Here is a 130,377-nt window from a genome sequence, read left to right on the forward strand (position 1 = left end):
TACCAAACAACACCTTTAACAAAACCTCTATCATCACACTTTTACCTGCTACTTTAACACTGAGCAACAACACTGACTGCAGAGTTTACCTATCTCAGCCACTATTATGGGGACAGGAAGGTAAAGCCAAGAACACCTCTTTGTGTTGCTGACAGTGTGGTTTTGTTTGGCTTCTCACATTACGAATGGCGCAATTCCTAACAATATCAGTGTAAAGGAGATAAAAAGTGCCACATTCTCAGTAGCACAACATCTTGGGCAATCAAGTTCAAAAACTGTGCTGACAGCAAGCATAATTTACATGTGCCAGATGGGGTCTGGACATAATGCCTTTATCATGTCTCTGGAGGAAACCCTCTAGTTTATGCCACATGGTCATTGCTTCATACATTTTAAACTGTGTTTCCAAGAAAAATATGCTGAGGAAGTTTGTGTCACAGGTTGAGGTTTGGTTGTCTGTAGCTGATCCATGGGATCATTCCCCCTCCCTTCACAGTTTTGGAAAAGTCAATCAATTCCAGTTGCCCTTGACAAAGAGGTAAATCCCTTATTGAGCCAGGGTATCTCAATAGAGGAGTGTTGGTTTTCCATTGGGACCCTCCATGGGAAGGTCTTCCATGTGACATCAGTCCTTACTAGATGGAAGGAAATCTGCACGAGAACCTATCACAGAGAAACAGATCTAGAAAAACACAGCCTCCAGAGAGGCAGCTGATCACACAAATCCTTGTTTCCAGCTCCATCAGCCACCCATCCCCTATAGGGGGTGACTAAATGTTAAATTTTCTTCTTCTACTATTTCAGGTGCCATAGTGCACAATCAACTTCATATGATTTTTATGCATATAAAAAAAAAAGGAAAAAAAGGGAATCAGTGGAGTTTTTTTCCTTGATAAGCTGAACAATAAAAAACCTGTGCTATGTGCATTTGCTTTTCCAAAGTGATCTTTGCTCTTAAGGAAGGTGTAGGTTTCTCTAGCCTGAAGGACAAACAGGAAAAATTATGGTTAATATGAATGATCCATTTCAGCTGCAATGGTGGTGATACCAAGAACTTACAGAGAATTTCATTGCTTCAGCTGAGGATTTCTGTGCCAGAGCAAGATGCATTCATTTTCAGAGTTCCTAGGAAGGGTGGTCTGTGGCCTGATGATCCATGCCATTACATCTCCATCCCAATGGGAGCCTCCAAGGTGCAGCACACACAGCCAGCAGTTTCCAGAGCAGGAGAGCACACAACCCATCCTCTCCCCTGCCCTTCTTCAGCAGAGGCTGGCTGGTTTGGATTCCCTAGTTGTCCTCCCCAAGCCTGGCCTGACAAGAGTTTTCAGATGCATTCAAATGACAGCTCTCAAGACTCCTGGTTCTTGTTGTGAGATGAAGAAAGTGGTGCTGCACTCCACTACTGCTGGTTAAGTGAGTGCTTGGTTCTGGATCAGCTGCAATGCTTTCCTAGAAATGGCCATGAGGATTGACAATTGCAGCCTTCTGCAAAATGGCTCTGCCTTCAAACTACTGTGTTTTTCTCCAACACTGTTGCAGGCATCTTTTCACTAAAAATACTTTCTTAGGATTTTTTCCCTTCTGAGGAGCTGAGGCCTCAGAAACAAAATGTAAACAATGGTTATCTGCTGCTGTGGAATGGATCAGGTGGATTTTTGATGGGCCCATCTTGGATGTTTATAATTAATGGCCAATCAAGGCCGAGTTATCTCGGACAGTCTGAGAGAGCTGCCTTTTGTTATCATTCTTTTCTATTTTTAGCTAGCCTTCTGAGGAAACCTTTCCTTCTATTTCTTTTTAGTATAGTTATAATGTAATATATATATATATCATAAAATAATAAATCAAGCCTTCTGAACATGGAGTCAACATTCTCGTCTCTTGCCTCATCCAAGAACCCCTGTGAACACAGTCACACAACACTATTTCTTTTTGAGGTCTAGTATCTTCTGAGATCCAGTCTCTGGGCTGAGCTTCCTGTGACTAAGAACCCATCTTCCTCCTACACCCTTTTTCCACTACCTGAATCCAAGATCACTTTGTTCTTATACTAGATCCCATCCTCCAGGTTTATAGAGCCCTCAATCAAGAACTGCCTGGAGACTTGAGATTAGCCTCTAGCAACTTTTGGTCAGCAAAACCTTCTTGCCAAACCTGAGTTTGGGCCTTCAGCTGCTCTGTGAGGAGCACCGAGTGTGGTGACCACTGTACATGTAAGAGGAGACTCTCACCATGTGGCCTCACACGAGCGGCCATCATTGTGCAGCCCAGAGCAGACAGGAAACGTGATGTGCTGCACTTCAGAGAATTCTATTTCTGTATGGAAAAGAGAAAGGGGTGTGAGGACATGTTTTCAGGTCCGGGTCTATCTATGAACCGTGCAACCTTCAGGCTGTGGATTTGCATTTGTACATCTGCCTTGGCTTGGGATGTGAAGGCAAAGAAAGGGGCTATCTGTCTGCAAAGGTGAGGGCATAGGAAGCTTTGGAAGAAGGTGAAAATATTTTTTGTGTCTTTTTCTGGCCTGTTGAATGCATAAGCCATGCCAAACAGGCACTGCAGCTACTGCAGGGTGGTATTGCCTGGCTGGACTAGCTGCAAGGCTCAGGTCAGAGAAGGGTGGTTCTTCCTTCTGTGGAGTGAATGGGGTATTTGGCTGGGTAGGAAGGCAGTGGCATGGGTGTTCTTGTGGTGTCACACCATCTGCAAGTGTGAGGGTGTGCCTCAAACTTGTTCACACTCAGCATTGACCTGGTTCTACTCCCACTGTGACCTAGCATGGATTCTCTAAAACTGGGGCAACCATGTCTAGTTTCATTCAGGTGTTCCTCAGGTCAGCAACTCCAGCTATTTTTCACAAAGTAGTCCATGGTATTTCTACTGTAGACAGACTCCTGCCCCCACTTTCAAAGTGATCTGTAAGCTTGTGCAGACCCTGAGAGCAATATGAGTGATCCATTTGGGTGCCTAAAAGAGGAAGATATGGGTCTTGCCAGTATCCCAAGAGGTTCTTTTTGCTCTCTTTTGCCTCTCAGCAATGGTTTGAAACTGGTCCCAGAATGTCTGAGCACTGCTAAGACCTGACCCCTCTAAACCTGTTTCTGCACTTAACTGCTTTATCAGCAGGAAGTAAAATGTGGTTTTGTTTTGGTTTTTTTTATTCTTGGCCTTACTAGCCTTTTCGATACTCTGGGGTCTTGTCTCAGTCTGACAAGGCAGGCAAGCAGCAGCTTCCTGTGCACAGGTGAGAGGGAGAAGGCAGACACCATGCGCATATGAGAGAAACAGCTTTGGAGCAGAACTGCCAGGCTGTAGGCACCTCTTCTCCCGTGGACATGCACTGAGCCAGGATATCTGCCTTCATCATTCTGCCTTCTTCCCTTCACCCTTCCTCTCACTGTTTGACATTCAGCACCTGCTGCCGTCCAGCCTCACGACCCCAGGGACTCCCTTCGTCTGGACTGCTCAGTGCCTGGAGCTGGAAGGTAAAGAGGGTAATGCCAGCTCTCTCCCACATGGGGGTGGCTGATCTGAAAGCATCTTAGAAGGAGTTTCAATCTGACAAACTGCACCCTGCCGTTGGGAAGGGCTGAGAACATATTTATCTCTCTGTCTCTCCACAATCCTCTCAAATCATACCCCACATCTCACAACCATGCTGCTTTCTCTCTTTTTCTCTCCTGTCTTCTAATGTGTTGTCATCATGTTTTTCTTCCTCTGAACCTAATCTTTTATCACAACGGGAATTGATATTAAACTCATGCTGGCCCTTTATGAACCCTCTCTTCACACCCCTCTGGCAGTCCCAGCAAGGTCCGGTGGGACTTCCACCTTGTTTTCCTCAGCTCTGCCTGAGCTCCAGGGTTGGTGAGAAGTGAGGGCAGCTCCTTCTCCTCTCCTGTGGGCAAAGGCTGATCTCAAGGTCCAGGTGTCCGGGTGGACGGGGAGAGACAGAGGTTAGCATGAGAAGACTGTAAGGCCAGTCTGTCTAATATGGAACACAACTGTACAGGCATTGTAAGACAAGGAGGGTCCCTGGGTGCCTGGTCCTGGGTGCCAGGATGAGGGCTGCTGCTGAGTTTCCTAATTACAAAGCCCAAATTTTCTGATTCATCTGAAATCATTCACTTCCAAGGCAGAGCAAGGGTCTACTTGGAGGGGATGATGCATAGTTTGTACACTATTATAAAATATTTTTTTATATGGTAAAGCCTTGACTTTCTAAAACGTGGTAAACACTTTCTTCTCCCTGATTCCCCCACCTGTCCCAAACATGCTATTCAAAATGTGCCTCCTAAGCCATGAGCTCTGCACTAACTTCTGTCAGTTGCATCCAGGGACCCTCTTACTCAGCAAGCACCTAGTTATTTCAGCCCTAGGGTTTACCAAAAAAAGAAGCTCTTCAAAGCGCCGGCTGTGCACAGCCGAGGCAGCACTCTCTACCTGAGTCAGCAGGCAGCCTGAGACAGCGCGCACGGACTGCTGCGCGCTCACTCTCGCGTTTGCAGAAGACAAGATTTCTGCAAACAGCCTCTGTGCTGCCCTGTGAACAGCCTCACTGCTGAGCAGAGCACCCAAGGCAGGAGAACAGCGAGGTGCTGAGGGAAAGGTGCAGACTCCAGAGTGGAAGCGATATGAGTTTCTGAACCTAGAAGACTGGCACTGCATCCTAGGACAGTGGAGGCCTCCTGTGAGATGACATCTCGACATCCTCCTAAGTTCCATTGCTGAGCTGTGTTGTGGGGGTGTCTTCTCTCCTTCAGTGTGTCACCAGTACTGATGAAGCCCTCATTGCTGCTTCTGTCTCACCTCTGCCTGTTCAGCCTCATGCCTCCCTCATGGGCATCAGACTCAGCACAAGGTAAGAAGTGATTCCTTTCACCTGTGCCAGCTGGGTGAACAGGGAGGGCAGTCAGCCAGGGCAGTGGGTGCACCATGTATGCTGCTGTGCAATATTTGTGTTGCAACGTGCAGCCAGAGAGGGTTGCAATATTACAGGTCTCTGATATTATTACATCAGCCTACAAAGATATAGAAATGAGTGGCACTGCCTTTCTTACTTGGACGTGTCCAGCAGAGGGTTCATTCAGTAGTTTGGGATGGGGCAGCATTGTCCAGGATGATGATCAATGCCAAGCATCGTTGCTAATTGAGCCACATTGCTGTCTGTCTCTTCTCTGCTGGCAGGTGCCTCCAGCCTCACTTGCTGGTATGACTCACGGGCAGCTCTCTTCTGTGACTGGGACCCGGGCAGGGACCTGGCTGAAGCACCATGCCAGCTGGAGATTTTATCAGAGAAAGGCTTTTGTGACAGGTGGGTGACTGGAGAGACTGAGGGAAAGCAAGGCCACTTTACAAAAATGTAGGCTTCCCCTTCCCAGGCCAGGTGTAGTGGAGTCACTGAGCTGAGGTGTTTTGTCTTGAACTCTGTCTCTGTCTCTCCATGTGGGCTGAGATGCTGGCAGCCACTGCTCAGTGTTTGCCATCTGACAGTCCCAAACTGTCTAGCACAACCCATCTTCCAGTTCCATGGCTCTATCTGAACTTCACTTTTCAAAAAATCCCTTTTCCTTGGCAGACATCCTGGGGACTGAAAGGCATTTTCAATGGAAAATGAGGATGTATAGAGATGGGGCTGGAGAAGGGTGGAATTGAAATTATACAGAGGCCATTTGGCAATTGCCAGGATGAACTGAGATTCAGTTGCACTTTGAGTAAAAATGAATGAAGAAAAATATTGTCCTTCTTTCTCTCCCCTGGCTCTTTCATCTCTTCCAGTTCATGCTGTTTTCCTCTCCCACATGCCTCCCAGCAGAGGGGAGGTGTTTGGCCAGTACTGCAATGGGTGCTGGCTGAGTCTCTGTCATCTCCAGACAGGACATCTGCAGCCAAGAGGCTTACCAGCCAAGCCTAGGACTGCCCTGGGTGCCTGCCTCAAGGACAGGCTCAGTGTGATTCTGTCACTGGGTGGGTTACTTGTCACTGACAAGTGAGACACCTCCAGTTTGGTTAGATTGACAAATATATCTTGGGGCTGGTGCATGGCCCTAGAAAGCTAAAACACTGATGTTGCTCCATGGGTGTGAATCAGAGATTGTGGCTGGAATTGGGGCTGGATGTGGAACCATCCCCACTGCCAGTGAATCCCAGGCCTGATTGACCTCAGAGCTGGAAGAGGCACCTCAGTCAGACACTGCCCCAGCTGCAGCCCCAGAGATGTTCTCCACCCTGCCACACCCCATGCCAGAGCTCAGCTGGGGCTCTCTTGTCAGGGTAGAAGAGAGGTTTCGGTGTAGTGCTGCCACTTGAGATGTACTGTTCTGGCTGACTGAGATGTGACCGGGCTCAGAAGGTGCATGTCACTCAGTATCTGAGATCCTACAGGACTGTCAGTGTCTGGAAGGAGACCTGTAAATCCTAGAGGGACTGAAACAGGCATCTGTCTTTCAGGGCCAGGTTGCTGTAGGTGAGTTTGGGCTCTGTATGCCCTCTGATATCAACAGGAAGCAGAGACGATAGGAAGAGGATTTTGTGAAATCTTTGAAACTGGAAATCTGCTGTTATCTTTGCCTTGAAATAACTGGGATGCATTGACTTCCATGTGCCAGCACATAAAATTTGTCTGAGTGCTACAATGGGGAGAGAAAGTAGGATTAAATCTTTCCTGTAACCTGTTCAGCAAATACAGTAGAAGGTAAATTCTTTGAAAGCCCTTTAGTATTACATTGTATTTGACTAACTACAAAGCTATAACTTTCCAGCTCATTGGAGTTCTATCCCTCACCTGAAAAACCTAAGAAGCACTGCAAATTACCCAAGGCAGAGCATATGACAGGACTGAGGAGATGCATCAAAACCTTCAACCAAAACGTTAATGTGAGTAATTCATCTGGGATGTCCTGGCTAATGACAAAGGGGAAAGGATTTACATATGTATTTTGGGTGTATAAACAGTGCAACATCCAGGGGTAGTATAAAAAGGCCAAATCTAATCCCTGAGTCCACATCTGGGATGGGGCTTGGTGTGTGTTGTGCCTCTCGTGGGTTCCCCTGGAGGAGGGATTGGCTTCATTGTGAGCTGTGCTGACACAAGTAGAAGAGCTGCAGAACAGACAGATCATCAGCAGTGTCCTATGTCTCAGTCACCTGTGTTTGGCCCTAATCCCTTCCTCTGAGGAGGGACGGGCATCACCACCAGCTCTGAGGTCACCTCTTGAACTCTTTTTCCTAGCAATTATCAATACCACTTTCCAGATCATTAGCTACTGTGAAGTGTGGTTAGATGTGTTATGCAAGATGCAACAGCAACACATCACTGGAGCTAATGGTGATGCAAATCTTCCAACTATTATTCTTTATTTAAATCAGTCTTATTTTGGATCCATTATGTACTTCCTTCAGCCACATCCAGTGTCACTGCAGTTCCCATGTTTTCAGAAAACACCCACCCAAATTTGAGCTAATATTTTTATTGGTAAAGTCACAGCCAGTTCTAATGACAGACAAGCTTTCATACATTTGCATATTATGTGCAAAGACAAATTGCAGGGTTGGGATATAGCTCCAAAATCTTTTCTTTGTAATCAAGCTAATTTCTCTGTTGCTTATTCAGTACTGTATGATGTATGTGGCCCTTCAGTATCACTGCATTTCAAGTGTCAAGTTTAATATTAATGTGGTTTCAGTTTTACCAAGGAACATAAAATGTTTTGGTAAAAATAAAATTTCTCAATAAATATCATCCATAGAGAGTAACTTTTTCTCCTGCTTAGTCAGCACACACAGGAATCCCAAGAAACTAGCGTATCACAATATACTGTGCCCTTCTTGCCAATAAACAAAAACAAATCCAACCACATGAAATGTAAATTTTTGGTTCCTCACTCACCACTGAGATTTATGCCTTTCTGCCACATGTAGCTTCCATATTTATTGTCAAGTACGCCTAATAATTTTATGCCTGGGCAATGCTTAGAAATTTGAATGCTTATTCACAAAGTTTCACTGTCACTAATGGTTAATTTTCCCTGCAGAATCAGTGCTTCACCATTTCAGACCGTCTTAACTTGTCTGTCCATTGCCACACTGGAGAGAATAAAACCAAAATACCTGAGCAAATAAAAAACTTCAATCCATTTGCAAATAGTGAGTACTCATCTGCCTTCTGGTCTCTGAAGCTTCCCCATGAGAGGATAGCTAATTTTCCTTCCTCATCCACTCCTATGCAACACCCACAGCTGATTTTAGGCCTTTGTCTATTGTTTATCCCCTGCTACAATGAGCACAATGTTGATTCCTGCCACCGACTCCTCTGTCACACAGTGCCATGCCAGCCACATCCTGTCCTGTCCCATATCTGGCTTCAAACACGTAATGATAGTTCAGCTGCCCTCATGAAAAATGTGTGCTGCAGGAAGGATGGAAAGTCTTGCTGCTCTTCCTCTGCCCCCTCTAGCTATGTGCTCCCACCCTTCTTTAAGACAGCTTTGGCATGTTTCAGTCTTTGCTAAAACAATTCAAGTCACTAATCCAGAAGAAAAACATCTGCTAGGGACATTGTTTTGCTGGCTGTGTGATTTTACCCATCTCAAGGAGATGTCCTGCTGCTGAGGGGCTTGGTGTGCAGTCCTGTTATGGACAGAGTATGGGGATGTCAGCCCTGCTTCTTCTCTCTTTCCAGTAAAGCTGAGGCCTCCAGGAGACCTTCAGCTGGTTAACATAACTGAAAACACCTCCAACCTAACATGGAGCCTGAATATTTCCTCTCACTATTTGGATGGGAAGCGGGAGTACCAAGTGCGGTTCCGACACGTGAGTCAGTCCTGGGAGGTGAGTACAGAGGGGGAAGCTGGGATGTGTTACCATGTGAGTCCTGGAGAATCCTGGTCTTGTTTACGTATCCCAAGACCTGCTCCTGGGCCTTCTCTCAGGATGTAAGCAGTTTTGGTGAAGCTGGAGGGAGGATGGCAGCCCCTGCCCTTTTATCTGTGTCACCTGCTGCCAATGTCTGGTGATAACAAAGAGGCAGATGGGGATCCTATTTTACTTAGTGTTGTCACAAAAAAATTCAGACAGTTCCAGGACAGACCTGAAAGGTATGGGAAAAGCAAAGCAAAGAAGAATTTTCCTTCAGGGTGAACAAGGCGTGCATGAGGTGTAAGGACTTGAGACAAGTCTCCTCTGAGGGTTTTGGAGAAGATGGGTACGTGAGTTGTAAACCAGGGCGTTGACGATGTTCTAAATTTGCCCTACTCCCAGGAGGCTGCAAACTTGCCCATTGAACAGGACCAGATGTGGGCAAATTTTGAGAGACTCTCACCCAACTCTAAGTATGAAGCATCTGTTCGTGCAAGGCCAAGTGCCAGGAGCACCTACAAAGGCATGTGGAGTGACTGGAGCAAGCCGGTCCTGTGGAGGACACATGCTGACCATAAGGGTAAGTCAGGTAGTCTGACCTCAAGGGGAAAATGGGAACTCAGGGCAAACAAGGTAGAATGACCAAAACAGGGTGAGAAGCTGAAGGAAGATGTGTAGGGAGAGCTATGTTGACCAAAGAGTAATAGAAAGGTTGAAAACTGTTCCTCCTGATCAGTTAGGTGAGATCATCTCAGCATCACAGCTTAAGGGCAAAGACCTCCTGACCCCACCTGGCAAAGCCCCTCTGACTTCCAGAACCTAGGCAAAATGCACAAGGTATAAATCAGGGACTGCTTCCCCAGAGCAGTAAGGCCAGATGTCTAACCAGCAGAAGCAGTGGCCACGATTGGCATTTTCCCAGATGCTAATGTTACCTGGGAACATTCTCCCAGCTTCCTAAAATGGCCCAGGTCAGTGGAGGTATTGATCAGTGAAATGCAGTGAAACAGCTCTCAGCTCCTGAGCTGAGGAACACCTGAGCTTGGGAAGCAAAGTCTCATGGAAACTGGGAGAGACTTACTGACTTACAAGCATGATAAGACCCTTTCAAAAAAGGGTCTGAGGTCTGCTGAGGTCTGCATCGGTCACTGTGTGAACTTCCAGCCTTGGAAGATAGAGCCCTTCAGTGAGTCGGTGGCTGTAGCCTCTGTCATTCTTTTTTCCAAAAAATAAGCAGGTAGAGGTTATTCCTTCTCACGTTGCCCCCATCCTGCCTCTGCTCAACCCCTCCCTGTTGTTCCTGATCTTGGTATAAACAGAGGAGCTATGTTTAGAAAGGGCACTGTGTTGCTGTGGCGATCAAATTTTGACAGTGTGTGATGTCAGTGAATAGGATACAGCCGCAACCAGTTGTCATAGCAACCAAGACCCAAAGATAACCAGGGTACCAGAGGCAGAGGAGACAAAGTGATCTGAGTAGCATCTCAAGGACAGGGAAAGAAAGAATGTGCTAAAAATGTTCCCTCCGTCTTTTATTTTTCTCTGTTCTCTCCCAACTGCTCCAGAGATTCTCTGCATGACCAGGCCAAGGGACTTGAGGGGTGGCAGGAGATGAGGGGCAGGCAGAGGAAACAGGCACAGAATAGCAAGACCAAGCAAAGGTGCACTGGGGAGATATGTGTGAAAGAGACAGATTAAGGAATGTTTGAGACAATGCCAAACAAGCCTGAGGAGTGCTGGCAGCCCTGGCAATGTGGGAGCCCAGTCTCTTTGTTCTAACCCTACAATCCAAGTACTAAAATATGGTGTAAAGTTGTAACCTTCCTAGCATCCTAACGCTTCCCTACACCTCTCCAAAGAAAGAAGCCAGTCCCTTGATCCCTAACCTTCTCTATCCTTATCCTCTTGCCCTCTCAGAGACCTGTGAACCCCATGACTCCCTCTCCCCCACTGACCAGTAATGCTGTTTCAAGCCTCCAACCCCACTTTCGCTGATTTTAGGAGTCCCTGCTTTCCTTGGCAATGAAACAGGTTGGTGGACACCTCAACTAGCAGACTGTGCAACCTCATCTGTGGCCACTCCTACCTGTGGTGCTGTTATGACCAGGGAGTTCAAGCTTTGTTTGTTCAGCAGAAATTATCTGTTAAGCAATGCTTAGACTCTGAAACCCATATCAGCTCAAAGGCATCCTACACAACACATCAGAACTCACATTTATGGACCTATATATTAAAATTCTAGATATTATAATATTATATAAATTATAACAAAGGCCCACTTTGATCATCTTGAACAGCCATGAAAGGGCTGCAGCTTCTACCTACAGAATCCTGGTTAGATTTTAACAGCCGTTTCCTCATTCTTTCTCATCTTGCAGGAACATCCCAGCCAGTCCTGCCAGTTCTGATAGTGAGCACTTTCATCTTTGTGATCATTGGGACCGCCTTCCTCATTAACTTACGGACCCTGAAATGGTAATTGAGAATTAAGTTTATGTCTCTGTTCCTCTCCTGTATCTTGTGGGTATTCTCAAAACTCAGATTATTTTTCACCTGGTGTTGCTCAGGATAGAGATGGCTTTAAGGCAACTAATTTATGGTATATAGCCCAACCTCCTGAGACTGATATTTGCCTGTGGAAAAACAACACCACCCAAGATGATGTGGTTTCACCAGCACTGTTGTATTGTGCCATTCTCCTGTGACCTGGTACCATGCCCTGGCTAAATTTAAAACAGCTGCCTCAGCACATCTGTTGCCCAGGGGTTAGAGTGGTGTTTCCTGGCACGGATGCATCAAAATTGCCTCTTCAAAAGCAGGTCACCGGGTTGGGAACTCTCCCTGTAGTGAGGACCAAGCAAGCCTGGTTACCACTTCCTTCTCATTTAAACATTCCAGCAAGAGCTCGGGGCAGGATGAGATGACATTGGGCCTGCAGGCAAAACTCCTGAGTGAGGAGCACAATTCTTGTTCTACCTGGTCTGTGCAGTCCTCACACACTGATAAAACCTATATGATGCTTCAAGACCTCTTTGCCGCTGTTTCTACCCAGACACTGCTTTTATTAAGGACTGAAAGTGTCTCACAAGGTTACTCAACTCAATAATAGGAACAGTGACCTCTCAGCTTGGCACAAGATTAGAAACAGTCACAGGTTTTCTCATCTCAGGTCAGGGGTAAAGAAGCTGATATTCATGCTGATATTCATGGCAGGGAGCAGGGACAAACATTCTCAGGGATGAGGTTGCAGAGGCTGGATGGTTTCTCTGTAAGGAAAGACAGAGAACCATGCTGAAGGACTATTGATACTGAGAAAGTCACTGGTCACTATTTTACCCTGAGTCACTACACAAAGTTGAGGAAGTGCTAGATGTACAGCACAGAGGGAGTTAAAGAGGCCTCCTTTCTCCACAAAGTATAATCAACCCAGGGGAATTGAGTGCAGAATAATGCTGAGGTAAGATGCAAGGAAGAATTAGACATGCATGAATAAAAATAGCATCTGCAGTGATGTAAGGTAGTTTATATGCAAGAGCTAGCAAGCTCTGATACTTCAGAGAGTACACTGATTGCCTCCAGAGGTCAGGAGGGTTTTTCCTTACAACATCCTACAGCAAAGCTTCAGCAAAGGGATGACAAGATGATCCAACCACTCTGAGAAGCTGAGGAGCAGCTTAGATCACTCCAGGCTGCCTCAGGATGACAACACACTGGTTCCAAGGAAGGAGAGGCCTCTGGACAATGCAAGGCATACTCACTCAGATGGCTTGCACAGCCAGTGTGCCCCAGCTATGCCATGCAGCATGCTGCTAGGAGGAAAGAGAGCTGTGGCAGAGCTTTCCCAGTGATGGCCCTGCTCAGGCCACATGATCCTGAGCCATTATGGTGATAGAAAACAGAGAACAAACAGCACACAGCAGCGGGAACTTGGAAACAACGGAGGCCTGCTCAGCTTGTCATCAGGACAGGGGCTGAAGGGGGCAGGTAGAGAGGCTAAGGTGACCAGGCAAGGCAGGGAAGAAAGCAGAAAAACCAGGGGTTGTCTTTCCCCAGGGAAAAGGCTGGGGGAAATGTATTTTCCAGTGCCAGGTTTATCTGTCTCACCTCTATACATCTCGTGGCTCAGTAGTGCCTCTCAGACCATTCAAGAGGAAGGACAGACCCCAGGCTCGACTTTACCTCTTCCCCCATGCCAGGGCAGTACCTGTGAATTGCAGGGCACTCTTTCACCCCCACCACAGTGACAGTGATTGGGATCAGGCCCTGCTTCATTTGTCCTTCTCATTGTCTCTCCTCAAGGTTTAAGAAAATCCTGAAGATTCACATCCCAGACCCTGAGAAGTTTTTTCCCCCCCTTGTTTCGGTTCACGGAGGTGACATTCAGGTATGGGCTGGGGATGGAACCAGAGTGGGGAGAAATGCGGGAAAGGAGCACCCAGCTGCACATGCCCAGGACAGATAGACTACCCATGCACACACGATATATGCACCAGTAGCACCAGCTGCTGGGTTCTCTGCTCAAGTTCTATTTTCTGACCTTCTAAAACCTGACATGCAGCCAAGACATCTCTAATTACAAGAACAAAGAAATGGCAAACCACACAAAGCACAGCATCCTGCTCCCATAATCAGCAGCCTGAGAGACAGCAAGGGACCTGCAGGAGGGGGCTTGGCCTCTCAAGATCCCCCTCCCTCCAGTTCAGCGCCTCCCTACTTGCCCTAGGCTGCCCAGCTCTTCCCCAGATTTCCTGCTGTAAGCTTCTCCTCTGCTCCTGTTGTGAATTGCCATCACACTGGATAGCACTTAGCTATTCCTTGCATTCTTGTCAGCTTCCCTTCTTTTCCCACTCCACTATTCCCTCCCCTAGGCTCTCTGTGAGTATGGGCAGCTGCAAGGAGACAATTACCACTCTGTGCAGCATTAAAGGGAGCGTCAGATGCAAGAAGTGGGAGGTGATCCCAAGGGGCATCTTGCTTTAAGAAGGATGGAAACAAACTGCAGAGGGTTCAGAAAGAGCAAAGCTTTGGAAAAGCCAAGGTATAAAAATACTTAGAAAGCTTAAACTACAGAGAATGAGTACAGAGTAGGGGGATGGGGTTGTGCACTCAAGACACTTTATCAGCGCAGAAAGAACTTGAAAAATTTGCTTTACAAGCCATAAAGGCAATGGATTTGGATGTTATTGAAACCAGTTTATTTTTAAGGATAATGATGCACTGGAAGATGCTGCTCATGATGACTATGAAAATTAGGCAGAAGGGGTCTGGAAGAGCACTTTAGACAAGAAATCTGCATACGGCCATGTGGATATGTCAGAAGCTGTTCAGCACCTAGGAATAGATTACATGAGATACACCTCAATATTGTTTTTCATGTTTCACTTCATCTTATGGTCTTGTTAGGGTTTTTCCTACCTTTTTTATTCCCTTTGTTTCATTTTAATTCTCCATCTTAAATTCGCTGCTTCAGAAATCTCAAAACATAGGCTGACAAGATCCACTCTTAATTTTAATGTGACAGAATGACATACTCTGAAAATCCTGCAGATGAGACATCATGAATGGGAATTTCCCTCCCCATCGTCTCTGGTAACCCTTGCTTGGACACAAAAGAGGTCACTTGATTGCTGTGGCCAGTCAGTAGATGAAACCTTTGGTTCCTCTCTGAGTGCTATACTTTGATAGTCACTGTCTCTCTCTCTCTTGTGTTTCTTCCCCACCAGAAATGGCTCTCCTCCCCATTCTCCACATCTTCCTACTGCGTGAACAGCACAATCCAGAGATCTCCATGCTCGAGGTGATGCAGAAGAATGACCAGGAATCCCGGTTTCTACTTTCCAAGGGAGCCCTGACTCTTGATCCTCCCATAGAAACCAGTGTGCACTCTGGATCCAGCTGCTTCACCAACCAAGGCTACTTCTTCTTCCACGTTTCCAACTCCTTTGAGATCGAGCCCTGTCAGGTCTACTTCACCTATGAGCCTTTCAGCCAGGAGGGCAGTAGCAGCAAGGATGGTGACTGTTACCAGGCTCTCCCCTCTCCAGACCTCTGCACACTGGCAGAGGACATGAATGTGCTGCCCAACAACTTCTTTCACTGTATTGAGGCAAGCCAGGGCTCCCAAAAGAGCAACTTCATGGAAGAGACAGCAGGTGAAGCCCAGCAGGCCATGGCTGTTCCTGGGGCTCTCCAGTCGAGGGAAGGCACTTCACCAACACCGCTTCTGGAGCAGGATGAGAAGGTGATGGACAAAGCAGCTTCACAGCCGGCTGGGGCCGTGTGCCAGCTGGACACTGACATTCTTGACCCACTGGACCTGCAGGACAGCGACACTGTCAGTATAACCGAAGGCAGCGGGAAGGGGGGCCCTCCAGCTGACCCCTGCCCACCAGCAGCAAATGCTGCCTCTTCCTCCTCCCAGCCTCCACAGCCTCCACCTCTAATGCAAAGACAGGATGAGGAGCCATGCAAAACAGCCTTCTCCAGCCAGATCCCAAACACCGGTGCCTACCTTTCTCTGAGGGACCTCCAAAGCCAGTACAGCCATTGCTCTGTCTAGGATCTGCCTGGAGGAGACCCACAGGTGGAAAAGGCCACCTAAGCAGGGAAGACTAGATGGACAGTTTCTCTCCTCAGGACATGAATGTAACTTCAGCATCAATCCCATTGGGACTGCTCGCTAACGAGGCTGGAGAAACCCAGCCAACAAGGACTTACCTTCACAAGCAAATCTGTTCTGTTACTACTGGCTCCGATGGCATAGAAACTCCTCACATTTCTCAAGTGACATTCCAAACCTCACTAATTCATTTTTCCCTTCCCAGCTCCTGGTAGGAGACTGTGCCAGCACTTCCATGCTCTGCATTTTGGTGTAAAATAGCACTCAGCTTTGAGGCTGAGCTGGCATATCATCAGTTTGCCTCATAGTGGCCTAAAAACCTCTAATGGGACAGAGAAATGCCTGAAGATGTTGATGTTAGATTTTAGACAAGGGCCAATAGCACTGCCCAACAGTGCTGGAGTTGATGATGAAATGGATGAAGACATCTCCTACTGACTGACCAAGGGTGTGATTTTTTTTTCAATGATGTTCTCACTTAAAGTTTTAATCAGAGATTACATTCTAAGCTACTTGGTCCAGCTTTACACTTTAGAGTCCAGACCCTGGAGTCTCTAAGACCGGCTCAGAGCCACAACAGCATCAGCTGTCTAAGCAGTGCAGTGTAAAAAAGAAATCCCCATTATTGAGTTAAAAACACTGGGGAAATCCCCTCCCTCTCTTTCTTTCCTCCACCTCTGATGGTGGCAGTAAAAAGAACTCACACAGTTTCCCATCCTTGCTACAATATTTTTCATGAAATCGAAAGCCTTTCTGCCCTGCTGGCAAACTACAGTTATTTGACTATGATAAGCTGATTGCAGAATAGTTCATCCCACATCCTGTATAAGTGGAAAACATCACAGCAGTGCTGCCCATTCCTTCCACTGCTGAAGGGAAACCATTGCCTAATTAGCAGCAAAGATGTGGTGAATGAGCCCAGAAAACTAACCCACAAATCAGCACCTTTACTGAAAAGAAAACCTCAATCCATTTGCAAAGAATGGGGATAGCACAGACTTCATTTTTCTTCTTCCTCTACATGCCCTGATCTGGCTTAGAAAAAGCCACAGAAGAAAAGTGGTAAGGCAAAGGAAGATCCCTGCATTCATCATTTGTACCATCTGTGCATTTTCTTGCCATATTTTTGGACTTTTCAGCAGTGGGAAAATACCAGCCATGTGCTAAGAGTTCTTATCTCTTCAAAACTCTTCTAAGAGAATTTATACCAAAAAGTTCAAGGATATTGAACTTGTTAATGCTTCTGTCACAGCTGTGAGTGTCAGCTAGAGCTAATTCTTTCCTATCTCTCTCTGGCCAAGCATTGAGATTCCTGCTCCTACACTGTTACCTGGCACTGAAGTATGCATCCTGAATGTCATTATGAGTCCCAAGTGCAGGGTCACCCACTGGCTTGGATTTCAGCTGAAAAGGGCTGTTCAGAGGAGTTGAGCCTACTTGCTATTGGGAGGTCTTTGGGAACTATTCCTCTCCTCTCATCAGTTCCTTCACCATCTGCCTCAAGACACAGACTGCTCCATTGTGTCCAGGAGAAAACAGGAGACACATTTCCCAGATAGGGAAGTACAAGGCTTTCTCAGCTGTTTCCTGTACCTTGAGAATCTTCCCAGATGGACTTTGAAAATCCTCCCAGAGACACTGACTCCCTTGCCTCTGATGGGCACTTTGCTATCTTACATGGGCCAAGGATCCAAGCTGCACTGTCCCCATGTAGACTTTCTTAAGCTTTTCTATTTTCCTCCTATTTTCCTGAAGATTGGAAAAAAACCTTCAAGATTATCTAGTCCAAATTTTGACTGAATACTACCATGCCCACTAAACTGTCTTGCAAAGGGCCACATCTACTTGTTTTCCAAACACTTTCCTGGAGAGCCTATTCCAATGTTTAACCACTCTTTCAGTGAAGAAATTTTTCCTGATATCCAACTTGAACTTCCCTGGTGCAATTTGAAGTATTTTCCTCTTGATCTATCACTTGTTATCTGGAAGAAGAGACTGACCTCTACCTTGCCACAACTTCCTCTCAGAGAGTTGTAGAGAGCAATAAGGTTACCCTTGAGCCTTCTTTTCTCCAGGCTAAACAACCCCAGCAATCCCTCAGCTTGTGCTCCAGACCCTTCACCATCTCTATTGCCCTTCTCTGGACATGCTCCAGCACCTCAATGTCCTTCCTGTATTGAGCATCCCAAAACTGAATACAGGATTTGAGGTGTGGCCTCTGTACAGGGGGATGATCCCTTTCCTGGCCCTGCTGGCCACACTATTCCTGGTACAAGCCAGGATGTCATCAGCCTTCTTGGTCCCCTGGGCACACCTGGCTCATGTTCAACCAGCACCCCCAGGTCCTTTCCCACTGGGCAGATTTTCAGCCACTCTTCCCCCAGTCTGCAGCAGTGCATGGTGCTGTTGTGACGCTGTTGCTAACAGGACCTGGCACCTTGTTGAACCTCATACCATTGGCTTTGGCTCATCACTCCAGCCCATCCAGACCCCTCTGCACAGCCTTCCTACCCTGCAGCAGACCAACACTTCTGCCCAGCTTGGTGTCATCTGCAAACTGACTAAAGGGGAGCCCTTGATCATCTAGATTTTCAACAGATATTAAACACATCTGGCCCCTATACTAAGCCTTGTGGAACACCACTGGTGACTGGCTGCCAATTGGATTTAACTCCAATCACCACAACTCTTTGGGTTGGGCCATCCAGCCAGTGTTTTACCTAGCAAAGAGTACACACATCATGCCATGGGCTGCCAGTTTCTCCAGGACAATGCTGTGGTAAGATAGTGTAAAAGGTTTTACTAAAGATTAGGTAGAGACCATCCACAGCCTTTCCTTCTTCCACTGAGTGAAGTTCACCCTGTCATAGAAGAAAAGGCTGGTCAAGCTGAACAAGCCTTTCCCAAACCCATGCTGGCTGGGCTTGATCCTTTTGTTGTTCTGCACCTGCCATGTGATGGCACTCAAGGTGACCTGTGCCATGATCTTCTGTGGCACTGAGGTCAGGTTGATGGGCCTGTAGTTCTCAGATCCTCCTTCCAGCCCTTTTTGTAGATGGGTGTCACACTGGCTAACCTCTAGTCACCTGGAACCTCTCTGGCCAGCCAGGACTGCTGATAAATGATGGAAAGTGGCTTAGTGAGCCCTTCTGCCAGTTTTCTCAGTGCCCTTGGGTGGACGCCATCCAGCCCAAAAAATTTGGGGGTGTCTAAGTGGCACAGCTTGCCACTAACTACTTCCTCCTGGATTATAGGGGGTTTATTCTGCTCCCTGTCTTTGTCTTCTAGCTCAGGGGGGTGGGTACCCTGGGGACATCTGGTCTTTCTGTTAGAGACTGAGGTAAAGAAGGCATTAAGTAGCTCAACCTCTTCCTTAATGACAATATTCCCCTGCCAAGTCAAATAAAGATGGAGCTTCTCCTTGACCCTCTTTTTGTTATTAATGTATTTGTTATTTTTGATAACAGTAGCTAGATCGAGTTCTAGCTGGACTTTCTCCTTTCTAATTTTCTCTCTGCAGGACCAAACTGTATATCTGTACTCTTACTGAGTACATCTTGCTGCTAAGATGAGTACAAAAAACCAGATTAGCTTCTTTGTAAATAAAATATTAAGTAATCTACAGTGTTTTTCTGTCCTTTGAGTGAGGGGAAATGATTAACAACTTTTCTAAACAGGGAACTAGGTAAAGTTTTGCTTGGACTAATATACCTTTAGCTCTCCTTCCTACTCCCTGCCCCAAGGGACTCAGACACCTAAAAAAGAGAGCAGAGTTAGAGGTGATCCTGTGGCAAGCTCCTGAGGACTGTCCTGCTGGCTCAGTATTTTCACACACACACACACACACACACACACACACACCCACACCCACCCCTCGCTTTTTGTGAAAATGTTGACAGCTTTGGAGCTGGCAAGCTGTTAGCGCAGCTTTCACAACCATGCTGGGTGTGATGTGTGACACACCGCGGCAGGAAGTGCTCAGCGTCAGATCTGGCGATAACCGGACCTTTCTTCCAGGAAGACGAGATCATGTGGTTCTGTGTGTGAGTAACGCGGGCTGTGAGTGCCAGAGTCATTACACCCTCAGTGATTTGGGGACCTTTTGGGTTCCCAAGAGCCCTTTGGAAATGTCACACGGGGAGCAGTCACACGCTGTGTTCTCCTCTCCGAGCCCATGAGAGCGTGGCGTGTGGTTCGCAAAGCCACAGAAACACACCACAGCCGTGTTTGCCAGTACCAGAGGCAAACCAAAGATGAACAACAGCACTGGGTGGAAAATATTGGTGTGGAAAATATCAAGCTAACAGCCACAGGCACGAGTCCTCTCTTTATCTTAAGCCCAGAGACAGCAAAGATAGCTGTCACATCCCTCATCTCCTTTCCAAGATACCTTGTTCATAAATAGATACCACTCTCAGCCTCCTCCCACATCTCTTTTTTTTTTTTTTCTGTGAAGAAACAGAAAGCAAGGGGTACTTGCAGTAAAAAAATTCCTCTGAAGTCAGATCTGATCAAGGGTTTGGGTCCTTGGTTGATTCAAAAGCCTGTGGTGATAGATGTGGTATGCTTGCTTAGATAGATCAGATTGAGATTCTACATTTTTTGTTCTGCTGAAAACACCAGAAAATTTAGATTCTTCTTTCCAGGAAAATTTAATTCAAAAAAGTAAGGTTTTTGGCATTGAGAAATATCCTCAGATGGGTTCTGACCCACTGCGGCAAGCCCCTCATAGTGTAAACTCAGAAAAGCTATATATGTATACATTTGTGCCTAAAGATGCTGCTTGTCCTTCATTATCTGTGGAAATTCTGGTTCAAAGTAACTTTTAAAAGTGAAACAACGTCTCAAATCTCTTGATTCTGAAAGCATTCCCAGTCAAACACTACAGCTTTCTACCTACATTGAGTGTTTATCTACTAGAATCCACCATGAGGCAACTACAGCAATGGCCTTTGGTCTTCATGCAGTCCCAGACTAAACCTGGTCCAGTGACAGAGCTGAAAAATATCTATCCCTGCACAGCTGCCAAAACGAGCCCAAGCAAGCCCTGGCCCAAATAAGCTCAACCCCAGGTCGATGTCACTGGCTAGAGCTCAGCCCTGGGTCAGGAGCCACCCATTTATTGATAGAGTAACTCTGCTTGCTCTGCTCTAGCTGCAGTGTCTCTGCTTTCTGTGACAAACAAAGGGCACATACAGACCTGCAGGACTGTAAGCAGAAGGTCATGTGGGAAAAGTAGCTGAGGAGGACCTGGGGCTGGAAGAAAAGCAGATGCTGCAGGGAGGTATGAGTGGCTGTGCAGCTGAGTGTAGGGAGCCCAGTGTCAGCGAGAAGTGCAAGAGACAAGAGGGAGTCTCCGAGGCCGGCATTAAGAGGCACTGTGCTTTGCTTTCATCTGATGAACACTGTGGTAACCAGACCTGGTCTCTGCTGCTGTCTTCCCTCCTTCCAGCCATCTACCCCTGCCAGCCAGCATCTGCTCCATCCCTGTGCTGGGAGCGCACACCAATGGGACCAGAGAGGGTGGCTAAGAAATGCAGCAGTTGCACAGCAACTCCCTGTCCCCTGAGGAGGACAACGTAAGCTATCTGCACCAATCTCCTGGGCTGCTCTTCTCTGCACATCTAGAGGTGCTCCTACCTTTACTTTTTCTGATTTCCCCTGCTCAGCCTGCAGATCTTCTCCCACTTTAAGCCTCCAAACCCTCCATTTCAGAAAAGAAAAAAGCAACTGTGCAGGGTGCACTGACCCACTGCAGCAGCATGATGCAGGACAAAGGCCGAGCTGAAGGGACATGCCACCAGGTTACAGGTCACTGAGGAGACCTTGAGCTGGGGTAAATAGTAATGTCCTGCTTTTGTCCCCACTGCCTGCAGGTGTGAGTTGGGGTGTGGGCCAGGTCTCACGGGCAGCAGCAGGCTTTAGAGTAGGTCTGCAGCTCTGGGGGGAACCTCGGTGCCTGCCATCAAATCTACTACAACAAAGAGGCTCTTCTGCTGCTTCCTGCCCTCCCTCCCTGCCCCTCCATCTGCGTCGTGTGCTTATGCCTGCTGTTTCTGAAGGGATGCTGTAGTAGTGGAGAGGTGCCCTTGCTCTCCTGGACTACTACTCCCCAGTTTGGCTCTCTGGGGAGTAGAGCCTTCCCAGGGGTTGCACAGAAAGGTGCCCCACAAGAAGCAAGAGGGCAGCGTGCTGTGGGCCTCTTTTACCACCTGCTCTCTCTGGAAGGGTGTGTTAGAGCAGTGGATGTGTGTTGTCGGGCTGTTGATGTCTGGGACTCATCTCTCTTCTGGTTTGTTACCTCATGTAGATTCTTCAACTATATCCTTATCATGTTGCAAGGCAATTTATATACATGGGAAGGAGGCTGAGCCACTTCCTGAGCAGGGCTGCTGCAGACTGGCTGCATGACACTGGGCAACGACATGAGGTAATGCTCAGCTGCTCAGATGCAATGCTCCACACGTCTCTGCAGCATGCACACATCCCATCTCTCCACCCAGCTAGCAAGCATCACAGCACACATCCCATCACGACATCGACCACAACGTCACAGACATCTACCAACACTACACCAAGCATCCGACAATCTCTCCATCAGAAAGCACCAACCTTTCTGCTCTCTCAATAACGCAGTAAATTTTATGTGTGGTGGCATAAACCAATATTAATGGGCTCTTGGCAATGGGCTCTCACACTAGACAGGTGCAGCACAGAAGCAGGAAGAAGCAAAAGAAGCAATTTGAGATGGGGCAATGAGGGCAAAGGAAGACAGAAGGCGTCCCCTAGCACAAACAGGTGGTGGTGAAGGGCTGAACATTATTCAGGTGCTCTCTTCTCATTAACTCAGCAATTGCGCCAGTGCCAGCATTGGCTTTGCCTGGGAACGCACGGCCTGGTGGGAATGGCAACGTTTGCTTACTTGTAGGGATCAAGATAAAAATGGAACAGCAGGCAAAGTGTAACTTCAGGTTCCCAGGCAGTGGCTGCTTTGTGCAGCTTTTGCTCACATTTCAGGTCACCAATTTTCTTCCACATTGATTTCTAGATCAAAAAATACCAGTTTTAAAACAACTCCCAGCTGGGAGGACACTTTTGTATTCAGAGAAACTCATTGTTGTACTAATTTGCACTTTTGACAGAAGAAAAACCCAGGGAATGCCTTTGAATACCAATGGATTACCAGGAGATGTAGACAAGACGGTGTCCTGGGAGCCTGTCTCCCACTGATTTAGCAGTTTTACTCACATTTACTCTGAGCAAAGTCTTTGATATTTGCACAGTGATCTCTTGGGGCCGTACATCTTGGGAGAGGAGGACAGATTTGGCATAACACCTTCAGAGAGGGTGTAAGGGGAAACAGAAAAAACAGCCTGACCCTGGCATGCTGTGTCACCAGACTCTCCTGATGGAGGCCGAGGAACAGGAGGAAGACTCTAGCTCCCTCTCAAATGACAAATCAGAAACTAACTCACGTCGTTGCCTCCGCTATGTGCCCCTTGGGATAGCCTTTCTTGTGCTGGCTGGAGCTGCTGCAGCAACCTGGTATTTCCTAGGTAAAAATTCACGTTTTTTATCCCCAGCAGGAGGCGGAGGGGGGGTAGTCAAAGCAATGCCCAGCCCAGAGCACATTAGTGCCTCTGGGTGGCCTTTAGACCGTCACACACTGGGGTAACCCCCTCTTTCCTATGTATCACTAAGGTGACCCAGAAGTGTCTTCTCTTGGCAGACTACAGACCATGGCATCTGGAGCCATCCATCCTGCAGTTCTACTGCGGCAGCCTCCAGGTCCTCAACCACCGCTACTCCCCGGAGCTGGGGCAGGTGGAGTCCAGAGCCTTCTGGGTGGAGTCAGCTAAGCTCCAGAACATGGTGAGGGCACTTTCATCAACAGAGCCAGCCCTGAGGCTGCTCACTGAGTAGGATGAGGAAGGGCTCAGGCACCCCCACCCAAGGGCAGGCTTGGGCAGGCTGTACAGCAAGAGGGATGAAAGGTGGGATCAGGCACTGTAACATTGCCCTGTAGTTACGGGACAACGTTCTTGTTGCAGCTGAAGGAACTGATTCTTGCGACAGAGATGGGTCAGTACTACAACTCCAGCACGGTGTATGCCTTTGGGTGAGTAGCACCTGCAACATATCTGCTTGTTCCTGTGTAAACCTTCCAGTAAATTGTACTCTGGTTTCACTGAAATCTGCCCATGACAAACTTCTGCAGACCCTGCCATGACCTCTAAGCTAAGCTGGACAGTCCAGGTTCAGAATTGCTCCAGCATAATAGAGCTGGGGATATTTTGATGCTCCTCTTCGTCCCAGGTCATGATGAAAAGCCAAAACTGAGAAATTTTTCAGAGAGGCAAAAGTTCAAGAGAGTAAAAAAATATAATTGGGAAGAGATCTAAAAAAATTGTCTTGGCATTGTCAATAGAAACCAAGCAGCTGGAAATTAATTTTTCTAATTCAAGAAAGCTATTTTATGGCCTGACTCTAGGCACCAGAAGGGAGAGGCCAGATTGCAGCATGGAAAAGTTATTCCCACCAAGAAGCCTGGACCACCTGGGAACAGGATAACAGTGGAATGGGACAGATGTGGGACTACAGCTTTGCGGCTCATAACAGTAGAACAGGATAGCAGAAAAGAATTCCAGACTGATGGTCATTTGCTTCTGATTTTTTTCTATGGAAAACTAGACCCCTAAAATTGTCCTTTACCTAAGGAGTATTCCAACTTTGACATAATTCCATTTTCAGTTGGGAAAGAAAAGTTTCACTTGCACATCTTCCTCTGGCCTTTTACTGAACAAAGATGTGTTGCAACATCTCCTTGCCCTCCCCCAGCCAATTTTCTCTGCCAGCTGGTTGAACAGAACTTTCCCAGGCACAGTCTCCTGCAGCATTAATGGGTTGAGGTAAGGTATCTGGTCATAAATCATCCACTTGTCACCACTGGGAGATGAGACAGTGAAGTCTTGAGCTTCTCTTTTCAACCCCCTAGTCAGTAGTACCCAAAGGTCATTTCTACCTGAAATGAGATTACTCATTAGACAAGTCTTGATTAATTATCATAATAATTTGAGCTCATATGGTCATGAGTAAAGCCAGATGGCATGGAACGGCTTCTTCCCACAAAGCACTGACTCACACCATGGATATTGCAGCTCTCCTGCCCCACTCAGAGAGGTTCCTCTGGGTCACAACAGCGGAGTTGGAAAATCTACACAGATATGTCTGATTTATGGAGAAATAGTGCGGAGGGTAATTCTCCAGGGTTTGTCTCTCCAGTAATTCTGGAGATGATGAGCAAGAATATTTTACATGCTATTTCTCTATTAGGGAGGGAGCTCTGACCTTCTTCTTCTGGTTCACCCTCCAAATCCCTGAGAGTCAGCAGAAGGAGGCGACTGCTGAGAGGGTAAACACTGTGCTCCACCAAGAGCTCTCCACCAGCTTCAACAGCTCAGGCAGCCTGTCCTACCAGACAGAGTACAGGGTCAACCCAGACTCTCTGGTTCTCCTGGGTAAGTACCAGCTGCTCAGCTGTGGCCTGAGCAGTCAGAAATGCTCCACGATGCAGAAGGTTAGGAGAAAAGGCCAGGAGTCTATTGAAGGAGACAGAGGAAACCTGAAGAGGATGAGGGAAATAATAAGGATCAGGAGATACAATGTTATGCATTTTTTTCCTGATAGAGAAGAACTGAAGTCTGATTAAAAAAAAAAAATCCTTCCTTTGAAGGATTGAAATTATTGGAGATACACCTGACCATGATCAGATAGGTGATTCCTTTTTCACCCATCAGCTTTGGCTTCTGTAGAGCAAGGTCTTAGACAGGTCATGACTTTGATCAGCTCAGCTTGAAAATACCAAGCACTTAGGTTTGCTACTTTCCTTTGGGAGATTATTCCAGACTGCTTGATAGAGAGAACAAAAGTAACATATCTGAGTCACCACTAAGTCTTCCTCTGAGACAAAGCATCATTGTCATTTCAGTTCCTGACATATGATTTTAAGGATTATTTATTGTTGTTCACAGTGAAGGTCACAGCCTGTTTAAAAAGCTACCCATGCAAAACTGCTTCAGAGCAGCTGTTAGGTAAGGGACCAAGGATATATATGTAATCAATGCATACAAGTCCAATGGAATTTATATTTGATTGATGTAATGAGGCTTAACTTGTCAGCCTTGTCTGATCCCTCTTACAGAGTACCAAATCTCACAGGTTTTAAAATACACTGTATTTCTTCTCCTCCTCTTGGGACTCCTATTTCCAAGTTTCTTCTTCCCATGAGATGTTCAATCTCCAAGTTGCTTGTTTTGATTTTTTTTCCCCCAGGCATGCCATCTTGGATTATTCTAAGATGAAGTTTCTTTTATTATATCCTACCCATACTTTCTTTAACTTTTACCCCCACATCCCAATTGTTTTGTGAGTCGTTTTTTGGTGCCTGTAAAGAAAATTTGATTTCCTCTAAATGATTTTCACTCCCTCATCCAGTCCATCATTTTAAGGTCTTAGTCAGAAGATGCATTAGCATCTCATCAAGACATCTCCTCCCACAGTTACCATTAGCTCCTTACTTATGATTTGTTTCCAGCATACCAAATCCTATGCTCAGCCAATTTAAATGAACTTTCTTTACAAAGATATCACAAGGAAATACGCTAAATCCTTCCAAGTCAGCCCATCTAGCATTTTCCTTTTATTTGTTCACTTCATAATGCAACCCATAAACAAATAAAAATGATGGTGCCATAATTTTAGCTGTTCCCAGTTCCCTCTTATTTGCTTTGCATCTGTTTCACTGTTTTATTCATTTCAGCAAACCACACTTCTTTCTATTTTGGACTTAACACACCAGTTGTAGTTTATCCAGCTCCTTCTGCTTTCCCTAGTCCTTTCTCCCTCCAGTCAGAAGCACAGTCTGATAACTGAGACAAAAGCCAAAAATTTCTTATGCTGTTGAGCCAGGGTGACCTCCAGCCAGTGACTTCACCTCTGGTGTCATTTGCCCTGTACAGTCAGAGTGGAGAAACAGCCAGCTAAGAGCAGTCATTAGCACTTCATTGCTTTCTGGCAGACTCTTGCCGGCCTGCTCAGCTCTAAGCTCTGCCTTGAGACGCAGAGCTGCAAACCATTGACTACTGCAGGAACCTCTCCACCATCTCCAGTGCTTTATTTTTACTAACAGCCACTCAGCCGCTACTTTCCAGTACACTACCTTTCCCCCTTCCCCAAAAATCGTTCAGGACTTGCTGTTCTCTACAGGAACTCGATTTTATTAGCTTCAGATATAGGAGTACTTACTACCAGCTCTGCACAGACTATTCCCTACAGCACATGAGCTTGCCTAGGAGCCTGCCTTATGCCTGCAGGATCCTATTTTCCACAACAACTGTTTTTGCTATGACAAAACCACTCATCTCTCCCCACTGATTTGTTTGGAAGCTACGAATAACCAAAGCCCTGACCTAGGCAAACCCCCAACAACAATCCTCACACCCAGCTGACCTCACAGTGCCTTTTATTTTGGCAATTATTCCCAGTAGCACCTGATCTCTGACTGATTCCAGTTCAGCTGGGAGGCTGGAGAAAAGCCTATCTCTCTTAAAGAGTTATCCACTCTGTGGCCGATTTGCAGAGATTTGTAGCTCCTGATGGTCACTTTCTCTGCAACTCCTTTCTCCAAAGGTGGACTCTGCAAGGATGTTGAGTAGCTCATTGCACAGTGGTCATCAAAAGAGAACTCCTCTCCACCCTCAGTGACTCCCGTGTTTTTGATTGGGCATTCTTTCAAGTGGGACAGCAGATGGTGAAGGCTCTGGGAAGTGGGGCTGTGCCCTGTGATGTGGCTGGCAGAGGAGGGGAATGACTGCCTGAAGCAGTGCCCATCCCTCCTGGGAAGGGGAAGAGGTCCTGGAACAGCTCACCAAAATGGGCAAGGAAAAAGACAGAGAAGTCCCTGGTGGGCTGGAAAGCAAGAATTAGGGCTGATGGATTTGGGTCGGGGCAGAAAAACTTCTCAGAGAGATGGCCTGGGGAAGGCATGACTGAAACAAGACCCTGAAAACAGACACAGAGGTACCTGGAGGATGCCCCATGCTGAAGCTGTAGTGAGCTAGTTGCAGAAGGAAGGAAGGGAGTCCTCACCTACCATACTAGGTGATCAGATTATCTTTTTTTTATCCAGTTTATATTTTTGTTTATCTTCCTTTATATATTTTCTTTCTAACAGAATCCAGTGTGAAAGACATAGTAGTTCTGCAATCCACTCTGGGTAGGCTACCTTCTCCTTTCCTTTTGAGTTCATGACTTTATGGGAGGGATTTTCACTGGGGACAGAAAGCTCCTTGGCCTTCTGGAGTTGTAAATCCTGGGAAGGGGAGAGTAGCAGCAAGGGAGCAGCAGTGCTGCTGCTTGGCCAGATCCAAACTACATGACTGCTATGTACTGGATGGCTCTGGGCAGAGATGCCAGCTGCCAGGGGCAATGCAGCCCCTCAGACTTGTCCTGGCCCTAATGAGAACTGTGAAATAGCTGGGTATACTGGCACCACAGTGCTGATTCCAGGCCCCATGCCATGCTGCTGTTGGGGTGGGGTTTTCCTGCGTGGCTCTACATTGGATGTGCCTCATTTGGGAGTCTGTTGTCTTGGCAATGTTTGAAGATGCTTTTAGTAATTTCAGGCAGTGTTGTAAGTTCTCTGTCTGGCAGCTTGCATTAGATATGCTATTAGAAGTTCACCTTTAAGCTGATATTTACTCAAAAATCCTGGTGTGAAAGTCTTCTGAAACCTGGAATTCAGATGAGGGAGATCTAAAGTCAGGAAGAATATGGGGCTGAGAGGAGAAAGAGGTGAAAAAGTAAATAAAGCCAGTGGAAGATAACTGTGCTGTGCTGATATTTAAAGCCTGAGATAGTGTTAGGTTAACCAAGGAAGGGGGGACAGTTCTTAGAGAAACTGGGGCAATGGTACAAAAGGATCAGTGCCACCACAACATACGTAAAAGTAAACCAAGATCACTGGGATGAGTCAGCCTTACCCTAAAAAAGGGCTTACACTGATATACCAAGAGACAATCCCATATCTTAATTTCTCTTACAACCACATCTATTTCAGGTTGCTACAGGTACAGCTATGTCCAGGAGGATGATGTCCTAAGGCTGGAGGGCCCTGACTACCTGGCCTCCAGTTGTCTTTGGCACCTCCATGGCCTCAAGGGCTACATGATCAAGCTACGGCTGGAGTGGACCCTGCCTGAGTGCAGGGACCGCCTGGCGATGTACGACGCAGCCGGGCCCCTGGAGAAACACCTCATCACCTCGTAGGTGGCTCCTGAGCAGGGAGAACAGCTGGGGGAGACAGGCAGGATGGCACGACACACCACAGCAGGGGATGGTGTCAGACAACATCAAAGGAGGTTCTCCTTGATGTACAACCTGTCTGTTGTTGCTCAGCTGAAGTCACTGATGTGGGATATGTCTTAAAACCATGCTGCAGAAGCTGCTGCTGTTGGCACTTTGTTTGGTTCAGATAGCACCTTACAACTGCTGTGTGTAGATCACACAGATACCCATTGCCTCTCTTTCTCATTCTTCTCTTTCATTTGTTTACTGCTTGCTTCACTCCCATCCTTTGATCTCTTTCCTCTGAGGATCTATGGCTGCAGCCGGCAGGAGCCCATAGTTGAAGTCCTTTCGTCTGGCCCTGTCATGTCTGTTGTGTGGAAGAAAGCCATGTACAGCTACTATGACCCCTTCATCCTCTCAGCACAGGCGGTGCCCCTCGAAGGTGAGGAAGGCTGGAGGAGAGTGGCTATGGTTACAGGGAGAAGATTGGTTTTCTCCTACAGTATCACAGCTCCTAGAGGTCCTACATCCCTGTTAGGGGCAGAATTCATTCTGGATTGCAGGGGTAGTCAGTAAAAGGCAGGTTACATGGCCTCCCCGGGCTGAGGCTGAGCTGACAGAGAGCAGGGCTTTGAATGTTTGCATTTACAGCTTGTGAAGTGAACATAACTCTGCGGGAGAGCCTGGAGCTGCAGGGGAAGATCGGCACCCCACACTACCCCAGTTACTACTCGCCCAACACGCAGTGCACCTGGCACATGACGGTAAGAGCCAGCTCCCACAAGAGCATCCACCCTGTCCCCAAAACCAGGGCAGCACTCTGCACATTGTGGGGGTACAGCCAGGGCTCTCAGTCAGGTCATCAAGAGAAGCAAGAAGAGGGTGAGTGACAGCCTTCCCAGCCTCCACATAAGGTGTGTTTCTGAAGGGGAAGAAGTCTAATATTGCATGCCAGCACAGAGATGCTGTAGCTGAGGAGGAATCTGAAATCTGATCTCCAGAGGGGTTCTTCAAAACAGAACTAGATTGATAGGAATTGATAAGAATTGCCAGGCTTTGATACCAGCAGCAGAGCCACCCTGGGCTGTGGCATGGCTCCAGTTTAGAGGGTGCTTCTTTCTGACTGCAGTGTGGTCAGAGACATCTGGCCTTCACATTTGCTCTGCTCATGCCTGACTTACAAAGCGTGCTGTAACACTCCCAGGAGCCATCTGCCCTCTGCCCCCCACCCTGCACCCCCTTGTCTGCAGGTCCCATCCCTCGACTATGGGGTCACCCTCTGGTTCGACGCCTATGCGCTCAGCAGACAGAAGCACGACCTGCCCTGTACCCAAGGCCAGTGGATCATTCAGAACAGAAGGTGTGTGGTGGGGTCCTGGTTTCTGTCGCTCACTTCCCACCTGGGATAAAACAGGGATTAAACCTCTGCAGGTTCCCTGCTCACTTCAGCCACCATATGTGAGGAAGAAGGGCCATACACTGAGCTGCACTCAGTGACCACTCTTTGTGCTGGTGCCTCCTGCTTTTCTGCTAATCTTGTTCACTCTCTCCCCAGTGAACACATTTCTCACAGATTTGCTTCAAGCTACCAACCTGCTTTCTCTGTCTTGCTGTTCGCATCAGGCTTCTTAGTTTTCTCCTGTGTGTGTAACCTTGGTGTCCTCCCACGTCTCCTGTGTTTGCAAATCTGCCTGTCACCACCTCTGCAATATTATCTGTGTGTGCCATTGCCTTGCAGCCACCTCCGTACAGATCTTCCCCTTAGCTCCATATCCTCCTGCTTTGACTGCAGCCATTTCCCCTGCAGGACTTCCCACAAATAGCATCCATATGTAGCTGGGGCTACTGCTCACCACTGCCCAGGTGAAAAGGATGGAGACCTGTTGTGCTCCCATCTCCTCAAAGCTGGCTCTGAGACAGATGGATCTATAGCTTTTGGTTTTCTCCCACTTATTGCAAAATTGCCTGTTTCCCTCCTAAACCTCCCCCAATCCACCTCATTAGTGCCTTCTCCATGGTTCCTGTAGGGGTAACTTCTCTTCCTAGGAAGGATCTGATCTAGAAGTTATGTTACCCTGGCTTGGGATTTCCACTTTTTCTCTCCCTGCCTCCCTCTCTTAAACTGTCAGTGCCACAGTTTCTACAACACGGCTTCTTCAGGAAGATTATGAAGGAGAATCTCCTTACGCTATAAGAACTGAACTGCTTTGCATGGCCTGATCTCAGTGCTTTCCAGAAAGCAGGAAATGTCCAAAGACAGGAGGGTCCCTCTGGACTCTGTATCTCATGCATACTGAAAGCATTTTGTATTCCTGGTTTGCCCACAGTACCCAATCTGTGTGACCCATTCCTACCCCAGCCCCACCCAGCCCCCTTGCCCTGCTTTGTCCCTGCCTCCCTGTCCAACCCACCTTGCCTGTGTTTGCCCCTCAGGTTGTGTGGCCTGCGGACCCTGCAAGCCTACGCTGAGCGGATCCCAGTCACATCTTCTGCTGACATCGCCATCACCTTCACCTCGCAGATCTCCTTAACCGGCCCTGGTGTACAGGCAGCTTACAGTCTGTACAAGCAATCTGACCGTAAGCTTAGCTTCTTCCCTGCTCCTTTGTGGGGATCCAGCAGCCCCTCTGCACTTGGCTTGTGCTGGGAGAAACACAAGGCACAGCCCAGGAGCCCTAGGTGCCATCCACCCTTCAGGAAGATCCTCACAAATAAGTGATGCACCAGTGATCCCCCCAAAAGAAGAGGCAGTTATGTGCAAAGCTGTTTCTGCACATGTGGCCCTGCCTCTTGTGGCCAGAGCATCCATGCAACAAAACCAAAGGTCACAAAATTGCCTAAAATCTTACCCTCGAGTTAACATCACAGACTGGCCTTGAGAACTCAATGAGAAAGCACCTCTGCTTGAAGCAACATTTGTTTTGATTACAAGATCTCTTAGAGAGACCTGTTTCCTGCTCACCTTGGAATCTGTGCAAACAAGAGACGAATAAAACCGCACACAAATACACACATATGCAAATGCCACCCACAGTCTGTCTTTCCAAGGTTTCACCATCTCCCTCCTAAAGGGTGCCAGTAATGCACACCAGTCCCTGAATATGTGCACCTGTCAACGTGTCTAACAACAACCCCTTCAAGGTCCCACGTAAGTTTTGATAGTAACTCCAAAGAGCCTGTTTCAGCTTTCCCGTGGCCTTCAGGAGACTTGAAACAGCCGCGATCCTGACGTATGGTGTGCCAGACAGATGGCTGTCCTGGATATTGCCCATTGGTACCATGCAAAACAGTGAAAGCCCTTTTCCCCTGGTGTATATCCTGGCTCCATATGTCCCTGTTAAGAGCAGATGACATGGCAGATTTTGGGGAGTACAGTACACTGCAGCAGCACTCTTGTGGTCAGGAGGGTGTGCAGTTCCACCGTTTCAAGCCATGGTGCTCTGCTGCCAGGAGGTTTCCAGTCATTGGGGACTAATTACTCTCTTTTGGTTTCACAGCCTGTCCTGGGGAGTTTCTGTGTTTGGTGAACGGTTTGTGTGTCCCAGCCTGTGACGGGATCAAAGATTGCCCCAATGGGCTGGATGAGAGAAACTGTGGTGAGTGATTTCTTCTCCCTGCTAGTCCCTGGTCTCAGCAAGACACAGTCCCTTGCTCCTCCAAAGGCAGGGAGACATGGAGAGATTTGGGTGGCCAAGGCACAGCCTTGTACCTCAACTTTAGGAACTTAAACCTCTGTGCCCTTAGAAGTCTCATCCCACTGCTATATGGCTTTAGCCTGCTCTGGAAAGAGCAGTAATGCTTCTGGCTCCTGTCACAGTACAGCCTTCCTGAGAGAGTCCCCTGGGAGCAAGAGCACCAAGAGTTCCAGGCAGCCTTAAAGAAGCCCCCTACCCCCTGTCCCCCACCTTGTCCTGCTTTCCTCCCTCCCAGGGTCTACAACCAACCTCAGCCCTGGCCTACAGCCTCCTCTGCTGTCACACCCCTCAGCATCCCCCTCCCTGCTCTCACCTCCCCTAGCCCACCTGCTGCCCTTCTTTCTCCACTTTCCCCCCCAGCCATTTGTGACACTTCATCTGTACAGATCCTCACTCATATTTTGCCCCAGTTTGGGAGCATCAAAGTCCTTGATCAGCCTCAATCAGTTCTTCATGCCAAAAGCAGTTAGTGCTGATTCAGGCTCCACTCTTAGCATCTCAGAACTCCTGCAAGGCCCCATTCTCATAGGAACAGCAATTCAGGCTTAGACATGGCACCTAATTAATCTATTCTCTCACCTCTGGTGTGATGGGGGGCTCATCTTATTGCTGCCACCACTAACTTTTCATTAGTTGTTTCCTATAGATGTTTCTTTCACAGATAAAGAGCCCTGTACCACTGGAGAGAGTGGCCAGAGGAAGCTGCAGGAAAAGTCTAAAGTCAAAGGAAGGAAAAATCTTTCTAAAGAAGCTTTAATTCAGTGCTAGAAATGTGAGAGCTCACATAAGATTGCCAAAGTTGGGTTTTGTATTGTCTGCAGTGTTGCTGACAATGTGCTCTGTCCCATCATCCAGCTGTCTGATATCAGGGTTTGCATGCTTCCCTCCTGTAGACATGGATACATTTCCATCCTTAAGAAAATCTAATCTTTTCTTGAATCCCAGTATCTCCTTGGCCCCAGGGATATCATGTCGTTCAGTTCCACAGGTTGACACAGACCAAGACTGACAGAAACCCCACACTGTGTTTTCCAATATTATTTCTATTTGAAAAAGAAAATAGAAACATTATTATTTCCTTCCATTCTTATTCTCTTGCCACTAGTGCCTCTCTGATTATTCACTCTATGTTGGTATGGAACAATCCCTCTCTTTAAAATCAAAGTTCGAGTTGCCTCAGACCTTTTTGTACCTTTAGTCATCTAGAAGCTTCACGCTATTGATGAAAAAATTATAGTCATTGCAGTAAGAAAATGGTACACACAAACAGAACAAGATCCTGCTATGGAAATCTGTGGACAGAAGTCAAACTCTGTGGTGGGCAGGCAGCTTAGACCCATCTCCATCCTCCAGTGTCCACCAGGGCTCACGGACATTCTGGAATCCTGTGTTGTTCAGGACTCAGCTGCAAGGGGAAGTGCTGGTTTGTGTGGAACAGTGACCCATGAGCTGGGGTTGACAGCAAGGCAGGAGGAACAGTGACCTCACCAGACAGGATGCCGTCCTACAAAACCCTAACAAGGCAAGCAGACCAGGACTGGTGGTGGTAACTGAGGAGTCCATGGACCTCAAGACAAATACATAGTGCTGAGGTGGGTCTGAGGCGAAGACAAGAAAAGTTAAGTCAGCAACAGTGCAGTGTAAGACAGGGTGCAGGCATAACTAGAATGCAGATCAGGCAAAAGCTACACAGCTGCACTGAACCAGAGCTGGTCTCAAGCACAGCCTATGAGGTGGGGGTAGAGGCTGCAGAGACTCCAGGACTTATGACCCTGACCTCACACCTTGTCTGCCTGATTCCCACATGCTTCCCTCCTGTGCAGTGTGCCCTGCAAAGTTCCAGTGCCATGAGGACAGCACTTGCATCGAGTTCAGCAGGGTCTGCAACCAGCAGCTGGACTGTGTCAACGGGAGTGATGAGGAGCACTGCAGTGGAGGTAGGGAGGGGACAGTGCTGGGATGACAAATGCCCACCCCTGTGTTCAAACCAAGGCTGTCTGTAGAGTACTTCCCACATGACATAAGGGCACCATCGGGGAGTTAGCTCGCCCAGCCTCCTCACAACGTTTGTGAGCTGTTTGTCTGTTCAGGAAATTCCCTGTCATCATTTATGGAGTTCCCCCAAGCTCTTCTGCTGCCCTTTCTCCTCATTTAAAGGACTTCAGGCTGTATCTACAACCAGCTGCCCTCTCTCAGTCTTGGCTTCCCTTCCTTTTTGCAGGGGTCCCCTGTGGTCCTTTCACCTACCGCTGTGAAGATGGGACCTGTGTGAAGAAACCCAACCCGCTGTGTGACACCACTGCAGACTGCAAGGACCTGTCTGATGAGAATCACTGTGGTGAGGAAATGATCAGCCACACGTCAGCCAGGCAGGTTCAGGATGACACGTAGCTGCAAGTTGCCCCATTTTCTCCCACCACCCAGAAGAAGCAGCCACCCTCCCTTGTTCCACCACCTCAGTCCCACAGTACCAGTGTGCCTGCTCCACCCTGCAGTGGCAGGGACAGCAGCAACAAGCCAGCTCTGCGCTGAGTGTGAGCGAGCTCTTGCTCTTTGGACAGCTGCTCCCTGCCTCCTTCAGGCAGAGGCATCAGGCCAGACAGACATGCCTGACAGGCCAGATTCAACCTACAGGCTGCCTGTTTGACCACTCTGTCAGCTAATATGTCATTGTTCAAGGCTCCAGCCAGGAAAATCACCCACATCTGCATGGCCACTGGCAGGGAGAGAGTTAATATTTTGATTTCCCTACTTGTTTTTTTTTCTGGAGCCTCAGGAGGCAGTGAAGGAGAATGACAGGGAGGGTTTCCTGACAGCACAGCAGTTAGCACAGTCAGCATGCTACCCCAAAGGCATCCCCAGGCTGCAGCTGGAGGTGGGGAATGCTGGGAGGGAGTGCTCACTAGACCTGTCCTGGGCAGTACATAAAGCATGTGCTGGCTGGGTAAAACAAGCAGTAAGAGGTCAAACTCTTCAGTTAACTAAGTAGGAATGGAAGGGCAGGCATAGTGTTTCATGTTCCCTTCCTTCCCTGAAGTACCTGCTGTGTCTCCTCCTCAGACTGTGGGATGCAAGCCCCTCTCAGCAGGATTGTGGGTGGTATGAATTCTGTGGAAGGGGAATGGCCGTGGCAGGCCAGCCTGCAAGTTCGGGGCCGGCACATTTGTGGGGGAACACTCATTGCTGACCGCTGGGTGGTCTCAGCCGCGCACTGCTTCCAGGATGAGAGGTAAACAGAGAGGGGAGGTGCTGGTAGAAAGATTTGCATTGCTTTCCACGTCATGCATGATGGGAGACTATTCTGACTGATGAAAATATCATGGGGCAGCTGCACTCCTCCTCTGGCACCTCAGCCATGCTTCTCCATGCCATTCCAAAATATGCAGTATTATCTAGTGGTGTGTGCAGAGGAAAGGGGGCAATGCTGAGATTCACAGAGCAGCTTCCAGGGTGCAGTGATAGCGGAAGATGCTGCACAGCTCCACCTTTGTTTTGGCTCTGTGTTGTCCCCACACTGTCACAATGATGGGGATGTCAGCATGTGCTAGGATGGGGATAGCATTACCTGCAAAGTGTGCCCTTTGGGTCCCATGCTCCTCTGCTGCATCCTACAGGCTGGCCTCCCCCTCCATCTGGACCGTTTACTTGGGTAAATACTTGCAAAATGCCACCGGCCACACAGAGGTGTCCTTCAAGGTTATCCATCTCTTTCTTCACCCTTATTATGAGGAGGACAGCCATGATTATGATGTGGCCCTGCTCCAGCTGGATCATCCTGTGATCATCTCACCCTTAATCCAGCCCATCTGCTTGCCTGCTCCATCTCACATCTTTGAGCCTGGCCTTCTTTGCTGGATCACTGGCTGGGGAGCCCTCAAGGAAGGAGGTAGGTTCAAGGTCTCTTGGTGGCCTACTGCAGCAGTGCTGAGGCAGAAACATAGGTTCAGATGGGTCATAGGCACAACAGGCTTCTGTTCATCCCAAAACATTGTGCCTCCTTCACTCCTTCTGATTTTGGGTAATAGGTTGACCAAAGTTACCTGTTGAGTGCCCTGAAACCTCATGTGGTGAGGCAGGCATGGCAGTCTGGTAATCTGTATGGGAACAGTGTGTGTTTCCTCATTCAAAGACTAGAATAGCCCTTCTGGTCAGTTTAGTGCCTTCACCCACTTACAGACTTATTCCAGCTGCTTCCCAACTGGAAACACTCAGGAGACTATATAGAACTGGACACTCCTGGTTTGTACTCTTAGACAGAAGAGCTTAACATCCCTTTCAGTGAGAAACAAACCCAAGACTCTGACAACCCAGAGGTTTCCCCAAAGCAGAATACTCCTTGTCCCAAAAGCTGAAGTACCCACAACATATGCCTGTAGGGAAAGGAATGAAGGGGAATTTTATGCCTTCCACCCAGAAAAAGTGCTCTGCTCAAAGTCAGAGACTGTGATGCCAGTGGAGAGCAGAACAGAAATTCCAATGGCAGGTTTCAGCATGCAGTGAGGTAGCCATGGTCTAGGGGAAGTTCCACCATAGCTCACCTGTGCTAATTTTGGTGCTCTACTTTTCAGGGCATATCAGCAATGTTCTGCAGAAGGTGGATGTGCAGCTCATCCAGCAGAACATCTGCAGTGAGGCTTATCACTACATGATTACTCCCAGGATGCTGTGTGCTGGGTACTACCAGGGCAAGAAGGATGCTTGCCAGGTGACACAGGAGTTGTGGGATCAGGGTTGACTACCAAAGGTGGGATGTGTCCCAAGTCTCACAAATGCAATGCACAGCCTGAAATGAGGGGGAAAAGACCATATAAGGTCACTCTCCCAACACTTCCTCTGATCTAAGCAGCCAACAACAGGTCTCATGACCACTTCTTCCCAGCATCCTTCCCTTAGGATCCAAATACAGTTAAATTACCCTTTTCTCATTTCAGCCCATTCTCCACTCTACCTCCCACTTCCAAGTCAGGTGACTACATCAGTCTCTTACACCCTCAGCCTCTTTAGCACCTGTCATACACAATAACCTGTGTGCTCTTTCATTACTATTAATCTCAAGGAATTCCTCTCTGCCACCCTTCATGGAATCCAGTTAAATTCCAACAATCATCCTTGCCTGCCACATCCTTGGAAATGCCATGAGGGCCAGGAGGCATCAGTAGAGCAATCAGCTTTTTGGGCTGAGGGGGAGGAATTTGCATGATGAAGGAATAACTGCATCAGATGTTTGCACTGGAGACTGTTTTTGACATCTTTTTAAAGTACAAGGAATGTTACAGATGTCCCAGGCATGAGTTGAGGGGATACAGGGATCTGTATACAGAGGGGCTCAAAGACAACCTAATCAGGCAGCAGCAGAAGCTGGTGGATCACCACCACTTGATTTTACTTTTCTTTTTTCTAGGGTGATTCTGGAGGTCCACTGGCCTGCAAAGAACCCAGTGGCAGATGGTTTCTGGCTGGTTTGGTCAGCTGGGGAATGGGATGTGCACGTGCAAATCACTATGGAGTATACACCAGGATCACTCAAGTGCTGGGCTGGATGAACCAAACCATGAGCTGACAAAAGTGCATCTCTGTCTTCTCCCCATCACACCTACACTCACATGGCACTCATTCCTGATCTTGCTCACTTGCCTCCCAAAGAAAGAGAATGTGGGATGCTGTCAGACCCAGGATGCTCTTCTGAACTAGGTAAAAAAAGGCTGCTGCAGAGATTGTGGAGAAAAGCAGGCAGACCCCTGCTTTTTTTTTTTTTTTTTTTTCTCCCTTAGTGCTTCCCAGGGAGCATCCCAAGGGGTTTTTAGGCCATCCATCCAAAAACAGGGAGAAGGGAGGTAGGTGGGGGAGTTTGGGGCAATGACACACAGCAATAGGCCCAAGCTGATGGTTTCTGAGAAGAGGAATAAGGGGATTTGAACTTTCCATGAACCATGTGATTCAGCCACAGTCTTATGCTGGAACATTTGCTGAAAGAAAATGTGACTGATGTAGTTAGAGATTCCAGTAACTGTGAAATCAATCTGCCTCCCTCTTCCTTCCTGCTGCTTATCCTTCATCTCCCTTCCCCTCCCATCACTCCTCCTCTTCCATCTCCCTAATTGCTTCTTTTCTTAGCTGGCGTGTGCTGCTCAGCGTGCTGTTCAGCTCAGTCAGCCAACTCTTCACGTCTCACTGACTCCCAGGCACGAGCCCAGCATCGCACCCCCGAGCACGTGTCCTGCCTCCCTGCTGGAGCAGCACCCAGCCTCCACTGCTGCACTTCCCCCAGTAAAAATGCTGGAGCAGACTCCCATCCCCTTCCTTCAGCCCTTCTAAATACCTTTAACATCAGGGCATCTCAACCTCTCCCATCTCCTATCTCAGATAATGCAGGAGATGAAGGAGAAGGCTTCAGGGCACAGGGCTTAAACTGCAACTGCTGCAGGTTTGGTTTTCAAACTAAAGATACACGTGTGTGTATGTGTCTGTGTGTGTACATAATTGGCCACTCTCTGGAATTATAAATAAAATTAATTTGAGGATTTTTTTGGCTCTAGTTTTCCTCACTCTGCTAAAAAATTTTCTTGAGGTTTGTATATTTTTGACCAAACTCCAGTCCTGGCACTGGCAACTGGCAAAAGGTTCCACACCCCTGCCCACCCCCCGCCATCAGATGTCCCTGGGATCAATAAGTTCACTAGCCAGGTGGTCCTCACTTACTGTTATGATTTAGGGCTGCAGATAAGCAAACCTGCTCTGTAGCCCAGCTGCCTGCACTGGGGATGCAGCAGCACAGACACAGTGGGAAGCACCTCCAGCCCCCAGAAGACAGGCACAGTACAAGCAGCTTCTGGTGGCTCCAGGTGATGAATCCAAACTCCTTTTCTCCAACTCCCACCCCCTTACAGCAGCAATGAATTCTTGCCACTTAAAATGAGAGGCGGCAAGGAGAACAGACTGTGAATTTTATTCAGGAGTCTTCAGACACAGCAGTGAAGCAAACACCCTGCTCCCCAAAACTGGGATCTGCTTGGTGCTGGCTGACACAACATGAGGTACCAGCATGTTCATGGTACCCAGGCAGCACCATTCTCCTTCTCACACTGCTGGCACAGAGCTGCTTTGGGGGGACAGGGGGGGAGGCACCAAGGAATGTGATACCCAGCACAGGGACACCTCCGAGCCATACAGGTGGCCCAGAAAAGGACGGTGGCTCTGCATTTGTCCCCAGGCCACAAGCCCACACCAGTTGCCTGCAACAGTGAAAGGGCAAGGGCTGGTCCTTCCACAGCTGCCACCACCTCGGTCCGCATTTGCATCCAGGGTGCTCAGGAAGGGACCGCAGAGCTGCAGTGGCTGATCGCTGATGTCCCCACCAGGGGCCACTGTGACATTAAGGAAAGCCAGACTGCCAGGCATAGGAGGGGGCTGTGGGCTCCCGCTCCTACAGCAGCTCAGGGGCTCCATGCAGCATCTGCCCTCCTCCAGGGCTGGAAGCTCAGGCCTCCGAGGTGAGTTTGTAAAAAAAAATGGCTGTATGTGAAGAGTGAAGGGGGCTGGGGGCGTCACTGTGGGAGAAAGGGCTGCCATACACTGCAGTACAAAAATAAAGATATAAACAAGAAATGAAAAGGCTGGAGTGGAGTGTTCAGATCACATCCTCAGATCTCTGGCTTGTAACAGCTAGAGAAGGAGAGAGAAAGAGAAACACAATCAATGGTAGGGAAAAAAAGCAACTGAGCATGGAGGGGAGAGTGAGAAACAGAAAAGGGGAAATGACAGAGGAAACACAAACAGAAGAAAAAGAAAATAAATGAGGGTGGGAAAATAGAACAGAAGGAAGAAAAAGTCCATGTGATTAACATACACTGAGTCTTAAGATAATAACACTCAGGTCCCACAGCCACAGAGGGAGAGAGAAATGTCAGCCAGCTAACAAGTGTCCTCCATCAGGACTGGTGGAGATTGACACTGAGCATCTCCAGTTTAACAGGAGCCTCACAGTTCTGCAGTATGGAGAGGAATCCTCTTTCTAACACTCTCCCTACCCAGCCCCACACTTGTCGGCCAGCCAGCCTTCCTAAGCAGGAGGCAGAGCAGAGAAGCTCATTTTCCACACAGCTGTGAGAGCATCTGCAGTGGGGACCAGCTGCTTCTGCTCTGCCTTTGCCACCTTTCCCACTGCATTCTCACCCTGGCAGAGCCTGTGGAGGAAAAGCTCAGGGAAGGAAAAATAACAGGCTGCCTTCTGCAAACTGCCCGGGCTGGCAGGCAAAGGAGCTGCGGACGCAGTCTGGAGGAGCGATCTGGCATGCATGTCACGCAGACACGTGGCAAAATTCCACCCCTTCCCCAAACCACCCCAGCCTGCTTTGCATTCATTTCCACCCCTCTCCCAGCTGCACTCTCCTTTCTGCTGCCAGAGCCTCTGGTCCACAGCCATAGGATCTGCTTGGCAGGTAAAGGCACGCATAGGATCAGAATATGTAAAGCCACCTTAGGGATGAGTCAACCTCACACCTCCCTCCTTCCCCTCCCCAAGCTCTACAAACCAGGGCCATACCCACAAGAGGGAAGTGAGTCACTCATGCAGAGCTCAGGCTGGCAGGAGCTGGGAGTGCAGACAGGTAACATACCTGCAGAGGAGGAAAAGTGAGGAGCAGAGAGAGACAAGGCCCTGGGCAGAGACCACTCTGAGCCCTGAGGGACAAGGAGAGCAGAGGGAAGGATGCTGGAGGCTGGCGAGTGGGGCAATGTGGGAGGTAGATGGCAGTGCTGGGATGGACACGGAAGGGAGCAGGAGGGAGGGTCCGCAGGAAGAGAGTTTAGCACAATCCCGAATAGATGGACGGTCTGCAAATAAAAATAAAACCGTAGATAAACCAAACAGTTTAAAGTACAAAGCAGCAGCCATGGTAACAGCTCTCCCCTGACAGCTTTATCTCCAGAGAGACTCCAACTCCTGGAGAGGACAGCCCCCACACCCCACACCTGTTCTAATCCTTCCCTGCTGCTAGCTGTGAGCTCTCACCAGAAAGGTGGACGAGTCTATGCCTGGGGGGTTATTTTTATCATTTTCCTCAGGGATTTGCTGCACCTTTCTCCTCTGCTTCTGCTTCTGCCTCTGCCTCCTCCTCCACCTCCTGCTCTTCCTCCTCCAGGTCCTCCTCTGTGTTCTGTGGCCCAGCATGTGGGACAAAAGGAAGAAAGAGTGGAAATGCTTGCAAGATGAGCCATGGCAGTTCTTTCTGACACACAACGGAACAAAGCAATTGTCATAACACTGGAATAAAAAGGGACTTTTCACCATGGCCAAGACAATTCTAGGTCAGGGAACAGAGAGGGTTGTTTTCCTCTGGAGTATCACATCAGGGTATCTAACCCACTTACAAGTGCTGTGACCCCACCGTCCAACAACTGCCATCAGTTGCTAGTGTTCCTTCCTGCATCCTGGGTGCCTACAGAATGTCATGCACTGCACATGTTTCTGTCCTTCCCTCAAATGGGGAGCAGGAGATATCTGCCCTTCAGGCTGAGACTCAAAAAGGACAGAGAATGCTGCAAAACCTTCAGAGAAATAATGCCCTATAGGCAGTGATACACACAGAATGGGCATGAGGAGGCATGAGGGGGATGTTAGAGTAGCATGAGAGGCGCCAGGATGACTTGCTAAAGCCACACAACCACACACCATCCCTCCAACACACATACTCCTCTATTGGGCAACGGGTGTAATGCCACAGTGCTGAACACCAGGGCAGGCCCCTGTATTTCACCACTGAGGTGCCCCACTGTTGCAAGGGAGAGAGAAAAGAGAGAAGGAGCAAAGAGCAAAGGATCTCATAGGCAATGGGAGCAGGGCCATAACAAAGTTAATCTCACCTTGGCTTTGTGGCTGGGCTCAGAGCTCAGGCCATTGGGGGAGTTGTACAACTCCTTGGAGACCACGCACAGGAATTCTGTCTGATCCTCATTCCCATAATTATAGGATGAGCCAATGTTCACAAGCTAGAAAAGATGAGAGCAAGAATCACAAGCACATATTCCTGGAAACACCCACTCCACCTGGGGAGCAAGGCAGAAAGCCCATCATGCAGCACTGAGTCCAATGCATAATCCTGTTGGAAAGGCCTCATAACTAAGCCAAGGAGACAACACAGAGAAGCAGGAGAGAAGTCAGCCAGGATGCAAAACAGGCTGGCCTCACACAGTATCCTCTAAACCTCTAGAAAGGGGCAAGAAAGAGTCATTGATTGAGCATGATGAGTCAATCAATGACTTACCCAGTATTCTCAGAGAGGGAAGGAGCCTTGCCCGGCAACTGTATGGTATCCATGATCTTTTCCCCAGAAGACAACTCCTTCTCCCCCTGCTCTGCCTTACCCATACCTGCTCAAAGCGCCATCCATCTGACATAGTGGAAACCATCTGAGTGAGCTCCTCTTCCTGGCACTGCAGCACACGGTAGACATGCTTAGGAGGCACCTGAGAGCAAAATTGCAGAGCACACTGACAACTGTCACATGCTAAAAGCTGTTCCCCTCCTGCAGAATGAAGTGGTAATACCCCTCCTTGACAGACCTGTCCTCTTCCCCATGTCCCAGGTGAAAGGGGAGTGGGAACCACAATCCAGCTTTCTCCTGTGCTGTCACCGGAGGCAAGAACAGTATCTCTTCTGAAGAGTAGGGACTGAGCTGAGTGCTCCCTGCATTGTCCCCAGAAGATACTGCCCTCTTTTGATGGGGAGCATGCACTTGTAAGTACAAAATAATTTTTGCAAATGCAACAAATGCTGAGGGAGCTTTGCAGCACAAAGTGGCTGTGCTGCTGGAGGCTTACAATCTGAGGAAGACAAGATGAAAAGTGAGATAGCAGACAATCCTCCCTCTAAGAAAGATTTTCAAAGATTGCTGGCCAAGACAGGGTGTGATTGTGCCACAGGATTGATTATTTGTCCGCATTTAACTCTTTCACAGCTATCTCTTCACCTGTTTCCTCCAGGTTTCTCTACAGGTATTTCCATGCTCTTCATTGTGATTACACTCCCAGGACTCCCCACACCAGTCCTCCTCCCCATGACACCTTTGCTCTCCTCACAAACATTCCTCTATATCACACAGTAACCAGCTGCCTTCTTCCAAAAGCTAGAGGAGCTCACTTAGTTTCAGGGGCTACACCCAGCATTACTTCTGGGATGAAAAGCAAGACTGCAACTTGTTTATTGTAACTAAATTGGTGGTAGCTTGTCCCCTGCAAGATTTTGCTGCATTGGGATTAGCACATAATCTCTAATTAGTTGTTTCCTTCCGTTCCTTGCTGCTTCTCTCAAGTCTTCTCTCACTCTGGACTCACCTCTCTCCTTTTTTACACCCCCTGCTTTCCCCACCCCACTCCATCTTGCCATACCTGTGTTACTGTGTAGTCCTTCTCCTCCATTCGATCCTTGATTATTCGGATCAAAGGACCAATGTTATAGAACTCAGCTTCTTCAAGGATCCCTGAGAAAGACAGACAGAAGGACCACAAAGACAGAAAGTTAGCAGCCCGTCTTTATTTTTTGACTTGCAAAAGATCAATTCTAAGCCTCACAAGGTCCATAGGGAGAAATTATATTACTGCTTTTCTTTTTAACAGGCTTGAAACCCTTACTGCAGAGAATTGAAACTTGGCTCTCTGCATCTTGTTTCTAATGCCCACCCCAACTTCCTTATGCTGCCTGCTACTACAGAAACAGGCACTGCCAGTGAAGGCTTGTGCTGAGGACTGCCAATACCTTTCCCAGATACCTGACCAAGGAGAACAACTGTAGGCTTCAGTCTCTCTCAATGACCATTTGTCTGACCTTGCTCAGACTTTCTTAATAAGGCAGAAAACAAAAACTTGCAGTTCTGACAAGTCACCAAAAGACCCTAGAAAAGCCTAGCTTACCTCCTAGGCCACTTGGAGTTGCAGCCCCATATGACTTTATATGATCTTTGGCTCTATTCCCTGTGCTTCAACTTAAAAGAGGTAAATGGAAATGTTTTTGTTTTTTCCTCTATGGTGTTTACATCCATCACCTCTCCTGAGACTCACCTGTTCGCTAACAGGCCTTCAGGAAAAGGGAGGTGGTTCCCAGAGAGTCAGTGAGGGAAAGTTGGCTGGAAGCCAACACTCACATGTTCCCAGGGCAGTACAAAGAAAATATAGATGGGGAGGTCCCTCACTACCTGACACACTCAGACCTCTTCTGTGTCTCTCATTCAGCAGTGAATTGTCTACTAGGTTAGTCTTATGCCAGCCTAAATGTTTGCAGCAGGATAAAAAAAGGCAATGCAAATGAACTGGGCTCCTGTTTATGTTTCAGATTTGATATTAAAACCTGCAGATGAACTCTCTCTGATCCGAGGCTTACAAGAAATGTAAAGTAGGAAACACCTCAAAATTGTGCTTATTACAATCCTGTACCATTAGTTGGGTATATTTTTGGAATTATAACTGGTAAGACTATTCAGAAGAAAAGCTTCCTTGCTTTAGGTAAAAATGTCTAAGAAAGGCAAGAAGACAAATGACCATGCAGAAACCATGCTTGGCAAGGGCTGGACAGCACAACCTGTATTTGGAATTGGCTCCTTATTACACCCTAGCATGCAAAAAATAACAAGGCACTGTGGACTGCTGACTGGTAACACTGTGATGTCACTAAGTCATTCTATTAGACCCACTGTCAACCTCAGATGAAGGATTAGTTTGTCTGACTTGTTCCACTGGAATTTCTGCAGTCCACAACCATGAGAGCACAAGCAGCATAACAGTGCATATCACTGATTAATGATGGTCTTTATTGCAGTCAGTAGAAGAGATGAACTTGGTTTTGTTTGGTCTATTGGGCTTTCATTCCTAATTAGAAACAGACATTAATAGAAAACTCAGTCATAGAGCCTGGTTAAAAGTAGATCAGGAACCAGTAAAAAATGGCTTATTGAGGCTCTAAGATCCTGCCTACTTCTGTCTTGGTGACATCTCTGCTGGGCAGTTGTGATGCCACAACACCTGCAAGGATGCCTTCCTCACCCACTGCAAACCCCTTTAGTAAAGGAGATATTGTCATACTTCGCAGGGATAGCTCTCTGAAATCCCCCCACATCAACATCCAAAACAAGAACAAGAGACAACAAGATTGACCACAAGTCCTATTTTTCCTAAATATGGGAAGTGGGATTTTTCTGAGCTCCACAACTCACCCTCTTCAGCCATATCTTTATCCAGGACCAGTTTCCCATGACGGAGGAAATTCAGAATGGGTCCAAAGTAAGTGGGGTCCCGATCTATTAGGTATGCACCAGTTTCGTCCTAGCAACAGATATAGATCACAAGGAGAAAAAACCCAAGGAAAACTGTAACCAACTGTAAAATACCCTAGAATACAAGAAAATACAAACCTAAGCAAAAATGTCCACTATTTCTAAGATTCTTTGGAAACCATCAGTCCCTGAGAGTCCCTAGCCAAGTCAGTCCAGCTTGGATTTTAACTCCTGTATTGATCTGCTCAGCATGCCCACCTCAGCATGAATCAATCCAGATGAAAAAGTCAAAAAAATAGGCCTCAGCCTCTTTGTGTAACTGTGAATCCCGGCCTGGTGCAAGAGAGCAGAGACCGCCTTACAGGAACAAGGCTGAGTCAGGCAGACACAGCTGGGAAGTAAACCCAGGATGTGGGGTGACAAAGAGGAAGGAGAGCAGGAGCAGAGGGGAGATGGCCTCTCTTTTCCCCAGCTCAGGAAGGCAGGTGCCAGGCTACAACAAGGTGGAATCTGGCATGGGGAAATCCTTCCCGGGAGAGTGGGGGCAAAGAGCAGGCATTTCTCACTCAGTTGCTCCTGCAGCTGCCGGGGTCTGGCGCCATCCCTGCATCCCTCCAGCCCTCCCCATGCTCGGTGGGGCACGGTGCGGGAGGCAACCCAGCTGCCTTACCCGGTCCGACTGCAGCTCCTCGCCCTGGCACAAGCGACACAGGAAAGATTTCTGCTCCCGACACAGGGTCTGCCTGGTGGTGAGGAACACGGTGCCCCCCACATTGAGCCTCACCCACTTGGCCTGGGTGCCAGCGGGTGGCGGAATGTCCCAGGTGCAGCGTAGCCCCACGGCGCCCTGCATCTCCTCCCTGCCCTCCATCCTCATCCTCACCCCCACCTCCCCCACGGCGTGCAGGGACTGCCGCAGGTGCTGCCTGTCGGAGAATGCCGGGATCTGTAGTTTATCTGCCTCTCCCTCCGCAGCAGCCGTGTTTCCCGGGGACCAGGATCTTCCCTGTGACTACCAAGGGAGTCCTGAGAGGAGGAAGGTAGCTCGACGCTGGAGGATATCACTGTAGCTGTTGGGGTGGGCAAAGCCACAGCTCCACAGTGCTGACAGTCCCTTGGCTTTTCCCCTGTTCCCGTTTTCACAGACCATGGGCCGGTCAGCACTCCGGAGGTGCAGGGTGTTATGCAAAAATCGTCGGCATTTATTTCCACAGACATCCTCTCTTTAAAAGGTTCTGGGAACTGTAGTTTCGCCGGGACATGCACAAAAGGGTGATGGGAACTGTAGTTTTCCCAGCTCGCAGTTCCTGCAATGAGGATGCTGTAACGAAGGGCACTGCACACATGACGCCAGCCCTGCGGCCGGTACTCTGCCTGCTTCCAGTCCTGGGTCTTGTCTGCAAGCTTCCTCGGAGACAGGAAGCACAAGCTGCTTCCTGGCAGTCGGCAGACTAAGCCCCTCAGGGCTGTACTTCACAGCATTCCCTTCAGGACATCCATTACCCCAGGCTCAGTGCTCAGTGCCACATCAGTTGCCATACTTTCTTGCAGCAAAATATGCAGACAGTTGCCTTCTTGCTAACATACGTAGGGACAGTTCTGGGAACTGTATTTTGGATCTGTATGAAGTGCTGGCAGGGGGCAGGAATCATTTTTCTTCCAGGTCAGAGGAGTTGCTGACTCAGCAAACTCCCCCCCCTGTGCTGCTCTACCAGCGCAAACCACCCACGTCCTTCCCCTGGGCTCCTGCCATCCCTGTTTGTGTCTAGGCAAGAGAGCTCAGACTGTAACTCAGCTCTCTGTGGAGTTTTACCTCTGCCCCAGGCATGTATCACCTGCCGAGGCTAATGTGCCAATCCCGTGTTATGGAATCTAGCCCTGCCTCTGCCACTCGCTCCTGCCAGGCCAAGCCTGGTGCTCAGCAGTTCATGCCCCAGGGGACTCTGTTCAAACACACTCCTTGGCACAGAAACAATCTGAACAAGCTCTCTCCAACAGCTCTGCCTTACCCACTCCCACCTAAGCATTGCTGTGCTTGCTAGCAGCTCGAGCACATTAAGAATGGAAAGGAAAGGCTGGTGTTTCACCCCATTGTGGCTCAAAACCTTCCTCCACCTAAGCAACTTCCTGGCTCTTCCTTTACAGGGCAATGCAGCACTGCAGAGACACACAACACTTTCTTTTTCTTGCATTTAGATCTTAGTGCCTTTGGACATGGGGGGTTATTGAGTGAAGAGGCTGGGTAAAAAAAAAAACATTATGTTTTACTCTTACATTCCTTTTCTTCTTGTCCTTCCTTCTTTTACTTGCAAATCACTCCCTTTTATCACTACAGAAGAAGGCAGCATTGCCCTTCCCCCAATCACCCAGGATTTCCTTCACAAAGATGGCATGTGTACTTTGCTCCTTCTGTGGAGGAGTGCCAAGGGGAGAAGAAGAAGAGAGGGTAACATGGAAGAGGTTTCAAGATTGCTGACCTTCAGTTAATTTAAGGACAGGAACAATTCAGCTGCTTCAGGGTGTAAATAATTTTGGGTTCAAATAATTTTGAATCAGCACTAGAGTGACCATTAACAGAGCATGAAAAAATATTTTTGTCTACCCATATGGAGCAAGCTCTGGCCAAAATTACTGCCCAGCCCTGGGACCAGTCTCCACTGAGCAGTAACATGCATCTAAGATGCTCGGACTAACACTGACCTGGGCTGAAGCGTCACAGTGCAACACAGCTCTCGGCTGTCAGACTGCTGTCCTCCTAATTCTGCCTCTGAGTCAAACCACAGCAAATTGGAGACCTCTGCCCTGCCCTCTGGTGTGTGAGGACTACAGGACCCTGTCTGTGCTGGCTGCAGCTCCAGCACAGAACTGGGGTGAGGATTGTGCCTCTCCAATATGAATGCAGCAGTTGGGTGGCAGACTATAGCCATTTATCTTCCCCTGCAAGAAATTTGCCCTGCCTTCAATTTTTTTCCCTCTTTCACCAAGGGTTCACCCTCTCTTTTTCCTCCTCTCACATCCCCTCAGCCTCTTTTTAAGGTCCATCTCTTGTTCTCAACATCTTCTTTTCCAACCTCCCCCATGACAATGCTGCTCATGAGTCCAGGATGGTCTATATTCAAGGCATACTTTGTTCCATCAATACCAGTCTCCACTTGTGGCTGGAACCTCAAGTCTTGCTCACCTCAGGGCCACGGGGTGAAAAGTTAATTGCTAAATCTAAAGAGGTATATTGTGAGTAAGGAAAGATGTCAAGGAACACCACTTCTAACATCAGAGCCTTTTTTTCTGCAATATGCAGCAAAAAAATCATTGAAAATGCACCAGGCCAGGGATTTCCCCACAGTATATGAAAATACTCCTCAGTAAGAAGCCAGTATGGGCTACCAACTGAAATGTTCTGATGAGTTGGTGGCATGGGCTAAGTACAGACTTGATTGCACACTATCACCAGATGTAGTTCTGAGGTGCAATTAAGGCAGCCTTGTTAAGGTCCCCTAAAATCAAGAAATAGGACACAGGAGAGGTAAGCTTAAACAATCAGTGGTGTTCGGTCAAAGGTTGGACTTAATGATATCAGTTCTTTCTCAGTCTTATGGTTTTATGAGTCTATGACTTGTTCCTGCTGCCTTTTTGACAACTGTATATAAAATATATGCACAGAGGGAGAGCAAGCAACAGCTTACACAGCGCTGTGTGATGCTGTAAGACCCTATAACCTTGCAGAGTCCCCAGAGAAATCATGGGGACCATTGCTCAGGCAGACTGGGAGCAGGAAAAACTTGACAGCCACTGGATACTGAACAAGAGCTGAGGAGAAGAGAGCAGGACATAAACTGGGAGTGTCTTGGTTCAGCAGTCAGGCCTGCAATGCAATCCTGCAGAAGGCTACACACACTGCAGTGCTCTGCAGCTTGGTACATGGCATATGATGTATCACTGGCATTGTAGAGCTGCTCTTCTGGAACTGTTGCATTGTGGAACAGCGGTGGGAGCAGGGATCACCGTGTGTTGGCACAGAGTGTCACCACTTTGACAGGCTGGGAACACATGGCAGTAGGCACTGGAGAAGAAACCAGGAAAAACTAGTTGGCATGTCCATATAGGATCAGTGCCACTCTCTTTTCTGCAGGAAGTGGAGAGGGGAAGACAAGTGATGCTCTGACATTTTGCCAGTAAGCCAACAGGGAATCAGGCAAATAAAATTCCCTACACTGGACTTGGGGGTGGACACAGTTGAATAATAGAGTGCAGCTTGACTGCCAGCTGAGCCAGGCACATTGAAGCATGAAGAGAAAGGCTCCATGGCATACAAGCAAGCTAATCTTCCTCCAGCTCCATGAGGAGCTGTGAGCAATGTACCTGCATTCAAAGCAGTGTGCAAAGCCTGTGTGTGGATGTGCATCATGCAGCACCTTTGCTGAAGACTGCTGGGAGGAGGAGACAGAATGGCTGTGTAGCACCTGGCTGTAAGCTGAGACCAGGAGAGATGGGAGGAATATAAAATGTCCCTGCAGGCAACACCAATTACCACGGCTCATACAGTGCTCAGGCCAGTGGTGCTGGTAGAAGGGCTGCTTTAGAATTTGGAAAAATTTGCAGAGAAACAGAGTTTGCTGGGAAATGAAGCATGAAATAGTGCAGCCTGACTGCTAGGGAGCGGGATGGAAGGAAGAGGAAGAGGAAGAGAGGTGACAAAGAAGACAAGTGAAGAACAGGGGACCATGGGATTACTTTTGACTAGACCAGACTGCACAGAATTCAAACCTCCTTCAGGACAAAAGTATTGCAGATAGTAAATATACCAATAAACAGTTTACATGTTGGCCTGGGATTCTCAAATTTATATAGAGAACTGTAAACTCTAGTCCCAAGGTAGCCACAGGTCAGTGTGACCTTCCTCCTACATCAGAGCTGTTGTTTAGGCTACCTTTTTGGCTACCATGAGCCCTATTCCACAAAAGATATGCTATTACCAATCCTCTGTGGCAAATTTTCCACAGGAAAATCATGAACATTAGTGATTTGCATTATCTCCACTTCTCCCCAGCTTTTGGTTCCTATAGGAAACCCACCCACTGAGTCAGGGACATAAAGATCTGCAGAACATTTATAGTCCTGGTGTAAGTCCCCTCAGCTGTTCCATATGTCCAGTAGCATCTGTTATAGCTCAAAATAGGTTTTACAAGTCTCCAGGATTTGAAAACATTGTCTCGGTCTTCACAACCTTCTCAGTGCTTTGCCTGCATCACCAGAAGGGATCTCAACGAAAAAGAGGGGGAACATCAGAAGACACTCTTGGATAGATTTTTGATACATGATATAAGAGGGAATACCTCAGAAAAACAAAGTATCTTGCTGTGGGAAAGAAGATCTCAGTTTCTCCTCTGTGGAGAAATGAAGGCAAAGTTAAGCATCTGGGAAAACATTTGCCAAAAGCTGGGAAGAATCACTGAGATTTTGTAGCAGAAAATTCAGCCAGAGAAGGGCAGTTGAGTACTGCCAAGCTTGGCTAAATACCAGAGAGGGGGAAGGGCCCTGTTAGATGTCATCAAGCCACAGGGGTGAAATGTAGAGCAAGGGCAGGGGGAAGATTTCAGTGTAATCTGCAATCTCCAGGTGGATGTCTGGGCTGTGTCACACATCTCCCTGCAACAACGGACAGAGAAAAGTATCCTAATCTCAAGAGGAAGCAGAGAGATTCCCCACTGACCCCCAGGACTGATGGGTCAGTGGCAAAAAAAGGAAGAGAGTGCTTAGGATGCATCAAAAAATATACTGGAAGGACACACAAGAGCCAGCTCCCTGCATCTATTGCAAATAAGTCTGAAACAATATGTCAATTTTCCTAATAACTAAATTTTCCTGGAGAAACAGAGCAGGCACTCATCTGGCCACATAATCACAAAATCAACCTCTCTGTGTTGTGGTTGTTGTGACAAGGGTCATTTGTTTCAGACCCCTGCGCACCCTGTATGCTCAGCACTTGCTGCAATGCCAGCCCCAAGGCCTCCAAGAGCTGGGTTGTCAGTCTGGATGCAAGCAGGGAAATTGCAGGCTGTCAGTCACTGGGTACTCAGACCCTATGTGTGAGTGGGGAGGACAGAGGAAGAAATAAACTGAACAGTGAAATTCCAGCTGCCCAGGAGGTGAGCAGAAACAGAACTTCCATGCATGCAAGCCAAGGCCAAGAAGAAGCAGCCAAAAGAGGTAAGAGGAAATGCAAAGAATAAACACTCAGCAATAGGGAAGAATCCAGTCCTTACAGTCAAAACTGTGACAATAAGTATCCACTGCATTCCCTAGAAAGTGCAACCCCATTATCCACAGATGTTTACAGGTACCTGTTGCTGCAAGCCCAAGAGAAGAAACTGTCACATTAACTTTTAAGTTACCAGTAGGCCAAAAGAGATGCAGGCTTTTTTTTTTTTTTGTAGGAGGTTTCCGTGGTTTTTTTGTTTAGTCTTGGGCATTTTCTCCTCACATGAGGAGAAAATATCAGAGAGAACAAAATCTTGAACATTATCAGGGATACCTGGTGTACTTTCATCTTTTAGACATAAAATAAAAAGGTCTTGGGGAAAAATAGGTTTCAGTATGGGCTATTCCTCTGATGGTCTCAGTTCTGCTAAGTTTGCAGGGAAAGGTTACATGGCAAGAATGAAAATACCCATGCAGTCCATTTGCCACTATGTAAGCTGACATCCAGTGTTTCAAGAACAGAGCTGTAACCTACAACTGTGGACTTTAAGGCAAAAATGCAAATGGACTTAGGACTGAAAGCAGGAAGATGGTGCAGAGACCCAAGAGAGAGGCATGCCATTGTCCTTCCTGGGTCAAAGAGCTTGTTGAGGTTAAGAGGTATGGCTCTACTTTCAGAGAGAAGGAAATATCTCATTTGAATCTCACTGTGGACAACGTGATTCCATAAAAACAGAACTCCTGAAAAGTATTCACCTAAGCAACACTCAAGGAAGTTCCATTCAGCAGAAAGACCTTGAAACATGTTTATTTACATTGTTTAAATCCCATAATCTTTTCTTTTTCTCAAGGGGGATTTTGGACAATAGGGCTACAAGGCTGGCTAAGTACACATTAGAGTCCAAGTACGAGAAAAAATACAAATCAAGTCTCTAGCCCAAGTGCCAACCTGAATGCTGTATTTGCTCCTTTAACAGCCATCTCTTTCCACAAAGTTTTGCACTCAAAGTGGCCATAACATGCATGGATGGGACAGAAGCAGAGAGCAGGATTATGAGGCACAGTTACATAAGTATGACCATCCTGTGAATGAGCATGATTGAATGTTTCGAGTCAGGAGCTTGGCTTAACTCAATTAATTCCCCATGCTGGCAGCAGCACTCTCTGCCATCCATCTGATAAGGTGAAATGGTCATAGAATCACAGAATGGCTGAGGTTGGAAGTGACCTTGAGAGGACATCTGTTCCACCCTATCTTCTCAAGCAGGGTCACCTAGAGCTGGCTGTCCAGAACTGCTGTCATCTTCATCCTCCTAAGCAGCAGCAGGGTAAGGAGAAAGTGCCGAAGCACCATGTGCGCATGATTGTTATCCAATGCCTTCATCTCAAGACACTTAATCAGGAAAGCTAAACCCATCTTTTCCAAATCCTGTTTCAAGGCAAGCTATGTGCACAGCTGGGAAACAATGCAGCTTATTACACTGTTTTCCCCTTTCCCTCAGAAATAATATTTTCAGGCTGTGCCCGCATGTACCATTCCACCCAGGCCCCATCGTACACTGCGACATCTGGCTTGCCACAGAGGTAGGCCCCCAGAGCCACATGGCAGGCAGTGACCCCAGAGCCACATGTGGCTACCACTGGCTTCAAGAGGTCCACCTTCTTCTCCTGGAACAGAGTGCGGATCTGCTCAGGGGTCTTCTCTAAGCCAGACTCTGTGAGGAAATCAGTGAAGGGGATGCTCGTCGACCCAGGGACATGACCAGGCTCAATTCCTAGAGAAAAAACAATACAGACAGGAATTAACCTCTATTATCTGGGACAAGTCTATTGCAAAGCCTCTTCTGTTTCACTGAGAGGAATATTTATTGCTTAGAGTATTTTGTTAAAAAAGTACATTTACTTTTGTTACACTTTGCTTTACTAGATTACTGATTACGCAGGAAGGATGGCTCTATGTGTAACCTTCATGTTACCATATGGACACAACCCTGCCAAGTTCCATTCTTTCCCCTAGTTCCCTCCACATCTTTCTCCCCATGAGAGCAACCCACACTGATGACACCCCTCCACAGACCATTCTGAAGGGAAGAGTAGCACCAGTACTTGAAGAGACCAATGAGAATCTTCAGGGCATATCAAAAGCTATGTTCCTCACCCCAGCCCCTCATGAGGACAAAAAGATACATGGCTTCCCTACTGCTGAATTTTCAATGAGTAGCACTTGCTAGTCAAAAGGGAAGGAGGACAGGTGGACGCACTGCCTGAAGTCCCATCCCATAAAAGACAGCCATTATTTCCTAGCATTTCCTCTACAGGAGTCAAAGTGATGGGCACCCTAAATGAAACCCCTCTTTATAATGCCACTGTCTCAGAAGGCGCATTACCATCTCGGGGCTCTGGCTCTACTCCCCGGAACCGTCCTGCAGCACGGGCATCCACTAGTTGGAAGCGACGGGAATCCAAGTTATCTAAGACATCCTCATATGTTTTCACCAGGGACTTGTCCAAGGAGGCATGGAACTCAGATGGAGCTACCTGGGTTTTCCCAGAGCTAAGTGCATTCCCCTCTCGCTGCCAGTTCTTCAGGCCACCATCCAGAAGGGAGACAGCTTCGTGTCCAAAGACCCGGAACATCCACCATACCCGAGGTGCTGAGAAGAGACCTTGGTCGCTGCCATCATACACCACAACATGAGAATCATTCCCCACACCCAGCTTCCCCACATACTCGGCAAAGTCATTAGCCTTGGGCAGCATGTGATCGTAAGGCGAGGTTCGGTCACTGCACTGGTCAATGTCAAAGAAAACCGCACCAGGGATGTGGCGCTCCTCAAACTCCCGCTTCGCATCGCGCTTCATCTTCGGCAAATACCAGGATGCATCCACGATTTTCAAGGCCAGGCCAGCTTGCTGGGACTTGATGGCTTCTGAAAGCCATTTTGCAGATACCAGAGCTCGGTAAAGGAGTTGTTGCGACATCGCTCCCGAGTCCTGGCTGAGATTAGCCAATTTCTGGATTCTGCCGGAGTCCACCTGACTGCAGAAGGTAGAGAGAGTCACAAATTAGAGACCAGTCTTTCAAAAAGCAACTGGACAAAGATGCATTTTGAGACCTGTGTCTGCATTGAGGTGCTGGCTAATTCTACAATGAGGGGCGTGAAATGCTCCAGCCCTGAAAGTAGTTTCCCAGAGCTCGTCCCAAACAACGCCCCGAGCGGGACAGCCACGGCAGTCGTGCCCTGCGCCCGGCCCCACGCAGCTCCTCTGGCCCTATCCAGGGACGCCAGCCAGCTCCGACAGCAGCCAGAGCGGAGCGGGGCAGCCCAAGGACCAAGTGCTCGGCGGTCAGGCACGGCCCCATGCCTCTGCCCGCACGGAGAACACCGGCAGCCGGGGCCTTGCAGGGGCCCCGCCGCCGCCCTCTGCGAGCCCCCCCCGGCTCGGCGGGGCCGCGATTGCCGCCGCTTCGCCCCGTACCTCCGTGCTGGGCCTCGCTGCCCGCCAGCCACGGCCGCCGCCGGAGGGCGGGAGCGCTCCCAGCGGGCCGGTCCCGGCCGTGCGGCCGCCTCCGTGCCGCCCCTCGGGCCGCGCCTCCCGCCGCCATTTCGTGTGTCGGGCCGCGTCGGGTTCTGTGTGTGAGGGGAGCGCGGCCCGGCGGCGGCGCTCCCGCCGGTGCCCCGAGATGGCGCGGCAGAGCCTCAGCCGGGCGCTGGTCACGGCCTCCTGGCTGGCGGAGGCGGTGCGGGCCGGGCGGGTGGGCGCCGGCCTGCGGGTGCTGGACGCCTCCTGGTACCCCCCCAAGGAGCGAAACGCCCGGCAGGAGTTCAAAGAGAGGCACATCCCCGGGGCGTCCTTCTTCGACATCGAGGAGTGCCGGGACAAGTCGTCCCCCTACGACTTCATGCTGCCCAGCGAGTCCCACTTCGCCGACTACGTGGGGGGGCTGGGGGTGAGCAATGACACCCACGTGGTGGTGTACGACGGGGACGAGGTGGGCACCTTCTACGCCCCCCGCGCCTGGTGGATGTTCCGGGCCTTCGGGCACAAGGAAGTCTCTGTGCTGAATGGTGGCTTCAAGAATTGGGTGAAGGAGGGGCACCCCGTCACGGCGGAGGTCACCCAGCCCACCCCGGCTGTCTTTAAGGCCAGGCTGAACAGGGCCCTGGTGAAGACTTTTGAGGAGATGGTACAGAACGTGTCGTCCCTAAACTTCCAGGTGGTGGATTCCCGCCCCGAGGGCCGGTTTCGGGGGACAGAGCTGGATCAAGGTAATGGAGGTGGGACTGGCACCTGCCCCAGAATGGGATAAATGTGAATACTAGACCGGGAGTAACAGCTCTTGACAGCCATCAAAAAGATTTTCCTAATGCACAGGCATGCCTCAGCCCGACTCATTGGTTACCTTAAGGGATCCACAGTTGCACGTTCAGACCCCAGTGCCATCACTGAATGCTTTTGCTGCAGTTGGCTGCAGGAGGAAATAGCCGATAAAGTTGCAGGAGGAAATAGCAGAAAAGGGCTGCAGTCATTTGGTTCCAGGATCTCCCATTCCACACCCTGCAGAAGTTTATCAAAATGCAAACATGGGAGGTGAGAGCTCCCAGGGGTTTGTTCAGGGCCATATCTAAAACCAGCAGACACATAAAAACTATCAGTATTCATATAGGCGCCTCTCACCATAATGAGTGCACAAGCAAAAGCCAAGGTTTTAGGTAATACAGTAACCCAAGGGACATTCTTCTTATCACTCTGACTTCCAGCAAATAGAGAATTTGCTTGAGCTGATCTTTGTTCTTTTGCTTATGTAGGAAAAGTCTGAAGCCTTTAGCAAATGTGTGGGGTGTCAGCCTCTCTCTTTTAGGTGCCCCAAGTTAGAGGAACAAAAACTGATTTCATTACCTCGGTGAAACACTGGACACCCAATCAGCAGAAGTCCTGGGTGGGAGAAGTCCTGTGCAGTGGGGACAGCAGGTACAGCAGTGTGCCTGAAATGAAATTGAAGTTGGTTAAAGGAGGCCCTTGCTGTGTAATTTAAGCCTTGGTGTATCCCAGAATAACCTCCCTTCTGAAAGGGTGTAAAGGAAACTTTCCTGACTGACCATTCAGGAGGCACTCTGGCAATCACACTCCCACCACTAGAGACTTTTAACTGCTGGGACCAAAGTCCCTTTTCAACAGGCAGTTCCACTAAACTGATGGGTGCCCCACTTGACTACCTACACCCCCCGCGCACACACTCAGACCAGGTTTTCTTACCGTCTCGAGCCTGGGTTTTACTTAGCAGAGCCTCAAAAGTCTGGTTCCTTAAAGCAATTTATTAACAGTACAATAACACAGAAACAGCTTGAGCTCATGCCTCCAAGGAGGGACCTAAACAAAGGAAGCACTGAACTTTTATGCTCTTGCAGTCAAAGTCCTGGCTCTTCCTGCTGAGTCCTCGGCTCCTGCTGTGTCTCAGTGTCCGGTCACCTGGCTGTGCCACAGGTTCTGTGCCCTCTGCTGTGCCAAGGGTCAGCGCCAGTTCCTGGCCTCCTGCCTGGGGCTCTCACAGCCCAGAGCCCAACCTGCGGCTGGCACTGCAGCTGCACACCGAGCTGCCAGCACTGAATGTGTTCCTCAACAAGGGAATCACAGAAATGGTTGGAAAAGAGAGAGTTCTACAAGAAAGCACAGAAAAGCTCAGCAGCAGCTGTTGGGTCTGAGCAGAGCCCGCCCTGCTGGGTTTCTGTGGTCCCCGGGCTGTGCTGCCCTGCTGCCCCACAGGTTGTTGTCATTCTGTCCTGGCTGTTCACATGTGTGTGTGTTGCTGTACCGCCAGTTATTGTGGCTGCATGTCCTGAAGTACATTCCTGCATCCAAACTTCAGGAGCATTTGGCTGTAAATGACTGCACACATGGGTGGCCCAGGTGTCTACAGGGAGCCCCTCAACACATTTGATCTGCAGAAAGACAATGTGGAAGATGGGAGAGGTAATGGGAGTAATGGAGGAGCCTGTTGCTGGGGAAAGGAAAAGTTAGGCTTATCACTCATTCTATTTCTTCTCCTACCACAGCCCATCAAAGTGAAGGTTGAATTTTAACCTCAAGATGTGACTAAAATGCTCCTTGCTGGGAGCTGGTAGATTTTGCATTCTTTCCCAAGGTGAGAGTTGTCACAAGATGACAAATACCACAGACCCAACAGCATCAAAACAGATTTTTCCTTTGAAATGAGTCAGCATGGAACAGCTTATTTGTGGTGGTCCAGTTTTGCTTCCCACAGCAGATCCAGCAGGATAAGCACTCCAGCTGCAGCTGCTCATTCCACAGGAGCTTGACAGCTCTCTGAACCAAGCTAGCCAGTAGCAGCACATCAGCCAGCAGTAGGTAAAAGACAGTGCTTACACCTAAAAGAGCAATTTGAAATCAATGCTGATTAATTGCAGGGGTCATCCAATCAGGGAGGACACAATTTAGAGAAGACTAATGGTCTTCAGGTTAAGGAACTTTCTGCCTTCTCAGGTGATTTCAGTTTAATTATTGCTTCAGTTCTTGACTTCCTAATTAAGTCAATTAATCTCTCCTGTTCTGTGAACTTTGTCTCTAGAAGAGGCTAATTGCAGCTGACTCTTTTGCCTCTTTAGTTTCTCAGTTCTTTGTGGTAAGAATTAATTGTCCCCATTTTACTTTTATCCTTGCTGGGATTTAGATCTCTGTACTGGTTAAGATAAGCCATAATATAGTGCTAAATTTTATTTGGTGGGAGAGGTTCACCAAAGTTGCCAGAGTGGAATAAAGTGGGCATCTCTATAGGCCAGGTCTCATAGGTCTTAAATGCAGGTATTGCTTTGGATGCAAAGCTTGGGTGTTCATGCAGAGTGTGCAGCAGAAGCCTGACAGATGTGCAGCCCTGACCTATGCACTGAGTAGTTCGAGGTGTCCCTGCACAGTGCTCTGTTTCTGCAGGAGCTAGCTGTCCAGGGCTGATGATAAAAATAATTACATGATGGTTGCCAGTGCTGATCCTCTCTGGCTGTCGGGCACTGAAAACTGATGAACAAGAATTATAGTTAACCAAATGCATACGGAAAAGTTGTGAATTTCTGAATTCCTTTGCAGACATCTGAGAAAAGAGGCAAAAGTTGCCAGGCAAGAACTCTATCATCTAAAAAAAGAGAGGAAACCCAAAATCATTTAATGAGCTTGCAGGTAGTTTTCTTCTCTTTCTCAGCCCTGAAGTAGTCCTTGTCTCCCTTCTGCATATAGAACTCTTCAGATTTTGCCCATTTTTCCAGCTCTCCATCCTGCCTTCCTCAAACATAAAGCTTTTACTAATCTTGAATATTCAGTGGGAATGTGAATGAAATGCACATTTTTCTTTCCCCTCTCCTCTAAGAGGATTCTGCAGCTGGGAGTGGACTGGCTTTGCTTTGATCCTGTAATAATTCTTGGGGCACAGGAATGGAGATTGAGAGACTTTATCAAAGTCTGTTTCAACCCACAGGAGCCTATGAGGACTTTGAGGGAGCTGGCCAGGACCAAGCTTAAAGTGTTCCTTACAATGTGTTCACGGTAGGTTAGACAAGATCAGTAATTGTCCCTTCTAAGACATACCATTTGAATGGAAGAGAGAGATAAACAAGGAGGCAACAGAGGAGGCATTTGGAAAAGAACTATCTGCAGCCAGCACACTCCAAAGCCACAGGGAGTTAAATATGGGCTGAACAAATCTTTTATCTCTTTGACATTAAGAAATTCCATCTGGAGCTTTCATCGCAAAGAGAAGGCTAGAGAGGAGGGGCTATGGTCTTAGATAAATAGCCAACAATAAAAACAATATGTAAGCAGAGAATCAACAGATGTGGAAAAGGGGATTAAGTAGTGAAGAAGATAACATATTACAAGTTATAAATTGTGAGGAAGGATTGCCAGACACCAAGCTGAGTGCGACTTGGCAAAAGGAATTAAATAACAAAATCTTCTGGAACAGAGTGAACAAAAGAGAACAAGGAGAGAAAGAATAAATAATGTTGCTGTGCAGTTAGCAGGGGTTCCAGGTGGAAGATTATTTGTGTGTGGTCTTGGCATTATACTGAGCCCTGAGTCTGTGCTACCATGTTTTCTTCTCTCCTACGGATAATTCTGCAGAGCAGGGAGAGAGCTAACCAAAAGATATTCCCATGCTCAAAGCAGTGAGGCAGATGATCTCGATCCCAAATACGTGTCAAAAATCAGTCATGTGATATTGGAACTTCATGAAGCAAGAATTTAATACATTTATTCAAAGCATGGTTCTATGGGACAGAAACAATTGCAAACTTCATCTTTAGAATAGGGGATATAGCACAACCTAGGCAGCTGCTGGTCTTCTAACATGGACAGACTGGGAAACTTTCAAAAAACTCTTCAAGAAAAATTACTTTAAACAAAGGCAAAATTGAGTAAAATATGTTGGTAGACTTGCACTTTACCCAAGAGCTTTATTTCCTTGCCAACAGAATTGGTTGGCCAGATAAGAGAAATGGAAACATGCATGTCTGGAAGTAATGTCTGATCTTTTCTTCCACCCATTGGAAGCATCTACAAGGTAGAGTTGTGCCATTTGCACTTTATTCATGCTTTGGGCATAACATTAGAGGGACATTTATTGGGTCAATATGAGGAGAGGGCAAATTGCATGAGTATTGTTAGGTTTTAAAAATTGACTGAAAAGGAGAAAAGTCAGATAAGAACAGCATGCACTGAAAGAAGATCTGTGGGGTTGTAAGTTGCCAGCAAGGTCCCATCATTAAGCTTACATGTTTTGTTTTGTATTTTCCTGAATCATCAAGGCTTTGAACATAGGGAGTTGTTACTGAAATGTGCTGTGGGACAGCCATGGGAAGGTCTAAATGATCACATGGGGAGAATGATGTGAGGTGCCACCTGCAGATGTACGAGTGTATAACACTACAGAGAGCAAATTCAAGTGCTTAGTAGCCCAAAACTAGTGCTTGTGTTTTTCCTACAGGACAATAACCCACATTTGGAAGCAATAGAAGAGGCTAAGACTTGGATAAATTAGTTGGGTGCAGGAACATCTCATATAATTTGACCTTGGCAACTCCTGTCTGCCAACTGTGATGGTAGGAAATGCCATTTCTTTGTCCAGAAGCCTGCTGGACACCTAGAGCTGTTTATAGGGTGGCCGAGACAGAGAAAAGTGTATCTAATTGGCTCTTACTGGGTTTAGGCTAAGGACATGAGGTTTTTGGGAGTGCTGAGGCCTTGCCATCAGTCTGTTGGAGCAATAGCAGAAGGGCAGAAAAACTATTTCGGCCATAGGGCAGTGTTAGCTCAAGGATAAGTGGTGTATGGACTGACTGTGATGATCTGAACACTGGAAATTAATGTTCTTCCTCACATGAGCCAGGAGGTACTTAAGTGGGAAGTTTCATGACAAGAATCCACACTATTTCTGAGATGGATGCTTTTTTGAAAGGCAGCTTATAAAATGACTGCTGAGGTAGCTGGGGTCCAGGCTCTGTAGTCCTAGGGTTCCTTCCTGGAGTTTCTGATGGTGACTGCATGAATCTGGTCTGGAGTGTCCTCTGTTTCATATGGGACAAGAGCAAATGTATCCTCTCCCCTGTTCAGATTCCAGCTGCATCCAGCCTTGCCTTCCAGTCCTATGTTTCTCTGCTCTTGACCTAGCAGAGAGAGATTATAAAGCTTCCTCAGCCACTTGAGAGCTCTTCTTAGGCAGTCCAAGCGATTGTGGTTGTGCAGTTTCAGCTCTTTTTCTCAGCTGAACACCCACATATGTGAATAAATGCAGTTTCTACAGAATTCTCCATCTTTCACCCACAGAGTGCAAACACTGGTCTCTGACTCCAGCAGAGTTTTGAATCTCTGGAGCAATAAAGTCTCCCTAAAGATCAAAGTCCAAACTGCTCTAAAATGAGTGTTTTTTTCAGATCTGCTCAGCTCCTACCTGAAGAGTGGTTTAAGGGTGATGAATTGTCAGTCTCCAATAAGGGAGGTACAAACCTATTTTAAGGTGTGTGAACAGTCTAGAGAAGCAATAATGATCATGGTGCCTGGGACACCTAGAAAGTGAATCGATGGCCCAGCAAGGCTGTTTGAGCAAGAGTTCCCTTCTAGTTCATCCTCCAGGAGTTCCTGGTCTCAGTACACTTCCCAGTGCCCTAGGTGGCTCACAGACTTTTCTGTATTGGGGTGATCACCAGTACTGCAGCAGAGCCTTGCAGAAATCCTTTGCTGAAAGCATCCTTTTCCATTTACTCTGTGGGAAAGTGGTAGCCTAACCCAGGCACGTAAGAGGCTCCAGTAAGCAGCTTTGCAGTCTGAGAACTATATACAAGGTTTTCTCAGTTTTTGCTTCATTTTTTATTTCCTCTCTGTCATACAGACACTGTATTGATGAGTGAGTTTTGGAGTTCTCTGTACTGAAGTGATGAGCTGTTGTCTTCTGCAGCTGGAAAAAATATGGTGAAACCATCAGTCAAAACGCTGCCTTTTCTATTTTTTCTATTCCTTTTTAAACATTAGTCCCTGCAGAAGTCAGCAGTTTTTATCCCAACTTCTCTCAGTAATGCTAAACATTTCTGAAGGATGCATGAGGTGACTCCTGGACAACTGTGCTGTATTTTTAATGCACCCGGGGAGGATTAATCAAGAGACAAAGAGGGTACATCTGGAACAGGAAGAGGACTTGTGAAGCTGACTCAGGGCAGCTTTGATTGTCTTTAGGCTCTGTCTTTGTTCAGCAGAGCAAAAATTCCCTTCAATTCTGTGCCAAAGCCATTTTCCCCTTATATCTCACTATGTCATGTTACCACTCTGCATAGTGATGAAACTGCAGTGTCACTATGTATGATGTCAGTCTCTGTCTAGGTATACTTTAATCATTTGACTGTAACAAAGTCAAATGATTAAACTGCCCCAATCACTCCCATCTCCCAAGACCAGTTATCCCAATAATTTGGGCACATAGATAGCTGCCAGTGAAACAGATTACTATTCATGTGATTTTTTTTAGATCTGTCTCATTAGAAGTTCAAACCTAGCAAGGAAACATTCCCTGAAACACATTTTCAGTGTAATACATAATGGTTTTGGCTCCAATGAGTCTTGATCCAAAGCCTCTCAAAATGATTGGAAAAGCTTCCATTATTAAGCCTTAAGAGTCTGAATTTGAAGGGTGTGATGCCAACCTTGTCCATTATATTTTTATATCTGCAACTCTCTAAAGACCTTCTTTTGACATGCAGTTTTGGACTTGCCTGAAGTGGTCAGATACACCAGAAGAAAAACAACCTGTGCTGATTTCATTCATGGAGTAGATAAGAAGTGATACAAAATTTAAATTTTGACTTCTCTGACCCCATTGTCCCAGGATAGCTGCCTCAGATGTGATGTGGCTGACTTAAGGTTGCTTTATGATTTCTTATTTATTTTTCTGAAATATGACTTTAAGGTGATGCAGAAATAAACTGTGAACAGATAACCACTTTCACAAATTCCACATACAGTCCACATTTCCTGCTTCTGAAAACTACAGTGTGTCACTACACACTGATGGCATACCTGGGGAAGGTTGGAAGTGCATTGCTTTATTCCTCTTATCACAGGTGCCCTTAATGCCTTTGTTAAGGCATTTTCTGTGGAGGTTATTTGATTCCTATCATGTCTAGGGCTTCTTCAGATTTCTACATCTCATTGCTTTCAGCGAGGAAATAGTTTGCTAAATATTCTGGAAGTTTTGACTTCAACGAAGTTGAATAATATTTGTCCTCTTCTTTTTAGCCTAATACCACTTTGTATCTTCATCCTCAAGTGGAATAAATGAGTCTTCTGGATGGAGTGAGACTATCTGCAGTGATGTCTCTAATGTCTCTTGTGGGTGTCTTTCATCACCTATGTTAATGTGTCCTTGCTCATGTTTCATTTTCTGGTTCACTCTTGCAGGGCTGGAATCTGGCCACATCCCTGGTGCTGTGAACATACCCTTCCACTCATTCCTATCAGAAACAGGGCACGAGAAGAGTATTGAGGAGATCCAGGAAATATTCCGTGAAAAGAAGGTGGATCTCTCAAAGCCGCTGACGGCCACGTGCCGCAAGGGCGTCACGGCGTGCCAGATCGCCCTGGCCGCCTTCCTGTGCGGCAAGCGCGACGTGGCCGTGTACGACGGCTCCTGGTCCGAGTGGTTCCACCGAGCCCCTCCGCACTACAAAGTCTCCGAGCTGAAGCGCAGCAAGGCCTAGAGGGAGGGCTGGGTCTGGGATAACGCGGTCTAGCAGCTGTCTCCAGCCCAGGGTAAAGCAAAAGGGAGGAGGTGGAAGTAAAGAAAATATCGGTTTGTTTAGATTTTTCCAATTTTTTAAAGAATTATCATTAGGTTTCTATTGAACTTCTGATTTTTGACAAATAATAAAATCTTAGATGATGCATCTGTGAATATTTCTAATTCTCTTCTGTTACCTGCGACCTGCTTGTGTTGGGTGGGAAAAGCAGCTCTGCAGCATGAAAGAGAGTTCCACTCTGTGCCTGAAGACCTGCAGAAATTCCTGTGGCCTGGTGAAAGATCAGGGCCAGAGTGAATCAAAGTTCAGTGCTAAAATACAGCACTGGGTATTGGACATGGGAGGGCCAAGCTGTGGTTCTGTCATTGACTCTATGGAAGATTTCTTGCCAGCCCACCATCTCCCCATTTGGAATGTGGAAAATGAGGGTACCTTCCATATAGCAACTGGACCCAACCCACAGCGAGGTGCGTTGCTTCCCTGGGGTTCAGGTAAGGGACATCAAAAAGAAGTGTATGGTATCAACTGGTATGGCCCACTGATTATTACCCTCTACTGCTGTTCCAGGTAGGCAGCAACAAGGTCCCAGCAAGAAGGCTGAGGTCGGAGAGCTCATGTTCAGCTTTAGCATTTGGAGATGCTAAAAGATCCATTTCTGCTGAAATACAGTCTTGTTGATTATCATGACTATGTTAGGAAAGCCTCCATGAAATCCTTTATGTGTGATGAGAACTTTTGGGCATGGGTATTTCATGAAACATGAACCTTTTACTCTGCTCCTTGTGTGGTTTTCCATCAGCAAGGATAACCCTTCTCTAAACTGTGTGAAACCATGTTTCCTATGGAGCTGGAGCCCACAGCTCATAGAGGGAGAGAGCATTGTTCCCTAGCAACCATCTCTACTCTTCAGCCTTCATCCCACCTCCATACCTGGACTTCAGCAGGACCTCCCTGCTTCTACAAACCACCAGTCACCACACCGGGGATCATGGACCAGGTGAGAGAGGTGGTTATGGAAGAGGCTTTGCCTCCTGGTAAACCATAGATATTTGGATTTTTTTAATCAGTTAAGAAAAAGAAGAGAGAAATGTCATGTTCACATCCATGGGGCTCCTCAGGTTTGGAAAGTCACTGAAACCTCCTCACAGTTTGGAGACCCAGTCAAAGGTGGAAGGCCTATGAGACCACTCTTGGCCATGGCTGCTGGCTGGTGAGAGTGGCCAGTTCCCACACCTGTCTAAGGAGGTTTTCTGCCTGGGAAGAACAGCTCCCTCTTTCCTCAAAGGCTGCATGTCAGGAAAGTCAGTGTTAGGCTATGCTAAATATTTCCTTCAGAAAGAAAGATCACGTTTAAGCCTTCTTAGCTCTTTGATCAAGATATATCATTTCTGATTGGTTGCCTATTGTCCCTCACAGAATTGATTTAGCAAAGCAATAAGTAGACATACTTCTGTGGTTTCTGTTATCCAGGAGGATGGTGAAATGGCCTTGAAGTCCTTCTTGACCTCAAGGTGTGGGATTCTCTGAGCAGTGCTTTGATTTTGGACCTTCAGGGCAGAAATGAAATAAAATAACAATCACATGCAGTTGCAGTGTTTTTATAATAACACTGACAACAACATCATATACAATTACAAACTGGAAAGTAGGAACAGTTGCAGGCTTTGGTGTCATTTTGTCTTGAGAGGAGCTGGGGAAATTATTGATGAAAGGGATTTGGGAAATGAAGACATTGCCTCATTAAACAGAAATTCTGCTTTGTTGGAAGAATTGGGAGAGGAGGAATTTCTACATCAGCAGACTGGAAAGTTCTTCCTACCGAATATAGTAATAATAACAAACAGACATGTTTTTGTTTTAAGTAGGAGGTGGGAGTTAGCACAGCAGTTTATTTAGCAGCAGCTTCCTGCACTTTGATCATGTGTAAGTGTATGGCTCTTCTTTAAAAAGAAAGAAGAGTGATAGAGAAAAGAAGCAGATCATTCTCTGTGAGTCAGGACTGGCTTCCTCTCCTCATGTCTTGTGGCTCTGTTCTTTTTGTGGGAGAGGTTCTGCAGAGCATGCAGCGCTGACTCCTGGAGTCTGGCTGATACAGTAACTTCGGCTTCAGGATCCCAATACTGTGTTAAGACTTGGTGCTGCAAAGACTTGTCTCAGTGTAAAACCCAAGCTGCTGCTGATTCACAGCAGCCCTGGTGGAGCACTAGGCTTCCTATCCCATGGGCTGGCACCTTCATTCCCACAACTGCCTCAAGAGCAGAAGGTAAGCCCCATGTCATGTCCTGAGCTAATCTGACAAATCCAAACATACATTCCTACCTGATCCAGATCCCATTTGTCCTGCTGCTAGTGCCAGCAGGCTCACAATTACTGTATTCCACACTGTGGCGGTACCACTTGTCAGTTTCTCCGAGTATGGATTGAAGGCACTTGAGACAGTAGTTCACGTTTGGACTCAGGTATTTATTATTTCTTATCGGTGAAACAGTCTCACCACTGTGAGTTTGGCAGCTTTTCATTAGAAAGCAGAAAATGGCTAACAATCTCTTGTTACAAGGTCTTTTAAGACTAAACTATCCAATTAAGAACTGACACCTAGATTATTTTCTCTTTTAACCCAATTACTGACCCCAAGGAGCCCCCAATGCAGGCTTTCCTGCCCAATTACAAAATGCCACCCACACCCATGAAGAAGAAGGAAGAAGCAGCATGAAGAAGAAACCCAGGATGACACCCTGTGCCCTCCATCTTGCATCCATCCACAACATACTAAAAATCCTAAAACCTAAATTTCTCACCAGGTGATACACCTACACTACTCTCTATAAAATATTTCACACTTTTGTGCATTCTAGTCTATCTTGAACTCTAGGAAACTTTCTCCATGAATGAGGGTCAAAGTCAGTGCTCCCCAGGGGGTCAGGGCACCCCAGAGCAGACCGAGAAATATTCCCAATGCCCTGGGTTTCCACACACCACTATGGGCCAGGGCTTTGGTTTTAACTTGTCACAGCCTTTGCATGGGCTAAACCTATCAAGTCCTCCTGGGATGAGGAACACACCCAACAAGCAGGACATGACAGAGGGTTACACAGATGTTCCCTCTGCCCAAAAGGCTCTTCTCATCCTAGTTGTCCAATGCATTGCCTGCAGAAGCCGCTAAGGGAGACTCAAGGACAGACCCAGGTCCCAGGGATTAGTCATAGCTGAAAGAGCTGTGCAGGGGGAGAAATGCCAGGAGTTTGCTGCACTTTGGGAAAGTGGATTGATAGAGTTTCCCTGTTGTTTGTATTTCCAGAAACATCAAGCTCAGGACAATGCAGCATTAGAAACAGGACAAAAAGGACCTAACAACTGTACTGAAATGACAAGAAACTCCTTGACCTGGGCATCTCTTTCAGATTACCAACAACTGGATTACAATTTGAGAGTAAATCTCTTCCAAGGTGAGGGGACACACCACCTACCCCTGACTTTCAAAGCTGATTCCATCTATGCTTTGCCAGGGCTCAGGCAGCCACGTTGCTGTGGGTAGAGATCTGACCATAGGTAATACTCACTTTCCCTTCTTATTCCTTCCATCCAAAGTCACTGCTTTTCCAGGCTGTGGTACCTGAGGAACTAGAATCTAGACACTCCCATTTTATGTATTCTATCCCTTTCTTTTCTTTCACTATTTTTTCCCCCACAGTGTGAAAAGTGAATGCAAATCATAACCTCTGTCATCCTGTCCAGAGTTGTCCAAATGGACACCATTTGCATTTGTCCAAATGGACACCAATGTTCCCTGCCATCTCCAGTTGCTAGTTACCTCCAGTTCAGTTTCAACATAATTTCTGTTCCAGACCTTTAGACACGTGGAGCTCTGAAGTATCTTTCCCTAACCTCTGTTTCCAAGGTTCCCCAAGATCCCTCCATCTAAGCAAATATTGGAAACTGAGAATTCATCCAAGAAACTCTGAAATAATTGTCCCTGGTCCTAGTTTCTCATGTACCAGCATAAGGCAGATTCCTTTTCCTTATACAGTATGTTCCATGACATACTGTGGGTATTGAGGACTGCATTGTCCTTGACTGCATTGTTCCGTGTAGTCACATGGAAAAGAAGGACATCTCTCCTCAGGGAGCTCAAAATCAATATTGTCAAGACAAAGGTGTGATTAAAAGGAAGGTGAAGAGGAAAGGGTTAGAAATTAAAATAAAGCCCCCTTGTGGCTAGAAGTAAAGAGGGGATAAAAAGAGAAGTCACAGTTGGCAACTCTTTGTTAAGTAATGTGGCAGAAAATGAGATCAAGAAGGCCTGGAGTGGTAAGATGGTGGTGATTTTGTGGAGCTGTGCTGCTAGTAGCTGCTAGGCAGCTAGTCACATGGATGAGGAGATTCAACAGGAGGTAAGTGGGCGCTTGACTGAATAAAGATAGGATACAAATAAAGATGATACCTTGCAGCACCCTTTGTGTGCATCTCATACTTGAGAGGTGAAATCCTCATACTTGAGGATGAAAAGCAGATAAATTGGCAAACACAGGCAACCTCCTGGGTGATGATGATGAAGCTATTTTTCAGCACCCAGCCTCAGACCTGATTGAAGGTACTGCAGTCATCACATGCCTTTTCTTGAGCCCTGGCAACTGCTGGTGTTGCTCCCCTGCTCAAATCCAGGACTGCAGTAGGGTGATTTCTACATACAATTCCTTATTTGCTGTTCCTTACAGGTGGCCCACTGAAGATCCAAAGCTTGATGAGAGATTCCTACACCCCTGACATATTTCAGAAGGCAGTCAGAGATCCCAGACATTGGCATGGAAGGAGAATTAGTGAGCTAGGTATGACTTCTGCCAGGAGAAGCACATTGCGGAATTCCTGAGATGGGTGCTGCTTCTGCCAAGGACAAAGGATTAATTTGGGCAGAGGCACAAGGGGAGTAGAAAATGGCATTTTAACAAGAGAGAAGCTCTACAGCTAGAATAATCCTTGGGGTATGATAGCACTAGGAGAGAAGCTGTAACTGAACTATGATTTCCCTTCTTTACAGGGAGATGGTATGAGAAATATTTCCTAGATCTTAACGTGCAGAATGAAATGAAGAAACATGGCGGGAGTAAAAAAGACAAATCCTAGAAGATGAAGGTTGAAGATTGGAGTGCATTCAACAATGAGTCTTTTTCTTCCACCATCTAATAAACCTGCCTGTGAAACCTGAACCCATTGCCTGCTAGCTGGCAACAGCAGATTTGTTCCTGGTGCTTTCTCCCCTCCCTATAAAGTGTTTCTGGGAAGAGCAGTGTGAGATAAATCTGAATATGCAAACAAGAAAAAAATCACTTAGTTATTTCCACCACAGGTACGGTGGGAAGGATTAGTGTGTGATGTCCATACCCTTGCAGAAGGATGTGGTGTTGAGAGGAGCCCACACAGAAATTCACCTGCTCAGCTTGTAAGTTGGAGCAGGACCTGTGAGTGGTGTAAGAGGGCAGTGGAGGAAGGGGTGTGTGTTTGTGAGCAAACTCATCTTTGTGAGAAGATTCATGATGCTTTGACAGCTACCCCAGCAGTCCAGAGAGCACAGAGGATGCACTGGGATCCTGCCAGGGTTGTCCCAGCAGCAGAAATGTGCTAAAGCAAATGGAAATTCACCTGAGAAGAGGCAGCATCAGGCTGTTTGTGAAAGCTCATGCTATTTACAAGCCAAGACAGTGAAAATAAAACCAAAGAAACAACAGGTTATTCCACCTAAAGGGAACAGGAAAGCTGTAAGAAGCCTCAGGACTCCTCCAATGCACAAATCACCCCACAACATGCATGTTCCCTTACTGAAGCTCTCATAAGCCCCACTTGCCCCTGACAGACCTTTACCTAGCTCAGAGGTAAGTGGCTCTCAGAGAGAAGCACATGCATCCAGCGTCCAGTCTGTTCAACCTGGAGTTCAGGGGCGTATCTGGGCAGTAAGTAAGGACCACCCAAGGGTTGAATGATGCAGGGTCTTTAGTGCTTCCTGATGTGTTTTTCTCACAAATGTAATGGTCTTTATTGCAGACTCTGCCTTCCAGCTCCAAAGTGTAGCAATTTGGTGCAGCAATCACAAAGTATGTTTCTGGGAATAGCAATGCCCTGTTCTTCCCCATCTGGTCCTAAGCTCTCACCGTTTTGGAAGATTGATGCTTTGCTCAATAATATGAACTGTTTTGGGACAGAATTAGGATTATTACTTCACCATTGGCTGGTGATTAGATAACAGTATGCTGACTTTGTTAAAGTAGTGAAGGAGGTTAAAATTTAACTAATATGATAATCAAGTGATAATCATTCTCCACCACCAATAATTAACCGAATATTTCCAGGCAGATGTCCAAGTCTTTCCAATTAAGGAGACTGGCCAAATTGCAGCTTGTAGAAATGTCCCTGTGGGTTTGCTTTGTACATCAGTACTGAGTGGCTGCTGTCTGAGCACACACCACTCTGGCCTGCCCTGAACAGCACAGCTCTGCAGGAACAGCCGGTTCTCTGTGTTGCACCCAGCACTGATGGCCAATATAACTCCAGGTACATAATGAACACTGTCCTCTGAGACCACAGCAGGTCCTAGTCCAGAAAACATGGAGCTGAACAGAAATCTACTGATGTTATTTGGCATATTGGGAGCAGGCAGTTCAGGGCACAGTCAGCTAATAGGCAACACAATGTGGGATGAATCCACACATAGATATAAAATTTGTTCCTACTAGACATTAAAAATGCCTACTAGCCATTAGAAATGGACACTAGGGCAAGCAGGCAGACTGCAGGATTATGGTTCAGCTGGAAGCAAACACCTTTTTACTATTCATGAAGGGTTCATTAAGAGAATAGATCAGAAGAGAAATGGACTGCAAGGTCCTGTTGGTGCACCACTGGGCACAAAATGAGGTATTTGCCTCTTGCAGTGAAATGAAGGCACTGTGTATACCTTTTACAAATGAAGATATTTTATAACCACTTAAATAGTATAAAATACTTCGTGTTGTATAATGCACTCAAATGGGTGACAGCTGTTTGATGATAAATGAACATACCTGTGTCAATCCCCCTTCATCTTCTTTGCTTTCCCAAATGGTACAGCTCAGCCAGGAAAAGCCACTTTCAGACAGGTGGCACATGAAAGCTCCAGAGATAACTGAGATTATAGTTTTCAGTAAGGCAGCACAGCCACTAGGGACAATCAATACCTGAAGTCTTTGAGTGCTGAAAAGACTAATTTAGCCACAGCCTTGGCAAGGAGCATTTTCCTGTGTGGCAGAAGTGTTTTAGAGTGCTTTGGATTTCTAAACACATATATGGAAAGCCAGCCTTGGAATCTCCAGGTACCATGTCACATGCAGTTAGAAAAGAACAGAGTTGAAATAAGTGCTCATGCTCACAGCAGGTGAAATCTCCCTTCTATCCATTCTTCAGCTCTCAACAGTTCATTCCTTCTTGCTTGTTTTGTGCTGGTGTTGGCACTTCCCTGCCCATGCTCTGATCTGAGTCAAATTGATAAACCAGCAGAAAATCAGTACAGAACGAAAAACAAAACAAACCAGAAGTTAACAGTTTAACCATTTAAAATTTCTAAGCAAGGCAGACAAGGCAATGAGTGATGGGATATGCAGATGTGGGGAAAGAGGAGGAGAAGGAGAATGGAGATGAAAATGGCCTTTCACTGCCTTTTTTATGCAGCAAGAAATTAGTTTGCCTCCAGTGTATTGTCTCACAGAACGCAGTGCTTTGCAACACAGGTAGCCCGTATTTGAGTGATTTTACAGGGTCTGATCATTGGGTGGCAGCTCTGAGCCAGTGTTTTTATCTGACAGCTCAGAAACTGGAAAAAAAAAAAAAAAGAGTTCTTCTCTGGTGTAGCGAAAGCATTCACTGAAATTGCTATTAAAGAACTGTTTAGGACACCTCTAAAGAGTCGGTGCACTTGAAATATAATCAGACTACAAGGACTTGAAGTAGAAGAAGCTGGTTTCACCCCAGCTTCTGCAGCACTCTCCTCACAGCTTTTTCTAGCAGTAATGGCTACTTCCCAGTTCAGGTTTATGCATCACTGCAGTTAAAGCACAGTCATTTTGCATGATATCACTTGCAATAAATATTTCATATTATCCAAACAATATTTTATTTTTCTTTTCATTTAACCCTCTCACCTCTGCCTATTTCATGCTTTCCTGAACGATTCCAACCTTTGGTATCTCCACTGTGAATGACTTTGAATGGCTTATATAAAGAGATGGTAACAACTGTAAGAACAGAAGACAGACACTGCAAAAACTCCTTTTAGCGTCTTCAGCCAGCTATTTGATTCAATCCTTTGTGCTGTAAACTTGCATGGAAGTAAAACTCAAATTCAGAGCTACATCTATCCTGAGGTAAGCCCGGTATTCCTAAAAGAATGGAGACTTACTGCTGATCCTGCCCATAATGGGATCAAAGAGAAATCCAGCACTGCTTGAAGTGACAAGAGATCACAATAAAAAGGGAGCAGGTGAATTGACTTCAGTGGATTTCACTCTCAGGCAGTTTAAAATACAATTGTGTCTTACATTTGAAGGCATTAAAAACTCTTATTCATGAAGAGAGAATGGTGATTTGAGGGTTAGGAATTACCTGTGGTGCTCCACTTGATAGTGGTAGAGCAAATGAGCTGAGGAGCAAGAAAGGTATCAAACAAAACCAAAACTCAAGTGGTGTGTTCCTCAGGGTTCACTTTGTGTTTTCCTTGCCACAGACTCCTCTCTGACAGAGCCAAGGCTTCCTGGATTGAAGGTGGAAAAGCAATGACCCAGTGTCAGGGGTGGGAAACAGTACAAGAGGTTTAAGAACAACAACTCCTTACAGATGGAGAATAGGCTTTCTCAGCTTTGGGCAAAACAGGGGTGAGGGCTACATTGAAAAATATGCAAGAAGGTTCTATTGCTGATTTTAGTGAACAGGCCTAGAATTTTTATGCTGAGTTGCCATTTTATCCCTCTTAATAACATTCCTTTTCTTTTAAACCCTTGGTTTCATTGCTTCTGAGCAGGAAAACTGATTATCCAAGCTCATTATGTGCCCAAGTGAAATCATTTTCTTTTCCTATAACCCAAGAGCCTTGAGCTGAAATTGATTAACTATTTTTAGAAAGAAGCTCTAGCTAAATCTAACTTCTTCCCCTGCCAATCACACCTATCAATGGAGTGCAAAACAAGCCTATCTGAATGCAGGTCCCTAGGAATTATGGATTGTCCCTTTTACCAAATACATTAATATGACTGAGAAAGAGTTGGAGTTGTTTGAGATCTTTCACCATCTTGGACTAGAAGCTGGAGAGAAGAGGTAGCATTTTTGGACAGAAAATGGGATGATAGTGGTGTTATATTTCGAATTTTTTGTTTGGTTATCTAACACCCCTGCAAGGGGTTTTCTGAATCTCAAGGCTGGCTACTTTCCTTTTCCAACAGCTTTCTTTAGGGTTCTGAAGACCCTTGCAGTGTCTTCCTTGCCACTGCTGGATGAAAAGAAGCACAGGACTTGGCTGCTACTAACAGCTCTCTAGCTGGCAGCTCTCTAAGGTGCTAACAGGAGATGCTCTAAGGTGCATACGGACAGGAGATGAGGGTACAATGGGGTACATTGTCTTCCAGAAAGCCAGAAGGAACCTCTGGCCAAATCTTTTGTACCTTCCTCAGAAGTTGCAAGCCTCAGACTTTTCTGTGACCCAGGAAGAGGTCAACTGTCTACTGCCAACTGCAAGTGTCCCAGTTCAGAGATATGAAAGCACAATTCAGCTTTTGAGAAAAATCTACGTTTTTCCCATAAATAAAACAGGGGCAGGGGCCATTCTCTGGCTCTCTGGTAAAATGGCACAGGCTGGCTGCATCTGCAGCCTTGCTAGTCTCCTTGGTCTCCCACAGAGCCTCTGCAGTGTAAAATACAGATCAAGTTCTGTGTCTCTTTTATTCAAGCTCAAAGTGCCCGACGCACTGTGTTACAGCTGTACTCTGAGTGAAAAAGGATGTGCTTTGCCTAGCCTGGCTGCAAAGCCTGCTGGGATGCTGCTGAAGGACACTGCCTACAGCCTCAGCCAGTACAGCTTGTGTCCATGTTGCCCAGTGGGAATTGTTGCTACCCTGTGCTGTCTCCCAAATGGTGCCAGGTTGTTATCTTGGAGAGCACTGGTTGGCACAGGCAAAACCATGGCAGGGGGAGTGCTGACAACAAAACAGTGCAAGGCAGTGTGTGATACTACATCTTGGCCCTGAATTATTTGGCACTAATAACTCAGGCAATGTGACTGCTAGGATCAGCATTTATGAAACTCACGAGCTTTCAGGGATATTTTGCAGTCAGTTTTTTAAAATAAAGGGCCCTTGTCTCTTACAAGCACTGAGTGTGAGACTAGACAAAGGGAGAAGACAGCAATTTCCAAGAAGCTGCAAACAACCCCAACTTTTCTTCGCATGACCTACAAAAGTACAAATTAAAAAGACCTGACCCTCACTCCTACGAGCCAGATAATTATCATGAGACCCAGGAGTCAATTTAATTTGTATCAGCTTCCCTAACTGCTCTGCAACCTAGGATATTTTCCCAAAGAGAGTGTTCTGGTCACCTTCCCTCTCTGTCATAAATTTGAGGCATTATGGACCATTTAGAGCTATTTCTGACCAGCCACACACTGGCTGGGACCAATGCAGCTGTTCTTTGTTTACATTCCACTTTCAAAGTCAGACTTTGCTTCAAGGAGCAGAAAGTATGTCATTTCTAAAGGATGAGGGGGTAAGGGAATATCTGTGTTTTTGTGAGAGAGAAGTTGTGTTCAGGCAAGCTGGAAGGAATTCAGCCAAGAAGGTTTCCACTGTTTTTTATTGAAACCTATTTCCAAAGGAAATAGAAGAAGAAGAAAGGAAGCAGTTTTCTGTCCTCAGACTTCCATCCAGGGAGATCAAGGACTGCAGCTGCAGTAATTCCTTACAATTTCCATAGGTGTTTGGAAGGTGACACAGGAGATAAATGGGTGAAAATACTTTGGTCCCCCCATTGCAATGGGTGATACCCACATGCAGCCTGCTCTTAGCCTATGGCTAGTAAGGAATTCAAGGATTAGATATTCAATAATATAATCTGAGAATGTTTTAAATACTCAAGACTAGAGACAAAACTTAGTGGTTCACCTTTATCATTCTGAAACAAGTAGATATTTATCTCTGCCTCCACTATCAAGTCAAATTAGAAGCTGTGGTTTTCTTGATCATATCCATGGTTGTGACACACTCAGGATATTGAGAAGTTCTGGAAGTCAAGGTGTTTTAGACCTTTGTGGGACTTTCAAGTCCATTTCTTTGTTCAGAACCATTTATTTGTTCCTGGTTAATCAGAAGGAAAAAAGCATGACTATCTCAGTATGATGCTGCTGCACTGCCCTATGCGTGGTTGCTGAATCTTTCCCCACTTATATTTTGCTCTGTTTCTAAATCAATATTACATTATACCGGCATACTCCTGTAATTCTTTAAGTGACATGAATAAATTCTCTAATATCAAACACTTCTGCTTTACTCTCTCTTTCTTTTCTCACAGGAGGATGCACTCAAAATAACTATTTTGGGTTGGTGGGTGTCTGAGCCCTGAGCACAACCTTTTTCATGCCTTCCCTCAAAAGGGGTTTGGCTGCCCATGCTCAAGGTTGCCTAAACTGGAATCATCCTGGCTGAGGGTCTCCCCACCTTCACTCAGAAGGTGCTTGTAAATGCAGGCCCTTGCCTGAGCTATGGCACAGCCATATTTGGGCCTGGTGATGCACATTGCTGATTGTGATCCATGGGATTGACTTCCTAGCTTGACCTTAGGTCTGGATACTGGGTTGGGACTTCCTATGAGGTCTGGATTGATGGCTGATTTTGGTCACTGTCACTGCTCTACATTTCCTGTTACTGTGGGATCACACCATTGTCACTGAGGTCAATGCCTTGCTGTCACCTTCAGCTCCCAGCTCACCTTCCCTCAGCAAGCAAAGCTTGTGACTTCCATAGCAGTAGGCTTGGCATTTTACATGTGTACACACATCTGTTGTGCTTGCTCACACTAGAGAATACAAAGCAGGGACACCACAGAAATGTAACCAGCAGTTGAGACAGAGGTTTTGTAAGGACTGTGGGACTGCAGAGCTCCTGCAAACAGAAAATTATTTCCGTGCAGACCATGAAGTCCTTTATGCTGCAGGAGCACTTCTGTGGTTTGAGACTTCAGAGCAAATTGCTAATTTTTGGAATGTAATTCAATACTCTAGGGATTGTAAAAGCTACTTTCTCCATTGGCTTCGCGGCTGTCAAGTCAATTCATGAATGAAATCTACAGCTCTTTCTCAAAATTAAAACCAAGGTAATTTCTTCCTATTCTTATTTCATGTGTTTTCTTTCCTGCCAATCTCTTTGCTGGAGAGAAAGATCATCTCCTCATTCACTATTGAACTTTTTCTCTTTCCCCTATCTCTTCTTGATTCTCTGTTCCTTCCTCCCTCTCATACTCTCCAATCTGACTGTTCTGTTCTCTTCCTGAAAGGAAGCAGAAGTAGCAACAAGATAGTGCAAGACACATCTAGTATATCTAGGAGGAAACAAGTCAAACAAACACATACAGCTTCTGTTTTTCTCACAGTTTTTGTTTTGCAGAAATAATTTCAACAGAGCTATGCTCTTACTGACATAAGGAAGAACCAGCCCTCTTTGCCAATCTGATTAGTTGTTATCACCACCGTCTCTAGTGTAACACATTATTCTCCACTCAAGTGCAATTATTAGCAAGTCCTGTAACTAAATGTGCTACAATGTGTCTGTGTGCTCTCACAGCAAAAGCAGGGGACAGTGATTGAAAAGCTAATGAAACCAGATGGATTAGCCTGCTCTGCTTCCTGTTCTTCCTCATCCTGTAGAGAACCAGCTTCCTCCCTTGTCTGGACATAACACTGGTGTCTGCAAGCTGGATACTATGCTAGCTGCAAGACCAGCCCATGCCCTTTTGCCCAGCTCCATCTCTCTGGTTCATCAACAAAGCCTCTTCAGGCCCTTCAAGGGACACCAGCCAGGAACTTTGTTTTTACAGCAGCTATTAAAGCTCAGAGTCACATTCATGATTTGATGATCCTGAGAACACTTCATCCATGTGCCAGCTGTAAGAGGTGTAGTCATTGTAGGGTCGTATTGTAGTCACTGTAGGGTCTTCACTGGGAGGCTTTCTGAATATAAAATGGATCAGGCTGAAGAAGACAGTGGGAAATGGTAAAATGAACATGGACTGGAGAAAGCAGAGACACAGAATGTGCTGGGTGATGAGAACTGATGGGAATAACCACAGTATTGATCTGTGTTTATTTCGCTAGTCAAGATTGGCCCCACATGGGAAAGTGGCAAGAAGTCTCCAACATCAGTTGCTGCTCTTAGAACAGGCTGAAGTCTTTGCCTTTTATCAGAATTTTATCTGAGTCTTAGAACTGAAAAAGTCTCAACTGTTTGACTCTGGGTGTTTGTAAATCAAAATATTCATGCAAGAAAAGTAATACTCTGGTCTGCAACCTGTGCAGAAAAGTTGGAATTGTTTTCTCATAGGTAAAATTAATTTTCAATAAATATGCTAATTCAAAAGATACGTCTAAAGGGTGGTTTGATGCTTTTAAGCCTCATTAGGCTTCATGCCTTTGGATCAAAAGGGCCTCATAACACTTGCTAAAACTGCAAATACATCTTTCCCTTTCCCTCTCTCACCCCCCAAAAGGAATCACAGCCATTCTGACACAGTGAGCTACCATCTAAGACTTGTGATGGTACCTTTGACTGTCTTCCTGAACTGCAGAGGCCTGGTGCTCCATGAAACCCCACACAGATGGAAGGCTGGTCAAGCGAGTGTGAGTATAACACAGAAAGCCTAGAAGAGCAGCTGTCCCCAGTGAGAAACCTGTTGTTGGAGGAAATGAGAGTACCAACACCAACTGGGTAATGCTGAATGGGAATTTATTTAGCTGAGCACTCACATCAGTATTAGTGTCCTAGGATAAGCATAATTCTGACTCCTGGTAATTCTCTGCATAGTTTTGCAAAAAGCAAGGGTCTAAACTGAATGAGAGGACCCTCAGGACCTAAGCAGTGTAGTGTTGACTTTTGTACCCCTTAACAAGAGAAAGAATGTGGCAGACATTTAGAAAAACAACTAAGAACATAATTACAGATTTTTTAAAAGCCAAACAAATGCTCTCAGCAATCCACTGCTTTTCTAACAGTCAAGAGAGATCTCATTAAAAAGTCAGCAAGGGCAAGATATGAGTGAGTGATTTATTGTTTAAGGCAAAAAACTAGATGCCTCATTAAGCACGACATTCAACTTTGCCTTTGTGGGTTGTTTTTATTTGGTCAATACATTGCCATGCCCACCAAATAAGCCCACTTGCCTTAGCAAGAGTTCTGCCTCTAGCAAGTCATATGCAAAAGTGAGAGACACCCACTCTGTTTAGCTACAAAGTCACAGAAAGGAGAAAGCTTCCTGGCAAGGAAAACACATTTCAAAAACCTAGCAGCTGAAAAACTCGTGTCCCTCTATCAGTAAACAAACATTTCTCACGGGTGGATTTGCAGAGAACCTGCTCTTCCTTTTTCTTTTCTGAAAAACCTCCATGCAAGAGGGAGCTGAGTCTGTGTTGAGGAAAAGTCACTGTTAATCAAGAAAAATGAATGTGCCCTTCCCTGAGAATTCAAACTCCAAGAACAGGAGCTGAAGTTGTCTCTGCTATCATGGGAACTCCTGGATCAGCTTGGTTGAGTGCCCTGTTTTTTAGAAATAGCAGTCAAAAGATGGCAAGGAATGATTTTGTCTTTCCTAGCAGTCCAAGGACAGCTTAACCTTGCAAGAAACACCTCATTGCCTGAGCCTTGCCTCAGCGCCTGAGCCAAGTCACTGTCAGGTCCCAAAAGTCAAACAGGCTGCCAAGACTGGGTTGTTTCAACCATTGTAGAGTTACTGCTTGAGAGACCACAAGTCCATGGCATTCAGTACTGTGAATCATATGTAAGGCAAGGAATCTTCCCAGTTTGTGTTTATTTCTGGAAAGATCACAGTGCAATGATGTGCTGGTTTGGGCTTGGATAGAGTTAATTTTCTTCACAGTAGCTGTTATGGGGCTGTGTTTTGGATTTGTGCTGGAAACAGTGTTGATAATTCAGGGATGTTTTAGTTACTGCTGAGCAGTGCTGAGTCAAGGCCTTTCTGCTTCACCCCACCAGTGAGGAGGAGGCTGGGGGTGCACAAGAAATTGCACAAAACACAGCCAGGACAGCTGACCCCAACTGACCCAAGGGATATTCCCTACCACATGGCATCACGGTCAGCATATAAAGCTGAGGGAAGAAGAGGGAAGGGGAATCTTTGGAGTCATGGCATTTGTCTTCCCAAGTCACCATAACACGTAATGAATGGACGGAGCCCTGCATCCCTGGGGATGACAGAGCTCTTGCCTTCCCATGGGACGTGGTGAATGCATTCCCTGGTTTGCTTTGCTTCTATGAGCAGGTTTTGCTTTCCCTATTAAACTGTCTTTTGCTTTCCCTATTAAACTTTCTTTACCTCAACCCACAAGTTTTCCCACTTTTATTCTTCCTCTTTCCATTCTTTTTCCCCTCCCACCATGAGGTGCTGAGTGGCAGTTGCCACCTGGAATGAAACCACAAGCATTTTCATCACCTTTTGTTCCAATACCTTTTTTTGAGCACCTCAGAGGCTCCAACACGTCTGAGTAATGGCTGAGTTCCTCTCTCACACTGAGAGCAGGTGCTGTGCCTCTGCTCTGCCAGCTGTGTTACTAACTACATCTTGACTTTAGCGTAGGTCCAGCAACTAGGTTCCTGATGAGATGTCATAAAATTAAGAAGAACAGGGAAGTAAGTATTTTCAGCGTTACATTTTGCTTAACCAATTTCCCAGAACTGTGATATTTTTCTGCTAGTGAGATGTAATGATCTCTTACCAGAGGCTGAACTTTGCTGCTTGTTCCCTTTTCTGTTAATCTGCGCTCAGAACCTGTCCTTTAAATCACCATTCTCCTGGTGTGCAATGCTTTCTGAAAGGAAAATTCATTTCCATAAATTTAAACAGTCATTAAACAAAATATTGCTTTTACACAGTGAATGCTGTCTTAAAGGCACATTGTTGTTGCTAAGTCTGATGTGTATAAAACTGTCTGCATTCAAATAGTAGCACAACAGAGTGTGTAATGGCACTATTGAATACTTCATAGTAGCACTACTAAATATGGATTCTGCTTAAACCAAACCCACACAGCTGAGGGATTAAAATTCAAGCCACACTCTGATTGCATATTTTAATTTAAGTGATAATATCATTCTGCATCAATAGAAGTGAGGCAAATACACTCAAATAGAGACAGTGTAATGTAACATATATTTATCTTTTTAATCTTTGGGGGAAAAAAAGAAGGGGCTGGTGGCATCTAATGAAGTGAGAGGCAGTGAAATCTCTTACTGTTTTCTCTAACCTGGACTGCAGCCTCTGTGAAGAGAGTTCTGCAGGTTTGGACACTGCCTTCAGCAACTGAAAGGAGCAGAGCTCAGCCAGCTGTGGATTAGATCCACCACAGTGTACACAGCTTCTTAGGAATCAGTGACAGCTGGAAGTGAATCAGAAATTAAAAAAAATTAAAAGCTAAAAGATAAACAGAGTAAGGCAAGGAGTGGAATAAGAAGGGAAAGCTACTTGACAATAATTTTCAGAGTATACTGTAAAAATGAACATTGGACACAGTGCATGGACATGAAATTGAGAACAGAGACTTTTCATCTTCACATTTCCAAAAGGGCACACATGTACACTTCTCTCTTCATGCTCTTTTCCCAGATTAAAAAAAAAAAAAAAAAAAAAAGAGAAAAGAAAAAAAAAAGAGGTGTGTAAACTTATCCTTTTAGTTTCCTCTGAACAGGCAGAAGAATTTTCCCACTTAGATGGAGAGACCTCAGTGGAGAAAGATGAGAACTGGTTGTGAATACCCATGCACTTTGTCTCTTGAAACTTCAGTCACTCATAAATAATTGCCGTTTCTTTTTTTCATGCTTGTTGAACACAGTCACACTGTGTGTGATTCCAAGCAATACTTTGTTACTGCTCTCACTTAATTTACTCCAATTAGGTCCTGGTGTCCCTAGACACCAAGGATCTGCCTATCAGATGGAGTGTTTCTGCAACAGAGCAATGCTTGGTGAACAAGAGATTAAAGTTCCCTGGGGTGGAACTGAGGCATCTCTGTTCAGCAAAGCTGTGGCAACTTGTGCTTGCCTGGAATGTGACGGGATCAGTGACAGCAAATTCACCACGCTGGTCTCATGGCAGAGTCTGGCAGCCCCCCTTACCACGTTAGCTTGCACTGAAACAGCAGCCTCACTGTGTCAGGAGATACCTGTGCTAAAAAGGACTGACAGCTCTGGCTTGGGCAGGTTGAAAGGAAACTCCCTCTGCAGAGCCAGGCTGTGAAGTTGTGCCTTTCTTCTTAAAGGTCACCCAAAGGGAGTTAACTGGTGTGTTAATTCCCTATTTAAAGTGAAATCCAGTTAGAGCCCTCAGCAGCATCTTAGGGTAGAGGTTCGAGAAAACTCTTCAGATATAAAGAGCGAGCAGGAGAGATCAGTCTAAATCCCAAAATTTCTCCTCTATTTGCTGAGCCTTAGTGAAAGCAGCTTTCATGGGTGTATATGAAAAGCAGTGGGCAGATTGCCATAAATTCATAGGTAATCTCTTCAGGGCTACTGGGATGGGCTCTTCAACTAGAAATACTTCAGTAAATCCTTTCAGGAAACACAGAATCATGAGCTGACAAGACACCAAAAGGCCATCTGTAAAGCAGTCAAAAACTTCCGTCCCAAAGTGGGACATAACCTGACTGAATAGGTAGACAAGTCAAGCCTTTTAGCTCCAACACAGGACATGAGGATGAAGCCAAATCATTGTTTCAATACTGTGTGGGCATTGCCCTATCTGTACAGGCCATTCACAGCCTCTCTTGCACACGGTGGAAGCTTTGTCAGGCATGTGATGTCACAGACTGAGATCACAGCAGCCAGGTACCCCCTGCTGGCTCTGGTCTCCACCCCCCGGAGGATGTCACCTCCCAAAAGGAGACCTGAAGTTACATGAACATTGCCAACACTGCACCAGGAGTTATTCCACAGGGACCATGTGCAAAAAAGGCTGAAAGGTGTCTTCTTAAGTAGGATGAGCTCCCTTCAGGAGCAAAAAAAAGGAAAACATCTCCTTCATTTCTCATGACCAAGTAAATACAAAAATGGATAAATGCTTTTACTAGAAAAGATACATGCAGTAGAAAAGATGACAGACCACAAGGTATCTAGACATTCTCTCAGTATGTGCCAAGAAAAACCCAATGGTTGTGGCCCAACAACAAAGAAACAGCAGGTGAGAGCTTCTGAAAGCAGAGTTTAAACCAGGAGGCTGAAAAAAGGAGTCCTACATAGTAGCATTCTTCAATGGTCCTGCTTTTATACACTCTGTCAGATAAGAGTCTCACTGCATGATTGATTAAACTCTGTGGGGAAAAGGGGATTATATTTATTAGTATCTGGTAACATTTTGAAGCAGATTAAGTTTATATAAGATGGATTCTACCTAATCAAAACAGAATCAGTTCTGCTGACATTTAAGATTAAAGACACTATGAGGCAATTTTAAAATGAAAACCAAGGAAATGATGCCAGATGTGGAAAATAAATTGTTCGGATTGATCTGTTTGTGTGGTCTGAAATCACAGAAAGCCTGTGACTTAGAAAAAGGGATAGGATAGAAGGTAGGAAAAATACAGAGAAAAACAATAGCCTGGATAAGCAGAGCATATAAAACTATGCAACCAAATCAAGACAAATGCTTTGTTTTATTTTACTTTATTTGATAGTATTAATCTAGCCTCAGAGTCTATTTTTTAGCCACTGTAAATAATTGCTTCTTGAAGTTATTTGTGAAAGCACTCACAAGAAAACAAACAGATTTAGTCCTGAAACATATACAAGACCTAGTACAAGCTGAAACAATGAAAGGCATAAGTACAATAATGTTTTAAGGAAAAACTGGCAAAAATAAGACTAAGAAGCTGTTAAAGGATGAAATGTTTTCAGTGGACAAAGGAGCTGTTTAAAGTATCATATACAAATTTTAAAAGTGAACTTAGGCCTTTTGTAAGTCTACCCATGCTGTAAAGGTAGAGTTATTCTAGCCTTAATGTTCTGAAAAAAGTAAATGAGGCAAGACATGTAGAGAAAAATGACAACTTAGAATGATCTTTTGCAACTAAATTTTACTGTTTAATAAAACGTATTTACTTTCTTTACAAGCCTTGCATAACCTATACTATTACTCAATTGGTTTCTTATCATATAAATCTGCAAAGGAATTTAAACATTCAATTGCTGAACAAGGACTTGAGGTAAATAATCAAAGGCATTAGCAGGCCTCAGCATCAGAGAAAAAGAAATACCAAATACCAAAGCTTTTGAGGAGTACTCAGAGAATTATCCAGGGAACCACTGACCAGTCAGGCTGGTTTTTGTACAGGATGATACAAACTATAAAGAAAAATAGAAATAGTAGAGAAAAAATGTTCTGGAGAAGTGTTAGCATCCCTGTGTAAAAGAGACTTGTTTATGCCTCATAAAACTGGTAGAGTTCTTGGAAGAACTCCAGGAGCAAACATGCACAGGGTTATCCGATTAATGCCTCATACCTAGATGTCTAACTAGATGTCTAAAGAGCTTGAAGTCCCTCAAAAATGCATTTCCAAGAAACTAAGAGATAAAAGGAAGGTTGTCATGTAGATTGAAGTCCTTTAAAGACAGAAAATTAATGAGAAAAATTAATGGTTAGTTTTCATATTGGAGAAAGGATTTAAGTGTTTTTTTTCCCAGGAAAATTATTAATTATCTGGCAGACCAAGTGGTGAGATGTTGTATTGCACTAAATAGTTTATTTAGTTGTTGTTTGCACAAGGTAATGGGAAAATTTTACTGGGTATGTCAGGCCATGTGGATGGTTTATTCCCCCTCCCTTTCACATGGTCTCTTCCTCACACACCCCCCCCCCCTTTCTGTATCCTCTGGTGGTCTGTCCCATGGGTGGCCCCTCCCCTCGCCCCTCCCCAATGGCATCCCATTGGCCGCGGTCGCTTTTCCCTTGGCTCTAAAACTCCACTGCAAGGGCGCTGTGTGCTCTTTCCTGCCTGGGTGGTTGCCGTTTCTGGAAGTGTCCTGCCCCAAGCCAATAAACAAGATACTCACTCCCACGTGGGGAAGAGCACTTCTTGTCTCCTACTTCGTCTATGCAGTCCGTGTGGGCTAAGGGTTCGAGCTAGCCAGGTCAGATTTATATAAGCCCAGAGAGCCTCAGATTACTGCATTGAGAGATCTGAATGACTGAGAGAGATAATGTTTCTTCTGGGGTACTCCAACCTAATGATGATGGAGAAAACACTAAGCTATTAGGTATAAGTGGGATATGAGATTAGAATCATAGAACCAGAGATTCACAGAATGGTTTGGGTTGGAAGGATCCAAACCACCTGCCATGGGCAAGGGCATCCTCCATTAGACCAAACTGCTGAAAGCCCTATCCATCCTGGCCTCGAACCTGAGCTGCTAGTTTCTTTGTCTTGTCTCTCATTGTAAAAATTTCTTCCTTATGTCCAATCCAAATCTATCCTGTTTCAGTTTAAAACTGCTGCCCACTGTCCTGGGCACTACAGGAATGAAACCTTGGGATTACAATGAGGATCAACTGGGCAAACTTCCATCCAGATTCCTGCACTTAATGCCATCCCCATTCACTTTTATTGCTTTCACTTTGATTCAGAATTGTCTCTTTTTCTCTTAAACATTGAATTTCGTCAGTTTCTTCTCCTGTCTCTTTGTTTAGCTTTCCTCCCTGATTTGGGGATTTCAATGAGAATACTTTTGGCAAGTTTTCAGTCCTTTTCACTGCACCTCTTTTCATCTCAGTATACTTGGCTGTAGTCATTCAATTTCAAAATTCTCTGGGTTTCTTCAATCATATTTTATTGGATCATATCTCTCTTCCAGAGAGTTTGTTCCCCTTTCTTCCCTGATTTGGGAACACTGCAGTTACAAAAGCCATGCCAAGGGGAACACAGGACTGCCACAACAGGGCTCCCTCCACACCTTTCTGCTTGGCACCAGCCTCAGCCCAAGGCTGCTTTTACTGCTGCACCTAGGGTTATGGTTACACCAAATATTCTGAGATGAGAAGAAGTGCATTGAAAAGAACAGAAACTTGCCAAAATTATTCTGATTAAAATCCCCAAATCTGTGACTAAAGGAAAACAAAGAGAGAAGTCAAGGAATGCAAGGGTTGAAACTGGAGTGCACGAAATAAACTCAAAAATGTGTGTCAACAATCTGTAACTTTGAGTGCCACAGAAGGACAAACAGCTTAGAAGATTAAAAAGTACTCATCCCAAACCTTTGCAATGTATGTGCACACTGCAAGCAAGGAGCTGGAAAATTTTTTAAAAGATAATAGGAAAAGCTGTCCAGTTGTTTCAGATAGCTTTACAACTACTTCTCTAGACAAACAAATCATCCTCAAGAATGAGGACCAAATGGTTCCCTACCAACAAGAAAATTACACAACCAACTTACAAAGGTTTTGGCCTAAATCTGGTTCATGTTGTACAAATTTGTAGAGGAGTTTGGGTTCACCCACTGAGCCTCATGGTGAAACATCCATTGTGTTGTATTGAGGAGTTGTTAGGGTCAGGGTTGGAACATGTGGAATCCTGGTATACACCTGAAAGGACTTGTAAGGGGCAAAAAGAGGCATGAAGTCATAGTGTTACTTATTCCCCATGTACAGAATGGGACTTTTTTCATGGAAATTCCATCTCCATAGTGAGAGCAAAGGGAGCATGTAGGGAGTGAGGAGAAGAGACAGAGTGGAGTTCTATGGGAATAAGATTGTGTGTACAATGTGCTTGTAAACAAGAAACTAGGCAGGGACTGCAGGATGGGTTGGTTTTTTTTCCATTTCCCAGCAGAGGTACAGGATTCTCTGAAATTCTCCAGCTACTGTACCTTGAGGTTTTGGAGGGCTTTCCACCACAGGTTTCTTTTTCTAACAAACCATTCAGCCCCATTTTCGTTCCTTACATAAGAGAAAAGCCCCAAGCCTACAGAAATACAGCAATAGACCAGTTCAGCATTGACCTTAATTAGAACTACTGAGGTCACAATAAACTTCCTACCCTAGTCTCATGCAAATTCAAGTAATATGTTTCTGGTTGATGAAGATTATGATAAGGGAATAATAAAGTGATTACTTCAGAGCAAGGAAAAATGCCTGCTGTTAAAACATGGGCACAATCTTTTATGTTTGAGTATGCAGTAAGGAAAGGGTTGCAATCATCTCATAACTCGTTTTTTGACTATGTAGGAAACATTGGTGACTCATCATGCAGATATACAGGCTGAGGGGGTGAACTACTTAGTGAGAAGCCCTACAGAGAGAAACATGTCATAATTGGCTCCTGAATCATCAGAATGATGATTCCCCTCCTGCTTATCAGTACCTAGCACTGGGGAAGGGAGCAGCGACTTGCCTTTGCACAGTAACTTTGTGGCTCAAGCTAATGATCAGGAAGTTGAAGACCTGGGACTCATGACTGCTTCTAAGTCTTGAATCACCAGGCTACAGGATTGAAAAATGCTTTTTACCACTCTCACTGCATCTGGACTTCATGCAGAGGAGAATGGAAAATTCATAGGATCAGCAACAGGTGAAGTTTATAGAAGTTTTGATTCCAGTAAGAAGTGGATTCCTCTGGCAGAGAAGAGCCGTGGATTATGAGCTCTGTTTCTAATGTTCATTGCATATTTTATTTAATGATACTTAGGTGGATATTGAAGAAAGTATCCCTAGAGCAGAAACTCATTCTGCTCTAAATGAATTGTTATAGCTGGAAAGCAAACCACTGTGCAGCTCCCCTATCCAGACAATGGCATGTTACTCTGCAAACTCCAGGCTTCTTTAGATGATAATATAATCTCTGTGGGATCATAACAAATGTGTTCTTATCTGTAAATCCTGTCTCCAAAATCAGCCTCTGCAAATGCCCAGCCAAGTGCAGAGGAGCAGAAGGAACAGAGAGCTGTCAGAGTACTGATCACATCTTAAACTACTGATGACAATGCAAATGGGCTTTATCCAAAAGCCACTGGGCTGAATAAAACTTCTCCCACTCATTATTCTTCTTGATTATTAAACCCCAGCAATTCAAGGCCCAGCAAAGTGATGCATATCTAAGATATTAATTCAGATACAACATTTACATATGAATTTGAACATCTCCTTTTAGGATATGCTTCGATAGAGCACAATTATACAGCCTGGAAGAAGCCAATTGTGCCACTTATAAAAGGCCAAAGAAGAAATTCTCAAAAAAAAAATCCATTGATTACAAAAGGTCTAAATTGCAAATCTCTCAAAGTGTTCATCACTATTCTCTATCAGAGGCTGCAACTGCCTTCTTTCTGCTGTGAAGAGCACCAAGTTCAATTTTCACACCTTTCAGATTTAAAATGGTATTTACAAGGATTAAATTCCCAAAAACCCAAATAATTTCACTGTAATTTCTGAATCAGCACAGTCCCATTAACCCAGCAGGAGGAATCAAGTGGCACAAACACAGAACTTCTTTACTCTGTCAAGTAATACAGCAAAGTCAGGAGAAAAATGTCCTACCTCATAGATCGCATAGTTGAACATATAGAATTTTTTGAGACCTGAGCAAATGATCTGATAGTAATTTTATTGTAAACACAATATGTTTAACATATGAAACAAAATACTCATAGGAAGAAATAATATGTTTATTGATACAGATTTTATATTTGAAAAAAGATTTTTTTTGGAAGCCAAGTCTACCTTCAGGTCTGAAACCAAAGCCTTTTCAATGATTGCAGAGTAGTAGTTCTGAACAAATGCTCTTACCTTGCACCACTTTCTATAAAGCAAAACTGGGAAAAAGGTCTCCGCTTTCTCAACTCTCATTTTTAAGGGAAAAAAAACCAAACTAAGAATCAATTCCACTTTAGGATGAAGTATATAATGCACAGTCAATGAACATAAAAGAAAATCATATTGTACTTCAACACTTAGAAGAACCACAGCAGTTACAGGCTTGTGCACCTTCCCAGCATCTCTTACCTACCATTTTCTGTTATCTGCCCCACTCCCTCTCACTGAACCTTAGGAGCCCTTGGGTCTTCTTTCAGTAATATTTCTTCTTCCAAATGATTCTCTACAACTTGCTTTATGTATCCCAGTAATGTTTCCTTGTTATCCTCTGAATCCACTGTGAGAGACTGGACGTTAACATTAAGAAACTTCTCCTGGATTTCGACAATCTTTTTCTCAGTTTTTATTTATGCTTCTATAAGTGTCTGGGTTTTTTTCACCTTAGGCAACACCTATTTCATGCCATATTGGAAAGGCAAAGATACAGAATTTCCTTGGTGACTTCTAGAGCTATTTTATAAGTGCACAGAAATTAAACAAAATGGCTTTTAAGGATAGAACTTTTCTTTCCAAGTTTTTCAAGCTTGTCTTCTTCTGATAGCTTTTCAAGCTGTTAAGTCTGCATTTCCTGCCATAAGATTTGCCAAGCAATCTGATATAATTGCAAGATGATTGTGATGTATTATAGGATCATGGGGAGGATAAACTGATCATCATGGATAAGCCAAAAAGTTTAAAAAACACTACACTGCAATATTTGTGTAGTCCTTCATGCCAAATCTGTGAAGACCCCCAAGAATGACATTGGGCTACTTCAAGTTTTTTAACATGTTGGACTGAAAGCTTGAAAATGGAACTGGTGTTTATTTGTTCCTAGGTTTGAGGGTTCATTTTCACCAGATGGTTGCAACCTCTTTCAGTTACCTGTCTCTTTGGTATTCATTAATATTTACTCATTTAACATATTTCTTTGATCCTCAAAGATTGCTGCCAGGAAAAGTAATCATCTGATTTCAGGTTTTTGAAGAGCTGGATGGCCTGTATTTTTTCCCTCTTCCATACATCCTTTTCCTTCCCTGTGATGGATTCATCATCACATACAGGCTGCCCAAGTGTTGTTTCGCTTTCAGAAAGTTTCATGACTTGATGGTCTTCCTGACTATTATCCATCTTCACACTGGATTTTAGGCTGTGGAAGCAATAGTCACCAACCTGGCAAAGGAAAACTGGCTCAGTGCTGTCAGGGTTTAACACCAGCAAGTTACCTTCTGACAAAGGCTGCTTTCTAGGAATACCATTTTCCTTCTGTAAGATAGGCAAAGAAATCTTTGTGGGCTTTGAATGTTCACGGAGACCTTCAGGCAGGGTAAGATAGTCACCAAAGGTATCCAGGTGCAATTCAGGAGATGAGGCTGGTGCTTGGCCTGAAACTGGGATCATGACACCAGTTTTCCCCTGAGAAGACTCATGGCAAGAGTGGTCACTGGGAGGCTGGGGCTGCTGTGAGCCACAAGGTGATTCCTCGGCTGTGACAAGTGGAGGATGGGTGGAGGTGCTGGCTGATGGCAGTACCAGGCTGTCCGTGGTGATGTACTCCAAAGGGCACTGTTGAGGAGATGTGGTACAGCTGAGAGCCTTTGGAGAGTTCTGCTCCTCTGTTCCCCTGTTGGTGCCTTCTCCACAGGGTGATGAGGCCTGTGAGACTTCTTCCTTGTCACTGAGGTGCTGCATCATTTCCTTCTGATCCGGGAGCATGTCCCTTGGAGAAGCTGCTTCTGGCTGCTCCTGGCTCTGTGGGGCCTGGGGAGAGTCTTCCCTTGGGAGAGTCACATACTGAAGGGAAACTGATTTCTTACTGAGTCCCACAGGGTCCATTTCCAGGGTCTGGTGTATATCAGGGTGAGAGGACACCACTGGGCTGTACAAGTACGGACCATTGAAAGCAAAGCAAGGGATTGCTGTGTGGGAAGCAATACTTGCATCAGCACTGTTTCTCCTTGAAATGGGAAAGGAATGACCAGCTCTCTGACTTGAGCAGGCAACTGGGGCATGCTCTGACTCATTTAAAGCATGGTATGAGTTCTGTAGGTCAGGTGTAACAGGGGAAACATCTGTCTTCTTAGTCTGCCCTTCAAGGCACTCTGCCAAAGTCTTCGCCGGCCTGAATGTGGGAAAGAAGAATAAAAAGAAAAGAAAGAACAATAAAAATTGTTCATGAGAGAGATTATTGTTTTAAACACAAAATATAAACCAATCTTAGTTGAAAACACACATAGCTACACACAGCCTTAGAAAAAAATTCGTGCAGATGCAGCTACCCCTGTAATAAAAAATTGAATCTCCTCCTCAAAAGCAACTTGTATAGGATTTTTAGTGACAGAACATTTGATTATATTCTGCCATGATGCAGTGAGGTCTTAGAGACCATCCACAGTGACACCATCATGTGCTGTTCACTCACTTGTCCACAACTTGAAGGAAGCTAGCCTGCTCCATCTTCTCTGAAGGTTGTATTTGTTGAAGTCCAGCTGGTTGCTTGTTGGCCAACTTCCCAAATGTCCTTTCTGAAAACGAAAAAGCAGACATGACCAAAGAGCAGTATCTCACTGGCAGTAGAATCAGGAATTGTACATTCCCCATGGACAAAGAAAACAAATAGAAGAGCCTATAGCACCTGGTAACAGGGATACAACTTCACGAATACAACTCAAAGGTATGTTCTCATCTCCAGAAGATGGTTTCTTCAAACCCATATTGCCTTATCACTGACCTGACTACAAGTACTCAGTGAGCGAGCTAGGAAAGATGCCCTCCTAAACTTGTTATTTGTGAATGGAGGACCTAAGGGATTTGATAGTAGGTAGTTGTCTTGGCCAAAGTGATCATGAAATGATTGAGTTTAACATTTTCAGAGTAATGGGAGAAAACAAAAAGGAACAGTAGAGTTACTACTCTGGTCTTCAAGAGAGCAAACTTCAAGCTGTTCAGGGAGCTACTTGGCAGCATACCCTAGGAACCTGCTTTTGAGAGTTAGTGAGCCCATAAGTGCTGGGCAGGTTTTAAGAACCCCCTTTTAGAAGCAAGGCACAGGAAATTTTAAAGTACTGAAAATTTTTCTACATTGATTTTAAATCACAGTTGTGTTGACAAGCACAGCACAAAGAGGTCTGCTAAATATAAGAGCACTGTTATGTTGAGTAGGACCAGAACTTCTAAAAACAAGTAATAGATAAATGAAGGTATCTGTTAATTGTGGACTAGAAAACAAGAAGAGCTCTTAAGATTATTGGAAGTCTTGAAAAAGAAAGAGAAATAACGAATCCTTCAAGGCACAGTTCCCTCTTACCCGCAGATAGCCCTGGATCAGGAGACTCTTGCTGGGGTTTGGAATCTTTTCTTCCCACATTTTCTTCTTCCTGCAGCAAGAACAGTTTTCAAGATTTGCTTCTCAATTTGCTGCTACCAGAAAAGGCTGCACCACATAGACTGTGCTGCTCGGCACAGCAGGGCACAGCCAAGGCAGCGCTGCAGCCCTACCCAGCTCTCTTGCCTGCCCAGCCATGCTCAAGGCTGCCCACCAAGGCCCATCTCCACCCAGACCTCTCTCCTGGGGGACAAGAAGTGCCTCAGACTTCATGCCACCCACATGGGCTGTTAAGTCTCCCTGATGCAATGCTAGCCTACCTGAGGAAATACTTATAGCTGCAATAAGCAACTATCAGTGAAGCGATGATGAGAGCTGGGAGCGTCACTGGGAGAACCACAGGTGGCAGAACTGAAACAGAGAAAAGAGAAAATCTATCCACCTGCAGAGTGACTGTTTCCTGCAACAGGTTTTTCACTTTGGCCACTATTCAGGGAATTTGATATGAGGAGGAACAGGATCATAGGGCCTTCAAACTGTTGGAATATCTTCCAAAGTGGGACAGGCCAAATGTGCCCTGAACAGCACACTGACCAAAGGAGTTCATTGTTTCCTTTACTGATTAACTTCTTACCTTCTACTGACATCAGAATTAAACATTTTAAGCTAATGAAAAGATGGTTATGAACCTAACTCCACTATGAACAACAGGCATGGCTTCAGACATCTTAAGTCTGCATGACTCTGCACAGTTCTGAGGAAATGGGGTCTCAGAGATTTTCTAAGAGCTCCCCCTGTCAACAGCCACAACAGCACACTAATTTCTTCCTGAATACGTGTACCAAAATTTGCCCACAGTATAATCACTACAGCCTTCCTCAGGACAAATCATACAAGATCATATTACTTTGGGCAAAAGATTGTATGATGGCAGACATTCTGCCTCCAAGTCCATAAACAGCAAAAACATATAAAGATTTTATCTCCAGCAGACTCCATTGTGTGTTTTACACAACCTTATAGTCACTCTGCAAATATAAAAAGCTGATGTCTTATCTTCTATCTTCTTAAAGTATCAAGCTCTTTAGTCACTGACAGCAGAATGGATTACTGGAATCAGAAAATAATGATAATCTTTTGGGCAGGATGTCTTTGATTCATTCTCCACATGGAAAACTTTATGGTTAGTTGTACTCACCTTATGAAGGCAAGCAAGAAAGAAGTTTAAGAGGTCATTCACTTCCTTCCCTAGCATTGTTGATGTACTGCAAGGATGCAGGCAGGGCAGCTGCCTTGGTAAGTGACTCCAACTTAGGCCATGGCTGCACCTCACTCCAACCCCAGCTGAGACAATGTGTTATACTAAAGAGCCATCCCAGCCATTAGCAGTCCACCAAAACCTGACAGAAGCATGGAAAGTACCATTCTCAGTCTTCCAGGTGAACTCCTCACTCCATTCACTCCAAGGTCCCTCATAGTCTGGAGGCTTATTCACCCTTGCACGCATTTTCCCCCTATATTCTGTAGATGCTGCCAGCATCTGCAGGGTGAAGATGAAGGGAGGTTCATCATTGCTGATATTTAACACCTGGAGAGTCTGAGGAGAAGGAAGAAGCACAAATGACAGAGGTGAGAAGAGCTGTCTTTCCATTTGACCAGTGAAGAAATATCCATGACTCTTGCACTTTGTAAGTTACCTTTTCATATCGGTCGTTTTCCCAGTACTTGACTTGGTATCTCTGTGGTATGAAGTTGTACTTCAAATTGTGTTTTTTCCACCTTAGTTCATACTCTTGGTTCCCTGTTGCTGTTACTGACACATTTGCAGGCGGAAGCACCTGGACTGAAACACATTGAATGTCTCAGAGCACTTACCAACCTACTGGTCTCTTTCCACATTGTGAATCATTTCCCGGGACTGAAAACAAGGTTGTTTTGTGCAATGTAAAATGGCTCAGCTTTTTAACACTTCTTAACTCTCTGCATCTTCATTTTCTAATCAAATACAACAATATTAACAGTATACAAGAGTATTAAATAACAGAAAATCCATACCCATGAATACTGAGAGTGCTCCCTGTGTACAGAAAAGCAGCAAAGCAATAGTTGAAATATCTGTACTTGTCCACCACATTTCCAGAAATTTTCAATTCTTTTGGAGCTACCTCCTGATATTTTCACCCACTGCAGGAGCTGCTCCAGCTTTAGAGTTTGAGAAGTCACCCAAATACCTTCAGATACATGTGGGCAGAAATGACCTACCTGGTGCACCTCACTGGGAAAAGGATTCCTACCTCATCCAGGGTTCCAGGGGCCATTGCACAAACCCACAAGAGCTCACTGACTTCTTGAGAAATCACATAGTGACACACTCCTACTCACTACAGACACCTCTCACCGCAGTCCCGTCACCTGGGACATTCAAGAATGTGAATCACAGAGAAGTCAGCAGGATGGCAAATACTCACTGAGAAGCTCCAGGTCACAACCTGGATTTCTGCACAACAGTTTCCATCACTGTCACCTTCCTCAGAGTAGCAAGTGCCACTGAGGAACTCCACACCTACACCCCAGAGCTCTGACCTGATACAATCCCTTTCTTCATCAGCGATTGTTTCTTCCACTTCCCACTCACATTTCCTCAACACCATTGTCCTCAGCCCCACTTGCTCAGACAGGCATCTCTCCAAGAAACAAGAAGGAGAAGCAGGAAACAACACAGGAACTCACTGTTTTTGTGGGCTTCAATCGTCTTTTCCTCTGTCTTGGCCCGGACAGATACATGGTACTGGCTCTGGCTGCTAGAATTGCTAACAGGGATCTCACAGCTCTGGACCACGTATGGGGTGTGGGGCAAAGTCTTCTCATGCACAGGAGAGCACTCCTCTTCTCTGAAGAGAAGAAAGAGGATGAATGGGAATCAGGGGGATGGGACAGGCAGAAGCCCCATGGGAGAGGCACAGACACACTGCCATGGACAGAGCACATACTGTGATTCTGGGGTGGCCCTGACGAACAAGCCAAAGAGGACAGAGGTGGTGATCACTTTCTTCACTTCCCAGCTGCATGTCAGACGATCTCCACCATTGAAGAGGCAGCGAAGGTTCCTGGGCTGAAGGCCACCTTCAGAGAACACAAGTGCAAGGTTAGTGACAGGAAGGTTCTGGCTTCTCAGTTTCCAATCCCACTCCCTCCCATGCTACCTTCAGGGGTCTTCCATGACACCTCCGTGCTCCACTTGCTGTACTGCCCAGAGAAGCCACTGGCCTGCCCTGGTCTGGCTCGCACACGGGCAACGTAGCTGCTCCCTGGGACAAGGTCCTCAGGCCTGAGACTGCACTGGGTGGTGCTGGAGAGCAAGAGCGAGGCAGCTTCCTGTTGTTGGGAGAGAGGAAGGGAGGAAGGAAATTGGGACATTGAGGGATGGAGAGGTGCAGGGAAGACAGGGAAAGAGTGAGAGGAGGAGGAGTTGACTGCCAGGCTGCATCTCCAACAATCCCACAAGTGTGATGGTCCATGCACATGCTGCCATGCAGTGTCTCCTCACTGCCACACAAGAGGGCTCCAGCGTGTGCTGCAGCACAGCTCAAGACAGGTGAGGCACAGCCATTGTCAGGCACAATCTTCCCTCGCAACAAGTAGCAAACTCCTGCAGCTTGCAAAATCCAGACTGTCTTCAGCTCCAGCTACACATGTTCATAGCACTGCTCAGTGCAGAATTAGGTGGGAATCTGGCCAAGATAATTCTCTTAAAATCTAAAGATCAGTCCGACAGGTACAGAGCCAGAAACGTGCAGATTTAAGGAAATGATAGGACAAAGGATATGGACTCCTAAAAACTTAAACAAAAAAAAAAAAAAGGAAAACCCAAAACATATCTGTCTCAAAGGGGGAGCAACTTCAAATGTATTTTGCTGTTTTCCCCATATGAACCCACAGCCTCCTGTTCGATCACGATTTAATTCAGTTTAAGAGGGATTCAAATCCAACTCAAATCCAAGTACAATGGTTGGGAGTTTCTTCGAGTGGAGAAGAGATCTTTGCATTCCGTTCAGGAAAAATGGCATTTCACAGGACAAGTCACTTGCTAACAGAAAGAGAGCCCCTTCCACCTGACCCAAAACAACACTTGTTGTAGCTGTTCACAGTGACTGAAGAATGGAAAGACCATTCATTTGCACAACTTTTTCCACAGACTTTGAACTGCCCAAATTGGTGCAGCCCAAACCAGGACACCTCAGCTCCTCTGCTCTTACCTCCCAGGACTCCCACTGCCGCTTGTAAGTGACTTCATAGTCCAGTGCACTGCCCAGCCCCTGGCTTCCATCGGCTGTTTGCCAGGTCAGCAAGAAGTCTCCTGATATCATTGGGCTGACTGAGAGGTTTTGAGGTGGGAGGGGCCGAACTGGAAGGTGAAGGTACAATGCATGAGAGGAGATAATGAGGAAATGACACAAAGAGGGGAAGAAGACATCTAGGTAAGCTTCCCCATTTCCAGAGTATCTTATCCCTGACAGACCAAGTACCTCCTGCTTTACTAGCTCCTGAGATGATACCACATACAGCTGCTCTCAGAAACTTGCTGCCTTCTCTCCCTACCCAACCCTTGCAATGTGGAGTTCTTTGGCAGTTTTCACAATTCTAGATCAACAGCAAATACATTCTCAAAAATCCTTAAAATTCATTGGGAACAAGAATTTGGTATTTTAAGCCTTACCGTTTTGGAAAAGATCAACATCCAGTTCTGTTTGATTAACATCTGTTCCATTTTTAGGCCTGAAGCCGTAAGTATCCTTTATCCCTATTCCTAAATAGTCTGTAGTCCTGCGGCAGACCCAGTGCACAAACACGTCTGGAGCTTCATGCAAGTCACTTTCTGTCTGGCGTTCACAAGACATGTTCTTGTTCTCCCTGTGTACAGAGAAAGTGATCTATAAAGATCTGATCCAAAAACCTGTAGTTAGTACAAAATTAAAACCTGAAACCAATTTCATCCCATTCTGATGTTATAATTCACAAAGGCACTTATATCCTTTTTTCATTGTTCCTATTAGTCCTGGTTTGCATCAGTTAATACGAGAAACATTTTTTACACCAGAATTTTGCCTCCCCGTTTCAAAGTCGTGTGGCAGAATGTTACAGTACCAGTTAATTTTTTTTTTACTTTTTAGCCTAGCTCTATGTAATCTCATATTTTTAGGTGAGATATAGTATGATGAAGGTTTATGTCATGTAAATACACCTTTTACTCAGAGTTAAAGGCCATAAAATTTCTGATGATCCTAAACTGCTTTAAGACTCTCATTTTGCAGTACCAGAAAAACACTTAGAAAAAGATTCTCAACCAAAATGTACTTCTATATCCTTAGTAGTTCTGTTCTGCCAAGGGACCTTAAGTATTCATTAAAGATTTCATCCACAATGTTAATCCTCCTTTCAGATGGCTTTTCTCCAGGCCAAGCAGCATCATGAAAATTAGAAACATTTTTTTAAAACTAGGCATGAGAGGATAATCTTTGTGTGGTTGCAGTAGCCTTAGCTGCTGGAGAGATGCATTGCTTCTTTATGCACCCTGTGGAATTTTGTTTGTGCTTATGGCTTCATGCCCAGTATATTATCTTTTTCCAGCTCAGATGAGAAATATTAAGTTGTGAATATTTAAGGCCAAATAGTCTCTTCCAGGACAGGATGGAGTCTTCTAGCCAACTTATATCAGCAAGCATAATTCAGCACTATTGCTATTTTTATAAGTTGGGTATTAGCAATGAAACCAGGGACATTGCTGAAGTATGGATTGGACACTGCAGTATGTGTGTAGCCTTAAGTAAAAGAGTCAGCCCAAAGGGTGTGAAGCTGTGAAGTTATTTCTATCTACTCACCAGCATTACCTTACAGGTTGGGGTTTAGTCAACTATTCATCTATGAGCTGATCTTGTTTAATTGTTGGCCATTTTGATTTCAGCTGACTGTCCATGTTTAACACCTGCTTGTCTGATTCCTTCACCTCAGTTATATTTCATGATCCACACACTTCATCATGTAACAATGTTTCAGAGAATCCTCCAAAAGTCCAAGAAACTTTATATCATCTTTTCCCAGAAGTATTTAGCCTCAAGGTCCTGTTCCAAAGTTCTTCCACTGTTTTCATCTACTTTTAGGTCTATTAAATTCCCACTTGTTTGCAATAAAATCAAGAGTTCTTAATTTTTCCTTTTCTTCCTGTATCTCCAGACTCTAAATAATTTTCTTCTCAACTATCTATCTTTGCCTTCCTCTCTCCCTTAACTATTCCTCTATTTCTGTCCTTTCTTATCCTCACCAATGATCCAGTCTGGTGATTTGGTTCCCTTTTGAAAAGGAAACAAATGTGACAGAGAGATACTGTCATAAACACACCAGTATCTCTTGTAGGAAAACTGATGGCACAGATAGAGAACTTACCAGCTCTCTCTATCTCATAAATATACAGTCTACACATATTTCTCAAAAGTTATCAAAACCACATTCTCAATGCTCCTAAATGAGCAAAAGGACAGGGGGAATATCTCCTCCCTTTAGGGTTACAAACAATATTTACACTTGTTCTGACACCTCCTTCCCCCTAATGCTGATTATTAGCAGCCTATATGCCCCATCATATTTCATATCTATGATCCTACAACAAAATTATGGAAAATAATTGTAAAGGTGATAAAAATATCTCCACTGGCATAGCTCACTCATTCCTCTCTTCTAGATGAGGCTCAGAAGCAGGTATAACTTTTGCTTAATTAAAAAACAGTGTGGATGTGCTTTCTAAAAACTTGACTGCATGTCTCCAGAATTCCAAGTTATGGCAAATTTCCCTTTGGACTTTTATCTAGCTCAGCACATTTCAGGTACTTACATGTCAATATTATCCCTTTGGTAAAGAATCATACCAATGAGGTCATGAGCCTCTGAATGCTCCATCCATGTGCAAGTCACCTGTGAGTTGTAGTCACTGTAGCACTTCAAGCTTTTCATTGGGATACTCTCTGGGAAAGAAATTCAGGCAAAGAAAAGATGCAGTGATTAAAAATATAAATGGTGAGAGATGAGATACAGAATGCATGAGGCTCTGATAAAAAAAGTCTCCTCTTGGCACCAGAAAATCCTAGACTCCTAGAAAGGTTTGGGTTGGAAGGCACCTTAAACATCATGTAGTTCCTCCTGCCATGGGCAGGGACACCTTCCATTGCACCACTTTGCTCAGAGCGCCATTCAATCTGGCCCTAAAGGTCTCAGGGATGGGGCATGACTCCATGAATATATGTGCAGAGTGGTCACAACTCTGCACATCTCCACAACACACAAGTGTCCAAACCAGGCTACAGCTAACAACAATTTAGTGAAATCTTTGTGCCTGCAAGACATACAGTTCTAGCCAAACACTGAGTATATCCAAGGATTAGTCGATACCATGGTTAGCAGACATATGGTGATCATTTCCTACTTATGTGTTGCTGTGGGAACTTTTTTGCTACTAACTTCCCAGTAAAGTTTGTAATGCTAGAAAGGTCTATTTCTAGGTGAGATGCTCTGAGAATAGCCTTGCTATGACTCAGAAGAATGTCCAAACTAATTTGTTGGAACTAGCTTTATGATCCAGAGATGGCCAGATCTCTCATCAAGGATATTTTCTTTTTTAAGTTCACAACTGTGAAGCTGAAAAATATAGACTGCCTCTGGCACATGCACTATGAAGCAAGCTGCTTTCTTATCCTTCCTTATTTTCCCTGAAGGCAATATCCATGCTGCACTATTGGGCTATTGCACCTTCAGGTGACAAAGGTGCATACATGAGTGTGCTCTCTCAAATAATATTTCTCGATGAGAGCTATAATCAGCTTGTTTGAGAGGCTTTTTACAAGCAAAAACCCATCAGAACACAATGTTGCTCTCTTAGGAGGCATAAGAGGGACCTTACTTTGATCTTCTACTGAAAACCAGTACAAAGTTCTACTGCTTTCCTTGTGTAACCAGAAAATGGAGCATCCCACATAGAAAAGAATGTGGAAGTGTCAATGTGGGGGTAAGGCTCAGAATGCCAAGAACCCAGTCTGACCTACACTTCAGAGACCTCAAAGGAAGATATCCTGTAATTAATGCTGGGCCAGGCAGCACAACTCCTCCAGCTACTGCAGACATGAGCATCTGCGTTAGAAAAGGTAGATGCCCGTGGAGCACAACTCCTGATAACACTCTTTGTCTGCTCTCTGTAGGATGGCTATATGCCTAGTATTGTGGCAGGTATGGTGTACTTCCTATTGATTTCCCGGCTCTGTGAAATCAAATTTGGAGGCAGGGGAGGACAGAGCGTGGGAGGAAAAAGGAAAAGGAAAAAGGAAAAAGGAAAAAGGAAAAAGGAGAAGAGAAGAGAAGAGAAGAGAAGAGAAGAGAAGAGAAGAGAAGAGAAGAGAAGAGAAGAGAAGAGAAGAGAAGAGAAGAGAAGAGAAGAGAAGAGAGAAAAAAGAAAAGAAAAGAAAAGAAAAGAAAAGAAAAGAAAAGAAAAGAAAAGAAAAGAAAAGAAAAGAAAAGAAAAGAAAAGAAAAAAGAAAAGAAAAGAAAAGAAAAGAAAAGAAAAGAAAAGAAAAGAAAAGAAAAGAAAAGAAAAGAAAAGAAAAGAAAAGAAAAGAAAAGAAAAGAAAAGAAAAGAAAAGAAAAGAAAAGAAAAGAAAAGAAAAGAAAAGAAAGAAGAAATAAGTTCTCATTGTGTAAGAAAGGAAGCACAAGCAATGGATATGGCAGATGGTCTCTTTATCTGTCAGCTATTCCAGAAGAAGAAAAACAGGTCATCTGGATTTTGCTCTTGGTAGCCCCCACCACACTGTCTTGTGTCTGGCCACATGTCTCTACTCCTGTGCACCATCTGAATTATGCATTCATTTGCAGTCCTTCATTTTCCTATGTTTTCACTAATTATCAGGGTCTATCCCTCCTTCCACTCACTCATTATCCAATCAGCTTGTTCATCTCGTCCATTTATATACTGTCCATACCACCAACATACAACTGATTTAGCTGTACATGCACATGCTACATGCTGGTTTTGCTCAGGATGTCTGCTCTCTTACAGCTTAGAAAACAGGAGAAGAAAGCAGAAAAGCAAGCAGAAAAGGAGGAAGAGCATTGGCTGAAAGAAGGAGACATTTAAAAAGAAAGGCAATAATGGAAGGATGAAAGAGAATATAAATTTGAATCTCACCTTGAATGGCTTGAACATGGAAGACCAAATACAGATATAGCAGCAGGATGAAAATCTCTTTTATGTCCATATTGTCCTTGGCACACAGGCTTGATCCTAACTCAGAATTTCAGAGTTTCCATTGCCCACTGGCCACTCTCTTGCCCTGCTTACTGTGGAGCTGTTTGTTTCTGTTTCACATAAAGAGAAGTAAAACTGAATAAGGGAACTTCTTTAAGATCATGTTGAAGTGACATTCAGGAAGAACTTCTACCAGACATTTCTTGTAGGACAAAATTCACGTCCTCACTGTGTGTTGTTGCAATGCAAGCAGAGAATGAAGTAAATGTACATTTCCAAGGAAGTGCAGGGATTTGGTCAGCTGAGCAGCAACAAGACAAAAATCCTGATTTGTGATGAGAACTCATCCTTAAAATTAATTTCATTCTTCTGCTCTTTATGCTTAAAGCCTTCCTAATGAACCACAACAGTGGGTAATTTCCTTAAAAATATGATCTCAATGACAAAGTTCCTAGGAACTATAGTGGATGGATTTCCATATTCATTCACTCTGAAAATTTTCTTGAACTTTTCTCACTGTGCCCCAAACAAGTTGCAAATTGTAGACATACAACCAAAGAAATTAATTTAATTTTTTCCTGGTTTTTGGTTAAGACTAAAAGTAGATTGAGCAGTTCCAGGACCATGGACCACACTGTTCAATACCAGAATTTAAGTAATTTTGGCCATCTCTCATCGCTCTCTCAAAATCATAGTACACACACCTACTTAAGTATGTTACATATCTGAGACTTTTTCTACTTTAGGGGAGCATGGAAAAAGCACTTTTCAATTCCTATTGATTTTCAGATTCCCAAAAGCCACTTCCTTGGACTGGAAACAGCTGCCTGAGCCGTTGAATAATCATTGCAGCTAAGGAATCCCCCAGTAACTCACAAGTCCTTGTATGAGAGCAGCCTCTACCATTATGCTTCCCCCAGAAAGGAAGTCATTCCCTTACCTGAATCCAGGGGTGTCTGTGAGGCGGATGATTCAACCTGATGGGGAACTCTCCCTGTCCAGCACCACCCCCCAACACCAGAATCCTCTGATGCAGATATCAGCAAATCCACACTTGCCTAGAACTGGAGACAGAAGTATAAACCAACCACAGGATTTTCTTGGCAAGTAAGTCTTCAAAATAACTACTGCATCTTTTATGAACCTCAAATGCCACTTTCAGAGAAGCTGACACCTCCCTTTCAAGGAAAGTCTGTGCAATTGCACAAAATAGGAAGTCCGTACTTCCTATTTAGCCCCCAAACATGCACTTAGATGGGACTGTTGGGTTAACTGGGAAGGGAGGGAAGGGAAGTTTGTCATTGCCAATCTATGTGTTAGTAATTACCAGATCATGAGACTTATGTATTTTAAGAAAGATACAGGACTGACTGCAGCAGATGTAAGAGACATGAAGAAAGAATTTTCTGTTTTTCACTCCAGTACTGTTTCTTGTTTTGCTCTAGACTAGACAATCTTCATGGCAGGGATCTCTCTGGACTTTTGTTTGTACATCTGTATTGGGGGAGAGTGAACTACCTTTATCTCTGTAACTCTTTAGTAATATTTCTAAGTTTTACCCATTTCAACAACAATTAATAATAAACTATAAGTACTGTAGTACATAAAGAAAACAAGAAAACTGGTGAGAGTAGTTGATCTGAAGTTATCCTACATCCAAGGCAGCCTAATCTTTTAATCCAACCATAAAGCAGCCCAGAAGCCTTCAGAAATAAACCTTAGGAAAGTTAGGCAGCCATAAGGGAGAAACATGCTCAGGTTTGTGTTCTCAGGGATAAACTATGGGGGCTTATATGAGTCCCCAGATACAGAATATAACTGGCAGAGACCTGCACTGCTACTCCTCCTCTCAATCCTCATGGTACTGACCAAAACCACAGGCAGCAGACTTATTCTCTTATCAGAACTGCATCAATAAACAAGCAAAAAAATCCAAAAAACCCCTATCATGTGAATAAGGGAAACATGCAAAGCAAGAAAAAGAAAATGGATAATATCTGGGGTAACTGTGTGTGAGAAGGTGTCCATATAAAATCTGCAGACAGTTAGGGGAATATGTAACTTGGCTGGATGGGAAGGATTTATTTTGCATTGCAGTTTAAAGGCAGAGGGGGATCATCTTGCCCTGATTTTCAAAGGCCAGTGTGTGTTTATGTTCTTCCAGCACCCTTATAAAAGAGGACAGTTGCTCCCTAGCAGACATTTTTCCTCCCTTTCCCTTCTCATTGAAAATGTTCCTCCATTTTGAGAGAGACATGCTGGTTGGCATGAGTTGCTGGTTACATCACAGGATCCAATTGTCACTGAAAATCTCTGAGTGCCACTTGCTCTGTTGAACTCCAGGAACAAGTAACAAAGAATCCTGCACACCAGAAACTTTGCAGTCCATACCTGCCATTAGGCTTCAAACTTACAATGCATTTTCTTACGTATCACATGTAATATCACATTGCTGTTACTTCATCTCCTTTCTAAACTGCATTGCTACAATGCCTCTGAAGTAGGAAGTTACATTTTGTAATATTTTAATAAAATAATGTCAAGAAGGCGATCCCCCCCAAAAAAACACTTTTAAATAAAAATTGACAAACTAATATTTAACTTTATTCATTGAAGAATCTGATACAGTAATTTCTTGTTAGTTCTACTTTGAATGCAGTGTCAGAAAGCAGAAGATAGAGAAGAGAATGCTGTTTGAGTAGGATATCCTACACATTTTCCTAGAACATGAAAATAAGTAGATTGTACAGTTATATAAAGGTCTAAAAGGAAGACCACAGGTGTACTAGGTTTGATTCACAGAATTCAATATACTGGTCAGTGGAAAAGAAGAAAGCTAAGATGGGCTGAAACTTCTTCACTGAAATCCAAAAAAGTTTTATTGATCCTCTGAGGACAAACTCTGAACACCCAGTCAGACTCCAATGGCCCACAAACCTTCAGATCAGCAAATGAAGAGAAATTTATGGGAGTCTAGAGAAAAAACAAAAGCTTATGAAGACATTCTGGACAAATAACTAGTCTCGGGAGTAAGAACAGAAACTAGAGCAGGTCCAAGGGCTCAGGAGACCTCTTTTGCAGGCTGACACTGACTTGCTTTGTAAACACGGCCCGTGATTTTATTTCTCTATTACTCACTTTCTCTGGTCTCTATGTAGATGTCTGTATTGCAGATGTGTGCTAAAAAGCTGAAGAAGTTAACTAAGTACAGATTTTACACTGAAAGGTAATATATCACTAAAAATTACTCATTTCAGGGACACTTCAAAGACATTTTGAAGGAAACTGCCTGCAGAGAGGGATATCTATATAGCACTTACATCTCCCCTACTGTTTGAGTAGCACCTGTTCCTGGACTAGTGTTGTAGACACCCAAGTCATCTTTGTGAGTGATGTGCAACTTCCAAGGGAAGAAGTGCTTCTCAGAGGGACTTCTTCTGCTCTGAGACACCATGAGTTCAACATCCTGATCGGAGAGCAAGCGGATCAGGTCACCTTCAGGATCCCGGTAATTCAAAACAATGTCTTCTTGGTTAAACTCCTGCCTGGGAGAAAAGAAATGGATTGATCCCAAGAAATCAAGGAATGCCTGGGAGGTGCTACATGATGAATAATATACTGACAATCTAATTAATTTTAATAAAAGTCACACAAACCCTTCGGTATCTTGGCTTTCTTGATGCAGCAGTACTAGAAATCATATAGCCACATTCATGCTGTGTTGTGTTTAAGCTAAGAAATCTACCAGAACCAAGAACCATTTCCAGTAACACCACATAAATGGCACAATTAATCTGTGTGTTTGATAGAACTACCATGCAAAAGAGCTGACTGTGGTTACCACCCACTTTTGCCTACTTATTTTTGCTCTTTCTGAGGAGTGTAAGAATATTAGAACAGGTGTTCTATTACCAGTATTTACTAATATTTAATGCTCTAAATTGTTGATGTTCAACACCAGATTAATCTAGTTTAACAAGTGTTAGAAGGCCGTGTCCTACATCATGAAGAAATGTACTAGACAAAAGATGCTTTTATGGGGGTATGGCTCTTGTCATAGTACAAGAAATGGAAATTTCTACCCATCACAATTGAGTCAGAAGTGTGTGTCATTCCTTACTCATTGACAATCCCAGAAAGGACTAGTGTCTGCACAGATGACCCTAGGCCAAGTCAAAGTGTAACTTCTTCAAGACACTTGAAAAGTATTCCATACGTAAAACATGGAGCTGACCAAGTAGAATGTGGAAAATCTCAAACCAGAATGAACTTGACAAATGTTTAAGTATCAAATATACAGCCAAGTGCTTGCATTGTACCTCATCAATTCCATTAGATCTTTGAATGATGGAATGCTGCTCAGATCCTCTTCCACTGAGATATCCCTGTATTTAGAACACATATACTCATTACATATCATGACAAGAGAATTGTTGGTGTTTCTTCATCAGCAAACTTGAAGGCTATTTTGTTACTACCTGATGGTGCTCACAGTCTCATCATAGTAATAACAGCGAACTTTATTAACTGTGTCTTCCTGCTGTGGTAAATCTTTTATTATCTTCACAAAAGCACATGGGAAAATCCCAGTGGCACCATCAGCAGTTCCCTGGAATGATAGGAAATGTTAGAATCAAGAAAACCATGCCATTTTGGCCACATGCAATAAGTTCTGGAATTCGATTAATTTACATAGAAACAACAGTAAGAATTTTTCCACTATAATCAAGAAAAGAAATTCTATGGAAGTGACCTGATGGCATCCCTACAAAAAGGTTATACAATTACATAGTCAAATACCAGGCAGGGGAGTGAAACAGTGTGTAAAAAATGCAAGTCAGATGGCTAGAAAGGAAGGCTGTGGTGTTTGAGCAAGCAGAGATATCATATCAGCAAACATACAGTATGTTCCCCTCATCCTTTTTTCAGAGCACTGCTGCATTACCCAAGTTCTCCCTAATCAGGCTGACGTGTGTTGTGGTATGAAGCATGAAGCATACATCAACTCACCCTGAGGCCAGAAACCAATTAATCGCTGAAATGGAGTTTCCATCTCCTTTCTGTGGCCTTTCTGTGTTCTAATCACTTCCAAAGAATTTAAAAACATTCCAGCAGAAGCAAATGCAAATGAAAACTGAAGTCTGGAGGGCAAAACATTTGTAAGCTAAAAACCATCAAGGAACCAAACAATTACTAATTTGGAATCAGGGATTTAGTTTTGACAATAAGACCTGATTATGATACAGTTTCTCCTTGAAAGGAAGAGGCAAGTCACAAGGATCAGAAGAGCCCTTTCTACTCATATATTTCAAGGTATGCTAATAATTCAGTACTGCTATTGCAGTCTTACCTCCAACCAGTCTTTGTTTATTTTGCTGAGAAGATAGATCAAATCTCCCTTCTTGAATCTGAGTTCCAGTTTATTGGTTCCAGGAAAATCAAACAGTGCCTATGGAAAGTAATAACCTCAAAATTATTAATTCACAGAATTACAAAAGCAAATCTTTCTGTTGTGTTCTTGAGGAGAAAGCATAAAGCAGCAAGACAGTGTGCACTTTGTCATCACATATGTATTTCTGGGATAAGGTCACATATATTTGACCGTAGTCTGCAGTTCTCACAATCTCTTCTCCTACTCAGCACACACAAAACTGCTTTGAAGAAGCAGTGAAAGCAGTAGGATAAACATGACCCTGAGTCAGCTACATAAAAGGATTCTTAAAGTGACAGAACACTGAGCACCAGAAAGATCAATATACATAAGCTGAAAATACTTAAGAGCAAGTAAGACAACAGAGCTAAAGCCAATTGACAGCTTGAAATCCTGAGAACTGAAAAAATATAATATTTCTCATTGCAGCCTTACAGCTTTTAGATTTGCTGCAAAATATCACAAAGAGCCTTTAAAAATTGCAGAAATGTTGTGTCTTAATTTAAGGGTAACTAACTGTTGCTTTTACATCTAGCTTTCAGGTCTGGATGCTGAACTGAGAGATGTGGGAAAGCTTGGGAAATTGACGTGTTGTTGAAATGGAGTTTAGATGCCCTCTTCAGGAAAAAAAAAAAAAAAAAGGAGGCAAATACATGCTTATCACCCTAACAAAAGGTTAGAGAGTTAAGGTGGCTGTGTTATCAAAAATACACATCTCTCCTATTGTCCTTAGAGAAACATGGTCATTTAAATGGTCCTAGAGGAGCAAAAATGAAAAGGTGCTCTTTATTCTGTGTTGCAATTGCTCTTTTGATCTTGTTTATGCCAAGAGTTCTCTTAATAAAAAACAAACAAAACAATGCTACTGTTATGCTAGTGTCTACTTATTAGCCCTTTCAAAAGCCTTTTTTCACCCATTGAAAAGTTCTGGTAGGTATATTCAATACTAATAAATTAATAGATAAAACCCAAGAGATATGACTGTTCCAAGACCTATCACTCTCTGTGTAAAGAACAAAAGCAACAAAACTCAAAGCAGATGCCTGGGGATTTTAATCTTATATGGCAAATCACATGTTTCAGGAAGCAAAAACCTGCTCAGACAAATACTGGTTACAAAGCAGTCTCATGTGCTTAATACTGAGAAAATATACCACAAAAGACAAGAGTATGGGCATTTCTGTTACAGAAAATACATTTATGTTACAGAAAATACAAAAATAAGATGCCTCCCCTGCAAAGACTTTAAACATATGCTGAAGACACTGAGGCTGAAGCTTATGCCTGTTTTAGATTTAACTTATGGGTAGCACTATGCAAATGTGGACCATTTGGCAGTAAGCTGTATGTGTCTCAGTTTTGAATCTCCTGTCACTCTGATTTCACCATAGACCTTCTTATTACTCAAGAGATGAGGAACAGGACACCTCTTTCCATCCTTTGTTTCATTCCCTGTTGTTAAAATCAATTGTTTCTTTCACTTTCTTCCCCCAAGCTCTAATTGAAAATGGCAACCTGATGGATGAGGTACCACAGTAAACCGGAGTTTAATCTCCTGTCCTGTGACACATTGTGCAGAGTACTCACCTCAGCCCGTGGAGCTGCGGTGCGATCAAAAACAGGCACTTGATCTGAAACACTCTTACTGCAAAGAAATGAGACAACAGGGAGGAAAACATCCTTCTAAGTCATTAAAAATGCTACACAATCAGTAGTGCAGTGTCTGTGTTTTTACTTTTTAAGGGGCATGTAAGCCATAGACCACCAGAGAAACTGCATGAGAATCTGTGTGCAGCACTGAAGTAAATAAATATGGATGCAATGACACTGCCCTAGTTCTCTCAGTTTCAGTGCAGAGCAGCAGCAATCTGATGGTGTCTGCTCCTGAGAACAGATGGAATTTTCAATACAGTCAGTATTCTGGACCTCTCTTCCATAGCACTGCTCAGTCCCCCTACTCTGCTTTCTGGGCATCATTGTTTCTAGCATTTATGGCATTTAGTTCAAACTCTGCCATCATATACTCATGCAGTTTTTGCACTGTTTGAGGCAGGTGAAAAGGAAGCGAGCCCATCTTTGGAATGCTGAAAGGAGAATTAATTTATCTGAAGGGTAATGAAATATGACGTCTACTTAGCAGTTCTCCAAAGGGGTGTCAATGCTGCTATGTAGGACAGGCCTCTGTTTAGACAAAGGATGGGAACAAATTAAGTATTCAGTTTCATTTAGTGCCTGAACCAGATCTCACTGAATTCTGTGCCAAAACTCACACTGACTTCAGTGGTGCAAGCCTATGTCCTTAAGCTTGGCCTGTATATTCTGCACATTATAATAGAGATTACCATTAAAGAAATATGGGCAGATAGAGCTGGACAGTATTTTTAAAAAGGCAAATACTCTCATTTTGGAATTTTCCTCTAATGCAAGTACCACATCCACTTAAAAAATCTGAGATAACTGAAAACAAGAAACAGTCTGTGTTCACTCCATCACAAAGACCCTCATATTAGGGATTCATGGATTCACTTGGAAAACACAGTGGTGATCGTCATCTCTCTCTCTCCCCAAAACTGGACAGCGTCTCTTACATCAAGCAATGCTGAAAAAAACATGTCAATCACTTACACTCGGCGTGTCCGTGGGCGAAGCCGTCTCAGTCTGTGAGGCACCTGCTCGCCATCAAAGGTTGAGTGGTAGAAGAACAGCCGAACGTCCTCATCCATCAACACCCAAGCAGGGAGGCAGAGCAGGTTCTGTGCCAAGAGCAAGCAGGAAGCAGAGTGTAACAGTGGGAGAGACCAATTCTCTATTTATTTACATGTAACAAATATGCCTCTCTGACCTACAGGATCATGAAGGATATTCATTACTGCCAGAAAGCTCCCTCCTCTCTTTTCTCACTCAGCAGGACACAGCTGAACAGCTGACAGTCTTTCCTCTTTGCTCCTGGAGTTGGCCAATGTATTGCTTCACACTTTTTGTACCTGATTTACTGCAGAACTAAATTGCTCTTTGTTTTTCTTTTCAGAACATGAATGACTGTGGAAAGAAGGCAGTCTTAAGTAGTGGAAATCTTGGCCAGTGCTTCAGACTTTTACTGATTTGAAGTTCAGGTCTTCAGTTAACCTGCACACAAAGAATATCTCTCCTTGATGCATGCTGCATCTTCACTGTAATTCAGGTACTCTCAGAAGCCCACCTGTCCTGATTCTGGCTGTGAGAGAGTCAGTTTTCTTCTTAGTAGCTGGTACAGTGCTGTGTGTTGGATTTAGCACAAGAATGATGTCGATAACACACAGATGTTTTAGTTGTTTCTAACTACCGGCTTACTTAGTCTAAGCCAACAGCTTTTCTGGTTCCCAAGTCCTGCCAGTGAGGAGCTGCACAAGAAGTCAGGAGGGAGCATGGCCAGAAGAGCCGGTCCATGGGATATTCCATGGAGAGCCATCCAAAGGGATATTCCATGCCATAGAACATCATGCCCAGTATGTAACTGGAGGGAGCTGCCCAGGAGCCACTGATCACTGCTCAGTGCACTGGCTGGCCATTGGTCAGCAGGTGGTGAGCAATTGTATGGTGCATCATTTGTTTGTTTTCTTCTTTAGTTTTATTTCTTTGTATTTTTGGTTACCTCCCCTCTAATTACAATTATTTATTAGTATTATATTTTACTTTATTTCAATTATTAAACTGTTCTTATCTCAACCCGTGGGTTTTACCATTTCCCAGTTGTTCTCTCCCCATTCCATTAGGGAAGGAGGGAGTGAGCAAGAGGCTGCGTGGCACTTGATGGTGGGTGGGGTAAAGCACAACCCACCCACCATTCTCCTAATCCCTTGGATGCAGACACCAACTCTGTATTCATGCAGCACCTGGAGAGTCACCATTTCCTCACACATCTTGGGAGGTTTTGGTAAGGATGTCTATCTGTATATGAAGACCCTTTGTGAACTGCATACTCCAGCAGACACCACAGTCTGAACAATCTGGGGAAGAGGACTTCAGGTTGTACCACAGTGTGGGCACTGTGTCTTCAGGAAAGCAGAACAGAGAAGCAGATACTTAGAACCCAAAAAGTACTGTCTACCTTAGCTGATTTCAATGGCTAAGTATCTGCAGTGATCACTGCATTCTTTACTTTAAAATTAAGTTTTACCTTCATGTAGACATTTAAGATAGGAATCCTGTTCTCAGCAATTTCCTTTTTGGCACCAACAAAAACTTTTCCTGGAAAATATAAAACCTGTAACAGTTATTGAAGAAAAAAAAGCAAAAAAGAGGCTGTCAGAGAAATGAAGCAGTCAGGAGGAAGTAGAAGCTGAAAAAAATTTACATCTTTTCTAAAGGATTTTAGGTTTCTAAATGAACATTACTACAAGTGAAGAGGCTGTCAATGGAACATGACTTCTCTGGCATCCACAGCCAGGAATTAGTTCCTTGTCACAACTACTTCTCTCATTGCATTCCTCCTTCAGGCAGCCTGAGCTGAGAAAGCTGCTAATTGTGCAAAGGTTTGGTACTGACAGCTTACCTGGCAGTACAGGGAGTGTGCAGGTAAATGGGCTGTTATTGCTCTCTGGCCCATATCTCTCCTCTAGTTTGGTGTGCAGGGCATAGAACTCACGATAGCGCCGGAAAATCAGGTATCTGCCACCACCTTTAAGCTTTACTTCAATGACAAACATCTGAAACAGAGAAGAGGGATTCCGGATGGTGTTCATACTTATAAATACTCACCAACTGAATGTGAGGAATAAAATAGGAACATAAGATCTGTGCTCCATTAGTGGGAATATCCTCTAGGAGCAGAGAGGAAAGCAAGCCTTCAGTTAAGCATCTGCCAATTCGGGAACTAGGATATAACAAGGTATTTGTGTGGGTCCATCTTGCATATGAGGCATGTCCCTATGGCTGCTTTATATTATATGATCTTAAAAGGAAACATGAAATTACTAAATTCAACTTTATGCTTGCACACTTTGCCTCAGTGACAAGCAAAATACATTACGAAGACAAACACAAATATTTTACAATAAGATGCCTTGGACATCTAAATCTGAAGACAGAATGACATTTAAATGAATTGATTTTCAGAATTGAAGGCATTCATACTTCTTTTTTGACTTTAATGTACACAGTTGCAGAAATTATTGTCTGACCTCCTTCAACCACTATTTTATTTTTCTTTTGACAAAATTGCTTTGCTCTAAGGGAACCCAAAATTTCCACGCACTGACCTCTGAGTCACATTGCAGCCAGATCCTTCAGAAAACATAAAGACAGAGCAACCAAACATCACTCTATTCCAGAGAAAAACCTGAATTCTGCAGTGGGAAGTGTTTTAAGAGCAATGTCTCCAGCAGAAGTCAGACTGAGATAGGCATATTCAAACCTTCAGAAAATCTTAGTGCCTTTCCCAACTATTCCCATCCTGTGTGCTCTTTCGTGTCTTAATATGCTTCTTTCTGTGAAGATGGGAGCATCCTAACTTGCCAGTACCATGGAATAATGAAGCAAGACTCTCCCTTTCTACCCTCTGAGTTATTTTCCCACTATCTTCACCAATCATACAGCACTCCAACAGGAAACAAATCAATTAGGAAAAATTATGATGTTAGAGGATATCTCCTACATTTCATTCAGAAAATAAATTTTTAGACTGAATCTGGGATAACTATACTCCATTCCTGAAAAATAAAGCACTGAGAAATCTTCCACATGGAACTACTCACACCAAAAAGCAATTACACCAGATTAAGTGCATTTTGCTTCCCACAACCAAACCAGTCACTGGTGAAGGCATGTAGAGGCAGGATAAATCTCCCTTCTTACATAGTAATTAGTAAAGCCTTTCTTCTCTTCAATATCTGCAATATTAGCTGAAACAGGTACATCATCTGGAAGCTGGTCAAAATCACTGTGAAGCAAGAACAGAAGATTTAGGTTACTCATATTGGTAATAGCCTTTGAGATGTCCTATGCCACACAGAGCAAAGATAGGCAATATCACATTTTCTAATATGAAAACCAAGATATTAGAAACTCATGGTGTCAGTCTCTTCCTCTGGAGGTCTGATCTTGAGATGTCAAATTTCAATAAATTCAGCATAAATCAGTCACCATTGAGAAGATTCATTATGCCTGAAAAATACCCCTCTCATTCCTAGGCTTGCTCAAGGAACAGGACTACAAAACAAATACTTGAACTGCTAAGCTTTTCCTGATAAATGTGATCAGCTGTGGATGCATTCTTAATCCTTCCTTAATCTAGGAGATTTACAGAAAGAACTCTGCATCAGTGGATCCTATTCTAAGGAGATCATTACACATCATGATTTATGCTGCTATTATTACTGCATTACTGTAGAATATAGGAAACAGTTTTGAGAAAAGAGCTTGTTATGCAAGGTGCTGTAGAAACTGACAGCACAAAACTAAATCCTAAAAACTTTATACTCTGTGCAAGATGCATAAAATATACCACATACATATAAGAAAAGAAACAACAGGATAAGCACAAACAGAAAAAGAACAAAGAAACAAAAGCATAGTATTTTTCTATATGAAAACTATTGGTGCCTACACCAGCTGTCAAAATGTTGTCAAATTTTCTTGATGACATCACAATAAAGCAAACTCTTGAAGAGGCTTGGAAAAATAAGGCTAGGCTATCAAATATTTGGAGAGAGACCTCCCAGTCACAGCAGGTAAGGTTCATCACAGAATATTTGGAGTTGGAAGGGACCAACTTTCAAAGATCATCAAGTACAACTCTTAATGAATGGCCTGCACTGGGGATAGAACCTACGACCTTAGCATTTATCTCCCAGTCTCAGCAGATAACCTGAAGCACAAAGATACTTGTTTGAAAATGTCAAAAGTGTGTGAAGGAACTCATGTTAGTAGGCAAGGTTAGAATAAGCTTTGCAGATCCTAGAAAGAATTGGATTTGAAGTGAGAAGGAAGAATCTCTGCTGGAACAGGGATTACTAACAAGCAGCCATATGACCACTCAGTCATGTTACTAGTCTATACTGCCCACACTACAAAAAAGCATGGATTGGCAGATGCTTTTTCCTCTATGACCTTCTCCTTGGTGCAACAATTTTGACAAGCAGCAGACAAATTCACCTTTGCTTCAGTCTTATAACTCAGTGTTGTCAGAGGGGTATTTATATTAACACCTGAGTAAAAAGCATCTAGAATGAGGAAAATAGAATAATAAATGAGATAAAGAGAGACTTCTAAAAGGATCATCTAAAAAATCCCAAGCTGACAAAATGTTAAATATTCTGATAGTACAAAACCAAAAACTGGTAGCTGTCTCAGTTTATTCTGCTAGGAGAATATCCCAACCAGGGGCTTCCACAAGGCGTAGCCCATTTGAAATGCTGAAGCAATGATGCAACATCTTGCAATAGTTTGCTGTACAAGGAAAATGCCATGAATCAGCACCACCCACAATACTGTAAATACTACCCCTTACTGTGAAGAAGGATGTGGTTATGGAGAGCAAGAGATATAATTAGTCATATCACAAACACTCATCACAAACTCCAGTAAAAGGGAAACTTGTTTTGCAGCTATAAAGAGGACAATGACCCACTATGTCCTAGGTTGTGAATATTCCCCACAAAAAGAAGAAAGTCCTCTCCAGCAAAAGAAATGGTCTGCTTGACCCTAAGCAGCCTAATAGTGTGGAAGTTACACACTGTTCTGATAACAAGAAGCCTTTTAGAATCACCAAAGATGCTTGCATCCAAATTAACCAAACAGATCAGGAGTTACATGAGGCTTGTGGGGAGGCAGGAGCAAGCTATATAACCCATTACCTCTTTTCTCGCAGCTGTCGGGGAAGAGACATTGTTCTTCTTAAATCCAGATGACTAAGATCTATTCCTCTACTTCTTGGGCACTTCCTGGTTTAATAGGATGAACACGAAGTCAAAGTAATTCTCCTGCAGGAAACAAGACTCCTTTGCAAGGCCTCAGAGATCTTTTTTTAATGTTTCAATGTCAGACGATTTCTGCTGTACCTCCCCACCCCCATGGGTTTGAGGAAGTACCAGGGGGAAACAGTAATAAAGAGACACTGCTCTGTGATGTCTGTCATGTCTCAAAACTGCCACAGTTGAGAAACTGAAAGCCCAAGAAAAAGCAGAAACTATGAGCCACATATTCCATTGTCCACCCTCCACCAAAATATTTGCCTCTGTTGAAAGCCAGTATGACAGGGCACAGCAAAGACTCTTTTGCCTCAGCTAAAATGTCCCCATATATACCCCTACATTAATATTTGTAAACTAGGATGAATACTTCTGATCCCTTCTTGAGGCTCTGTGATTCCCAAGGATCTTCCTTTTCACAGACCAAGAGCCAGGAGGTGGAGCTAAAGAATAAATTTTAAAATGGGAGCAGAATGTATCATCAGAAAAATCAGCCTTGTCAAACACCAGGGCATCAGGCACAGATGAGATTTGAAGGATGGATCAATGAAAGTAAGACAGGAGTCCTTTAAAGGCCAGAGATTTTTTTTGGCTTCATGTGCACAAAACAACCCACATTTGCCACATACAAAGACAAGGTAACGGCTTGCCCTGGCTTTTACTCAAACTGTAGTGACAAAGCATTTATATAACATCAGTTGACAATCTTTCAGGAAGAAAGTGATGAGGAAACCATGATTTCTTAACAATATGGCTAAGTTGTAACACAGCTTATCTGCCTTTTAGTCAAAAACTGTTATGTGCATCCTTGCCTCTCCATTTCAGTCTTTGATTCTCTGCCATTTTTGTGTTCAATACATATTTGCCTCCTTCTCCTCCTTCCGCTGCCAAGAACAAAAATTCCCATCTGAATGGAGCAAAAATCATCCAGCATCCTTCAAAATAAAACTCTATTTACAACTGTAATCATCAGCCTTGAGAGTAACTGCATTGCATTGCATTTTAATGAAGTAAATCCTTCACCCAGCTCCTTTCCATGGCACCATAATAGAATTTGAGAGGGGATATAGTGTCTCTTGATCAGAAGGGACCAGGAGAACAAAATTCTGAACTGTATTTTCTGAGTGATCTGCTACTCTGCTACATATCATAGCTTTGACAAGAAAATCATAGAAAGGGTATCCTAATTTTTTTTCAAATGTCCTGAAAGATAATCTAGATACAATGCAGGTACAGCTTTTAATAGACAGAGGATATGGCACAATGCAAAAATACATGTTCATTGTTTATCTAGGAATGTGGCTTCTTGAAAACAAGTTGACAGAAACTCTTAGACAGATTGTCTATGCAAATGTTCTGCTGTAAGATGAGTAAATCAAACTGAAAGCAGCTCAATTCCACTACTCTCCACTAGACATTACAGCTAGGAATAATACTAACCTGACAGAATAATGCTAAACCTACTAAGAATGTTTATGATTCTGCAGTATTTTCTTGTTCTGCACTCAACCAGAAAAAAGCCTTGCTTTTCTTACAAAAGGCAGATTTCTACCTCAGATAAGTGGATAGCTGATTTGTTAGAAGGATCACCAAGGTTGTGAGACTAAGATTGGAAACACTGCTTTGCCATGTTCTTCTGTGCCAAATCAGCGCCTCAACTACCACATGCTTTCTTTCCATTTCTACTATTGTGCTACTATAGTAGAAATAATACCCCTATTATTTGGGCTGAGAAAATAGGCTGTCTAATCAAATACACACAGCTTTCTCTGTTCAAATAATTATTTCATGAATGAAATAAGTATCCATTACAAAACTGATATCCTAACAGTACCTATGTCAAGAGATATGCCTGCACTAGGAAAGTACCCAATTTCATCATCTGGCATGGCCAGCTCTCAGTTTTGAGAAAACCCATCCACACACTATGGCTGGCATGGTCATTGTGGTGCTGTGCACCAACCCAAATACACATGCAAGAGAAGAGAAAGCAGGAATTCATCCAAGTGCAAGGAATACAAAACAAAAATTGGTTCATTAAAGGAGACTACTAAGAGAATCCGCAGATGACTGAATCATGACCATATGCTGCCACCGCTATATGCCTCTTCACAGTTCACAATCTTCTCTATTATTTTGGACATGCCTGTGAGCTGTGAAACTGTGGCCTTCTGTCCAATGCACCTGTTGTTAGAAAACACATGTACAAGGATACACAGCACCCTGGAAATCTGACAGTATCAGCTAGAACCAAACAACCAAAGCAAGTGAGGAATTTTAGTGAGAAATAGGAATGCAGTCCCAAATCACTAGAGATACATGAACCACCAATAAAAGGTAAACCAAAAAATGTAGAAGAAATACTCAGCTGAATCAAGTTTGGGTGACAGCACTACATACCATGTCTGCTAGGGCAGCAGCAACTGTATCATTTTGTATATCTCTATGGAATAATGGCTTCTTTCTGATGCACCTGATCTTACAAAAGTGCTATGCAGTTATGCTCAATCACCAGCCATAGAATAAATCTTTTAAGTGATAGGAGAAAGTGAACAAGAATAATATGGTTAAAAGATTCTGATCTCATCACAGATTAATCTGCAAAGGAAGTAACATTTAGCCATAACTGCAAGGAAGCTGAACATCAAATACAAACACACATGGCAGAGTTGGCTTTCAAGATACTTTCACTCAACCTACTGTTTTCAAAGGATATGTGGAATATTTCTTTCTGTAGCATACACATCATTAGCAGTTGGATGCCTTGACTCCTGTGGTTGAGACTGAGCTACAACTGTAATAACACTGATTTGGGAAGTGTTTGGGGATCTTTTCCATTTTCCTTTAATAATACTTGTACAGACCACCAGCTTTACGGAATGCTTTAATAGACTTTTACAATACTTATTTTCAAATAGAGCCATGTATAAACTAGCAATTATTTTTATTATTGCACATGAATAATTAATTACAGTTCTGTAAAATTTCTGGACAAAAGTTACATTTGATAAGCTATTAATGGCCCTGTAATATTTGGAGCACTTTTGCAGGTAGTGCTACAAAATCCTTAGGAGGCAGTTGGCACAATGGAAACTAATAAGAGTGTTTCTTTCCTATATGCTTTCAGGACAGTTGAAAAAAAAAATTAAAAAAAATAAAAATGCTGAAGTTGTTCTATCTTTCTGAACTTGAAACTTTAAAAAAAAAAAAAAGAGGGCATAAGTTGAGCTAATTGGTTTTGTATTCTTAATTTGATAATGGTTCAATTAATAGTGTCTGGATGTATGGATATTCTCCCTGTCATGCATTATGTTGGGATTTAAAAAGTCACAGGAGTATGGATTGATAGAATTTAGAAATGTTCTTTGAATTAAATCTGGACAGTGTTTCCATGATTGCTTTTTTAGGGTGAAAAGTAGCTAGTAGGTATTTGCAGAAAAAGACTCTTTTCATGCCCTGCTGATATAAACACAACTGAATAATCCATCTTGGACTGAAGAAATTTAAAGGTCAGCATCTACCACTATTCCTGACAGTGAATTTAATTGTGTCTTTTCCAGAATAAATTATTACTCAACATGGAAGAGGTTTACAGTACCAAATCTTAAGGAAAGAGCAGCATTTTTTAAAATTACATTTTTCTCAGAATATCAAACTAAATCATATACCTGAATCCTGGCTTTTTCACCTCTAATGCTTGAGCAAAATAAGGATTTCAGGGAAAAAAAACCAAAACAACAAACCAAAAAGTGATGTTTTTCTTTTGACATTATCAGCTATTTTGGAAACATGCAACCAACAGTACCATTCTGAGGTTTGATAGTTCATGATTCAATAGGCAGATCTCTCCAGCTTTTCTTATGCAGAGCAATATCACAAGCAGTATTATGATCTTCCTCTCAGTAGAAAACAATTCTTCTTTTAAAATAAACCTGCTTCCTTTGAAAAATATACAGGGTTTCTTCCTGATGGAATAGAATCACTAAGAATGGAAGAGTTGAACATGTTCATGTCCTTCGTGAACAATGGACATTTTGTTCTTGCAGAGCTCAGGTGGAGGATATTTGATACCCAGGACTAGACAAAGTGAGAAAAATGGAAGCTCAGAAACAACAAGAGAACATTTCTTCATCCACATCATATATGACTTCCTGGATAAAAGAGGTAAATAAGGAAGAAATAGGGCAGAGCTTGTCACTGCTATTGTGCATGACAGATGTGGGCTGGAGGTGGAGCCCTGTGCTCCAGTCAACTTCTCCAATGTCAAAATCTGGTAACTCGCCATTGCAGACAAAGAAGCAGGAAAGTTCCATTCAAGCACTCCTGAGAGAGTTATGCCTACAACCATCCCTCCAGAACTTTAAAATCTACTTTCGGTGCACAGCAGCAGTGCACCTTTTTGGCAGGATGGTTTTTGTAAGTCTCCTAATCATCTTGAGAATCAAAAATTTGTGTAAGTGATTGCTACTCAAGGCAAAAAAAAATCTGCTTCATCTATTTCACAAGTTCAAAAGACCTGTTAAAGTTACTCAAAAAAAATTTCACTGAACTTCCCCAAATGGCAAAACAGGGTTGGGATTTGCTAAAATTTGTACAGTGATGCATTCAAATCAGCCTACACTGTTCCTAACAGTTTAATTTCCCTATCCATTTGAAGAAATCCTGAGACCAAATTCCTTTTTACCTTATTAAGGAACTTTAGATAAGTGCCTGTAGTTAAGTGAAGTTCTCTGAAAAGTGAAGAGAGACAGGCACCACTGGCCAGTAAATAAGACCTCAAGTCGGCCAATTCTCCCCATAAAGGTTTTATCTGTCTCCTAGGAATATACATGAATTATGAAATGACTATATTCCCAGTTTTGTCGCCTCAGGTTTCTAAAGGTAAGGTAATAAATCTGTCCCTTGCTGTGGACCTAGTTATTACTGGTACAAAGGTACCTTCTCATGGGGGACTCAGCTATATTTGGATATGCACTTTTACACTGGTATAATTGTCTTTACCCTAGGGGAGTTGTACTACTTAAGATACACTGATATAGTCAAAGAAGCACAATTTTCTGGTGCAGAAAGATCCAGTCTGCTCCTTATAGAGAGTTTATGGCTCATTTTCTAATGGTTCATAAATTGGGACAATATTTCTTAATAAAATCAGGGGGCAAGGGGGCTAGAGATTAGGATAGGCAGGCAAGTAGCAAACAGAGAGGCAATAAATAGCAAAGTCTGGTGATTTACAAAGTTCTGTTCTGTCTGTTCCTCACAACATATACTTACAGCCTGCCTCACCTGCTGCCTCACCTACTGGCCTTTTATTACCTCAGCCTTCATTCCTTGAAAGATAAACTCGTGGGATGAATGCACCAATTAACATTTCAATAAGCAATTAAATCCCCAATCAGTGGCTGAACTGTCCATTTCAAGTGTGGAAGACTGGAGTTTATGTCTCCCATATCTCAAAAGGCAGAAGGCTGCCTCTTTATGTGAAACTGGGTCTGAACAAGAGACCTCTTAATTAACTTCCATAGCAAGTTCAGCCCCTGCCTTGCTGTGTGTAATTCCTTCTGCCTTAGCTTTGCCATCTGTAAAATAGGGCTGACTAAGACTTTTCTCATGAGGGGGGAGGTGAGAAGGAAAAATGCTCAGTAGAGGTATAATTCTTGGGGAAAATCAGGAAAAAAGTGACAAACCACAACCATTATCCTTTGCAACCCATCTGCACTCAAAATCACCTGCAGTGCAAACAGAAAACAATACAAAAAGGTTGCTCTTTAAAATGTGCCAGTAATGCTCTGATGCCAGGCCTTAGAACAGATTCCCAAACCCTCAGAAAAAACTGTAGTTGGCTAAACTATCACATATGTTAAACAGCAGTAGCCAACAGGCCTGTCCTACTACAGAAAAGAACAAGGAAAGGAAATGAAGAATAACTTTCTGCCCAGAGTGCTATTTAATCTTGGAATGCATCATTGTGCTTGTGGATTGCTTCAATAATCTGAGCCAAACAAAGGTACTGGAGAACTTTGAAGCTGTGATTTCGAGAAATCAGTATATGGTAATGGTAACAGCTTAGGAAATTCTCTGTCTTCACATACTCTTGCTTTTTTCCTGCCTCACAAGATGGCACATCTGCAAAATACATCAGCTAACTAAGCCAGCTGTAAAAACAGCTTTTTAAGCCACAGATCAATTTCTCAGCCCAGCTCACAGCACAGACATCAACATGATGAGGAGAATGAATGGGGAGGAATACATTAAACAAGCACTGCCTGATAACTTTGTCTTGCAAAAGCATTCTGGTCTGACAACACAGTGAGTGCATGTGTGTGCATGTACAGCCCCAAATGACTCATTTTGTCTCCTGACAATCCATCTCCACATGCCAATACTAATGCAGCCTCTTTCACCCATATGCTTCAGGGCAATCTAACAGTGGTGTGGCAAGAATTTTACCACTTCTATGATGTATGGAAGAAGCCAAAAAACACCCCCAAACCATGACCTATGCTGTAATAGTTTTTCTGAATGAGACAGCAGCTACTGAGTTAGTATCTACAGAACACAGCTCCTGAGTAGCCTCTCCTCTCTCCTTTAGTGCCTTAGCCCTGTTTGTCACCACTTTATTCATTTGCCACCACTTTATTCATTTTTCCAGATTTCACTACAAACAACTTGTACAAGCTGTTGCACGATGTGAATGCAGTGCCATAACAGTGGGTTTCTCATCAGGAATCATAACACAGGTAGGTGGAAAAGAGGGCAGAAAACTGTATGGCAACAGCACTTTTTCATGATTGGAAAGTGTTTTCCTTGTGAAAAGGCAAAAAAAAAACCTTCAAAATAAAGGAAAAGGAGGAAGTGAAGGGTGGGTGGGTGGGGGGGGAGTAAAAATCAAACATGCCTGTGACTAAGACATACAATAAAATCTATTGACTACCCAAATATTTCTTAGGTGCAAACAAGGTGGTTATGACACTCTCAGATACGTCTGCTGAAAAACAGTAAAAGGTAGAGGGGGATTGATGTCCTGTTCCAGTTCTTTCTGTTCCACATCTCGCCTCTTGAGTTCTGCTGAATGTGACATTTTTCCCTGGCACCTAATACACAGAACTCTGCTGCTAATTTTGTGCACAGAGTTCTCATGCTGTGTAATTTGAGGCCAGAGACTCCTCCAACAGCCTGCCAGACGGAGCGCACACCCTTCAACACTGCTTCTGCTGCAGAGAAAGGGGGGATGGGACAAGGAAATGAGCCAAACAAGAAACAAGAAACAAGCTTCCAAACTTGTCCGAGATGTTTAGCCAATTTTTGGCTCTTAGATTTATCAGGGATCTATCTCCAGCTCATCCTGTTCAGTTTGTCAGAAGACGCTTGCAGTGGATTTGCCAGCAATTGCAAATACTCAGTCAACTTAGGATGCACACTTTTCCTTTTTTTCCCCATATTAGATTCTGTCTGGCTGCTCTAAAACTAAATCAGGCTGTTGGCCGCAAGGGTCTTTCAGTACTGCCCTGATGAGATAGTATAAAAACTGATTTCTGAAATATTATAATCAAGGATTTGAAAGGGAATCTGTTTTCTCTTTCTCCCCACCTTGGTTAACATCTTTGCATCTCACAGAGATGGTCTTTACTGTAATACATTCTACTAAAATGAGAATGGTCAAGTAACCTTCAAAAGATGGGCTGATGTGCTCAGTAGGGGATTGAACTGGATGTCTTCCCATTAACTAACCAGAAAAAACAGACTCCTCTCTTTCCCTCCAGTGCCTTTTAGTGGGATCATCACTTTCCACACTATTGAATTAATCCATTTTCAATACTACTTACTTCTTCCTTGGTGCTGATATTGCCAGAAGGAGAACACTCCACATTACTCTATTCTCTCCACTCCAATCTTCTTTCTCTTGACTGTATCACAAACAGACAGTGAGGGGACTGTAGGATTAAAAAAAAAAAATCAGAACTTTCATAACAGAATTGTATCAGTAACTTCTTTTACTGTAAACACTTTATGTCAGAACAAAATCAAAATAATCTGCACTGCCTAAAGATTTCTTTGGATGGTACAGCATCATCCTCACTAATGCCTCTTCTCTGATAATTATTTTCACCAGCAGTATCAAGCACAAACCTAGTCTGAAAAAAAAAAAGGAAGGATCTCAGGCCCTGCTGTACAGTGAGTGCTATGATAATCCACAGACCCATCTGAGACTAATTTAAATCTTTCTTTAGAATTTGAGAAGAGCTGGGACATCTTCTGCTGTTCACCTGCAAGAGAGCATCGTGATCTTTGACACCCAGAGAACTTTCTTTGAACTTTCTCTGCAGTTCATCTCATTGTGAAATATGTGCCTCTGGAGAGAGAACAAGGAAAGGAAGGCTGGGAAGAGGAACACAGTCCTTTATTCTACATCTGGGAAGTGGGATAAACCAAAAATTATACATAAAAGTTAGATAACTTCGTATACTAATTTACTACAATCACTAACATGCTCCACTGAAGAAAAAGGGAGGGAAATGAGGGAAAACATAGGGACAATGCACAGCTGACAAAAAGAGTAACATAAAAAATAAAAATAGGGATGTGTGGAAACAATCAAATGTAAGGAAGAATTGGGAAGAATCTATTCTTTCTCTAAAGAAATGCAGTACATTTCCAAATTTGACCCACATGTGTCTGGCTATCTAATTTATGAGATGTGAAGCTGACCACCCAGAAGGTTGGCTATAAATTATATCTCTTTGATATGCCAATATGATTTACATTAGGAGCTAGGAAGGGAAAACTGATGAATCCTGACCTTACCCTCTGGGGAACTGCCTGGAATATACTCTGTTGGTACCTGAAAGTCTGTAGATGCCCTGAGGTAGTAATATTCCTTGCCAAGACCTCTGCATCATAAAAGGTAATAGATCAGAGCCTTTTCTCCACTGTCTGACTGCATGGCTGCCTAGAACAACTACAGTCTCAGATCCACAACAGTTGCAATTTTGCTAAGTTTTACTCAAATCCTTGCTTTTTCCTCTTCTTTCATAGATCTTTGTTGTTTAGCCTTTGTTTCTCTCTCTATAATTCCACTTCGGTTTGTTGGGGATTTTTGCAGTAGCAAAACAGTAGCCAGTAGGTCAAGAGTAATTCTTTTCCTCGTCTAGTAAATGCTTATCAGGCTGTATCTGGAATACTGGAAGACTGTATCTGGAATACTATCACTTGTTTTGGACCCTCAAAAATGAGACAAAGAGTGACAGTCTGATAGACCTCAACCAGGGACAAATAAGGCTGGAGAGCACGATATTCAAGGTAAGGTTGAAGTTAAAGACTTAGTTTAGCTTAAAAAGGAAAAGACTGGGAGGGAGATATAATTGTTACTCTAAACAAACAAAGTGAAATTAAAGAGCAGACACAGCTAGACTCTTCTCCTAGGTGGACAACAAAAGGACAGGAGAGAGAGTTGCACAAGCAAAAAAATCTCAGTGGAGATAAAAAATAATTCAACATGACACTGGAACAAGGGCCTAGAAAGACTCTGGGATCTTTATCATGGGAAATGTGCAAACTTTGACTAGACAAGTTTAACCTACCCTTTATATTAGGTCATCTTTGAGCTATTCATTGCATGCATGACATCTGATGGCCCCTTCTAACCTTATTTATTCTATGTTCAGATCCCAGATGCTATCTTCAGACAACCAAAGCCTCCATCAGAGTTACTGGCCAGCCAAGACAATCTGCTTGACCTAAATTAAAATCTCTCAGGCATTTGGCAACCATGAACGTTTCAGACATTCTATGATACGGTGCTATAAAATTAAATTTCTTTTATTAAAAAAAAAGAATTAGATGAAACCCACGTTTCCATAAAATTAATACTTCTAAAATCATTACCTTTAATAACATCATAGTAAAAAGTACTGATGCATATTCTCAGATTGGAAAGAAGAAGAAATCCACTGATCTCCATGCCTTGCTCATACTTCCTGTCTTGTTCATCTGCAAATTCTTTTCTCCTTGATCACCAACTTTTCCCACCTCACCATTTTCCCCTGGAAATGGTGAAATTTTTCATCCCTCCCCAAGCCCATCTTCCTCCTCAACTTACTTTTCTCTTCGCAGAACCTTTTATTTCCTTTATTGATCCCAACCTTTGTCCTTCTAGCCTTGAACCTCTGAGCTGGAAAATAATTCCTCAAGCCACCTCCCCTAAATAGCAGCTAATTATTTGGCTTTGGGCCTGCACCTGCTTTGTCAGGTCTCTTGTCATCAAGTCTATCAAGTGTGTGGGGAAGATTTGGAATGACCAAGAAACCTATAAACTGACCTGGTAATCCCAGGGAAAACCTGGTCTGCATTAATGATACTTGTAAAATAATCAAGAGAGCTTGAGAGATGCGTAAAGCACCTTTGAGCAGCCTTCCTCAAATGTTCTCTGACACTTCAAGTATTCAGTGCTCCAAAAAGGGGGAGGGGGGAAATATGTCTGCCATGAAAATGAATAGAGGGACTGAAATTATGCACCACACAACCACTGGACCTGCACTAATTTTATTAGTAACTAATACATTTCTTTGGGTTTTCTTTTGCCTTAGTAGTTTGTCTCCCATTACCCTCAGTCTCTTTATTGCTCATGCTGTGGCCTTTAGACATCAAGAGTCTTAGTAGAAGAAATAAAACAGTTATAACATTCACCATGCCTGGCATGCTGACACAGTGAAACAAAGGATGAAGAAACATTTATACAACTTGAAATTGGGCTCTTTAGGCTGTTAACTAGTGAGCAGTCAGAAAGGCTGCAGATTTTATAAGTAGACCTGATTCAGAGAACAAAAATCACAGAAAATAACACTTTCACTTAAGTACATAACTCCAACTGGTATTTTAGAGATATAACTTGAAAAGTCAGTGACATTTTGCTCTCAGTTACAGAAAAGTTACAGTTCACATAGTTTGAATGCAAGACATGGGGCTTGCCAGTCCACCTACATCATCATGAAAATATACAAAGAGTTTATGAACATAACAGAAATTTTATACTAGAAAAATTGTTAATTTATCTCCTCTTGAATCCATTTTCTGATTCATCAGAGCAGACCTGTATTTCTAATCTGAATACTTTCTTTTCAGTTGTTGTTGCAAAACACAAAAAAATTTGAAAACAAAACACACTTGCTTGACTTGGCAATACAGTTCAAATTCTTACAGATGACTGTCTTATGCTTTCAAAGTCTATCAGATTTAGCTAGGCTAACAACAGACACTCTGCTTTTACATATAATCCTTCTGCAAATCTCAATAAACTCTTTGCTGAAATAATAGCCATCCAGCTGCTAAACCCACAAGATAATTAAACATTCTATGAAAGGACATTTCTTTTTAAGCAGATTGAAATGTTATCAAATTATGACTCCCTCTTAGTTTGAATAATAATTATTCAAATGGTTTTTTCTTTTTAACCTTTTCTCATGTAAGTTCTCTCTGAGGCTCTTGGGCAATAGAAAAACTAAAAATGTAACTGTGGGATAGCAGAAGGCTATGTGAAAAAGGCAGGAAAAAAAGGCATTAAATAGTTACTTCATTCTCATTTAAACTCCAAATCTAGCTTCAGAGGGACTGTTCATAGTCTAAAAGTTAAGGGTAAAGAAGACTTTATCCTTAATTTATCAAAGTGCAAGATCACACTGCCTTTGGCATAAGAATTGTTTCTTGCTATGAGACATCTAAGTACAATACTTAAAATAGGCCCCATTTACAGATGGATCTAGAAAATTTGATGCAGTATAAAACAAGAGAGAAAGAAGCATCTAGGAAGAGAAACTTCTAGTAATTTCCAATAAGTCTATTCTCCAAATAAATACCTGAATGAGTTTTCTTGTACTGATTTGGTTTGAGTCTCCATTTTGACTGGACATATGAAATACTGCTTAATACTTTACTAACCACAGAGAAATTGAAGAAGGTATGGTAGCCTTGCTTAAGAATGTGCACTTGAATTAATGCTGACAAGGAAATCCAAAGAGTTACAAACATGACAATTTATTTTAAAAAATCAACAACAACAAAAAACATAATGGGGAAAATAAGTCAACAATGGCTATTTTTAAAGGACTAGCAGACCATCTAGAACCACAGGAGAAGGATGTTTGCTATATACTACTGATTCCAGTCAAGATAGCCCCTCTTTCACTTTGGAAAGGGAACAACTCCCTTAATCACACATTTGGCTTTCTTTCTCCAAGTGTCTATATCTACAAAAATTACTTCTTGCCCAAAACCTACCTATTTATTTCTTTAAAATATGACTGTATGGTGTGGCTACCATTCTAAGGGAGAGTCTAGCAGATGCTTTTGTTTTGCTGTCTCATCTTCAAGCTCCTTTTAAGGAGCTATTAGTCTTCCCAAATCCCCCAACTAAATTTATCAGCAGTTGTTTGCAGCCAAGAGTTAAGCTAAATTAAACTTTGAAATCCCTGTACAGTGTATCAGATGCACTTCTCTTAGGGGAGCAGAAAGTTCCAAATGTTCCACTTACCAAAATGTAGAAGAACTATGTTTTTCTCTATAGGTTTCTCAAAGCTTCTACATATTTTTCAAGATGACCACAATTTCCCTGATTTTATAAGAGCAGGAACTCAGCTATTGAAACAACTTTTTATTTAACTCTACATCAGGTATGCACTTGCTCTTTCCACATAGGCACATACTCTCCTCTACAGGTGTAGATTATGTAGGGAGGAGAAATGTATACACACACACACACACACACACACACACACACACACACACACACACACACTCTCTCTTAGGTTAAGGCTGCAGGCATGCTTGAGGCATCTGTTCCAGGAGACACCCACAGTGAAAAGGTATTTATCTACATCTCTCTCTCAGCATGTATGTATCCATTCCCCAGCCTTCATCCTCACACAATCAATCATTCCCTTGTTTGCTTATTTATGAGTCTCACATACTCATAAGTACTTACTAGAACAGATATTTCTCCTAGTCTTAGTGAGTAATAAAATACACAGTGCTTTAAAACTTTGCATGTCAATACTTGGTTAGCTTTGGTGACAATATTTGATAATTTCTCATTCCAGAGCTGTATTCTTCTGTGGTTCTTCCATGTCAGAAGATGGACAATTATGTATCCTTACATACACACACACAAAAAAAAAAACCCCAAAACCAAAGCAAACATCACAACAACAAAAAACCCCTCAAAACAAAACCACAAAACAAAACATAATATGACAGTCCAGTATGTACTCTTTCTTATAAACAATAAAAAAGCACATGCATAGAATACGGATGCTTAAGAAGAAACAGCATAAGAGACAAATCTTCTACCTGGTTTTGCCTTTAGATTACAATCTAAAACATCAGTAGTTTTCATCAGTCACTGATATCTAACAAGAGATCAGCACCCACATAGATTTATGGTGTCAATGAAACTCCTAACCAATTGGCCTTCTCTCTGCAAAGTAATTATTCAGTGCTACTAATTGATCCCCATCACATTGCAGTTCCTGAGAAAAGCTCTAGAACAGGACCATGGTGAAATCTCCATTAAAAACACCGCAAGACTCTCAATGACAACTGTGGAAGATGGCTCAGACCCTCAAAAGACATCTGAGTTGAAACTGCAGCTCTCTGGATTTAAAAGCAATTCTTGCAAACCAGGTTACATTAAACTGGTGAAATAAAAACAAACTTCCTCTCCCAAGAATTCATAGCATTTGCCCTGAGGCCAAATCAAAGATTTGTTCACAAAATCATTTGTCTATCTCTTACACCAGTTTTGGGGTTTATTTCAGGAGAGAAATTGTCTGTGAAAAGTGTGATTTCTGCTGTCTTTATTCCCATGGCTACTAGAAACTGCTAGAAAGGGAATTGGGCACATCACACAAAATGTCAGGTTAACAAATACCAACACAACGGCTCAGAGAAACAGACACTTTATCACACCTTCATCCTCCCATATCACACTAAAAGAAAAGGGAAAGAAATCAACAGAAAACTAGCCAAAACCATGAAAGGCAATCAAATACATCCTTCAGAAACGTAAGCTCATCTAAAAATAGTATGAAAGGTTAAGCAAGTCACTTGGTTTTACTTATAGCAGTAATAAAGGTCTTTGTAGGGATTTGCACAAGTTCTGTGCTGTTACAGTAGCATCTGTCTCCACATTGCTGGAGAAAAACCCTGGCAAGGATTTAGAGCATGTATAACCTGAGAGAGGAATCATCTGTCATTCCCTCACGGGGCATTAGCAAACTTTAGCTCTCCTGGGAGAAGGAAGAGCCCCACTCATCCCCCTGTCTCTTGTGAACACAGCTTTAAGCATTTTTTCAATATGCTTATGAATACAGGCTTATGAATAATGTTAATAATTGGAACAAATCTAGTTCTATTAAGAAGGGGTAAAAGAAGCCCAGCTGAAAAGAGACAATGTTCTGTGCAATAAACAGGGTGAATATGGTAGTAAAGAAGAGGTCAAGTAACTAACAAATCCTCTGTGTGAAAGAAATGATCTCTTTGCTCCACCCAAGTGTAACTGCTGTCACAAGCTATACTTGTCACCAAAAAGAAAAGGATGGTCCATTTTGGATGATACCACCCCATGACAGGATGTAACAGGCAATTTCTTGTGCCGCTGTACTGTGTGGTCTTATGTAAACAGTGGATTTGTTGGTGTTTCACTTGTCTGCCCTTTAACAGGAGAAAGTCTCTAGGCAGCCAGGCCATAGTAACAGAAGACATAGAAGCACATTACCTCTGAGATCAACAATGTTTTTAGTATGCCCTGGTATTTGCTTTTTCCTTCACAAATTACAGAGCAGAATTGTCAACAGACGTGCAGGAAAAAGAACCGAGATCATAAATTTCAGAGGCAAAATGCTGCCAACCAGCACATCACTTGTGTCTTACAAGTCTCTGCATCATCCACAAGCAAGTTATTAATTATCAATTTTCTGAAATATCTCATTCTTCTTCAAGACAGAAGCTTCTGTGTCCCAGTGAGATCAAAACTCAAAAGGCTTAGAAGGCTATTGCCTCTTACAAACAACCAACAGAATAACAAAGCCTGAGCTAAAGTGCTGATGTATCTCTACCAAATGCATTGATGCTCTACTTCTATATTACAACTTCTTTTACCTACACAAGGCATATATACAAAGTTTCAAAAGCAATTTGAATTCAAAAAGGCCCTGCAATAGTATGATTTCTGCAAGAGATTGCCACCATGAAGCTTTTGGGGAAGGAGAAACAATACAAACATCTCCAAGCAAAAAAGTATAGTATGCCCATAATGAGGATCAATTCAAATGTGCAAAATATAAAAAAACATAAGTTTCTATAAAAATGGTTAGTCCAATAAATCTATTTCCTTTTTGCAAATCATTTTTTTAGTAGTAGGAATAAACTTTTTCACTTTCATAGGAAAATAAAGAAATCCCTATACATAAAATTATGAACAATGTGATGATTATCAGAAGGAATATCTAAAAGGAACTTGTAAGTTGAGATACAGTGGAAATGGCAGGGGAAATATACTTCCCTTAGGAATATGGCTGTGACTCTTTCTTTAGTATTTTTTTCTCCTGAACAGGGGATAAAGATTTTACAAGAGATAAACTCAAATTTTCAATTTGACATTTACCTGAGGGGATCCCAGGTGAGTGCTGCTGGACAAGCTAACACTTGAATGTCTGTCCATTCTCTTAAGAAGTTTAGAACAGGTAGCCAGAGCAAAGATTTCCTTCCTGTAGCCTTCTATTTAGGCAACCTAAAGATATAGAGAGTGAAAGCACAGGAGAATTCAATTTGGGTCAGATTCAGGCCATGAACAACATGGAGATATTCTTTTAGTGCAAATAAGATCATTTTGTGTGTATTTATTTATTAACAACTGTACTGATGCTGTTCAACTCATTTCATCAGAGTGACTGAAGCAGCATTTCAGAATAATGACTTTTATTTACTGTCATTCACCTTAGCTGGATTCAA

The 130,377-nt window shown here is 44.2% G+C and overlaps 8 protein-coding genes across 12 annotated transcripts; 4 read left to right on the top strand and 4 right to left on the bottom strand.

Annotated features, from left to right (window-relative positions):
- The first annotated feature begins 4,504 nt into the window (after positions 1–4,504).
- On the top strand, positions 4,505–19,100 carry IL2RB (interleukin 2 receptor subunit beta). The gene is given in 10 exon segments (XM_036401635.2): positions 4,505–4,864; positions 5,191–5,317; positions 6,765–6,879; positions 8,037–8,148; positions 8,684–8,832; positions 9,262–9,439; positions 11,238–11,334; positions 13,159–13,243; positions 14,583–14,628; positions 14,631–19,100. Coding segments are annotated over 10 exon segments (1,779 nt in total). The 5' UTR covers positions 4,505–4,782; the 3' UTR covers positions 15,419–19,100.
- Positions 19,101–22,886: 3,786 nt separating this feature from the next.
- Positions 22,887–38,223, top strand: TMPRSS6 (transmembrane serine protease 6). Its single transcript, XM_036401100.1, has 17 exons — positions 22,887–23,034; positions 23,208–23,350; positions 23,530–23,597; positions 24,812–24,996; positions 27,711–27,752; positions 28,596–28,800; positions 29,131–29,267; positions 29,477–29,589; positions 30,076–30,185; positions 31,259–31,404; positions 32,323–32,421; positions 34,344–34,457; positions 34,742–34,858; positions 35,581–35,749; positions 36,135–36,406; positions 37,089–37,225; positions 37,922–38,223. Exons 1-17 carry the CDS (start codon positions 22,887–22,889, stop codon positions 38,078–38,080), a joined length of 2,364 nt encoding a protein of 787 aa, XP_036256993.1. The 3' UTR covers positions 38,081–38,223.
- A 1,226-nt stretch (positions 38,224–39,449) lies between these two features.
- Positions 39,450–46,949, bottom strand: KCTD17 (potassium channel tetramerization domain containing 17). 5 transcript variants are annotated; one of them, XM_036400236.2, is made up of 7 exons: positions 46,453–46,949; positions 45,723–45,831; positions 43,906–43,997; positions 42,889–42,984; positions 42,382–42,507; positions 41,063–41,352; positions 39,450–40,182 (listed from the first exon to the last, which is right to left on the bottom strand). In XM_036400236.2, exons 1-7 carry the CDS (start codon positions 46,657–46,659, stop codon positions 40,161–40,163), a joined length of 942 nt encoding a protein of 313 aa, XP_036256129.1. In that variant the 5' UTR covers positions 46,660–46,949; the 3' UTR covers positions 39,450–40,160. The 5 variants fall into 5 exon arrangements, with proteins under 5 accessions (XP_036256129.1, XP_036256130.1, XP_036256133.1 ...); XM_036400237.2 differs by having other exon boundaries at positions 41,136–41,352; positions 46,453–46,948; XM_036400240.2 differs by having other exon boundaries at positions 41,063–41,135; positions 46,453–46,947.
- Positions 46,950–52,761: 5,812 nt separating this feature from the next.
- Positions 52,762–55,586, bottom strand: MPST (mercaptopyruvate sulfurtransferase). Its single transcript, XM_036400242.2, has 3 exons — positions 55,461–55,586; positions 54,368–55,020; positions 52,762–53,755 (listed from the first exon to the last, which is right to left on the bottom strand). Exons 2-3 carry the CDS (start codon positions 54,960–54,962, stop codon positions 53,457–53,459), a joined length of 894 nt encoding a protein of 297 aa, XP_036256135.1. The 5' UTR covers positions 54,963–55,020; positions 55,461–55,586; the 3' UTR covers positions 52,762–53,456.
- On the top strand, positions 55,586–64,425 carry LOC118697539 (thiosulfate sulfurtransferase). The gene is made up of 2 exons (XM_036400243.2): positions 55,586–56,251; positions 63,933–64,425. Exons 1-2 carry the CDS (start codon positions 55,666–55,668, stop codon positions 64,229–64,231), a joined length of 885 nt encoding a protein of 294 aa, XP_036256136.1. The 5' UTR covers positions 55,586–55,665; the 3' UTR covers positions 64,232–64,425.
- Positions 64,426–64,521: 96 nt separating this feature from the next.
- On the top strand, positions 64,522–69,474 carry TEX33 (testis expressed 33). Its single transcript, XM_036400244.1, has 4 exons — positions 64,522–65,267; positions 67,569–67,716; positions 68,986–69,096; positions 69,306–69,474. The coding sequence occupies exons 1-4, from the start codon at positions 65,103–65,105 to the stop codon at positions 69,389–69,391; spliced, it is 510 nt and encodes a 169-aa protein (XP_036256137.1). The 5' UTR covers positions 64,522–65,102; the 3' UTR covers positions 69,392–69,474.
- Positions 69,475–88,182: 18,708 nt separating this feature from the next.
- On the bottom strand, positions 88,183–102,013 carry CSF2RB (colony stimulating factor 2 receptor subunit beta). Its single transcript, XM_036400198.1, is given in 15 exon segments — positions 88,183–90,512; positions 90,813–90,858; positions 90,861–90,915; positions 91,698–91,767; positions 92,036–92,126; positions 93,138–93,312; positions 93,413–93,558; positions 94,446–94,606; positions 94,706–94,838; positions 94,919–95,090; positions 95,972–96,120; positions 96,433–96,626; positions 98,602–98,731; positions 100,942–101,111; positions 101,942–102,013. Coding segments are annotated over 14 exon segments (2,796 nt in total). The 5' UTR covers positions 101,012–101,111; positions 101,942–102,013; the 3' UTR covers positions 88,183–89,308.
- Positions 102,014–103,634: 1,621 nt separating this feature from the next.
- NCF4 (neutrophil cytosolic factor 4) lies at positions 103,635–114,358 on the bottom strand. The gene is made up of 10 exons (XM_036400893.2): positions 114,265–114,358; positions 112,265–112,349; positions 110,964–111,117; positions 110,589–110,659; positions 109,058–109,185; positions 108,020–108,077; positions 106,352–106,450; positions 105,480–105,610; positions 105,321–105,386; positions 103,635–104,546 (listed from the first exon to the last, which is right to left on the bottom strand). Exons 1-10 carry the CDS (start codon positions 114,294–114,296, stop codon positions 104,318–104,320), a joined length of 1,053 nt encoding a protein of 350 aa, XP_036256786.1. The 5' UTR covers positions 114,297–114,358; the 3' UTR covers positions 103,635–104,317.
- Between the last annotated feature and the right edge of the window lie 16,019 nt (positions 114,359–130,377).

Source organism: Molothrus ater, chromosome 5, assembly GCF_012460135.2.
Source record: "Molothrus ater isolate BHLD 08-10-18 breed brown headed cowbird chromosome 5, BPBGC_Mater_1.1, whole genome shotgun sequence".
In the NCBI taxonomy this organism is placed as follows: Eukaryota; Metazoa; Chordata; class Aves; order Passeriformes; family Icteridae; genus Molothrus; species Molothrus ater.

What these genes read in the sequence shown, in the direction of transcription:
- TMPRSS6 (XM_036401100.1), top strand. Translation starts at nt 22,887, where the DNA reads ATGGAGGCCGAGGAACAGGAGGAAGACTCTAGCTCCCTCTCAAATGAC. An exon ending in TGGATCATTCAGAACAGAAG is followed by an intron (nt 30,186 to 31,258) that starts GTGTGTGGTGGG and finishes TTTGCCCCTCAG; the next exon opens with GTTGTGTGGCCTGCGGACCC. An exon ending in GTCTGATGAGAATCACTGTG is followed by an intron (nt 34,859 to 35,580) that starts GTGAGGAAATGA and finishes TCTCCTCCTCAG; the next exon opens with ACTGTGGGATGCAAGCCCCT.
- KCTD17 (XM_036400236.2), bottom strand. Translation starts at nt 46,659, where the DNA reads ATGAGGATGGAGGGCAGGGAGGAGATGCAGGGCGCCGTGGGGCTACGC. An exon ending in AGGAGCTGCAGTCGGACCGG is followed by an intron (nt 45,832 to 46,452) that starts GTAAGGCAGCTG and finishes ATCTGTTGCTAG; the next exon opens with GACGAAACTGGTGCATACCT. An exon ending in ATGGATGGCGCTTTGAGCAG is followed by an intron (nt 42,508 to 42,888) that starts GTATGGGTAAGG and finishes CATCTTTTCTAG; the next exon opens with CTTGTGAACATTGGCTCATC.
- MPST (XM_036400242.2), bottom strand. Translation starts at nt 54,962, where the DNA reads ATGTCGCAACAACTCCTTTACCGAGCTCTGGTATCTGCAAAATGGCTT. An exon ending in AGAGCCAGAGCCCCGAGATG is followed by an intron (nt 53,756 to 54,367) that starts GTAATGCGCCTT and finishes TTTTTTCTCTAG; the next exon opens with GAATTGAGCCTGGTCATGTC.
- LOC118697539 (XM_036400243.2), top strand. Translation starts at nt 55,666, where the DNA reads ATGGCGCGGCAGAGCCTCAGCCGGGCGCTGGTCACGGCCTCCTGGCTG. An exon ending in GGGGACAGAGCTGGATCAAG is followed by an intron (nt 56,252 to 63,932) that starts GTAATGGAGGTG and finishes TCACTCTTGCAG; the next exon opens with GGCTGGAATCTGGCCACATC.
- TEX33 (XM_036400244.1), top strand. Translation starts at nt 65,103, where the DNA reads ATGTTTCCTATGGAGCTGGAGCCCACAGCTCATAGAGGGAGAGAGCAT. An exon ending in GAGAGTAAATCTCTTCCAAG is followed by an intron (nt 67,717 to 68,985) that starts GTGAGGGGACAC and finishes TGTTCCTTACAG; the next exon opens with GTGGCCCACTGAAGATCCAA. An exon ending in AAGGAGAATTAGTGAGCTAG is followed by an intron (nt 69,097 to 69,305) that starts GTATGACTTCTG and finishes CCTTCTTTACAG; the next exon opens with GGAGATGGTATGAGAAATAT.
- NCF4 (XM_036400893.2), bottom strand. Translation starts at nt 114,296, where the DNA reads ATGTCTCTTCCCCGACAGCTGCGAGAAAAGAG. An exon ending in CGCCCACGGACACGCCGAGT is followed by an intron (nt 108,078 to 109,057) that starts GTAAGTGATTGA and finishes ATTTCTTTGCAG; the next exon opens with TAAGAGTGTTTCAGATCAAG. An exon ending in CCGCAGCTCCACGGGCTGAG is followed by an intron (nt 106,451 to 108,019) that starts GTGAGTACTCTG and finishes TACTTTCCATAG; the next exon opens with GCACTGTTTGATTTTCCTGG.